The following is a 144,179-nucleotide window of genomic DNA, read 5'->3' as shown; positions in this document are numbered from 1 at the left end:
TCACTGTTATTATGGGAGCACTGTGGATGTCACTGTTATTATGGGGGCACTGTGGATGTCACTGTTATTATGGGAGCACTGTGGATGTCACTGTTATTATGGGAGCACTGTGGATGTCACTGTTATTATGGGGCACTGTGGATGTCACTGTTATTATGGGGGCACTGTGGATGTCACTGTTATTATGGGGGCACTGTGGATGTCACTGTTATTATGGGAGCACTGTGGATGTCACTGTTATTATGGGAGCACTGTGGATATCACTGTTATTATGGGGCACTGTGGATATCACTGTTATTATGGGGCACTGTGGATATCACTGTTATTATGGGAGCACTGTGGATGTCACTGTTATTATGGGAGCACTGTGGATGTCACTGTTATTATGGGGCACTGTGGATATCACTGTTATTATGGGGCACTGTGGATATCACTGTTATTATGGGAGCACTGTGGATGTCACAGTTATTATGGAGGCACTGTGGATATCACTGTTATTATGGGAGCACTGTGGATGTCACTGTTATTATGGGAGCACTGTGGATGTCGCTGTTATTATGGAGGCACTGTGGATATCACTTATTATGGGGCCACTGTGGATATCACTGTTATTATGGGAGCACTGTGGATATCACTGTTATTATGGGGGCACTGTGGATGTCGCTGTTATTATGGGGCCACTGTGGATGTCGCTGTTATTATGGGGGCACTGTGGATGTCGCTGTTATTATGGGGGCACTGTGGATATCACTGTTATTATGGGAGCACTGTGGATGTCGCTGTTATTATGGGGGCACTGTGGATGTCACTGTTATTATGGAGGCACTGTGGATATCACTGTTATTATGGGAGCACTGTGGTTATCACTGTTATTATGGGAGCTCTGTGGATATCACTGTTATTATGGAGGCACTGTGGATATCACTGTTATTATGGGGGCACTGTGAATGTCGCTGTTATTATGGGGGCACTGTGGATGTCGCTGTTATTATGGGGGCACTGTGGATGTCGCTGTTATTATGGGGGCACTGTGGATGTCGCTCTTATTATGGGGGCACTGTGGATGTCACTGTTATTATGGGAGCACTGTGGATATTACTGTTATTATGGGGGCACTGTGGATATCACTGTTATTATGGGGGCACTGTGGATATCACTGTTATTATGGGGGCACTGTGGATGTCACTGTTATTATGGGAGCACTGTGGATGGCACTGTTATTATGGGAGCACTGTGGATGTCGCTGTTGTTATGGAGGCACTGTGGATATCACTTATTATGGGGGCACTGTGGATATCACTGTTATTATGGGAGCACTGTGGATATCACTGTTATTATGGGGGCACTGTGGATGTCGCTGTTATGGAGGCACTGTGGATATCACTTATTATGGGGGCACTGTGGATATCACTGTTATTATGGAGGCACTGTGGATATCACTGTTATTATGGGAGCACTGTGGATGTCACTGTTATTATGTGGGCACTGTGGATATCACTGTTATTATGGAGGCACTGTGGATATCACTGTTATTATGGGAGCACTGTGGATGTCACTGTTATTATGGAGGCACTGTGGATATCACTGTTATTATGGGAGCACTGTGGATGTCACTGTTGTTATGGGGCACTGTGGATATCACTGTTATTATGGGTGCACTGTGGATATCACTGTTATTATGGGAGCACTGTGGATATCACTGTTATTATGGAGGCACTGAGGATATCACTGTTGTTATAGTGCTCTGTGGATATCACTGTTATTATGGGAGCACTGTGGATATCACTGTTATTATGGGGGCACTGTGGATATCACTGTTATTATGGGGGCACTGTGGATATCACTGTTATTATGGGGGCACTGTGGATATCACTGATATTATGGGGGCACTGTGGATATCACTGTGATTATAGGGGAACTGTGGATATCACTGTTATTATGGGGGCACTGTGGATGTCGCTGTTATTATGGAGGCACTGTGGATATCACTGTTATTATGGGGGCACTGTGGATGTCGTTCTTATTATGGAGGCACTGTGGATATCACTGTTATGGGGGCACTGTGGATGTCACTGTTATTATGGAGGCACTGTGGATATTACTATTATTATGGGGGCCCTGTGGCTGTCACTGTTATGGGGGCACTGTGGATGTCACTGTTATTATGGGGGCACTGTGGATATCACTGTTATTATAGGAGCACTGTGGATATCACGGTTATTATGGGGGCACTGTGGATATCACTGTTATTATGGGGGCACTGTGGATATCGCTGTTATTATGGGAGCACTGTGGATATCACGGTTATTATGGGGGCACTGTGGATGTCACTGTTATTATGGGAGCACTGTGGATATCGCTGTTATTATGGAGGCACTGTGGATATCACTGTTATTATGGGAGCACTGTGGATGCCGTTGTTATTATGGGGGCACTGTGGATATCACTGTTATTAAGGGGGCACTGTGGATATCACAGTTATTTATGTAGGCACTGTGGATATCACTGTTATTATGGAGGCACTGTGGATGTCACTGTTATTATGGGGGCACTGTGGATATCACTGTTATTATGATGGCACTGTGGATGCCACTGTTATTATGGGGGCGCTGTGGATGTCGCTGTTATTATGGGGGCGCTGTGGATATCACTATTATTATGGGGGCCCTGTGAATATCACTGTTATTATGGGGGCACTGTGGATATCACTGTTATTATGGGAGCACTGTGGATATCACTGTTATTATGGAGGCACTGTGGATGTCACTGTTATTATGGGAGCACTGTGGATGTCACTGTTATTATGGGAGCACTGTGGATATCACTGTTATTATGGAGGCACTGTGGATATCACTGTTATTATGGGGGCACTGTGGATGTCGCTGTTATGGAGGCACTGTGGATATCACTGTTATTATGGAGGCACTGTGGATGTCGCTGTTATTATGGGAGCACTGTGGATGTCACTGTTATTATGGGGGCACTGTGGATATCACTGTTATTATGGGGGCACTGTGGATATCACTGTTATTATGGGGGCACTGTGGATATCACTGTTATTATGTATGCACTGTGGATATCACTGTTATTATGGGAGCACTGTGGATACCACTGTTATTATGGGGGCACTGGGGATATCACTGTTATTATGGGGAGCACTGTGGATATCACTGTTATTATGGGAGCACTGTGGATATCACTGTTATTATGGAGGCACTGGGGATATCACTGTTATTATGGGAGCACTGGGGATATCACTGTTATTATGGGAGCACTGTGGATATCACTGTTATTATGGAGGCACTGGGGATATCACTGTTATTATGGGACCACTGTGGATATCACTGTTATTATGGGAGCACTGTGGATGTCACTGTTATTATGGGGGCACTGTGGATATCACTGTTATTATGGGAGCACTGTGGATGTCGCTGTTATTATGGGAGCACTGTGGATGTCGCTGTTATTATGGGGGCACTGAGGATATCACAGTTATTATGGGGGCACTGAGGATATCACTGTTATTATGGGAGCACTGTGGATATCACTGTTATTATGGGAGCACTGTGGATGTCACTGTTATTATGGGACCACTGTGGATATCACTGTTATTATGGAGGCACTGTGAATATCACTGTTATTATGGGAGCACTGTGGATATCACTGTTATTATGGGAGCACTGTGGATGTCACTGTTATTATGGGAGCACTGTGGATATCACTGTTATTATGGGAGCACTGTGGATGTCACTGTTATTATGGGAGCACTGTGGATATCACTGTTATTATGGGGGCACTGTGAATATCACTGTTATTATGGGAGCACTGTGGATGTCACTGTTATTATGGGAGCACTGTGTATATCACTGTTATTATGGGAGCACTGTGGATATCACTGTTATTATGGGAGCACTGTGGATATCACTGTTATTATGGGAGCACTGTGGATATCACTGTTATTATGGGGGCACTGTGGATATCACAGTTATTATGGGAGCACTGTGGATATCACTGTTATTATGGGAGCACTGTGGATATCACTGTTATTAAGGGGGCACTGTGGATGTCACTGTTATTATGGGAGCACTGTGGATATCACTGTTATTATGGTGGCACTGTGGATATCACTGTTATTATAGGGGCACTGTGGATATCACTGTTATTATGGGGGCACTGTGGATGTCACTGTTATTATGGGAGCACTGTGGATGTCACTGTTATTATGGGAGCACTGTGGATGTCACTGTTATTATGGGGCACTGTGGATGTCACTGTTATTATGGGAGCACTGTGGATGTCACTGTTATTATGGGAGCACTGTGGATGTCACTGTTATTATGGGGGCACTGTGGATGTCACTGTTATTATGGGAGCACTGTGGATGTCACTGTTATTATGGGGGCACTGTGGATGTCACTGTTATTATGGGGGCACTGTGGATGTCACTGTTATTATGGGAGCACTGTGGATGTCACTGTTATTATGGGAGCACTGTGAATGTCACTGTTATTATGGGAGCACTGTGGATGTCACTGTTATTATGGGGGCACTGTGGATGTCACTGTTATTATGGGAGCACTGTGGATGTCACTGTTATTATGGGAGCACTGTGGATGTCACTGTTATTATGGGAGCACTGTGGATGTCACTGTTATTATGGGAGCACTGTGGATGTCACTGTTATTATGGGAGCACTGTGGATGTCACTGTTATTATGGGGGCACTGTGGATGTCACTGTTATTATGGGAGCACTGTGGATGTCACTGTTATTATGGGAGCACTGTGGATGTCACTGTTATTATGGGAGCACTGTGAATGTCACTGTTATTATGGGAGCACTGTGGATGTCACTGTTATTATGGGGGCACTGTGGATGTCACTGTTATTATGGGAGCACTGTGGATGTCACTGTTATTATGGGAGCACTGTGGATGTCACTGTTATTATGGGGCACTGTGGATGTCACTGTTATTATGGGAGCACTGTGGATGTCACTGTTATTATGGGAGCACTGTGGATGTCACTGTTATTATGGGGGCACTGTGGATGTCACTGTTATTATGGGGGCACTGTGGATGTCACTGTTATTATGGGAGCACTGTGGATGTCACTGTTATTATGGGGCACTGTGGATATCACTGTTATTATGGGAGCACTGTGGATGTCACTGTTATTATGGGGGCACTGTGGATGTCACTGTTATTATGGGAGCACTGTGGATGTCACTGTTATTATGGGAGCACTGTGGATGTCACTGTTATTATGGGAGCACTGTGGATGTCACTGTTATTATGGGGGCACTGTGGATATCACTGTTATTATGGGGGCACTGTGGATATCACTGTTATTATGGAGGCACTGTGGATGTCGCTGTTATTATGGGGGCACTGTGGATGTCGCTGTTATTATGGGGCACTGTGGATGTCACTGTTATTATGGGAGCACTGTGGATGTCACTGTTATTATGGGGGCACTGTGGATATCACTGTTATTATGGGAGCACTGTGGATGTCACTGTTATTATGGGGGCACTGTGGATGTCACTGTTATTATGGGGGCACTGTGGATGTCGTTGTTATTATGGGGGCACTGTGGATATCACTGTTATTATGGGGCACTGTGGATATCACTGTTATTATGGGGAGCACTGTGGATGTCACTGTTATTATGGGAGCACTGTGGATATCACTGTTATTATGGGAGCACTGTGGATGTCACTGTTATTATGGAGCACTGTGGATGTCACTGTTATTATGGGGAGCACTGTGGATATCACTGTTATTATGGGGAGCACTGTGGATGTCACTGTTATTATGGGTCACTGTGGATATCACTGTTATTATGGGGAGCACTGTGGATGTCACTATTATTATGGGGCACTGTGGATATCACTGTTATTATGGAGCACTGTGGATGTCGCTGTTATTATGGGGCACTGTGGATGTCACTGTTATTATGGGAGCACTGTGGATATCACTGTTATTATGGGAGTACTGTGGATGTCACTGTTATTATGGGGGCACTGTGGATGTCGTTGTTATTATGGGGGCACTGTGGATATCACTGTTATTATGGGGAGCACTGTGGATGTCACTGTTATTATGGGGACACTGTGGATGTCACTGTTATTATGGGGACACTGTGGATGTCACTGTTATTATGGGGGCACTGTGGATATCACTGTTATTATGGGGAGCACTGTGGATATCACTGTTATTATGGGAGTACTGTGGATGTCACTGTTATTATGGGGGCACTGTGGATGTCGTTGTTATTATGGGGGCACTGTGGATGTCACTGTTATTATGGGGGCATTGTGGATGTCACTGTTATTATGGGAGCACTGTGGATATCACTGTTATTATGGGAGCACTGTGGATATCACTGTTATTATGGGAGCACTGTGGATGTCACTCTTATTATGGGAGCACTGTGGATGTCGCTGTTATTATGGGGGCCCTGTGGATGTCACTTTTATTATGGGAGCACTGTGGATGTCGCTGTTATTATGGGGGCACTGAGGATATCACAGTTATTATGGGGGCACTGTGTATGTCACTGTTATTATGGGGGCACTGTGGATATCACTGTTATTATGGGGGCACTGTGGATGTCACTGTTATTATGGGAGCACTGTGGATATCACTGTTATTATGGGAGCACTGTGGATATCACTGTTATTATGGGGGCACTGTGAATATCACTGTTATTATGGGGACAATGTGGATATCACTGTTATTATGGGAGCACTGTGGATGTCACTGTTATTATGGGAGCACTGTGGATATCACTGTTATTATGGGGGCACTGTGGATATCGCTGTTATTATGGGGGCACTGTGGATGTCACTGTTATTATGGGGGCACTGTGGATATCACTGTTATTATGGGGCACTGTGGATGTCACTGTTATTATGGGAGCACTGTGGATGTCACTGTTATTATGGGAGCACTGTGGATGTCACTGTTATTATGGGAGCACTGTGGATATCACTGTTATTATGGGAGCACTGTGGATATCACTGTTATTATGGGGGCACTGTGGATATCACTGTTATTATGGGAGCACTGTGGATGTCACTGTTATTATGGGGACAATGTGGATGTCACTGTTATTATGGGGACAATGTGGATATTACTGTTATTATGGGAGCACTGTGGATGTCGCTGTTATTATGGGGACACTGTGGATATCACTGTTATTATGGGGGCACTGTGGATGTCACTGTTATTATGGGAGCACTGTGGATGTCGCTGTTATTATGGGGGCACTGTGGATATCACTGTTATTATGGGAGCACTGTGGATATCGCTGTTATTATGGGGGCACTGTGGATATCGCTGTTATTATGGGAGCACTGTGGATATCGCTGTTATTATGGGAGCACTGAGGATATCGCTGTTATTATGGGAGCACTGTGGATATCACTGTTATGGGGGCACTGTGGATATCACTGTTATTATGGGAGCACTGTGGATATCGCTGTTATTATGGGAGCACTGTGGATATCACTGTTATTATGGGAGCACTGTGGATATCACATGTTATTATGGAGGCACTGTGGATGTCACTGTTATTATGGGGGCATTGTGGATATCACTGTTATTATGGGAGCACTGTGGATATCACTGTTATTATGGAGGCACTGTGGATGTCACTGTTATTATGGGGGCACTGTGGATATCACTGTTATTATGGGAGCACTGTGGATATCACTGTTATTATGGGAGCACTGTGGATGTCACTGTTATTATGGGAGCACTGTGGATATCAATGTTATTATGGGGGCACTGTGGATATCACTGTTATTATGGGAGCACTGTGGATATCACTGTTATTATGGGAGCACTGTGGATATCACTGTTATTATGGGAGCACTGTGGATATCACTGTTATTATGGGAGCACTGTGGATGTCACTGTTATTATGGGAGCACTGTGGATATCAATGTTATTATGGGGGCACTGTGGATATCACTGTTATTATGGGGGCACTGTGGATATCACTGTTATTATGGGAGCACTGTGGATATCAATGTTATTATGGGGGCACTGTGGATATCACTGTTATTATGGGGGCACTGTGGATATCACTGTTATTATGGGAGCACTGTGGATATCACTGTTATTATGGGGGGCACTGTGGATGTCACTGTTTTTATGGGGGCACTGTGGATATCACTGTTATTATGGGAGCACTGTGGATATCACTGTTTTTATGGGAGCACTGTGGATATCACTGTTATTATGGGGGGCACTGTGGATGTCACTGTTATTATGGGGGCACTGTGGATATCGCTGTTATTATGGGAGCACTGTGGATGTCACTGTTATTATGGGAGCACTGTGGATGTCACTGTTATTATGGGAGCACTGTGGATATCACTGTTATTATGGGAGCACTGAGGATATCACTGTTATTATGGGGGGCACTGTGGATGTCACTGTTATTATGGGGGCACTGTGGATATCACTGTTATTATGGGAGCACTGTGGATATCACTGTTATTATGGGGGCACTGTGGATATCACTGTTATTATGGGGGCACTGTGGATATCACTGTTATTATGGGAGCACTGTGGATATCACTGTTATTATGGGTGCACTGTGGATATTACTGTTATTATGGGGGGCACTGTGGATGTCACTGTTATTATGGGAGCACTGTGGATGTCACTGTTATTATGGGAGCACTGTGGATATCACTGTTATTATGGGAGCACTGTGGATATCACTGTTATTATGGGGGGCACTGTGGATGTCACTGTTATTATGGGGGCACTGTGGATATCGCTGTTATTATGGGAGCACTGTGGATATCACTGTTATTATGGGAGCACTGTGGATATCACTGTTATTATGGGAGCACTGTGGATATCACTGTTATTATGGGAGCACTGTGGATATCGCTGTTATTATGGGAGCACTGTGGATGTCACTGTTATTATGGGGACACTGTGGATATCACTGTTATTATGGGAGCACTGTGGATATCGCTGTTATTATGGGAGCACTGTGGATGTCACTGTTATTATGGGAGCACTGTGGATATCACTGTTGTTATGGAGGCACTGTGGATGTCACTGTTATTATGGGAGCACTGTGCATGTCACTGTTATTATGGGGGCACTGTGGATATCACTGTTATTATGGGGGCACTGTGGATATCACTGTTATTATGGGGGCACTGTGTATGTCACTGTTATTATGGGGGCACTGTGGATATCACTGTTATTATGGGGGCACTGTGGATGTCGCTGTTATTATGGGGGCACTGTGGATATCACTGTTATTATGGGGGCACTGTGGATATCACTTATTATAGAGGCACTGTGGATATCACTGTTATTATGGTGACACTGTGGATATCACTTATTATGGGGGCACTGTGGATATCACTGATATTATGGGGGTACTGTGGATATCACTGTTATTATGGGGGAACTGTGGATATCACTGTTATTATGGGGGCACTGTGGATGTTGCTGTTATTATGGAGGCACTGTGGATATCACTGTTATTATGGGGGCACTGTGGATGTCGCTCTTAATATGGAGGCACTGTGGATATCACTGTTATGGGGGCACTGTGGATGTCACTGTTATTATGGAGGCACTGCGGATATTACTATTATTATGGGGGTCCTGTGGCTGTCACTGTTATGGGGGCACTGTGGATGTCACTGTTATTATGGGGGCACTGTGGATATCACTGTTATTATGGGGACAATGTGGATATCACAGTTATTATGGGGGCACTGTGGATATCATTGTTATTATAGGAGCACTGTGGATATCACTGTTATTAAGGGAGCACTGTGGATGTCACTGTTATTATGGGGGCACTGTGGATATCACTGTTATTATGGAGGCATTGTGGATGTCACTGTTATTATGTAGGCACTGTGGATGTCACTGTTATTATGGGAGCACTGGGGATATCACTGTTATTATGGGGCACTGTGGATATCACTGTTATTATGGGAGCACTGTGGATATCACTGTTATTATGGAGGCATTGTGGATATCACTGTTATTATGGGGGCACTGTGGATATCACTGTTATTATGGGGGCACTGTGGATGCCGCTGTTATTATGGGGGCACTGTGGATATCACTATTATTAAGGGGGTACTGTGGATATCACGGTTATTATGGGGGGCACTGTGGATATCACGGTTATTATGGGGGGCACTGTGGATATCACTGTTATTATGGGGGCACTGTGGATATCACTGTTATTATGGGGGCACTGTGGATATCACTGTTATTATGGGAGCACTGTGGATATCACTGTTATGGGAGCACTGTGGATGTCACTGTTATTATGGGGGCACTGTGGATATCACTATTATTATGGGGGCACTGTGGATATCACTGTTATTATGGGGGCATTGTGGATATCACTGTTATTATGGAGGCACTGTGGATATCACTGTTATTATGGAGGCACTGTGGATATCACTGTTATTGTGGGAGCACTGTGGATATCGCTGTTATTATGGGGGCACTGTGGATATCGCTGTTATTATGGGAGCACTGTGGATATCGCTGTTATTATGGGAGCACTGATGATATCACTGTTATTATGGGGGCACTGTGGATATCACTGTTATTATGGGAGCACTGAGGATATCACAGTTATTATGGAGGCACTGTGGATATCACAGTTATTATGGAGGCACTGTGGCTATCACTGTTATTAAGGGTGCACTGAGGATATCACAGTTATTATGGGGGCACTGTGGATATCACAGTTATTATGGGGGCACTGTGGATATCACTGTTATTATGGAGGCACTGAGGATATCACTGTTATTATGGGACCACTGTGGATATCACTGTTATTATGGAGGCACTGTGGATATCACTGTTATTATGGGAGCACTGTGGATATCGCTGTTATTATGGGAGCACTGTGGATATCGCTGTTATTATGGGAGCACTGTGGATATCACTGTTATTATGGGAGCACTGTGGATATCACTGTTTTTATGGGACCACTGTGGATATCGCTGTTATTATGGGGAGCACTGTGGATATCACTGTTATTATGGGGGCACTGTGGATATCACTGTTATTATGGGAGCACTGTGGATTTCACTGTTATTATGGGAGCACTGTGGATATCACTGTTATGGGGCACTGTGGATATCACTGTTATTATGGGAGCACTGAGGATATCACAGTTATTATGGAGGCACTGTGGATATCACTGTTATTATGGGAGCACTGTGGATATCGCTGTTATTATGGGAGCACTGTGGATATCACTGTTATTATGGGGGCACTGTGGATGTCACTGTTATTATGGGGGCACTGTGGATATCACTGTTATTATGGGAGCACTGTGGGTATCACTGTTATTATGGGGGCACTGTGGATGTCACTGTTATTATGGGGGCACTGTGGATATCACTGTTATTATGGGGGCACTGTGGATGTCGCTGTTATTATGGGGGCACTGTGGATATCACTGTTATTATGGTGGCACTGTGGATATCACTTATTATAGAGGCACTGTGGATATCACTGTTATTATGGTGGCACTGTGGATATCACTTATTATGGGGGCACTGTGGATATCACTGATATTATGGGGGTACTGTGGATATCACTGTTATTATAGGGGAACTGTGGATATCACTGTTATTATGGGGGCACTGTTGATGTTGCTGTTATTATGGAGGCACTGTGGATATCACTGTTATTATGGGGGCACTGTGGATGTCGCTCTTATTATGGAGGCACTGTGGATATCACTGTTATGGGGACACTGTGGATGTCACTGTTATTATGGAGGCACTGCGGATATTACTATTATTATGGGGGTCCTGTGGCTGTCACTGTTATGGGGGCACTGTGGATGTCACTGTTATTATGGGGGCACTGTGGATATCACTGTTATTATGGGGACAATGTGGATATCGCAGTTATTATGGGGGCACTGTGGATATCACTGTTATTATAGGAGCACTGTGGATATCACTGTTATTAAGGGAGCACTGTGGATGTCACTGTTATTATGTGGGCACTGTGGATATCACTGTTATTATGGGGGTACTGTGGATATCACTGTTATTATAGGAGCACTGTGGATATCACTGTTATTAAGGGAGCACTGTGGATGTCACTGTTATTATGGAGGAACTGTGGATGTCACTGTTATTATGGGAGCACTGTGGATATCACTGTTATTATGGGGCACTGTGGATATCACTGTTATTATGGGGCACTGTGGATATCACTGTTATTATGGGAGCACTGTGGATGTCACTGTTATTATGGGGCACTGTGGATATCACTGTTATTATGGGGGCACTGTGGATGTCACTGTTATTATAGGAGCACTGTGGATATCACTGTTATTATGGAGGAACTGTGGATGTCACTGTTATTATGGGAGCACTGTGGATATCACTGTTATTATGGGAGCACTGTGGATATCACTGTTATTATGGGGCACTGTGGATATCACTGTTATTATGGAGGAACTGTGGATGTCACTGTTATTATAGGAGCACTGTGGATATCACTGTTATTATGGAGGAACTGTGGATGTCACTGTTATTATGGGAGCACTGTGGATTTCACTGTTATTATGGGGCACTGTGGATATCACTGTTATTATGGGAGCAATGTGGATGTCACTGTTATTATGGGGCACTGTGGATATCACTGTTATTATGGGGGCACGGTGGATGTCACTGTTATTATAGGAGCACTGTGGATATCACGGTTATTATGTGGGTACTGTGGATATCACTGTTATTATAGAAGCACTGTGGATATCACTGTTATTAAGGGAGCACTGTGGATATCACTGTTATTATGGGACACTGTGGATGTCACTGTTATTATGGGGCACTGTGGATGTCACTGTTATTATGGGGCACTGTGGATATCACTGTTATTATGGGGGCACTGTGGATGTCACTGTTATTATGGGAACACTGTGGATATCACTGTTATTATGGAGGCACTGTGGATGTCACTGTTATTATGGGGCACTGTGGATATCACTGTTATTATGGGGGCACTGTGGATGTCACTGTTATTATGGGAGCACTGTGGATATCACTGTTATTATGGGGCACTGTGGATATCACTGTTATTATGGAGGAACTGTGGATGTCACTGTTATTATAGGAGCACTGTGGATATCACTGTTATTATGGGAACACTGTGGATATCACTGTTATTATGGAGGCACTGTGGATATCACTGTTATTATGGAGGCACTGTGGATGTCACTGTTATTATGGGGCACTGTGGATATCACTGTTATTATGGGGGCACTGTGGATGTCACTGTTATTATAGGAACACTTTGGATATCACTGTTATTATGGGGCACTGTGGATATCACTGTTATTATGGAGGAACTGTGGATGTCACTGTTATTATAGGAGCACTGTGGATATCACTGTTATTATGGAGGAACTGTGGATGTCACTGTTATTATGGGAGCACTGTGGATATCACTGTTATTATGGGGCACTGTGGATATCACTGTTATTATGGGAGCACTGTGGATGTCACTGTTATTATGGGGCACTGTGGATATCACTGTTATTATGGGGGCACTGTGGATGTCACTGTTATTATAGGAGCACTGTGGATATCACTGTTATTATGGGGGTACTGTGGATATCACTGTTATTATAGGAGCACTGTGGATATCACTGTTATTAAGGGAGCACTGTGGATAACACTGTTATTATGGGAGCACTGTGGATGTCACTGTTATTATGGGAGCACTGTGGATATCACTGTTATTATGGGGCACTGTGGATATCACTGTTATTATGGGGGCACTGTGGATGTCACTGTTATTATGGGAACACTGTGGATATCACTGTTATTATGGAGGCACTGTGGATATCACTGTTATTATGGGGGCACTGTGGATGTCACTGTTATTATGGGGCACTGTGGATATCACTGTTATTATGGGGGCACTGTGGATGTCACTGTTATTATGGGAGCACTGTGGATATCACTGTTATTATGGGGGCACTGTGGATGTCACTGTTATTATGTGGCACTGTGGATATCACTGTTATTATGGGAGCACTGTGGATATCACTGTTATTATGGGGGCACTGTGGATGCCGCTGTTATTATGGGGGCACTGTGGATATCACTATTATTAAGGGGGCACTGTGGATATCACGGTTATTATGGGGGCACTGTGGATATCACTGTTATTATGGGGGCACTGTGGATATCACTGTTATTATGGAGGCACTGTGGATATCACTGTTATTATGGGGGCACTGTGGATATCACTGTTATTATGGGAGCACTGTGGATATCACTGTTATGGGAGCACTGTGGATGTCACTGTTATTATGGGGGCACTGTGGATATCACTATTATTATGGGGGCACTGAGGATATCACAGTTATGGGGGCACTGTGGATATCACTGTTATTATGGGGGCACTGTGGATATCACTGTTATTATGGAGGCACTGTGGATATCACTGTTATTATGGGAACACTGTGGATGTCACTGTTATTATGGAGGCACTGTGGATGTCACTGTTATTATGGGGGCACTGTGGATATCACTGTTATTATGGGGAGCACTGTGGATATCACTGTTATTATGGGGGCACTGTGGATATCACTGTTATCATGGGAGCACTGTGGATGTCACTGTTATTATGGGGAGCACTGTGGATATCACTGTTATTATGGGGGCACTGTGGATGTCACTGTTATTATGGGAGCACTGTGGATATCACTGTTATTATGGGGAGCACTGTGGATGTCGCTGTTATTATGGGAGCACTGTGGATATCACTGTTATTATGGGGGCACTGTGGATGTCACTGTTATTATGGGGGCACTGTGGATGTCACTGTTATTATGGGAGCACTGTAGATATCACTGTTATTATGGGGAGCACTGTGGATGTCGCTGTTATTATGGGAGCACTGTGGATGTCACTGTTATTATGGGGGCACTGTGGATGTCACTGTTATTATGGGAGCACTGTAGATATCACTGTTATTATGGGGGCACTGTGGATATCGCTGTTATTATGGAGGCACTGTGGATATCACTGTTATTATGGAGGCACTGTGGATATCACTGTTATTATGGAGGCACTGTGGATATCACTGTTATTATGGGAGCACTGTGGATATCGCTGTTATTATGGGGAGCACTGTGGATGTCGCTGTTATTATGGGAGCACTGTGGATATCGCTGTTATTATGGGGGCACTGTGGATATCGCTGTTATTATGGGAGCACTGTGGATGTCGCATTATTATGGGGGCACTGTGGATATCACTGTTATTATGGAGGCACTGAGGATATCACTGTTATTATGGGGGCACTGTGGATATCACTGTTATTATGGGGGGCACTGTGGATGTCACTGTTATTATGGGGGCACTGTGGATATCACAGTTATTATGGGGGCACTGTGGATGTCACTGTTATTATGGGGGCACTGTGGATATCACTGTTATTATGGGAGCACTGAGGATATCACAGTTATTATGGAGGCACTGTGGATATCACTGTTATTATGGGAGCACTGTGGATATCGCTGTTATTATGGGAGCACTGTGGATATCACTGTTATTATGGGGGCACTGTGGATGTCACTGTTATTATGGGGGCACTGTGGATATCACTGTTATTATGGGAGCACTGTGGGTATCACTGTTATTATGGTGGCACTGTGGATATCACTTATTATAGAGGCACTGTGGATATCACTGTTATTATGGTGGCACTGTGGATATCACTTATTATGGGGGCACTGTGGATATCACTGATATTATGGGGGTACTGTGGATATCACTGTTATTATAGGGGAACTGTGGATATCACTGTTATTATGGGGGCACTGTGGATGTTGCTGTTATTATGGAGGCACTGTGGATATCACTGTTATTATGGGGGCACTGTGGATGTCGCTCTTATTATGGAGGCACTGTGGATATCACTGTTATGGGGGCACTGTGGATGTCACTGTTATTATGGAGGCACTGCAGATATTACTATTATTATGGGGGTCCTGTGGCTGTCACTGTTATGGGGGCACTGTGGATGTCACTGTTATTATGTAGGCACTGTGGATATCACTGTTATTATGGGGACAATGTGGATATCGCATTTATTATGGGGGCACTGTGGATATCACTGTTATTATAGGAGCACTGTGGATATCACTGTTATTAAGGGAGCACTGTGGATGTCACTGTTATTATGTGGGCACTGTGGATATCACTGTTATTATGGGGGTACTGTGGATATCACTGTTATTATAGGAGCACTGTGGATATCACTGTTATTAAGGGAGCACTGTGGATGTCACTGTTATTATGGAGGAACTGTGGATGTCACTGTTATTATGGGAGCACTGTGGATATCACTGTTATTATGGGGCACTGTGGATATCACTGTTATTATGGGGCACTGTGGATATCACTGTTATTATGGAGGAACTGTGGATGTCACAGTTATTATGGGAGCACTGTGGATATCACTGTTATTATGGGAGCACTGTGGATATCACTGTTATTATGGGGCACTGTGGATATCACTGTTATTATGGAGGAACTGTGGATGTCACTGTTATTATGGGGGCACTGTGGATATCACTGTTATTATAGGAGCACTGTGGATATCACTGTTATTATGGAGGAACTGTGGATGTCACTGTTATTATGGGAGCACTGTGGATATCACTGTTATTATGGGGCACTGTGGATATCACTGTTATTATGGGAGCACTGTGGATGTCACTGTTATTATGGGGCACTGTGGATATCACTGTTATTATGGGGGCACTGTGGATGTCACTGTTATTATAGGAGCACTGTGGATATCACTGTTATTATGGGGGTACTGTGGATATCACTGTTATTATAGGAGCACTGTGGATATAACTGTTATTAAGGGAGCACTGTGGATATCACTGTTATTATGGGACACTGTGGATGTCACTGTTATTATGGGGCACTGTGGATATCACTGTTATTATGGGGGCACTGTGGATGTCACTGTTATTATGGGAACACTGTGGATATCACTGTTATTATGGAGGCACTGTGGATGTCACTGTTATTATGGGGCACTGTGGATATCACTGTTATTATGGGGGCACTGTGGATGTCACTGTTATTATGGGAGCACTGTGGATATCACTGTTATTATGGGGCACTGTGGATATCACTGTTATTATGGAGGAACTGTGGATGTCACTGTTATTATAGGAGCACTGTGGATATCACTGTTATTATGGGAACACTGTGGATATCACTGTTATTATGGAGGCACTGTGGATATCACTGTTATTATGGAGGCACTGTGGATGTCTCTGTTATTATGGGGCACTGTGGATATCACTGTTATTATGGGGGCACTGTGGATGTCACTGTTATTATAGGAGCACTGTGGATATCACTGTTATTATGGGGCACTGTGGATATCACTGTTAGTATGGAGGAACTGTGGATGTCACTGTTATTATAGGAGCACTGTGGATATCACTGTTATTATGGAGGAACTGTGGATGTCACTGTTATTATGGGAGCACTGTGGATATCACTGTTATTATGGGGCACTGTGGATATCACTGTTATTATGGGAGCACTGTGGATGTCACTGTTATTATGGGGCACTGTGGATATCACTGTTATTATGGGGGCACTGTGGATGTCACTGTTATTATAGGAGCACTGTGGATATCACTGTTATTATGGGGGTACTGTGGATATCACTGTTATTATAGGAGCACTGTGGATATCACTGTTATTAAGGGAGCACTGTGGATATCACTGTTATTATGGGACACTGTGGATGTCACTGTTATTATGGGGCACTGTGGATATCACTGTTATTATGGGGGCACTGTGGATGTCACTGTTATTATGGGAACACTGTGGATATCACTGTTATTATGGAGGCACTGTGGATGTCACTGTTATTATGGGGCACTGTGGATATCACTGTTATTATGGGGGCACTGTGGATGTCACTGTTATTATGGGAGCACTGTGGATATCACTGTTATTATGGGGGCACTGTGGATGTCACTGTTATTATGGGGCACTGTGGATATCACTGTTATTATGGGAGCACTGTGGATATCACTGTTATTATGGGGGCACTGTGGATGCCGCTGTTATTATGGGGGCACTGTGGATATCACTATTATTAAGGGGGCACTGTGGATATCACGGTTATTATGGGGGCACTGTGGATATCACTGTTATTATGGGGGCACTGTGGATATCACTGTTATTATGGAGGCACTGTGGATATCACTGTTATTATGGGGGCACTGTGGATATCACTGTTATTATGGGAGCACTGTGGATATCACTGTTATGGGAGCACTGTGGATGTCACTGTTATTATGGGGGCACTGTGGATATCACTATTATTATGGGGGCACTGAGGATATCACAGTTATGGGGGCACTGTGGATATCACTGTTATTATGGGGGCACTGTGGATATCACTGTTATTATGGAGGCACTGTGGATATCACTGTTATTATGGGAACACTGTGGATGTCACTGTTATTATGGAGGCACTGTGGATGTCACTGTTATTATGGGGGCACTGTGGATATCACTGTTATTATGGGGAGCACTGTGGATATCACTGTTATTATGGGGGCACTGTGGATATCACTGTTATCATGGGAGCACTGTGGATGTCACTGTTATTATGGGGAGCACTGTGGATATCACTGTTATTATGGGGGCACTGTGGATGTCACTGTTATTATGGGAGCACTGTGGATATCACTGTTATTATGGGGAGCACTGTGGATGTCGCTGTTATTATGGGAGCACTGTGGATATCACTGTTATTATGGGGGCACTGTGGATGTCACTGTTATTATGGGGGCACTGTGGATGTCACTGTTATTATGGGAGCACTGTAGATATCACTGTTATTATGGGGAGCACTGTGGATGTCGCTGTTATTATGGGAGCACTGTGGATGTCACTGTTATTATGGGGGCACTGTGGATGTCACTGTTATTATGGGAGCACTGTAGATATCACTGTTATTATGGGGGCACTGTGGATATCGCTGTTATTATGGAGGCACTGTGGATATCACTGTTATTATGGAGGCACTGTGGATATCACTGTTATTATGGAGGCACTGTGGATATCACTGTTATTATGGGAGCACTGTGGATATCACTGTTATTATGGGGAGCACTGTGGATGTCGCTGTTATTATGGGAGCACTGTGGATATCGCTGTTATTATGGGGGCACTGTGGATATCGCTGTTATTATGGGAGCACTGTGGATGTCGCATTATTATGGGGGCACTGTGGATATCACTGTTATTATGGAGGCACTGAGGATATCACTGTTATTATGGGGGCACTGTGGATATCACTGTTATTATGGGGGGCACTGTGGATGTCACTGTTATTATGGGGGCACTGTGGATATCACAGTTATTATGGGGGCACTGTGGATGTCACTGTTATTATGGGGGCACTGTGGATATCACTGTTATTATGGGGGCACTGTGGATGTCGCTGTTATTATGGGAGCACTGTGGATATCACTGTTATTATGGGGACAATGTGGATATCACAGTTATTATGGAGGCACTGTGGATGTCGCTGTTATTATGGGAGCACTGTGGATATCACTGTTATTATGGGAGCACTGTGGATATCGCTGTTATTATGGGAGCACTGAGGATATCACTGTTATTATGGGGGCACTGAGGATATCACAGTTATGGAGGCACTGTGGATATCACTGTTATTATGGGAGCACTGTGGATATCGCTGTTATTATGGGGGCACTGTGGATATCGCTGTTATTATGGGAGCACTGTGGATATCGCTGTTATTATGGGAGCACTGAGGATATCACTGTTATTATGGGGGCACTGTGGATATCACTGTTATTATGGGAGCACTGAGGATATCACAGTTATTATGGAGGCACTGTGGATATCACAGTTATTATGGGGGCACTGTGGCTATCACTGTTATTATGGGTGCACTGAGGATATCACAGTTATTATGGGGGCACTGTGGATATCAAAGTTATTATGGGGGCACTGTGGATATCACTGTTATTATGGAGGCACTGAGGATATCACTGTTATTATGGGAGCACTGTGGATATCGCTGTTATTATGGGAGCACTGTGGATGTCACTGTTATTATGGGAGCACTGTGGATATCACTGTTATGGGGCACTGTGGATATCACTGTTATGGGGCACTGTGGATATCACTGTTATTATGGGAGCACTGAGGATATCACAGTTATTATGGAGGCGCTGTGGATATCACTGTTATTATGGGAGCACTGTGGATATCGCTGTTATTATGGGGGCACTGTGGATATCGCTGTTATTATGGGAGCACTGTGGATATCGCTGTTATTATGGGAGCACTGAGGATATCACTGTTATTATGGGGGCACTGTGGATATCACTGTTATTATGGGAGCACTGAGGATATCATAGTTATTATGGAGGCACTGTGGATATCACAGTTATTATGGGGGCACTGTGGCTATCACTGTTATTATGGGTGCACTGAGGATATCACAGTTATTATGGGGGCACTGTGGATATCACTGTTATTATGGAGGCACTGAGGATATCACTGTTATTATGGGGGCACTGTGAATATCACTGTTATTATGGGGGGCACTGTGGATGTCACTGTTATTATGGGGGCACTGTGGATGTCACTGTTATTATGGGAGCACTGTGGATATCACTGTTATTATGGGAACACTGTGGATATCACTGTTATTATGGGGGCACTGTGGATATCACTGTTATTATGGGGGCACTGTGGATATCACTGTTATTATGGGGGCACTGTGGATGTCACTGTTATTATGGGGGCACTGTGGATATCACTGTTATTATGGGAGCACTGTGGATATCACTGTTATTATGGGAGCACTGTGGATATCACTGTTATTATGGGGGGCACTCTGGATGTCACTGTTATTATGGGGGCACTGTGGATATCACTGTTATTATGGGAGCACTGTGGATATCACTGTTATTATGGGAGCACTGTGGATATCACTGTTATTATGGGAGCACTGTGGATATCAGTGTTATTATGGAGGCACTGTGGATGTCACTGTTATTATGGGGGCACTGTGGATATCACTGTTATTATGGGAGCACTGTGGATATCACTGTTATTATGGAGGCACTGTGGATGTCACTGTTATTATGGGGGCACTGTGGATATCACTGTTATTATGGGAGCATTGTGGATATCACTGTTATTATGGGAGCACTGTGGATATCACTGTTATTATGGGGGGCACTGTGGATGTCACTGTTATTATGGGGGCACTGTGGATGTCACTGTTATTATGGGAGCACTGTGGATATCACTGTTATTATGGGGGCACTGTGGATGTCACTGTTATTATGGGGGCACTGTGGATATCACTGTTATTATGGGGGCACTGTGGATGTCGCTGTTATTATGGGGGCACTGTGGATATCACTGTTATTATGGGGGCACTGTGGATATCACTTATTATAGAGGCACTGTGGATATCACTGTTATTATGGTGGCACTGTGGATATCACTTATTATGGGGGCACTGTGGATATCACTGATATTATGGGGGTACTGTGGATATCACTGTTATTATGGGGGCACTGTGGATGTTGCTGTTATTATGGAGGCACTGTGGATATCACTGTTATTATGGGGGCACTGTGGATGTCGCTCTTATTATGGAGGCACTGTGGATATCACTGTTATGGGGGCACTGTGGATGTCACTGTTATTATGGAGACACTGCGGATATTACTATTATTATGGGGGTCCTGTGGCTGTCACTGTTATGGGGGCACTGTGGATGTCACTGTTATTATGGGGGCACTGTGGATATCACTGTTATTATGGGGACAATGTGGATATCACTGTTATTATGGGGGCACTGTGGATATCACTGTTATTAAGGGAGCACTGTGGATGTCACTGTTATTATGTAGGCACTGTGGATATCACTGTTATTATGGAGGCACTGTGGATGTCACTGTTATTATGGAGGCACTGTGGATGTCACTGTTATTATGGGAGCACTGTGGATATCACTGTTATTATGGAGGCACTGGGGATATCACTGTTATTATGGGAGCACTGGGGATATCACTGTTATTATGGGAGCACTGTGGATGTCACTGTTATTATGGGGCACTGTGGATATCACTGTTATTATGGGAGCACTGTGGATATCAATGTTATTATGGAGGCATTGTGGATATCACTGTTATTATGGGGGCACTGTGGATGCCGCTGTTATTAAGGGGGCACTGTGGATATCACTATTATTAAGGGGGCACTGTGGATATCACGGTTATTATGGGGGCACTGTGGTTATCACTGTTATTATGGGGAGCACTGTGGATATTGCTGTTATTATGGGAGCACTGTGGATATCGCTGTTATTATGGGGGCACTGTGGATATCACTGTTATTATGGGAGCACTGTGGATGTCACTGTTATTATGGGGGCACTGTGGATGTCACTGTTATTATGGGGACACTGTTGATGTCACTGTTATTATGGGGGCACTGTGGATGTCACTGTTATTATGGGGCACTGTGGATGTCACTGTTAATATGGGGGCACTGTGGATATCACTGTTATTATGGGGGCACTGTGGATGTTACTGTTATTATGGGGGCACTGTGGATGTCACTGTTATTATGGAGGCACTGTGGATGTCACTGTTATTATAGGGGCACTGTGGATGTCACTGTTATTATGGGGCACTGTGGATGTCACTGTTATTATGGGGGCACTGTGGATGTCGCTGTTATTATGGGGCACTGTGGATGTCGCTGTTATTATGGGGGCACTGTGGATGTCGCTGTTATTATGGGGCACTGTGGATGTCACTGTTATTATGGGGGCACTGTGGATATCACTGTTATTATGGGGGTACTGTGGATATCACTGTTATTATGGGGGCACTGTGGATATCACTGTTATTATGGGGCACTGTGGATGTCGCTGTTATTATGGGGGCACTGTGGATGTCACTGTTATTATGGGGGCACTGTGGATATCACTGTTATTATGGGGGCACTGTGGATGTCGCTGTTATTATGGGGCACTGTGGATGTCGCTGTTATTATGGGGGCACTGTGGATGTCTCTGTTATTATGGGGCACTGTGGATGTCCCTGTTATTATGGGAGCACTGTGGATATCACTGTTATTATGGAGCACTGTGGATATCACTGTTATTATGGGGGCACTGTGGATGTCGCTGTTATTATGGGGGCACTGTGGATGTCACTGTTATTATGGGGGCACTGTGGATATCACTGTTATTATGGGGCACTGTGGATGTCGCTGTTATTATGGGGGCACTGTGGATGTCACTGTTATTATGGGAGCACTGTGGATATCACTGTTATTATGGGGGCACTGTGGATGTCACTGTTATTATGGGAGCACTGTGGATGTCACTGTTATTATGGGAGCACTGTGGATATCACTGTTATTATGGGAGCACTGTGGATATCACTGTTATTATGGGAGCACTGTGGATATCACTGTTATTATGGGAGCACTGTGGATATCACTGTTATTATGGAAGCACTGTGGATATCACTGTTATTATGGGGGCACTGTGGATGTCACTTATTATGGGGGCACTGTGGATATCACTGGTATTATGGGAGCACTGTGGATGTCACTGTTATTATGGGAGCACTGTGGATGTCACTGTTATTATGGGAGCACTGTGGATGTCACTGTTATTATGGGGAGCACTGTGGATGTCGCTGTTATTATGGGGGCACTGTGGATGTCACTGTTATTATGGGGGCACTGTGGATGTCTTTGTTATTATGGGGGCACTGTGGATGTCTTTGTTATTATGGGGGCACTGTGGATGTCACTGTTATTATGGGGGCACTGTGGATATCACTGTTATTATGGGGGCACTGTGGATGTCTTTGTTATTATGGGGGCACTGTGGATGTCGCTGTTATTATGGGGGCACTGTGGATGTCACTGTTATTATGGGGGTACTGTGGATGTCGCTGTTATCATGGGGGCACTGTGGATGTCGCTGTTATTATGGGGGCACTGTGGATGTCACTGTTATTATGGGAGCACTGTGGATGTCGCTGTTATTATGGGGGCACTGTGGATGTCGCTGTTATTATGGGGGCACTGTGGTGACTTTATTTCCCATGTACAGCAGTTGGAGCTGTTTCTGCCTCTCTCCCGGGTAACACAGTGACAGATGCTGTTAATTCTGCACGAGCGCAGGTCATGTGACTCCTCTGCGGTCTGCAGCCCCATTCTCCGTTACCATAGCTCCGGACCGAGCCCTGTATACAATCATATTTCCGGTTTCTGAGCGAGGAAGAACTATCTGTCCCACAATGCATAGCGTTTCTCCGGAAGTGACGCAGCGGGAAGCTGAACGTCTGCCCGGATTGGAGGGCGGTGATACAGAGGGACTGTCAGTGAGGAGGATGAGAGGGACAGTTTATAGGTGGACGGGCCAGCTGCTCACAGCAGCACAGAGGAGCTGCAGGAGAGGTAAGGAGGCCGCTGGGCTGAAGCTGCTGTCAATTAACTTTATTAGCAGCACAACATGAACTCCACAGTCTGCTCCTGTGTGTGACCTTCCACTTATCACAGTCAGCTCCCACCACCAGTGTCATCATATAGTGAGAGGTCACTGCTCACCTGAAATACTCTGTGCTGCTGTGCTGACATAAAATGCAACTAGAAGATGTATCACCCAGTATCATTCCTGAGCGCTGCGGCTTATAGTGTCTGCTCTGTGTCTTCTGAAGGATTTGGATCCTCTGCGCCCGTGAGCTCTAATTATGATGTCAGACAGGTGGAGATCACCCCATCCGACCAGAGGAAGCTGACATTCGACACACACGCACTGGTGCGAGAGCTGGAGACCCATGGTGAGCGGCCAACACCGGCCTATGGCTTTACTTATCCTGTATAATACCCCAGAGCTGCACTCACTATTCTGCTGGTGCAGTCACTGTGTATATACAGTACAGACCAAAAGTTTGGACACACCTTCTCATTTAAAGATTTTAAATGATCCTTCTTGGTCAAATAGCCCTTACACAGCCTGGAGGTGTTTGGGGTCATTGTCCTGTTGAAAAATAAATGATGGTCCAACTAAACGCAAACCGGATGGAATAGCATGCCGCTGCAAGATGCTGTGGTAGCCATGCTGGTTCAGTATGCCTTAAATTTTGAATAAATCCCCAACAGTGTCACCAGCAAAGCCCCCCACACCATCACACCTCCTCCTCCATGCTTCACGGTGGGAACCAGCATGTAGAGTCCATCCGTTCACCTTTTCTGCGTCGCACAAAGACACGGTGGTTGGAACCAAAGATCTCAAATTTGGACTCATCAGACCAAAGCACAGATTTCCACTGGTCTAATGTCCATTCCTTGTGTTCTTTAGCCCAAACAAGTCTCTTCTGCTTGTTGCCTGTCCTTAGCAGTGGTTTCCTAGCAGCTATTTTATCATGAAGGCCTGCTGCACTAAGTCTCCTCTTAACAGTTGTTGTAGAGATGTGTCTGCTGCTAGAACTCTGTGTGGCATTGACCTGGTCTCTAATCTGAGCTGCTGTTAACCTGCGATTTCTGAGGCTGGTGACTCGAATAAACTTATCCTCAGAAGCAGAGGTGACTCTTGGTCTTCCTTTTCTGGGACGGTTCTCATGTGAGCCAATTTCTTTGTAACGCTTTATGGTTTTTGTAACTGCACTTGGGGACACTTTCAAAGTTTTCCCAATTTTTCAGACTGACTGACCTTAATTTCTTAAAGTAATGATGGCCACTCGTTTTTCTTTACTTAGCTGCTTTTTTCTTGCCATAATACAAATTCTAACAGTCTATTCAGTAGGACTATCAGCTGTGTATCCACCAGACTTCTGCACAACACAAGTGATGGTCCCAACCCCATTTATAAGGCAAGAAATCCCACTTATTATACCTGACAGGGCACACCTGTGAAGTGAAGACCATTTCCAGTGACTACCTCTTGAAGCTCATCAAGAGAATGCCAAGAGTGTGCAAAGCAGTCATCAAAGCAAAAGGGGGCTACTTTGAAGAACCTAGAATATAAGACATATTTTCAGATGTTTCACACTTTTTTGTTAAGTATATAATTCCACATGTGTTAATTCATAGTTTTGATGCCTTCAGTGTGAATGTACAATTTTCATAGTTATGAAAATACAGAAAAATCTTTAAATGAGAAGGTGTGTCCAAACTTTTGGTCTGTACTTTATATACTCAATAACTACTCATATTACAGACTTCTGGTCCGGTTAGCAAAGAAAATAATAACCACAAACAATAAATAAAATAAACATAAACAAAATAAACAATAGCTGACAAAATATATACAAACTTTTTTTTTTTTTTAATTAATATAAAATAAATACTAACTATACAAATATATACAAGACTAAACAAAACACCCCACACTCAAGCCCACCAGTCCCTCCCCGGCACTGACCTGAGAGCTGGTCCTGCGTCTCATGCCTCAGTCCATGTCCAACGCCCATAGGCCAGATCCGGCAGTGCAGGTTTTTCACCCAAATACCCAGTGTCCCAAAGCCCCACAAGATGATACCACCACCCAACCTAACACCTACACCCAAATCCATATCCTTAAATACAATATATACAGAAACAAACAATACAATAACCACAACTGACAAAGCCCAAGTTCAGTGCCTGCAGCCCTACATCACTATCTACTGATCAAAACAAAACAAAAATCTATGGTGTCAGCAGCAGCCCACCACCAGGAGAGGAGATGACCAGACTAGGGCACACTAAAAGAAAAGCCCCTCCAGAGGAGAGTGGCCCTCCGTGTACCCAGTCTCTCACACTCCAGAGAACGCACCTTCACCAGGTCACCGAGTATGGTCCTAAACACATCATCCACTGGGAGGATTTTCCGCTGCGTCGATACTAAGCACCGTGCGTTCCACGTGTGATACCTAACCACTGCGCTAACTAGAAATAAGGTGCAGCGGTCCCGACCACCCAGGTCCCCGAATGCTCCATAGGCCCTTTCCGCATAAGAGAGACCGGCCAGCTGGGGCCAGCCAATGGAGGCGCCCACCCTGTTGTACACCTCTGTGTTAAAGGGACAATGAAGCAGGAAGTACCACAATGCTTCCGAGGACAGTACCTGTCCTCAAAGCTCCTACACTTCAGATTGTCCCTCACACACAGTTTCCCATGGAAGCAGCGCCAAACCAAGTACCAAACCTTCGAAGGGATCCTGATAGAATTCAAAAGATGCAGACCCACCCCAAGATCCCGACTTGGGCAATCCCTGAGCGCCAGAGGCCTCTGAAAATGGGTCAACAGAACCCTTTTGTCAAGGAGCTTCCTTTGCAGAGTCCTGACCTCCCACATTCCCAGACCCCACTGGCAAATTACCTTCAGAACCACGGTAGCGTAAGCCGGGAGATGTCCATGCGGTGTGCGGAGATCCTTCACTTGCCCTCCTGTCTCCCATTCCTGGAAGAAAGGCTGAAACCATCCCTTACAGGAGAATACCCACGGAGGAGCCCTCTCTTTCCAGAGGTTTGCAATATTGATCTTAATGAAGGTATTCACAAAGAATACCACAGGGTTGACCATACCCAACCCTCCTAGTCTCCTCGTACGGTAAGTAACCTCCCTCTTGACCAGGTTCAGTCTATTCCCCCATAACAGTTGGAAGAACAAACTGTAAACCCGAGTCCAGAGAGGCTCCGGCAAGATGCACAAACTGCCCAGATAGATCAGCAAAGGGAGCAGGTAAGTTTTGATCAGGTTTACCCTTTCCCTTAGGGTCAAAGACCAACCCTTCCATTGGTTCACCTTCTGAGTGGCGATCTCTAGCCTGCTGTCCCAATTTTTTTGAGAGTAATCCCCCTGGCCAAATTCGATGCCAAGAACTTTTGCAGAAACTTTGGGTCCTGGAAGGGTGTCCGGGAGATCAAAACCAGGATCTCCTCCTCCCAGCCAGAGACTCTCACACTTATCCCAGTTGATCTTAGACCCGGATGCCTCCGAGTAGTGATTTACCTCTGACATCAGCCACTCTGCCTCCCCGTCAGAGGAAACAAAAACGGTGACGTCATTCTGCATATGCCACCACCCTCAGAGTGGCTTCCGGTGCTGCCAGGTCCATCCCGATCCCAGCCAACGATCCACGCTCCACCCTCCTAAGAAGTGGGTCAATCACAAACACATACAGCAGCGGGCTGAAGGGACAACCCTGGCGAACACCACATCCAACCTCAAAAGAGCTGCCAATCCAACCGTTCACAAGCGGGAAACTCTCTGCCCCAGCGTACAAGGTCTTAAGCCAATCAACAAACCTCCCTGGCAGTCCATACCTCAGAAGGACAGACCAGAGGTACTCATGATTAACCCGATCAAACGCTTTTGCCTGGTCCAATGACAGCATGTACCCCTTCCAGTGACCAGCCCTACCCTGCTCCACCGCCTCTCGGACACAGAATACAGCACTAATTGTACTGCGGCCCCGAACAGAGCAATGCTGGGCCCCCCGAAAGGAGCCGGGGTGCAAATTTCACCAGCCGATTAAACAGCACCTTTGCCAAAACCTTCCTGTCTGCATTGAGAAGCGCTATGGGACGCCAATTCTCAATGCAAGATGGGTCCTTACCCTTTGACAACCTGATCAGGGCAGACCTCCTCATTGATTTTGGCAGAGTGCCCGAGGAAAGACACTCATTGAATACCTCAGTCAAGAGGGGAACCAAGGCGTCCTTAAAGGTCTTCTAGAATTCAGATGTTAAGCCATCTGGACCGGGAGATTTCTTTAGGGCGAGCCCTTCAATCGCCAACTTAACTTCCTCTTCCCTGATCATCTCTGTCAAAACGCCAAGAGAGGGGTCTACCCCTGGTTCGGGGACGGCTTCAGCCAGAAAAGCCGACATCTCATCCCAATCCAGATCCCTCTTCCCCAAGAGGTGCGAGTAGAAGGATCTGACGACCTCCAGGATCCCTGATCTGGATCTTTTCAGGGAACCCGCAGTGTCAACCAGTCCTGTAACAACTTTACTATTCACTGACATCTTGCACTTTCTGTAACGATCAGGCAAGCGGTACTTCCCATAATCCCTCTCAAAAACCAAAGATGCGTGTCTATCATACTGACACCTCATTAGCAAAGATTTCACTCTGGAGATCTCCTCGTGGCTACCTCCAGTTGAGACAAGATGCTCGAGTTTCCTCCTCAGGCCCTGATACAGGCGATACCTGTCCAGGCTCCTGAGGCTCGAGAGCAGGCGGAAGAATCTCGCCACCCTTTTCATAAACATCTCCCACCACTCTGACTTACTACTACAAAGATCCAGTAAGGCTACCTGGCTCTGAAGAAAATCCTCAAAGGACTGTCTTATCTCCGCTTCTTCCAAGAGAGACGAATTGAGCCTCCAAAAGCCTCTTCCCATCCGGGGGGTCTCTGTAACATTCAGGGAAAACAAAATCAAACAGTGATCGGAGAACTCCACCTCAACAACAGACACTGCTGAAGAGACGGCTTCCTCCTTTAAATAAAACCTGTCTACCCTGGACCTACAGTTACCTCTATGATAGGTGAACCCCTCGTGGCCTGCGGTGTGCCGGATGTGGACATCCACCAGGCGAGCCTCACTAGCTATACTATTAAGGGCGACGCTATCATAAGTCAGCTTGTCTCTGGAACCTCCTCTATCCCGGGGCCTCGTGACAGTGTTGAAGTCCCCTCCAAAGACGACCTGCCGACTTGTAAAAAGGCAGGGCTTGATCCTCATAAAGAGACCCTTCCGGTCCCACTTATATTGGAGAATATAGATATTAATGAGCCAGAGCTCTTGTCCTTTCATGAGGACATCTAATATCAGGCACCTCCCCATTTCTAACTCCATAACCCGTCTGCATTCTACCGGTTTCTGTAAAAAGGCCGCATCAGCAATGGAGTGAGGACAGCGTCTGAATGGGTAACCTAACTCACCACACAAGATGCAGCAAGATGGCCGACACCCCACACAATGCACATTTCTGCACAGTACAGTTTGCACTGAAGTGTGTGGGGTTGCCGCACCGCTTCGGTTGCCCCTGGTAGAAGACAAGGATACGATCCCTACGCAGGAAGGCAGATGATGGAATGTGGGCAACCGTACCACCTGAACGCTTAAGTTTTACTATAAATGTCCAGGCCCCTGATCAAATACCAAAGTCGTCTCGGTTTTTCTTTGGCATCTCTACCACCTCTTCATACTGGCCACGCCACGTCATGATGTCATAGCAAGAAAGCAGCTTGTGACAAGTCATCACTGTGTCTTTCTTGACTTGGTTTTGGCAAGACATCGCCTGAACAGCAAAGTCTCGCCAGCCGGGCTCATTTCTTGCCAACTCATAATTCGACAAGAAGAGCTCAAGCCCCTCTGGCCGAACAAAGCTGACATCAAACTCAGGCGTGGAATAGGGATGTATCAAGGCGTAGATGTCAATAGCCTTGATGCTCATCCTCAGCAGGAGCTCCACAGCCTTAGACCTTGGAGGACATGCATCACTGCCCCTCCACCGAAGACGGACCACATTTCTACGCACACTGCCTGGCCCGGGTGTTGGGAGGGACCACACTGTATCCCCCCCTTTTTGCTCTCGGAAGGCCCTGAGACCATGCCTCTCTATCCAGAAGGATAGATCAACCCTCTACCATTAGTGATCTCTCCCCCTTCTTTAGAGCCTCCATGAGATATCACTGCAATATGCCATCCCCAGAGCCCGGAGACAAGGAGGATGCCCTATTGCCCCCCTAGGTGACACCGGCATAATTACTAACGGGCGCTGCCACCCCCAGGGGGACAACCGTACCAATCACAACATCATTTCCACCTACTTCCATCACCATCTCGCCTTTTTCTAAACCAGTAACCACACCACTATTCACATACTCGGACAACGATTTTTCCTCACTCACACCCACCACCACATTCACTCCAGCAATGGACCAGCAATGTCAATGGGTGACATTTTGACCTCAGCATCATCAGTCTCAAGGGGCTTGGCCACCTCCCTAGAACTGGAGGCAACCTCACCCCTGGTCTTGTGTGTGCCCTTCGCATCATCAGTTGGTAATTTCCGTTGTTTTCTGTTTGATACCAGGCGCTGCTGATCTCTAGCTGCTGTGAGGCGCCGCTGATCCTTAGCATCAGGATCTTCCTGACCCGCAGCGCCAACACAGAATAGCACTTTGGTGGGAGGACTGGGACTCTCAGCCCCGGCAGCCCCCTCACACTGATGTCGTTTCTCAACTAAGTGATCAGTGGCAACAGCATTCAGAGGCGCCGAGGCTACTGGAGCTGCACTCACTATTCTGCTGGTGGAGTCACCCTGTACATACATTACTAGTTCTGAGCTTTTTTGGAGAAGGGGTGTATTGTCTTTCTTTTTTTTCTTTTTTTCATCACTGAAATATACACTGTGTGCAGAATTATTAGGCAAATGCGTATTTTGATCACATGATACTTTTTATACATGTCGTCCTACTCCAAGCTGCATAGGCTTGAGAGCCAACTACCAATTAAGTAAATCTGGTGATGTGCATCTGACGCGCCCCCTGGGCCTGTGTTGTGCAGGGGAACCCGGAACCGGGCCTGTTGTAGAATGCTGGGGGTTGTAGTCTCCGTGTGGCGGTGACCCGGTCCGTGCCCAGGGTGGTCAAACCAGTGGCAGTCTATTTGTATTGGAATAAGTGTCCGACTACGCCACCCGTGGATTGCGGTCAGTGGGGACCGCCGCTGCGCTGCAGACCGCTGAGGCTGATGTTGTTTGCGCAGCCGAGTATGGGATGACTCCCCACGGGAGAAGTATTGCCTCAGGGCAGCTAAGGTGGAAGATGATGGGAGTGATGGTGTGAGGGTCCCAGTACTAATGGTGCTGGTGCGGCAAGGAATCACAGAGACGGGAGGTGCAGTTTAGGGTCTTTACTGATGGTACAAGGCAGACCCTCCCGGGAGTACTGGCTAGTATAAGGGGCCTGGTCAGTCTGCGAGCAAGCAGGAGTTCCCCTGGCCAGGTGGAGTTGTAGGCCTCCCCGTTTATCTGCACTCTTCCTGGCTACTTTGCTGTCAGCGGTTACAAGTAGCCCACGTCCCTGAGTATACCGTGTGGTGCTCACCCGTATGGCTGGTGACTTGGGGCCTTCTGTTAGCCTCCGCTCCTGGATGGCGGCGCTGGTCCCTTCTTTGTGACTGAGCCTCCGGGCTTCTATGGCCAGAGGACCTGGAATCCCCTGCTGGCTGGTTTCTGCTGCTGGGTGTATATCAGTCCCCACAGCCTCGGACTCCTGTGTCCGGCTTTAGTATCTTCGTCCAGGGCGAACTCTGCTCAGCTCCAGCCCCTGGACTTCTGCTACTGCTCCTACAGAGCTCCTGTTCTTGCTTTCCCTGTGTCTGGAACTGAACTCCAGGCTCTGACTGCTCTAATCCCGCCCCAGACCCAGTTTATAAGGGCAGATTCCTCCCCTCCCAGGTCTGGGTGGGCCGTGTTGCATGTTTAGGGCTCCTGACCAGAGAAACCTCCCACTTGCTCTCAGACATAATATCTCTATTACTGCGGCAACCAGACCCCTGGGGTGTCGCATTCCCCCCTAGTAAATTTTAGTACTCCGGGACTAAACACATTTTTAAAGAAACATAAATACAAGGTATAACAATAACAAGACAACATATTTACAAGAAGCTTTAGTCTGTAGAGGTCACGGCGTTTCCGTAACCGGGTGTCCATATCACCCAAGGTGAAGTTTATGAAACAAAGGGGGTGTCCCTGTCACCCAACAAGGCGAAGTCTTGGCACAGAATAGGGGACCTGTCCAAAGCAAACCCCTTGCGTTGTCCTTGGGCGTGGCTGCAAGGCTGGAGCTAGCTACTTTGGGCCGCAAGTAGGCCACGCCAGACAGGTTTTATCTTCCGCGGCCGTCTTCACAAGAGGCACCAAGGTGCAACTATCTACAAAACTGTTCCGGTTATCCAGTGTCCATAACCTGTTAGTCCAAATAAATCTGCAGGGTAACTGAGAAACATAATTAGTAACAGGCAACAAACATAAACCATAAACATTTTTCAATAAACCGTCAACTTTACAGTGCATGGGTTTAGATTCTCCAGCGAGCGGGCATCTGACCTCTAGTGACTCTAGTGGACCTACGGAGCTCACTAACTGGTCCTGCACTACAGGGTGTAGGAGGTGTTATGGGCAAGCTGGGCAGCTTTCTGCGCACTCTTTGGCTCACTAGGGGCACGGCAGGCTCACTAATAGCAGAAGGTTGATCCTCCTGTACTGCTGGTGTGGACTCTTCTGCCTCTTGGGCCGGCTGCTCTTCCAGCTCTACCGGTTCCTCTGTAGGCACTTGCGGGGCTGGCTGGAGAAAGGTGAGGACGGGTACCACGACAGCGCCGTTTACTTGTGTCCAAGACCGGGGGAAGTCTCCGAGTACGGTACTGATCATTTCTTCTCTTTCCTCTGCGGGTTGAGGGTTTTCTTGATCTTCAGGGCTTTGCAGCTGCTCGGGACACTTCTTCAGGTGGTCTCTGGAGACAATGGCTGTGGTTTCTCCTCCATCCTTACTGATTACGCAGATTTTTGGGTTCTCATGGCTTGATGGCAGTACGGTGTACGGGTCCTTCTCCCACTGGTCGTCCAACTTGTGGAGCCGCCTCTTCCTCTTCAAGACCTGCTCTCCAGGTACCAGGGGAACAGCGGGAGCATACTGGTTATAAGCCTTCTCTTGCCTTTCTCTAGCTTGAGACAGACTTCGCTCGACGCTCTCCTGTACTTTCCGATACTGCTGCTGCCGTTCTGTATCCCAGTCTGCCTCTGGCGAGGTGTCCTCCGGCGTCAGGACTCCCATATCCAGGTCAATAGGCAGCTTACCAGGTCTTGCTCTCATTAGGTAAGCCGGGGTACAGTTGGTGGAACCTACAGGGATGTGGTTATACAGGTCCACCAGATCGGGCAGTTTCTCAGGCCACAGACTGCGTTCTTCCAGGGGCAATGTTTTTAGCAGATCTATCACCACCTGGTTCATCTTCTCGCAGAGTCCATTGGTTTGAGGGTGATAGGGCGTTGTTCTTATCTTCTTGCAGCCATACAGGTTGCAGAACTCCTGGAAGACCTCCCCTTCAAAGGCTGGTCCTTGGTCTGTCAGCACTTGGTCCGGGTACCCGTGTGGACGGCAGAAGTGCTGCTGGAAGGCTCTAGCTGCTGTTTGAGCCGTTAAGTCCTTGACCGGGACCACCACCAGGAACCGGAAGTAATGATCCACGATTGTGAGGGCGTAGACATACCCAGATCTGCTTGGAGCCAGTTTCACATGGTCCAGGGCTACCAGTTCCAGTGGCTGTCTGGTGATGATGGGCTGCAGGGGAGTCTTCTGGCTGGCACTGTCTTTTCTTCTCAGGTGGCACGGGCCACAGTCTCTGCACCACCTCTCGATGGCTCCTCTCATGCCTACCCAGTAGAACCGTTCACGCAACAAGAACTCCAGCTTCTTCCATCCGAAGTGTCCTGCTCCGTTGTGGTATGCCTCCAGAACCATAGCCGCGTCTCGTCTTGGGACCACTACCTGCCAGGTCAACTCATGTGTTCGAGAGTTAACCATTCTCCGGCACAGCTTCTCCCTGTAGAGGAACAGCTTACTTTTCTCCTTCCACAGTTGCTTGGTCTCCTCCGGAGCGTCTGGGTCAAGACTGGCATCGGCTTGGGTCAGCATTTCCTTCACCAAATGGACTGCGGGATCACTGTCTTGCGTCTCCGCCCAGTTGTAGTGGGGCAAGGGATTGAACGTCACGGAGCGCCTGTCCTTCACACGGTGGGAATACAGGGTAATCCCATGACGGTGGAACGCAGGGAGCTCAACTTCTTCCAGATCTTCTGAATCTTCCCCTAAGTCCGGTAAGTTCGGCATTCTAGACAGGGCATCCGCGTTGGCATTTGAGCGTCCTGCCCGGTATTTGATGGTGAATTCAAAGTTGGACAGGCGGGCCATCCATCTCTGTTTCAGGGCACCGAGCCTTGCAGTGTCCAGGTGTGTCAACGGGTTGTTATCCGTGTACACGGTGAATTTGGAGGAGGCAAGGTAATGCTTGAAACGTTCGGTCACTGCCCACACTACTGCCAGGAACTCCAGCTTGAATGAGCTATAATTCTCAGGGTTCCTCTCCGTGGGCCGTAGCTTTCGGCTGGCGTAAGCGATTACCCGTTCTTTCCCTTGCTGGATCTGGGACAGTACGGCTCCTAGCCCGATGTTGCTTGCGTCCGTGTGGAGGATAAAGGGCTGGCTGTAGTCTGGATATGCCAGGATTTCATCCCCCGTGAGGGCCATCTTCAGCTGGCAAAAGGACTCCTCTTCCAGCTTTTCCCACCTGAAGGGCGGCTTCTGGTTTTTGGCTTTCCGAGATTGACCTATCAGGAGGTCCTGCATAGGGGCTGCCATTTTGGTGAAACCGGGAATGAATCTTCGGTAGTAGCCTACCAACCTGAGGAACTGCCGCACTTCCTTTATGCTGGAGGGTCTTGGCCAGTCCTTAATCACAGTGATCTTATCAGGGTCGGGAGCCACTCCGTCAGCACTCACCACGTGTCCCAGGTACTGCACCTTTGGTTTCAGGAGGTGACACTTGGAGGGTTTCACCTTTAGGCCGTAATTTGCCAGAGCTTCGAACACTTCTGCCAGGTGTTTCAGGTGGTCCTCGTAGGTCTTGGAATAGACGATGACATCGTCCAGGTATAACAGGACCGTCTCGAAGTTCCGGTGTCCCAGACAGCATTCCATCAACCGTTGGAAGGTTCCTGGTGCGTTGCAGAGCCCGAACGGCATGCAGTTAAATTCACTGAGACCCATCGGGGTGGTGAATGCGGTCTTCTCCCGGTCCGCCTCTGCTACAGGAACCTGCCAGTACCCGCTAGTGAGATCCAAAGTAGAGAAGAAGTTAGCTGATTTTAATGCAGCTAAGGACTCTTCTATCCTTGGTAACGGGTACGCATCTTTGTGTGTGATACGGTTGACTTTCCTGTAGTCTACACACATTCTCATGGTGTTGTCTTTCTTTTTCACTAAGACCAGTGGAGCTGCCCTGGGGCTACAGCTGTCCCTGATTACCCCAGCCTCCTTCATGTCTCTAAGCATCCCCTTGGCGTGTTGGTAGTGTGCCGGGGGTACGGGTCGGTATCTCTCCTTTATGGGAGGATGGTCTCCCGTGGGGATGTGGTGTTCTACCCCCCCTTTACTCGCCCGAAGTCTAGCGGGTGTTTACTAAACACTCTCTCGTACTCTCAAACCACCCGATAGACTCCCTGTTTCTGGTGTGAGGGAGTGGAGTCAGTACCCAAATGCAGTTGCTGACACCAGTCCTCCATTGGTTTCTTAGAGCCGTTACCTTCCTCTGGTTGAGATGGAGGCAAGGGTTCCACGGCCTGTACAGAATTCTGGTTTATGGTGAACAATTTGGCTAGCGTGGCATACCGGGGCAGGTGTACTTCTCTCTCCCCGATATTTATGATGCGAACGGGCACCCTCCCATGGCGTACATCGACCACCCCCCGTGCTGTCAAAATGGTGGGCCTACTGTCTGAGTAGACGGGTTCTACCATTGCTTGGTAGTCTCTACCTCTTAGACCAATAGCTGCCCGGCACCAAATCATCATCTCACTTTTTGGGGGCATGGCAATAGGGAACGGGTCACACATTCTCACGCTACCTATCTCACCACCAGATAGTTCCACCTGTTGCCGCTTCATCAGTGCCCGTATCTTTGTGGAGCACACGCTGCTGGCCGGAACTGGCGTTCTTGGCAACCTGCTGTAAAATGAGAATCACTTCTGCAAGACAATTTTCAATCACATTAGTTCCCAAGGTTATTCTAGGGTGACTCTCATGACGGTCGATGTCCACTATAATCAGTCCTTGTGCCGCCAGTTCGACTTTACCGATCTTAATGGTCACCTTTTTGAATCCCACTTGCGGCACGGGCCGACCATTGCTGGCGATGATACTCAGGTCGTCATCTGGGTAGCGGGTTATGTCCGAGTCATTCCAGTACTGTTTAAAGAGCACGTACGGGATGGTGGTCACCTGTCACCCAGTGTCTAGTAGGGCACTCATAGGAATGCCATCCAGTACCACAGGCAAGATTGGACATTCCCCTACGTATTTATCACGCCAGTTTGATGGGCCTGATGGTCTTATGCCTGGGGGTTGGCCCTCTACCCCAGGTTGTGCCCGTTTAAATGACAGTACCTTGCCACATGTCCGGGTTGATTGCAGCGGCGGCAGATGGGTCGTCCGTCCTCGTTGTATCTGTCGCTGGGTCTTCCTCTGGCCGGTGGGGTCCTCCTCAGTCGGCGCCACGGGACGTCCTCCGGTCCGGATGCCAGCTGGATCTTTCCTGGAGAAGAGACCTGTAAAGACTGCACAGTTCTGGTTAGCGCGGCAACGCTCTTAGTCAGCTCTTGGACCTGATGGTGCAGGTCTGTAGCCGGGTCACTGTTTAAAGCCTGCGCATCAGCTCCCACAGGCCCTGCCGACAAGGGCGCCGTCTCCTGGTGGTAAGTGATAGCAGGGCGCCTGTGGGTCACAGCGCCACCTGGTGCCGGTTCTCGGAGCACCCGGATGGCTCTGTCCTTGAACTGTGCAAAGTCCAGGTCAGGGTCCTGTAAGGCCATTGCCCGCAACTGGGTTCGGTGGGCATTGCACAGTAGACCCTCAATAAATTGTTCAGTCAACAGCTTATCTTCATTTCCCACGCTGTCAGGGTCTGCCTGCTTAATGTCTCTCAGGGCCTCTTGTAGGTTTAGAGCATAGTCTCTTATACTCTCATGTGCCCGTTGTTTGCACCCATAAAATCTTAGTTTTATTTCGGCTGAGGTGCGGGTGTCAAATGTGTCTTTCAGCCGGGTTAGTATGTCTCTGACAGTCCTCTTCCTCCCAGGTGGCCAGGACTTTACCTCCCTTTGGGCTGCCCCGATTAATTGGGCCACCAGGATGCTCACTTTTTGCTCTTCTGTGAGGGGGTACACCTGGAAGAGGCTATCCAGTCTTTCTCTAAAGTCATTTAGGGTATGTGACTCCCCTGAGTACTGGGGTAGCCAGGCTGCCCCCGGGATATAGGGCATGGTGAATGGCATGACTGTTGCAGCGGTTGCGCTGGCGGTGGCTGTGGCAGTGGAGCTCCCCTCGGTATCCGGCATCCTCCTCCCCCCTAGTGGACCGTGGCCTACCTTGCGATGCTCTTCTTCCGTAGGCCGCGGCTCCGCAGTCGATCGTCGGGGTTGAGGACCTGGCGTCGCGCTCCGATGACGTCAGCGTCGCTCTTCCTCCCTTCCAGGACCTTGCGCAGCGTCACTGTGTGGGGCGGAGCTTCGGATCCCGCGCGCTTTCGGCGTCCACGCCCCTCTTCTTCCTGCTCGGCGTCCCGAAGATGGCGTCCGAAGGCGGGAAGCAGCTGCGGATGGCGGGAAGAAGGCAGAAGACGGCGGGAAACGGTCCAAGATGGCGTCTGATGGCGGGAATCGGCTCCGGATGGCGGGAAACTACTCCGGACGGCGGGAAACTTCACCACAGGTAAGTATAAAAGTCTCTTTTTTAGGCACGCAGTACCCGGTGGTTGCGGGCACGAAATCCTGCCGACTGCGCCAAAGTTGACGCGCCCCCTGGGCCTGTGTTGTGCAGGGGAACCCGGAACTGGGCCTGTTGTAGAATGCTGGGGGTTGTAGTCTCCGTGTGGCGGTGACCCGGTCCGTGCCCAGGGTGGTCAAACCAGTGGCAGTCTATTTGTATTGGAATAAGTGTCCGACTACGCCACCCGTGGATTGCGGTCAGTGGGGACCGCCGCTGCGCTGCAGACCGCTGAGGCTGATGTTGTTTGCGCAGCCGAGTATGGGATTACTCCCCACGGGAGAAGTATTGCCTCAGGGCAGCTAAGGTGGAAGATGATGGGAGTGATGGTGTGAGGGTCCCAGTACTAATGGTGCTGGTGCGGCAAGGAATCACAGAGACGGGAGGTGCAGTTTAGGGTCTTTACTGATGGTACAAGGCAGACCCTCCCGGGAGTACTGGCTAGTATAAGGGGCCTGGTCAGTCTGCGAGCAAGCAGGAGTTCCCCTGGCCAGGTGGAGTTGTAGGCCTCCCCGTTTATCTGCACTCTTCCTGGCTACTTTGCGGTCAGCGGTTACAAGTAGCCCACGTCCCTGAGTATACCGTGTGGTGCTCACCCGTATGGCTGGTGACTTGGGGCCTTCTGTTAGCCTCCGCTCCTGGATGGCGGCGCTGGTCCCTTCTTTGTGACTGAGCCTCCGGGCTTCTATGGCCAGAGGACCTGGAATCCCCTGCTGGCTGGTTTCTGCTGCTGAGTGTATATCAGTCCCCACAGACTCGGACTCCTGTGTCCGGCTTTAGTATCTTCGTCCAGGGCGAACTCTGCTCAGCTCCAGCCCCTGGACTTCTGCTACTGCTCCTACAGAGCTCCTGTTCTTGCTTTCCCTGTGTCTGGAACTGAACTCCAGGCTCTGACTGCTCTAATCCTGCCCCAGACCCAGTTTATAAGGGCAGATTCCTCCCCTGCCAGGTCTGCGTGGGCCGTGTTGCATGTTTAGGGCTCCTGACCAGAGAAACCTCCCACTTGCTCTCAGACATAATATCTCTATTACTGTGGCAACCAGACCCCTGGGGTGTCGCACATCTCTGTAATGAGGAGGGGTGTTGACTAATGACATCAACACCCTATATAAGGTGCGCTTAATTATTAGGCAACTTCCTTTCCTTTGGCAAAATGGGTCAGAAAAGAGATTTGACGGGCTCTGAAAAGTCCAAAATTGTGAGATGTCTTGCAGAGGGATGCAGAAGTCTTGAAATTTCCAAACTTTTGAAGCGTGATCACCGAACAATCAAGCGTTTCATGGCAAATAGCCAACAGGGTTGCAAAAAGCGTGTTGGCCAAAAAAGGCGCAAAATAACTGCCCATTGTTAGAACCTTGCTCTTAGGTTTTTTCCTTTGCTGGTCACATGACCTTGTTGGCCTATTTAATCCTGCTCCGCCCTTCTGGCTTTGCTGGACTTCATTGTATAACTACTTTCTAGCTAGCCTGTGCTCTGTATCTAACTCTGTTAGTTTGCTTGGTCTACGGACCTCTATGTTCTGTATATTTTGTTTGTTCGTCTGTCTGCTACTATTTCTGTTAGGAGGTGTCCCATTTTCCTCCCAGTCCTTAGTACTTGTAGGGATTCCTTCCCCACATCTATAGGTCTCCGTGCAGACTAGCTTAGGACTTTAGCAGGTCTGATCGCAGGATCAGGTTCCCTGTTACATCGTAGGGATTCAGCTGAGTTCTATCGTAGGGACAGATCTCCTCTCTTTCCTTAGCTCTGGTAGCAGAACATAACAGTAAGTCCAGCCTGCAAATTCTCTAAGGAAAGATTTTTCTGTTCCATCATGGTGTCGGTTCAGGATTTGGCTCATCGCCTGCAGGGACTCTCTCTGGAAGTGGCCGAGCTCCGTCAGCACGTGAGTAACTGTCCTGGAGCACATTTCTTGGAGCCTAAGGTATGTTTGCCGGATTTATTTTTTGGTGAACACCGAGAATTTTTTTTCATTTAAAAATGCTTGCTTATTGTATTTTCGTTTGAGACCCAAGTCCTCTGGGGATGAATCCCAGCGCATAGGGTTCATTATGTCACTTTTGCGCAAAGAGCCTCAGGAGTGGGCCTTTTCTTTGATACCTAGTGATACATGCTTCAGTTCAGTGGATAGTTTTTTTTCTGCTTTGGGACTATTATATGATGATCCTGACCGTGTCGCATCAGCTGAGACTGAGTTGAGATGTTTGAAACAGGGATCAGGTAATGTGGAAAAATATTGTACTCATTTCCGTCGTTGGTCTACTCAAACAGGGTGGAACGATTCTGCTCTGAAAAGTCTATTTCTTGCTGGGCTCAATGAAAGGGTTAAAGACCTGCTAATTGCTTATCCTACACCTGAAGATTTGCAACAGGCTATGCAATTAGCTATACGGGTGGATAGGAGACTGCGTGCAAGGGTTAATGAGAGCAAATCCTCTGCTATGTCAGTTTCTGGTTATGAGAATGTGTGTACTAACAGTGGTGAACCGATGGAGATTGGATCGGTGGCACCTCGCTCTCAAGAAAAAGACCGTAGATTTTCTGAAGGCTTGTGTTTCTATTGCGGAAAATCTGGTCATTTGATTAAAGACTGTGAGCTTCGTATGAAGAAAGAAAAAAAAATGGTCAGTCATGCCCGTATTGCCTGCTTAAATTCCAAGGGTGTATTTTTAGCTGCTTCCACGATTGCTCAGGAAAAATTAATGGAATTTCGGGTGTTTGTTGATTGTGGGTCTACTCTGAATGTAATTGATGGGGGATTCTTGGAAAGACTCAATTTAAAACCCGAACCTTTATCATCCCCCATTGCTGTGGTTTCGGTGGATGGTTCCCCTTTGAAGAATATTACTCTCAAGGTCTGTGAATTTCCTCTCACTATTAATGGTGTTCACCATGAGAAATTGGATTTGGTAGTGTTGAATAACTTGCCTTCTCCAGTAATATTGGGATTGCCCTGGTTAAAATTTCACAATCCTGTATTAGATTGGTCTACCAGTGAAATTAAATCCTGGAGCCATAAATGTTATGACAAGTGTTGTAACGGGCGTATTGCAGCTTTGGATAGGGGAGAATTGCCTGTTCCTATTCAGGATTTTTGGAGAGTTTTTTCTGAGAAGGAATCGCAGGTTTTGCCTCCCCATAGAGACTATGATTGTTCTATTGAATTTGTCCCTGGAGCGACTCTTCCTAAAAGTCGTTTATTTAACCTTACTATTCCTGAGAGAAAGGCTTTGGAGGAATACATACAGACAAGTTTGGCCGCCGGTCACATTAGGCCCTCTAAGTCTCCTGTGGCGGTTGGATTTTTTTTTGTAAAAAAAAAAAGGACGGCGGTTTACGTCCTTGTCTGGATTTTCGTGAGATTAACAAAATTACTGTACGCAATCCTTACCCACTGCCATTGATTCCTGATCTGTTTAACCAGTTAGTGGGGGCCAAGTGGTTCTCTAAAATTGACCTTAAGGGGGCATACAATCTGTTGCGCATGAAGGAGGGTGACGAATGGAAGACTGCTTTTAACACTCCTGTGGGTCATTTTGAGAATCTGGTTATGCCTTTTGGTCTTACTAATGCTCCTGCATTTTTCCAGAATCTTATTAATGACATCCTTAGACCTTTGATCGGCAAAAATGTGGTTGTGTATTTGGATGACATTTTGATTTATTCGCCGGATCTGGAGTCTCATTGGCAGAGTGTATGTGAGGTATTACAGTTATTAATGGACAATTCGCTTTTTGCTAAGCTGGAGAAATGTGAGTTCGCTGTACAGAGAATTAGTTTTTTGGGCTACATTATCTCCAGTGAAGGTTTTGAGATGGACCCGGTTAAAGTTCAAGCTGTACAGGAATGGCCTAGGCCTATTGGTTTGAAATCGATACAGAGGTTTTTAGGTTTCGCCAATTATTACAGAAAATTCATAAAAAATTTTTCTAGTATTGTCAAACCTCTGACCGATCTCACCAGGAAAGGTGCTGATGCGGTTCAGTGGTCTTCTGAGGCCATTGAAGCTTTTGTGTATCTCAAGGAGAGGTTCACCTCTGCTCCCATCCTTATGCAGCCTGATGTGACTAAGCCGTTTTTGGTTGAGGTTGATGCTTCCTCTGTGGGGGTTGGCGCAGTATTGTCTCAGGATAACGGGGATGGATTACATCCCTGTGCCTTTTTTTCGGAGACTGAACTGAATTACGATATTGGTAATCGGGAATTATTGGCTATTAAACTCGCATTTGAACACTGGCGTCACTTCTTGGAAGGTGCGGAATTTCCCGTTCAGGTTCTTACGAATCATAAAAATCTGATATATCTTGATGCTGCTGTGGCACCCCAGGGGTCTGGTCTCCACAATAATAGCAATATTATGTCTGAGAGCAGGTGGGAGGTCTCTTGGTCAGGGATCTTATGCATGCCACACCTCCTGCCCAGTCCTGGGAGGGGAAGAACTTCCCCTATAAAAACCTGGGGCTGAGGCAGGGTTGAGAGGGAGAGAGAGAACAAGAGTAGAGAAGAGAAGCAGCATAGGAAGAAACAACAGGAGCTCTGTGGGAGCAGTGCTACAAGGAGTCAGGGGCTGGCAGCTGCAGAGGTCGCCTTGACTGAGAAGTTATCACCGGACCCGGAGTCCGAGGCTGTGGGGACTAATCCTTACCCAGCAGCAGAAACCGACCGGCAGGGGATTGCAGGTCCTCTGGCCCAGAAACCCGAAGGCACGGTCACACGCGTGGGACCAGCACTGCCATCGTGGAGCGGAAGCCAATAGAAGGCCCCGAGTCACCGGCCATACGGGTGAGCACCACACGGTACACTCAGGGACGTGGGCTACTTTTACCCGCCTCTAGCAAGGTAGCCAGAAGAGTACAGTTAGCTGGGAAGGCCTACAACTCCGCCTGGCCAGGGGAGATCCCATCTGCTCAAGGACTGACCAGGCCCCGATCGCTAGCAAGTACTCCGGGAGGGTCTATCTTTGTCACCAGTAAAGACCCTGAACTACACGCATCGTCTCTGAGTGTTTCCTGCTACCCCCATCATCCACGTCGGCTGCCCTGAGGCCATACCCCTCCCGTTGGGGGTTATACCATCCCCGCTGCACCATCCTTCCACCGGCCTCAGCGGTCTGCCCTGCAGCGGCAGCTCCAAAGCTGCATTCAACGGGTGGCGTAGTCATCCAACATCTACTGCTAATAGACTCGCCACTTAGTTTGACTCCCTGGGCACGGACCGGGTCACCGCCACGAGACTACTACCCCCATCTAATCCGGCTCCGGGTAAGCCCCCGTGCACGCGATGCCGCACGACACAGAAGGCCCAGGGGCGCGTCAACTTTTGGCATAGTCGGCAGGATTTCGTGCCCGCAACCACCGGGTACTGCGTGCCTGAAAAAGACTGTTCAAACTTACCAGTGGTGAAGATTCCCGCCATCCGGCGCCATCTTCAGCCTTCTTCCCGCCATCGGTGAAGATTTCCGCCATCCGGCGCCATCTTCAGCCTTCTTCCCGCCATCGGTGAAGATTCCCGCCATCCGGCGCCATTTTCAGCCTTCTTCCCGCCTTCCGTGGAGTTTTCCCGCCGTTGGACGCCATCTTGATGACGCCGCGCGGGAAGAAGAGGGGCGTGGACTCCAAAAGCGCGCGAGAACTGAAGCCCCGCCTCACGTCCAGACGTCGCGTAAGGTCCTGGAAGGAGCCCAGCAGACGCTGACGTCACAGGAGCGCGACGGAAGGTCCTCAACCCTGACGATCCACTGCGGAGCCACGGCCTATGGAAGAGGATCATCGCAAGGTAGGCCACGGTCCACTAGGGGGGAGAAAGATGTCGGATACGGAGGAGAGCTTCACTGCCTCAACCCCCGCCAGCGCCACCGCTGCTGCAGTCATGCCTTTCACCATGCCCTATATCCCGGGAGCAGCCTGGCTACCCCAGTACTCAGGGGAGTCACATACCCTGAATGACTTTAAAGAAAAGCTGGATAGCCTCTTCCAGGTGTACCCCCTCACAGAAGAGCAAAAAGTGAGCATCCTGGTGGCCCAACTAACCGGGGCAGCCCAAAGGGAGGTAAAGTCCTGGCCACCTGGGAGGAGGACTGTCGCGGGGATACTAACCCGGCTGAGGGACACCTTTGATACCCGCACCTCAGCCGAGATTAAGCTTAAATTCTATGGGTGCAAGCAGCGAGCACATGAGTATAAGGGACTATGCACTAAACCTACAAGAGGCCCTGAGAGCCATTAAGCAGACCGACCCCGACAGCGTGGGAAACGAGGACAGGCTGTTGACCGAACAATTTATAGAGGGACTATATTGCAATGTCCACCGAACCCAGTTGCGGGCCATAGCCTTACAGGATCCTCATCTGGACTTTGCACAGTTCAAGGACAGAGCCATCCGGGTGCTCCGAGAACCGGCACCGGGTGGCGTTGTGACCCACAGGCGCCCCGCTATCACTTACCACCAGGAGGCGGCGCCCTTGTCGGCAGGGCCTGTGGGGGCTGATGCGCAGGCTTTGAACAATGACCCGGCTCCAGACCTGCACCATCAGGTCCAAGAGCTAGCTAAAAGCGTTGCTGCGCTAACCCGAACTGTGCAGTCTTTACAGGTTTCCACTCCAGGGAAGATCCAGCTGGCATCCGGACCGGAGGACATCCCGTGGCGTCGACCAAGGAGGACCCCACCGGCCAGAGGAAGACCCAGCGACCGATACAACGAGGACGGACAACCCATCTACCGCCGCTGCAATCAACCCGGACATATGGCAAGGTACTGTCCTTTAAACTGGCACAACCTGGGGTAGAGGGCCAACCCCCAGGAAAAAGATCACCAGGCCCATCGAGCTGGCGCGACAGATATGTGGGAGGACGTCCAGTCTTGCCTGTGGTACTGGATGGCATTCCTATGAGTGCCCTACTTGACACCGGGTCACAGGTCACCACCATCCCGTACGTGCTCTTCAAGCAGTACTGGAATGACTCGGATATAACCCGCTACCCTGACGACGACTTGAGTATCATTGCTAGCAATGGTCAACCCGTGCCACAGATCGGATTCAAAGAGGTGACCATTAAAATCGGTAGAGTCGAGCTGGCAGCACAGGGACTGATCATTGTGGACATTGACAAGCGCGAGAGTCACCCAAAGATAACTCTAGGAACTAATGTGATTGAAAATTGTCTTGCAGAGGTGATTTTCATTTTACAGCAGGTTGCCAAGAACGCCAGCTCCGGCCAGCAGCGAGTGCTCCAGAAAGAGATCCGGGCACTGATGCGACGGCAACAAGTGGAACTCTCCGGCGGTGAGATTGGTAGCGTAAGAATGTGTGACCCTTTCCCTATTGCCATACCCCCGAAAAGTGAAATGATGATTTGGTGCCGGGCAGCTATTGGTCTGAGAGGTAGAGATTACCAGGCCATGGTAGAGCCAGTCTACTCAGACAGTAGGCCCACCATTTTGACAGCCCGGGGGGTAGTTGATGTACGCCATGGGAGGGTACCCGTTCGCATAATAAATATCGGGAAAAGGGAAGTATAACTGCCCCGGTATGCTACGCTAGCCAAATTATATACTATCAACCAAAATTCTATACAGTCTGTGGAACCCTTGCCTCCATCTCACCCGGAGGAAGGTAACGGCTCTACGAAAATAATGGAGGATTGGTGTCAGCAACTACATTTGGGTACTGACTCCACTCCCTCCCACCAGAAACAGGGAGTCTACCGGGTGGTTCAAGAGTACGAGAGAGTGTTTAGTAAACACCCGTTAGACTTCGGGCGAGTCAAGGGGGTAGAACACCACATCCCCACGGGAGACCATCCTCCCATAAAAGAGAGGTATCGACCCGTACCCCCTGCACACTACCAACACGCCAAGGGGATGCTTAGAGACATGAAGGAGGCTGGGGTAATCGGGGATAGCTGTAGCCCCTGGGCAGCTCCACTAGTCTTAGTCAAAAAGAAAGACAACACCATGAGAATGTGTGTAGATTACCGGAAAATTAACCGTATCACACACAAAGATGCGTACCTCTTACCAAGAATAGAGGAGTCTTTGGCTGCTTTAAAATCTGCTAACTTCTTCTCTACCTTGGATCTCACTAGCGGGTACTGGCAGGTTCCTGTAGCAGAGGCGGACCGGGAGAAGACCGCATTCACCACCCCGATGGGACTTAGCGAGTTTACTTGTATGCCGTTCGGACTCTGCAATGCACCAGGAACCTTCCAACGATTAATGGAGTGCTGTCTGGGACACAGAAACTTCGAGACGGTCCTGCTGTACCTGGACGATGTCATCATATATTCCAAGACTTATGAGGACCACCTGAAATACCTGGCGGAAGTGTTCGAAGCCCTGGCAAGTTATGGCCTGAAGGTGAAACCCTCTAAGTGTCACCTCCTGAAGCCAAAGGTGCAGTACCTGGGACACGTGGTGAGTGCTGACGGAGTGGCTCCCGACCCTGATAAGATCACCGCAATTAAGGAATGGCCAAGCCCCTCCAGCGTAAAGGAAGTGAGGCAGTTCCTCGGGTTGGTAGGCTACTACCGAAGGTTTATTCCCGGTTTCACCAGAAAGGCAGCTCCTATGCAGGACCTCCTGATAGGCTAGTCCAGGAAGGCCAAGAACCAGAAGCCACCCTTCAGATGGGAGAAGCTGGAAGAAGAGTCCTTCCGCCAGCTGAAGATGGCCCTCACGGGGGATGAAATCCTGGCATACCCTGATTATAGCCAGCCCTTTATCCTCTACACCGACGCCAGTAACATCGGGCTAGGAGCCGTACTGTCCCAGATTCAGCAGGGGAAAGAACGGGTAATTGCTTACGCCAGCCGAAAACTGCGACCCACCGAAAGAATCCCTGAGAATTACAGCTCATTTAAGCTAGAGTTCCTGGCAGTGGTGTGGGCAGTCACCGAACGCTTTAAGCACTACCTTGCTGCTTCCCGGTTCACCGTGTACACGGATAACAACCCGTTGACACACCTGGACACTGCAAGACTCGGTGCCCTAGAGCAGAGATGGATGGCCCGCTTGTCCAACTATGAGTTTACAATCAAATACCGGGCAGGACGCTCCAATACCAACGCGGACGCCCTGTCCAGGATGCCGAACCTACCGGACGTAGGGGAAGATTCAGAGGAACTGGAAGAAGTTGAACTCCCCGCATTCCACCGTCATGGGACTATCCAGTATTCCCACCGTGTAAGGAGTAAATCCGCTACGTTCAACCCTTTACCTCATTACAACTGGGCGGAGACGCAAGACAGTGACCCTGCCGTCCGACTGGTAAAGGAGATGCTGACTCGGCCAGATGCACGCCTTGACCCAGACGCTCCGGAGGAAGCCAAGCAACTGTGGGCTGAGAAGAGTCGACTGTTCCTTTACAAGGGGAAGTTGTGCCGCAGAATGGTTAACTCCCGGACGCATGAATTAATCTGGCAAGTAGTGGTGCCAAGAAGAGACGCAGCTATGGTGATGGAGGCATACCACGACGGAGCTGGGCACTTCGGATGGAAGAAGCTGGAGTTCTTGCTGCGCGATCGGTTCCATTGGGTGGGCATGAGAGGAACCATCGAGAGGTGGTGCAGAGACTGTGGCCCGTGCAACCTAAGAAGGAAGGACCGTGCCAGCCAGAAGACTCCCCTGCAGTCCATCGTCACCCGGCAGCCGTTGGAACTGGTAGCCTTGGATCATGTAAAACTGACCCCAAGCAGAAGTGGCTACGTCTACGCACTAACCATCGTGGATCACTACTCCCGGTTCTTGGTTGTCGTCCCCGTCAAGGACTTAACAGCTTGAACAGCAGCTAGAGCCTTCCAGCAGCATTTCTGCCGTCCACACGGGTACCCGGACCAAGTGTTGACGGATCAGGGACCTGCCTTTGAAGCGGAGGTCTTCCAAGAATTCTGCACTCTGTATGGCTGCCGGAAGATAAGGACGACACCCTATCATCCGCAAACTAATGGACTTTGTGAGAAAATGAACCAGGTGGTGATAGATCTTCTAAAAACATTGCCCCTGGAAGAACGCAGTCTGTGGCCCGAGAGGTTGCCCGACCTAGTGGACCTATACAACCACATCCCGGTAGGTTCCACTAACTGTACCCCGGCTTACCTGATGAGGTCAAGACCTGGTAAGCTACCTGTTGACCTGGAGATGGGAGTCCTGACACCCGAGGACACTTCTTCACCAGAAGCAGACTGGGACACAGAGAGGCAGCAGCAGTACCGGAAAGTACAGGAGAGCGTGGAGCGTAGTCTCTGTCAAGCTAGGGAAAGACAAGAGAAAACTTACAACCAGTATGCTCCCGCTGTTCCCCTGGTGCCCGGAGAGCAGGTCTTGAAGAGGAAAAGACGGCTCCATAAGTTGGACGACCAGTGGGAGAAGGACCCGTACACCGTACTGCCCTCAAGCCACGACAACCCGAAGGTCTGTACCATCAGCAAAGACGGAGGGGAAACCACAACCATTGTATCCCGGGATAACCTGAAGAAGTGTCCCGAACAGCTACGGAACCCTGAAGAGGAACAAGAAGACCCTCGACCCGTAGAGGAAGGGAAAGATATGGTTAGTACTGTGCTCGGAGACTTTCCTCGGTTCTGGACTCAAGTCAATGGTGCAGTTGTGGTACCCGTCCTCACGTTCCTCCAACCAGAATCCCAAGTACTTACAGAGCAACCGGTAGAGCTGGAAGAACAGCCGGTCCAGGAGGCAGAAGACTCCACACAAGCAGACCAGGAGGATCAACCCTCTGCTTATAGTGAGCCTGCCATACCCCTAGTGAGCCAAAGGGTCCGTAGACGGCTGCCCAGTTTACCCTTGACAGCTCCTATACCCTGTAGCTCAGGACCAGTCAACCAGCTTCGTAGGTCCACTAGGGCAGGGTTCCCAAACTCCAGTCCTCAAGGCCCACCAACAGGTCATGTTTTCAGGATTTCCTTAGTATTGCACAGGTGATGTAACTATTGCCTGTGCTGATGATGGAATTATCACCTGTGCAATACTAAGGAAATCCTGAAAACATGACCTGTTGGTGGGCCTTGAGGACTGGAGTTGGGGAACCCTGCACTAGGGTCACTAGAGGCCAGCTGCCCGTACGGTGGAGGATCTAAGTGTTTAAGTTATTTTATTAATGTTTATCTGTTATTGTTGCTTGTGTATAATTTTGTGTTTCTAGTTATTTACAGGAGTCTTTGGTGGATTTACCGGGAATCCTTTGTGTATAGTTGGAGCGTAACCCAGGACGGACTAAAGACTGTTAAGGACTCGGGGCAGGACAGACCCCTACCTGGTTACGTCTCCCTGTTTTGGTGAAATGGACACCTTTGTTTTCTTCAAAGACTGCACCCGGTTGCGGACACACCGTGACCATCTTTATGTGTTTCCTTATTGTATTTTATTGTTGTTATACCCTGTTATGTTTTTGTAAAATATGTTTAGTCCCGGAGTACTAAATTTCACTAGGGGGGAATGTGGCACCCCAGGGGTCTGGTCTCCACAATAATAGCAATATTATGTCTGAGAGCAGGTGGGAGGTCTCTTGGTCAGGGATCTTATGCATGCCACACCTCCTGCCCAGTCCTGGGAGGGGAAGAACTTCCCCTATAAAAACCTGGGGCTGAGGCAGGGTTGAGAGGGAGAGAGAGAACAAGAGTAGAGAAGAGAAGCAGCATAGGAAGAAACAACAGGAGCTCTGTGGGAGCAGTGCTACAAGGAGTCAGGGGCTGGCAGCTGCAGAGCTCGCCCTGACTGAGAAGTTATCACCGGACCCGGAGTCCGAGGCTGTGGGGACTAATCCTTACCCAGCAGCAGAAACCGACCGGCAGGGGATTGCAGGTCCTCTGGCCCAGAAACCCGAAGGCACGGTCACACGCGTGGGACCAGCACCGCCATCGTGGAGCGGAAGCCAATAGAAGGCCCCGAGTCACCGGCCATACGGGTGAGCACCACACGGTACACTCAGGGCTACTTTTACCCGCCTCTAGCAAGGTAGCCAGAAGAGTACAGTTAGCTGGGAAGGCCTACAACTCCGCCTGGCCAGGGGAGATCCCATCTGCTCAAGGACTGACCAGGCCCCGATCGCTAGCAAGTACTCCGGGAGGGTCTATCTTTGTCACCAGTAAAGACCCTGAACTACACGCATCGTCTGAGTGTTTCCTGCTACCCCCATCATCCACGTCGGCTGCCCTGAGGCCATACCCCTCCCGTTGGGGGTTATACCATCCCCGCTGCACCATCCTTCCACCGGCCTCAGCGGTCTGCCCTGCAGCGGCAGCTCCAAAGCTGCATTCAACGGGTGGCGTAGTCATCCAACATCTACTGCTAATAGACTCGCCACTTAGTTTGACTCCCTGGGCACGGACCGGGTCACCGCCACGAGACTACTACCCCCATCTGATCCGGCTCCGGGTAAGCCCCCGTGCACGCGATGCCGCACGACACAGAAGGCCCAGGGGTGCGTCACTGCCAAGCGCCTGAATGCCCGTCAGGCTAGGTGGGCACTGTTTTTCTCACGGTTTAATTTCTCCGTTACTTACATCCCTGGTACTAAGAATGTTAAGGCGGATGCCTTGTCTCGCAGTTTTTCTCCCATAGTCGGTGCTGAGAAAGAGGAGAACATTTTACAAGAAGGTGTTGTGATAGCTGCTTTGGACTCCGTTTTGGAAGATGAGATTCTTAAAGCACAGGAGAATGCCCCATCTAACACTCCTCATGGGAGGTTGTTTGTGCCTGGGACCTTTAGGAGAGATTTGTTTGTTGAGTGTCACGAATCTCGGTTGGCAGGTCATCCCGGAATCTCTGAGACCAAGAGACTGGTGGGTCGCAGTTTTTGGTGGCCTGGATGGCAGAAGGAAGTCATTAAGTGGGTGTGTCAATGTACTATATGTGCTAGATCTAAGTCCTCACATACTCCTGCTGCGGGGTTGCTTTGTCCTTTGGAGGTTCCCAGTGCTCCTTGGACACATTTGGCTATGGACTTTATAACTGACCTTCCCCCCTCTGAGGGTTTTACTGTCATCTGGGTGGTCGTGGACCGTTTTAGCAAGATGTGTCACTTGGTTCCCTTCGTCAAACTGCCCTGCGCTAAAACTCTCGCTAAGGCCTTTGTCAAGGAAATTGTCAGACTTCATGGCGTTCCTACTGACATTGTTTCTGATAGGGGTCCTCAGTTCGTGGCTCTTTTTTGGCGTGCCTTTTGTGACAGGTTGGGAGTTCATTTGTCGTTCTCGTCCGGATATCATCCTGAATCTAATGGCCAGTCAGAAAGGAAAAACCAGGATGTTGAGCAGTTCTTGCGTTGTTTTGTGGCAGACAATCAAGAGGGGTGGTCTGAGTTTCTGCCACTTGCTGAATTTGCTCTGAACAATCATACATCTTCTTCTGCTGGTTGTTCGCCTTTTTTTTGTTGTTCTGGGAGACATCCGTCGTTTGGGTCGTTCTCCAAGTTGGGATCTGCCGTGCCTGAGGAGGAGAATTTTTCCGGTGATTTGGAGAGAGTTTGGACGGATGTGCGTGGTAATCTTCAGGAGGCCAACAGAAAATCTAAAGACTACTTTGATAGGAAACGACAGGAGGTTTTGTTCGCTGTTGGTGACATGGTTTGGTTGTCCTCTAGGAATCTGCGGTTGAGGATTCCTTCTAAGAAATTGGGTCCCAAGTTTGTAGGGCCCTTTAAGGTGCTTCAGGTTGTCAACCAATCTGCTGTTAGGTTGGAGGTTCCTACCTCCTGGAGAATTAATCCGGTATTTCATGTCTCTCTGTTAAAAAATGCTGTTGTGTCGGATGGTGACGCCTCTGCCTCTGTTCCTCCGGTGGTGGAGGACGGGGAATATGAAATTTCTCGCATCCTTAACTCTAGACGGTATAGAGGTAGTTTGCAGTATCTTGTGGCCTGGAAAGGTTTCGGACCCGAGGATAACTCTTGGGTGAAGTCAGATGATGTTTCCGCGTCCAGACTTATCAGAGCGTTTCACAGGAGATTTCCTGATAAGCCTGGTCCTAGGGGATCCGGAGGATCCTCTTAGAAGGGGGGGTACTGTTAGAACCTTGCTCTTAGGTTTTTTCCTTTGCTGGTCACATGACCTTGTTGGCCTATTTAATCCTGCTCCGCCCTTCTGGCTTTGCTGGACTTCATTGTATAACTACTTTCTAGCTAGCCTGTGCTCTGTATCTAACTCTGTTAGTTTGCTTGGTCTACGGACCTTTATGTTCTATATATTTTGTTTGTTCGTCTGTCTGCTACTATTTCTGTTAGGAGGTGTCCCATTTTCCTCCCAGTCCTTAGTACTTGTAGGGATTCCTTCCCCACATCTATAGGTCTCCGTGCAGACTAGCTTAGGACTTTAGCAGGTCTGATCGCAGGATCAGGTTCCCTGTTACATCGTAGGGATTCAGCTGAGTTCTATCGTAGGGACAGATCTCCTCTCTTTCCTTAGCTCTGGTAGCAGAACATAACACCCATGAATTGAGGAAAATCAAGCGTGAAGCTGCCAAGATGCCATTCGCCAACAGTTTTGCCATATTTCAGAGCTGCAACGTTACTGGAGTATCAAAAAGCACAAGGTGTGCAATACTCTGGGACATGGCCAAGGTAAGGAAGGCTGAAAAACGACCACCTATGAACAAGAAACATAAGATAAAACGTCAAGAATGGGCCAAGAAATATCTTAAGACTGATTTTTCAAAGGTTTTATGGACTGATGAAATGAGAGTGACTCTTGATGGGCCAGATGGATGGGCCAGAGGCTGGATCAGTAAAGGGCAGAGAGCTCCACTCCGACTCAGACGCCAGCAAGGTGGAGGTGGGGTACTGGTATGGGCTGGTATCATCAAAGATGAACTTGTGGGACCTTTTCGGGTTGAGGATGGAGTGAAGCTCAACTCCCAGACCTACTGACAGTTTCTGGAAGACAACTTCTTCAAGCAGTGGTACAGGAAGAAGTCGGTATCGTTCAAGAAAAACATGATTTTCATGCAGGACAATGCTCCATCACATGCATCCAACTACTCCACAGCGTGGCTGGCCAGTAAAGGTCTAAAAGAAGAAAAGATAATGACATGGCCCACTTGTTCACCTGATCTGAACCCCATAGAGAACCTGTGGTCCATCATAAAATGTGAGATCTACAGGGAGGGAAAACAGTACACCTCTGGGAACAGTGTCTGGGAGGCTGTGGTGGCTGCTGCTGCACGCAATGTTGATCGAAAACAGATCAATCAACTGAGAGAATCTATGGATGGAGGCTGCTGAGGGTCATCATAAAGAAAGGTGGCTATATTCATCACTAATTTTTTTGTTTTTGCATGTCAGAAATGTTTATTTCTAAATTTTGTGCACCGATATTGGTTTACCTGGTGAAAATAAACAAGTGAGATGGGATTATATTTGGTTTTATTAAGTTGCCTAATAATTCGGCACAGTAATAGTTACCTGCACAAACAGATATCCTCCTAAGATAGCCAAATCTAAAAAAAAAACCACTCCAACTTCCAAAAATATTAATCTTGGATATTTGAGTCTTTTCAGTTGATTGAGAACATAGTTGTTGATCAATAATAAAAATAATCCTCTAAAATACAACTTGCCTAATAATTCTGCACACAGTATAAAGCCCTGCACTATTGTGTTCTCACTATACTCGTACTGATCTGGAGAATCTTGGTGCTGGGAAATTGTGACCGTACAATGAACACTATGAAAACAAAACCATAAAAAACAATAGCAGGACGGCTTTTTTCCGGGTGCGGGGGCCGCGTTCTGGGGGGTGAGGAGACCTTCCTGTCTTCCGTCTCAGTGTGGTGAGATCTGCCGGCTGTGACCTACATTGATCGGAGTAGATTAGATCACAGGTTCGGTTGCTGTGGTGGCAGCTGGATCGATCCGTCATTGCGTCTTTACAGATAAAGGGGCAAGGTGACAACAAGGATGCGCTGATACTGTCAGCAGCCGCCGCCCGCTCTGACAGCGTGCATTGTTACATGGCGCCATGCACTGTGTTATCTCCTGGACGGGGAAAGAGCACGGAGCAGACGGGTCTATCGACATCTGCATCAAAATGGTATTTTCTAAAGAAAGACAAAATGGAAGCCGTAAATATAGGGAAGCAGAAGACAGAATATGCGCAGTGTGAGTGCAGGCATATCGGCGGCATGTGTGACTGGATGTTCATTTATTTAGGTGTGACTTATGTACGTTTCAGTGCCGTTCTTGGTATTCTGTAGGTGTATGTACGGGTGTCCTTGGTGTTCTGTAGGTGTATGTACGGGTGTCCGTCTTGGTGCTCTGTAGGTGTATGTACGGGTGTCCTTCTTGGTGTTCTGTAGGTGTATGTACGGGTGTCCTTCTTGGTGTTCTGTAGGCGTATGTACGGGTGTCCTTCTTGGTATTCTGTAGGTGTATGTACGGGTGTCCTTGGTGTTCTGTAGGTGTATGTACGGGTGTTCTGTAGGTGTATGTACGGGTGTTCTGTAGGTGTATGTACGGGTGTCCTTGGTATTCTGTAGGTGTATATACGGGTGTCCTTGGTATTCTGTAGCTGTATGTACGGGTGTCCTTCTTGGTATTTTGTAGGTGGATGTATGGGTGTCCTTCTTGGGGTTCTGTAGGTGGATGTATGGGTGTTCGTCTTGGAGTTCTGTAGGTGGATGTATGGGTGTCCTTCTTGGGGTTTCTTTAGGTGGATGTATGGGTGTCCGTCTTGGGGTACTGTAGGTGGATGTACGGGTGTTCCTCTTGGGGTTCTGTAGGTGGATGAATGGGTGTTCCTCTTGGGGTTCTGTAGGTGGATGTATGGGTGTTCCTCTTGGGGTTCTGTAGGTGGATGTATGGGTGTTCCTCTTGGGGTTCTGTAGGTGGATGTATGGGTGTTCCTCTTGGGGTTCTGTAGGTGGATGTATGGGTGTTCCTCTTGGGGTTCTGTAGGTGGATGTATGGGTGTTCCTCTTGGGGTTCTGTAGGCGGATGTACGGGTGTCCTTCTTGGGGTTCTGTAGGCGTATGTACGGGTGTCCTTCTTGGTATTCTGTAGGCGTATGTACGGGTGTCCTTCTTGGTATTCTGTAGGCGTATGTACGGGTGTCCTTGGTGTTCTGTAGGTGTATGTACGGGTGTCCTTGGTGTTCTGTAGGTGTATGTACGGGTGTCCTTGGTATTCTGTAGGTGTATATACGGGTGTCCTTGGTATTCTGTAGCTGTATGTACGGGTGTCCTTCTTGGTATTTTGTAGGTGGATGTATGGGTGTCCTTCTTGGGGTTCTGTAGGTGGATGTATGGGTGTTCGTCTTGGAGTTCTGTAGGTGGATGTATGGGTGTCCTTCTTGGGGTTTCTTTAGGTGGATGTATGGGTGTCCGTCTTGGGGTACTGTAGGTGGATGTACGGGTGTTCCTCTTGGGGTTCTGTAGGTGGATGTATGGGTGTTCCTCTTGGGGTTCTGTAGGTGGATGTATGGGTGTTCCTCTTGGGGTTCTGTAGGTGGATGTATGGGTGTTCCTCTTGGGGTTCTGTAGGTGGATGTATGGGTGTTCCTCTTGGGGTTCTGTAGGTGGTTGTATGGGTGTTCCTCTTGGGGTTCTGTAGGTGGATGTATGGGTGTTCCTCTTGGGGTTCTGTAGGCGGATGTACGGGTGTCCTTCTTGGGGTTCTGTAGGCGTATGTACGGGTGTCCTTCTTGGTATTCTGTAGGCGTATGTACGGGTGTCCTTCTTGGTATTCTGTAGGCGTATGTACGGGTGTCCTTCTTGGTATTCTGTAGGCGTATGTACGGGTGTCCTTGGTGTTCTGTAGGTGTATGTATGGGTGTCCTTCTTGGTGTTCTGTAGGCGTATGTATGGGTGTCCTTCTTGGTATTCTGTAGGCGTATGTACGGGTGTCTTTCTTGGTATTCTGTAGGCGTATGTACGGGTGTCCTTCTTGGTGTTCTGTAGGCGTATGTATGTCCTTGGTGTTCTGTAGGTGGATGTATGGGTGTTCCTCTTGGGGTTCTGTAGGTGGATGTAGGTATGGGTTTCCTTAATTCGAGGGTGATTTTGTGGGTGGGTGTATGTATGGGTTTCCTTGGTGTGTTGTGGGTCTAAGTATTGGCGACCTTCTTGGTGCTTGTATGAGATTATTTTGTGAGCACATTTTATGACCTTTGTGAGAGTGATTTATGGGTGTGTGTATGAGCAATGCGTGTTTTGTGGATACATGTGTAAGGGATTGTGCATGGGTGTATGAGCGGGATTTATAAGTGCATGTATTAGGAGTGCATGTATAAGGGCATTTTATGGGTGCATGACGGTGTCACATTATGTTGCTGTCTGTGTATTAACATTTGAGTGTGGTTTGAGGATATTTTGGTTCTGAATTTTCATGTGGAAATTTGTACAGAAATACTCAACAATTTCCAATCCTCTGAACGCTGCCGTCCATATTTAACCCCACTATAATCTACCTGTAACACAGCAATATCACCGGATGAGGGAATTGTTATTTATTCAACTTTTGTAACCTCCAGGTGTCAGTATTTCTACTATCCCCAAATGCAGGAAATTAACAGAGCGGCACAAAGCGTGCTGAGCGGTGGAGCTGTGACCACTTTCCCTATAGGATTCTCCCTCCAGCAATCCCTGAACGCATGAACATGGCAAAAGATAATGACGTGTTTTTTGTTATTTTAAAGGATTCAATAAAGAGCAGTCTGAGGTGGTAGTGACAGCGCTGGCGTCATTAACCAATGCAAGCCTGGACTCTGTATACAAGGATATGGTGACCCGAGCCCAACAGGTAAAAACACCCGTCCATTACTGCACTATATGGTGCAATATATACAGTATTGTGCCCATCTCTTGTACATAGGGGGCAGTATTATAGTAGTTATATTCTTGTACATAGGGGGCAGTATTATAGTAGTTATATTCTTGTACATAGGAGCAGTATTATAGTAGTTATATTCTTGTACATAGGAGCAGTATTATAGTAGTTATATTTAGAGATGAGCGGTGTTCGACTAGAACTGTTCGCCAATCTCAAATTCGAGCTGTTTTGGGCGGTGTTCGAGTTGTTCGACGAACCCGAACGATTTGCAAAAAATTCGGCTGTTCGAGGTTATGTTCGATAACTGTTCGTGCACCAAAAGCGTGTCCTGCATGTCTGGCGCTATTTAGAGCACCAATCATGCAGGGATTGTCTGCCACTCACTGTAATGCCACAGCCATGGTGGTTGTGGCATTACAGTGATTGCCCAAATCGATGGGAACAGTGCCAACAGTGAAACATGAAAAGCCGGCAATTCAGCAGCGCATACACCGGTACCCGACAATTTAGAACCGAAAGAATAGAGCTTCACACATAGATTAGATAGATATAAACATGTCAGCCACATATATACGAAGTACAGTGAAAGTGCTGCTTACTGTACTTGTCATTTAGCGTAAAGGATTTATCAAAAAAAATATTAGTGTTTTCATGCACCATCTCTTTAAAAAAGCCGGCCGGCAATTCAGCATCTGTACCCAACAATTTAGAACAGAAAGAATAGAGAATCACACATAGATTAGATAGATAGAAACATGTCAGTCACATATATAATAAGTACAGTGATAGTGTTGGTTACTGTACTTGTCATTTAGTGTAAAGGATTTATTTAAAAAAATAATAGTGTTTTCATGCACTGTCTCTTTAAAAAAGCCGGCCGGCAATTCAGCAGCGGTACCCGACAATTTATAACAGACAGAATAGAGCTTCACACATAGATTAGATAGATAGAAACATGTCAGTCACATATATATGAAGTACAGTGATAGTGTTGGTTACTGTACTTGTCATTTAGTATTAAAATAAAGGATTTATTATTAAAAAAATTGGCGTGGGGTTCCCCTTAATTTTAGGCTCTAGCGGAGGTTAAGCAGACGGCTGGGGCAGATGTTTGAAGCCTGGGAAGGGGGTAATACCCACGGAGCTTCCCAGGCTACTAATATCAGCCCCCAGCTGAATACATAGCCTTTACTAGCTATTAAAATGGGGGACCCCCCCAAAAAAATGACGTGGGGTCCCCCCTAATTTAATAGCTAGCAAAGGCTAGGCAGACAGCTGGGGGCTGATATTAATAGCCCAGGAAGGGAGCCATGAATATTGGCCCCCTCCCAGGCTAGAAACACCAGCCGTCAGCCGCCCCAGAAATGGCGCATTCATAGGATGCGCCAATTCTGGCACTTAGCCTCGCTCTTCCACGCTGCCCTGGTGCGGTGGCAGGGGGTAATAGGGTTGGGGTTGATGTCAGCTTATAATGCCAGCTGACATCAAGCCCAGGTTAGTAATGGAGAGGCGTCTATAAGACACCCCCATTACTAACCCCATAGTCAAAGTTAAAAAAAACACAAACACCCAGAATAAAGTCCTTTAATTGAAATAAAGACACAATCCTTTATTGTTCTAAATTAAACCATACTTACCGTCACGCCCATTCCAGCTGAAGCCAACGATCTCCTGCAATAAAAGAAAAATAATAAAGCAACCTCATCCTTACCTTTCCATGGTTCCCACAACAGCTTCAGCTCTGCTACATCGAGATGACAGGCTGGACCGCAGCAGAACGCTGCCATCCAGCCTCTCATCCCGCAGACACTGAGAAGCGCAGGCTTGCTTGCGCTGCTCAGCGTCTCTCTGTGACGACATCCAGATGAGCCGAGTTCATGTCCAATGAACTCGGCTCACCTCATGCACGTCACTGACAGCGTGGGAAAATTCTCACGCTGAAGCGGTGAGTGCAGGAGAATTCTCCCACGCTGTCAGTGACGTGCATAAGGTGAGCTCATGTCCAATGAACTCAGCTCACCTCCTGCACGTCACTGACAGCGTGGGAGAATTCTCCTGCACTCAGCGCTTCAGCGTGAGAATTCTCCCGCTGAAGCGCTGAGTGCAGGAGAATTTTCCCACGCTGTCAGTGACGTGCATAAGGTGAGCTCATGTCCAATGAACTCAGCTCACCTCCTGCACGTCACTGACAGCGTGGGAGAATTCTCCTGCACTCAGCGCTTCAGTGTGAGAATTCTCCCACGCTGAAGCGCTGAGTGCAGGAGAATTTTCCCACGCTGTCAGTGACGTGCATGAGGTGAGCCGAGTTCATTGGACATTAACTCGGCTCATCTGGATGCCCTCACAGAGAGACACTGTGGAGCGCAAGCAAGCCTGCGCTTCTCAGTGTCTGCGGGATGACAGGCTGGATGGCAGCGTTCTGCTGCGGTCCAGCCTGTCATCTCGATGTAGCAGAGCTGAAGCTGTCGTGGGAACCATGGAAAGGTAAGGATGAGGTTGCTTTATTATTTTTCTTTTATTGCAGGAGATCGTTGGCTTCAGCTGGAATGGGTGTGATGGTAAGTATGGTTTAATTTAGAACAATAAAGAATTGTGTCTTTATTTCAATTAAAGGACTTTATTCTGGGTGTTGTGCTTTTTTAAATACTTTACTAGAAATTCATGGTGGTCATGTCTAATATTGGCGTGACCCCATGAATTTCGGGCTTAGGGCCAGCTGATAATGCCAAGCTGGCCCTAACCCCTTTATTACCCAGTGAGCCACCGCATCAGGGCCCTGGATGAGTTGGGTACAGCGCCAGAAGATGGCGCTTCTATGAACGCGCCATTTTCCGGGGTGGCTGCGGACTGCAATTTGCAGCGGGGGGGGGCCAGAAAGCTTGGGTCTCCCTGCGCTGCGGATTCCAGCCCCCAGCTGCCTAGTTGTACCTGGCTGGACACAAAAATAGGGCGAAGCCCCACGTATTTTTTTTTTAATTATTTCATGAAATTCATGAAATAATTAAGAAAAAAAGGCCTTCCCTATATTGTTGTGTCCGGCCAGGTACAAATAGGCAGCTGGTGGTTGGGGGCAGCCCGTTCCTGCCTGCTGTACCTGGCTGGACACAAATATAGTGCGAAGCCCCACGTCAATTTTTTTTAAATTATTTCATGAATTTCCTGAAATAATTAAAAAAAATTGAAGTGGGGCTTCGCACTATATTTGTGTCCAGCCAGGTACAGCAGGCCGGAACGGGCTGCCCCCATCAACCAGCTGCCTATTTGTACCTGGCCGGACACAACAATATAGGGAAGCCCTTTTTTTCTTAATTATTTCATGAATTTCATGAAATAATTAAAAAAAAAGTACGTGGGGCTTCGCCCTATTTTTGTGTCCAGCCAGGTACAACTAGGCAGCTGGGGGCTGGAATCTGCAGCGCAGGGAGGCCCAAGCTTTCTGGGCCCCCCCCCGCTACAAATTGCAGTCCGCAGCCACCCCAGAAAATGGCGCGTTCATAGAAGCGCCATCTTCTGGCGCTGTACCCAACTCATCCAGGGCCCTGGTGCGGTGGCTCACTGGGTAATAAAGGGGTTAGGGCCAGCTTGGTATTATCAGCTGGCCCCAAGCCCAAAATTCATGGGGTCACGCCAGTATTAGACATGACCGCCATGAATTTCTAGTAAAGTATTTAAAAAAAACACAACACCCAGAATAAAGTCCTTTAATTGAAATAAAGACACAATTCTTTATTGTTCTAAATTAAACCATACTTACCATCACGCCCATTCCAGCTGAAGCCAACGATCTCCTGCAATAAAAGAAAAATAATAAACCAACCTCATCCTTACCTTTCCATGGTTCCCACGACAGCTTCAGCTCTGCTACATCGAGATGACTGGCTGGACCGCAGCAGAACGCTGCCATCCAGTCTGTCATCCCGCAGACACTGAGAAGCGCAGGCATGCTTGCGCTCCTCACTGTCTCGCTGTGACGGCATCCAGATGAGCCGAGGTCATGTCCAATGAACTCGGCTCACCTCATGCACGTCACTGACAGCGTGGGAAAATTCTCACGCTGAAGTGCTGAGTGCAGGAGAATTCTCCCACGCTGTCAGTGATGTGCATGAGGTGAGCTCATGTCCAATGAACTCAGCTCACCTCCTGCACGTCACTGACAGCGTGGGAAAATTCTCCTGCAATCAGCGCTTCAGCGTGAGAATTTTCCCACGCTGTCAGTGACGTGCATGAGGTGAGCCGAGTTCATTGGACATGAACTCGGCTCATCTGGATGTCGTCACAGAGAGACGCTGAGCAGCGCAAGCAAGCCTGCGCTTCTCAGTGTCTGCGGGATGACAGGCTGGATGGCAGCGTTCTGCTGCGGTCCAGCCTGTCATCTCGATGTAGCAGAGCTGAAGCTGTCGTGGGAACCATGGAAAGGTAAGGATGAGGTTGGTTTATTATTTTTCTTTTATTGCAGGAGATCGTTGGCTTCAGCTGGAATGGGCGTGATGGTAAGTATGGTTTAATTTAGAACAATAAAGGATTGTGTCTTTATTTCAATTAAAGGACTTTATTCTGGGTGTTTGTGTTTTTTTTAACTTTGACTATGGGGTTAGTAATGGGGGTGTCTTATAGACGCCTCTCCATTACTAACCTGGGCTTGATGTCAGCTGGCATTATAAGCTGACATCAACCCCAACCCTATTACCCCCTGCCACCGCACCAGGGCAGCGTGGAAGAGCGAGGCTAAGTGCCAGAATTGGCGCATCCTATGAATGCGCCATTTCTGGGGCGGCTGACGGCTGGTGTTTCTAGCCTGGGAGGGGGCCAATATTCATGGCTCCCTTCCTGGGCTATTAATATCAGCCCCCAGCTGTCTGCCTAGCCTTTGCTAGCTATTAAATTAGGGGGGACCCCACGTCATTTTTTTTGGGGGGTCCCCCATTTTAATAGCTAGTAAAGGCTATGTATTCAGCTGGGGGCTGATATTAGTAGCCTGGGAAGCTCCGTGGGTATTACCCCCTTCCCAGGCTTCAAACATCTGCCCCAGCCGTCTGCTTAACCTCCGCTAGAGCCTAAAATTAAGGGGAACCCTACGCCAATTTTTTTAATAATAAATCCTTTATTTTAATACTAAATGACAAGTACAGTAACCAACACTATCACTGTACTTCATATATATGTGACTGACATGTTTCTATCTATCTAATCTATGTGTGATGCTCTATCTTTCTGTTCTAAATTGTCGGGTACCGCTGCTGAATTGCCGGCCGGCTTTTTTAAAGAGACGGTGCATGAAAACACTATTATTTTTTTAAATAAATCCTTTACACTAAATGACAAGTACAGTAAGCAACACTATCACTGTACTTATTATATATGTGACTGACATGTTTCTATCTATCTAATCTATGTGTGAAGCTCTATTCTTTCTGTTCTAAATTGTCGGGTACAGATGCTGAATTGCCGGCCGGCTTTTTTAAAGAGACGGTGCATGAAAACACTAATATTTTTTTGGATAAATCCTTTACACTAAATGACAAGTGCAGTAACCAACACTGTCACTGTGCTTCTTATATGTGTGACTGACATGTTTCTATCTATCTAATCTATGTGTGATGCTCTATTCCTTCTTGTCTAAATTGTCGGGTACCGGTGTATGCCGCTGCTGAATTTGCCGGCCGGCTTTTTTAAAGAGAGTGTCTCCTGAGCAGTTTGTCAGCTTTTGGACACCTTTGCAGGTGTTTTCTATGTGTTTCTATGTGTTTTTGTTTGCCTGCCATTGGTTTTAACGGTGTTCGACGGTGTTCTAAGGTGTTCGACGAACAGTTCGACGAACAGTTCCTCGAACATCCCGGTGTTCGACGAACCGAACCGAACCCGAACACTACGGGGGTGGCTCAACACTAGTTATATTCTTGTACATAGGGGCAGTATTATAGCAGTTATATTCTTGTACATAGGAGCAGTAATATAGTAGTTATATTCTTGTACATAAGGGACAGTATTATAGTAGTTATATTCTTGTACATAGGGAGCAGTATTATAGTAGTTATATTCTTGTACATAGGGGCAAGTATTATAGTAGTTATATTCTTGTACATAGGGGCAAGTATTATAGTAGTTATATTCTTGTACATAGGGGCAAGTATTATAGTAGTTATATTCTTGTACATAGGAGCAGTATTATAGTAGTTATATTCTTGTACATAGGTGGCAGTATTATAGTAGTTATATTCTTGTACATAGGGGGCAGTATTATAGTTGTTATATTCTTGTACATAGGGGGCAGTATTATAGTAGTTATATTCTTGTACATAGGGGGCAGTATTATAGTAGTTATATTCTTGTACATAGGGGGCAGTATTATAGTAGTTATATTCTTGTACATAGGGACAGTATTATAGTAGTTATATTCTTGTACATAGGGACAGTATTATAGTAGTTATATTCTTGTACATAGGGACAGTATTATAGTAGTTATATTCTTGTACATAAGGGGCAGTATTACAGTAGTTATATGCTTGTACATAGGGGGCAGTATTATAGTAGTTGTATTCTTGTACATAGGGGGCAGTATTATAGTTGTTATATTCTTGTACATAGGGGGCAGTATTATAGTAGTTATATCCTTGTACATAGGGGGCAGTATTATAGTAGTTATATTCTTGTACATAGGGGGCAGTATTATAGTAGTTATATTCTTGTACATAGGGGGCAGTATTATAGTAGTTATATTCTTGTACATAGGAGCAGTATTATAGTAGTTATATTCTTGTACATAGGGAGCAGTATTATAGAAATCATTCTTGTGCATAGGGGTAGTATTATAGTAGTTATATTCTTGTACATAGGGAGCAGTATTATAGTAGTTATATTCTTGTACATAGGAGGCAGTATTATAGTAGTTATATTCTTGTGCATAGGGGCAGTATTATAGTAGTTATATTCTTGTACATAGGGGGCAGTATTATAGTAGTTATATTCTTGTACATAGAAGCAGTATTACAGTAGTTATATTCTTGTACATAGGGGCAAGTATTATAGTAGTTATATTCTTGTACATAGGGGCAAGTATTATAGTAGTTATATTCTTGTACATAGGAGCAGTATTATAGTAGTTATATTCTTGTACATAGGTGGCAGTATTATAGTAGTTATATTCTTGTACATAGGGGGCAGTATTATAGTAGTTATATTCTTGTACATAGGGGCAAGTATTATAGTAGTTATATTCTTGTACATAGGAGCAGTATTATAGTAGTTATATTCTTGTACATAGGTGGCAGTATTATAGTAGTTATATTCTTGTACATAGGGGGCAGTATTATAGTAGTTATATTCTTGTACATAGGGGGCAGTATTATAGTAGTTATATTCTTGTACATAGGGGGCAGTATTATAGTAGTTATATTCTTGTACATAGGGGGCAGTATTATAGTAGTTATATTCTTGTACATAGGGGGCAGTATTATAGTAGTTATATTCTTGTACATAGGGAGCGGTATTATAGTAGTTATATTCTTGTACATAGGAGCAGTATTATAGTAGTTATATTCTTGTACATAGGGAGCAGTATTATAGTAATCATTCTTGTGCATAGGTGGCAGTATTATAGTAGTTATATTCTTGTGCATAGGTGGCAGTATTATAGTAGTTATATTCTTGTGCATAGGGAGCAGTATTATAGTAGTTATATTCTTGTACATAGGAGGCAGTATTATAGTAGTTATATTCTTGTGCATAGGGGCAGTATTATAGTAGTTATATTCTTGTACATAGGGGGCAGTATTATAGTAGTTATATTCTTGTACATAGGGGGCAGTATTATAGTAGTTATATTCTTGTACATAGGGGGCAGTATTATAGTGGTTATATTCTTGTACATAGGGACAGTATTATAGTAGTTATATTCTTGTACATAGGGACAGTATTATAGTAGTTATATTCTTGTACATAGGGACAGTATTATAGTAGTTATATTCTTGTACATAGGGAGCAGTATTATAGTAGTTATATTCTTGTACATAGGGGGCAGTATTATAGTAGTTATATTCTTGTACATAGGGACAGTATTATAGTAGTTATATTCTTGTACATAGGGGGCAGTATTATAGTGGTTATATTCTTGTACATAGGGACAGTATTATAGTAGTTATATTCTTGTATATAGGGACAGTATTATAGTAGTTATATTCTTGTACATAGGGGGCAGTATTATAGTGGTTATATTCTTGTACATAGGGACAGTATTATAGTAGTTATATTCTTGTACATAGGGACAGTATTATAGTAGTTATATTCTTGTACATAGGGACAGTATTATAGTAGTTATATTCTTGTACATAGGGAGCAGTATTATAGTAGTTATATTCTTGTACATAGGGGGCAGTATTATAGTAGTTATATTCTTGTACATAGGGACAGTATTATAGTAGTTATATTCTTGTACATAGGGGGCAGTATTATAGTGGTTATATTCTTGTACATAGGGACAGTATTATAGTAGTTATATTCTTGTATATAGGGACAGTATTATAGTAGTTATATTCTTGTACATAGGGACAGTATTATAGTAGTTATATTCTTGTACATAGGGAGCAGTATTATAGTAGCTATATTCTTGTACATAGGAGCAGTATTATAGTAGTTATATTCTTGTACATAGGAGCAGTATTATAGTAGTTATATTCTTGTACATAGGGGGCAGTATTATAGTGGTTATATTCTTGTACATAGGGACAGTATTATAGTAGTTATATTCTTGTACATAGGGGGCAGTATTATAGTGGTTATATTCTTGTACATAGGGACAGTATTATAGTAGTTATATTCTTGTACATAGGGACAGTATTATAGTAGTTATATTCTTGTACATAGGGACAGTATTATAGTAGTTATATTCTTGTACATAGGGAGCAGTATTATAGTAGTTATATTCTTGTACATAGGGGCAGTATTATAGTAGTTATATTCTTGTACATAGGGACAGTATTATAGTAGTTATATTCTTGTACATAGGGACAGTATTATAGTGGTTATATTCTTGTACATAGGGTGTAGTTTTGGTGCTCTGTGTCTTTTGCGCTCTGTTTCTGAGTGATTGATGAGGCAGAAGAGCAGGATTTATTCTTTTTTACAGGCCTTTTAATCCTGATTCCAGGAGATTCTTACATATTGTATAAGCTACAGAATAAACACTGATACTTTCTCCGCTGTCGTTCATTATTCCTCTATATCAGATGATGTCTCGTGTAAACAGACTGAACGTCGCATCAAATTTATGTGACAAATTTTTTTTTTTTTTTTTTTTTTTTATTTGTCAGCGCCGTATGATTAATCCTCGCACGTTCTGATATTTTATGATCACGGCATAATGGAATCTTTCATGTTGTTTGGCCGCCTGTCTGGCATCCATCACACAATAAAGAAATTGACTGTTTTTGTAAAGAATAAAAGTCAGACGACACAGGGCTGATTACGCTGCGCCTTTCTTGAAGGGGGGGATTTTAACAGGAGCGTGATACAATTAAAAGGGAAATGACAGCAAGAGAGACTGAGGTTAGCAATTGTTTTTTAGATACCAGTAAACCCTTTAGCCATTGGTCTGTTAGTGGTATGATTTGGCCCAGAGATGATCAGGTAAGCAATTGCTCATGTTTCCACAGCTCTATGGAAAAATAGACCTTTTATAAGGGAGATTAGATATCTTCTCTGTTGAAAAGGGGATGGTCATGTGAAGAAAAGTGCCTGATTTCTCCCAGGGGTTAATGGGGGATGTACAGGGGGGAGAAATGTGTTTGGTTAGTGGTGTGATAATATGAAATGATCTGTATCTCTTGCTATCCGGGGTCACTAGATGTTGTACAGGGCAGACATGCTGGTAACCAGCTTTGATTGCTTAGAGGGGTGACTACATGAGGAAAAGTTCCTGTATCTCTTTCTATCCGGGATCACTAGATGCTCTTCAGGGCAGACATGATGGTAACAATCTTTCATTGCTTAGAGGGGTGACTACATAATGAAAAGTTCCTGTATCTTAACCCCAATCTGGATCACTAGAGGTTGTACAGAGGAGAAATGATAGTAATAGGTTGTGGTTGGTAAGAGGCATGACTACATGAAAACAAGTTCCTTTATCAAAACTCTTCCCTGGGTCCCGGGAGGTTGTACAATGGAGAGATTAGAGTAAAAGGCTGTGATTTGTAAGATGGATGGTAACTTGGACAAAATTTCCTGTATTCGCCCAGGGATTACTGTAGGATGTACAGGCAGAGAATTTGATATTAGCAGGATGAGATTGGTAAAAGAGGTGATAACATGAAGACAAGTTCCTATAGCTCTATTTCTTCGGTCAGTAGAAGTTTTATGAGGAGGCATTGACAGTTACAAGCTTTGATTTCTTAGAGGGATGACTACATGAAGAAAATTTCTTGTATGCAAAGCTCACTCTGGGTCACTGGAAGTTGTCCGGCGGAGAGATGATGGGTTGTGAATGACAAGAGGGGGGTGACTACAAGAGAGAAAGTTTCTGTATCTAAATTTCACTTTGGGGCACCTGGGGTGTAGAGCAGAGAGACAACAGTAACAACCTGTGATTGACAATAGGGGTAAAAGTTGGCTTTTCACGACAATCCGCAAACTGCTCAAGTTACGCGTTGTATTGGATTCTCCAGCAGTGAAGGGGTTGAGCGTTAGCCTGGCTTTATTACACTGACGGCTCTGCGCTCAGATCTCGATCAATACTTGCCACTGATACTGTGCAGGTTGATCTGTCAGGTAACGATCCTTGGCGTTCAGCAGTTGGCAGGGGTGACCTTAGTGAAGGATATCCATGTCCGTGGTCTGGACGTGACACAGGATGGAGAGCGGAGAACCATGTCACGGTCAGATCATGCTTTTGGCCACAATTTTTTGCAAAACCAAGTAGTTTAGGTTGCCACACTTACGTAAAAATTTTTACAATAGGTATAAATGTTTACTCCTTTAAACCACGCGCTGGTTTTTCCTGTAGGAAATCACCCTCCAGCAGATCATGGCGCACCTGGACTCCATACGGAAAGACATGGTAATTCTGGAGAAAAGCGAATTTGCAACGCTAAGGGCGGAGAATGAGGTATGGAAGAGGTACACACATACATATTAGGCATTGGGAAGACAAAAACTCGATACAGATGTTGCCTTTGGCTGGAATCAAGCTTACTTGTTTTATAATTATTAATGGCAGCCAGTCTGACTTTTTTAAAGGGAATGTGTCGTCAAATTACCTATTTTTTAATAATATTTTTTTTTGTATAACATGTATTTAAAAAACCTAAAACAAAAAAAAAACACGCTCATTAGATGCTTCAATACAAAATATAAGGTCAGTCTGTTCATTGCTGCTAATGTTCATGTGCATTTCCTGAAATGGCAGGAACTTAAGAATCTAAAAAATTTCAGTGGCCAGTGTGAGAACTGCAAGGTTTCTCATTTTTATTTTTAATAAGGATCGTGACATGGGAGAAAAATCCTTGCCAAAAACTTAAAAAAATGAGCACAAAAAACATTTAAACAATAGGTCATTCTCTGATGATATATATATATATATATGTGTATATATATATTATTACAGTACAGACCAAAAGTTTGGACACACCTTCTCATTTAAAGATTTTTCTGTATTTTCATGACTATGAAAATTGTACATTCACACTGAAGGCATCAAAACTATGAATTAACACATGTGGAATTATATACTTAACAAAAAAGTGTGAAACAACTGAAAATATGTCTTATATTCTAGGTTCTTCAAAGTAGCCACCTTTTGCTTTGATGACTGCTGTAAGGCGGCGGTGTTCACATCGTGCAGTAACTGAGGCAGTGACCCAAGCAAGTCCAACATAAACAGCTTTTATTTCAGCAACTCACGGGTTAACAGAAAGTCCTCCGGTTCGCAGCCGGGTTAACATGAGTCCATACACAATGGTTGCCGAGGGCAACGGCCGTGCCGGGCCGCTCAGGCCTGACAAGTGCAGAGCTTTCCCAGACGGTGGTTCAGCCACACACAGTCCTGCTGAGCTTTCCTGCTTTGCTCCTAGCAGGTCCCAACACTGAACAACACTAATCCTTAGTGCTGGGTTTTTAAAGGACCTGGGGCAAGAGCCACTGGAAAACCCGGGTTGGAGGGAGGAGGCCGCCTCACTGCCTCCTGTGACCTCCTCCAAGAAATGAAGGCCCTGCCAGGTTTTACTAATCTGCCTTAGCCAGATAGCCTGACCAGGTCAATGCTCACCTTCATTCCTGCATTGCAGCCGCAGGTGAGTTTGTGACAGCAATGCACTCCAATGGATTTAATAGGTCTCTGTGCACATTCTGGGGGATATATAACGTCCCTCATATACAATCCCGGTCACTGCCTCACACTGCTTTGCTCACTCTTGGCATTCTCTTGATGAGCTTCAAGAGGTAGTCACTGGAAATGGTTTTCACTTCACAGGTGTGCCCTGTCAGGTTTAATAAGTGGGATTTCTTGCCTTATAAATGGGGTTGGGACCATCAGTTGTGTTGTGCAGAAGTCAGGTGGATACACAGCTGATAGTCCTACTGAATAGACTGTTAGCTGCTTTTTTCTTGCCATAATACAAATTCTAAGTAAAGAAAAATGAGTGGCCATCATTACTTTAAGAAATGAAGGGGAGTCAGTACGAAAAATTGGGCAAACTTTGAAAGTGTCCCCAAGTGCAGTTGCAAAAACCATCAAGTGCTTCAAAGAAACTGGCTCACATGAGGACCGCCCCAGGAAAGGAAGACCAAGAGTCACCTCTGCTTCTGAGGATAAGTTTATCCGAGTCACCAGCCTCAGAAATCGCAGGTTAACAGCAGCTCAGATTAGAGACCAGATCAATGCCACACAGAGTTCTAGCAGCAGACACATCTCTACAACAACTGTTAAGAGGAGACTTTGTGCAGCAGGCCTTCATGGTAAAATAGCTGCTAGGAAACCACTGCTAAGGACAGGCAACAAGCAGAAGAGACTTGTTTGGGCTAAAGAACACAAGGAATGGACATTAGACCAGTGAAAATCTGAGCTTTGGTCTGATGAGTCCAAATTTGAGATCTTTGGTTCCAACCACCGTGTCTTTGTGCGACGCAGAAAAGGTGAACGGATGGACTCTACATGCCTGGTTCCCACCGTGAAGCATGGAGGAGGAGGAGGTGTGATGGTGTGGGGGTGCTTTGCTGGTGACACTGTTGGGGATTTATTCAAAATTGAAGGCATAGTGAACCAGCATGGCTACCACAGCATCTTGCAGCGGCATGCTATTCCATCCGGTTTGCGTTTAGTTGGACCATCATTTATTTTTCAACAGGACAATGACCCCAAACACACCTCCAGGCTGTGTAAGGGCTATTTGACCAAGAGGGAGAGTGATGGGGGGCTACGCCAGATGACCTGGCCTCCACAGTCACCAGACCTGAACCCAATCGAGATGGTTTGGGGTGAGCTGGACCGCAGAGTGAAGGCAAAAGGGCCAACAAGTGCTAAGCATCTCTGGGAACTCCTTCAAGATTGTTGGAAGACCATTTCGGGTGACTACCTCTTGAAGCTCATCAAGAGAATGCCAAGAGTGTGCAAAGCCGTCATCAAAGCAAAAGGTGGCTACTTTGAAGAACCTAGAATATAAGACATATTTTCACTTGTTTCACACTTTTTTGTTAAGTATATAATTCCACATGTGATAATTCATAGTTTTGATGCCTTCAGTGTGAATGTACAATTTTCATAGTCATGAAAATAGAGAAAAATCTTTAAATGAGAAGGTGTGTCCAAACTTTTGGTCTGTACTGTACTGTACTGTACTGTACATACATACATACAGTGGTGGCCAAAAGTATTGGCACCCCTGCAATTCTGTCAGATAATACTCAGTTTCTTCCTGAAAATGATTGCAATCACAAATTCTTTGGTATTATTATCTTCATGTAATTTGTCTTCAATGAAAAAACACAAAAAGAATTGTCCTAAAGCCAAATTGGATATAATTCCACACCAAACCTAGAAAAGGGGGTGGGCAAAAGTATTGGCACCCTTTGAAAAATCATGTGATGCTTCTCTAATTGGTGTAATTAACAGCACCTGTAACTTACCTGTGGCACCTAACAGGTGTTGGCAATAACTAAATCACACTTGCAGCCAGTTAACATGGATTAAAGTTGACTCAACCTCTGTCCTGTGTCCTTGTGTGTACCACATTGAGCATGGAGAAAAGAAAGAAGACCAAAGAACTGTCTGAGGACTTGAGAAACCAATTTGTGAGGAAGCATGAGCAATCTCAAGGCTACAAGTCCATCTCCAAAGACCTGAATGTTCCTGTGTCTTCCGTGCGCAGTGTCATCAAGAAGTTTAAAGCCCATGGCACTGTGGCTAACCTCCCTACATGTGGACGGAAAAGAAAAATTGACGAGAGATTTCAACGCAAGATTGTGCGGATGGTGGATAAAGAACCTCGACTAACATCCAAACAAGTTCAAGCTGCCCTGCAGTCCGAGGGTACAACAGTGTCAACCCATACTATCCGTCGGCGTCTGAATGAAAAGGGACTGTATGGTAGGATACCCAGGAAGACCCCACTTCTTACCCCGAGACATAAAAAAGCCAGGCTGGAGTTTGCCAAAACTTACCTGAGAAAGCCTAAAACGTTTTGGAAGAATGTTCTCTGGTCAGATGAGACAAAAGTAGAGCTTTTTGGGAAAAAGCATCAACATAGAGTGTACAGGAAAAAAAAAGAGGCATTCAAAGAAAAGAACACGGTCCCTACAGTCAAACATGGCGGAGGTTCCCTGATGTTTTGGGGTTGCTTTGCTGCCTCTGGCACTGGACTGCTTGACCGTGTGCATGGCATTATGAAGTCTGAAGACTACCAACAAATTTTGCAGCATAATGTAGGGCCCAGTGTGAGAAAGCTGGGTCTCCCTCAGAGGTCATGGGTCTTCCCGCAGGACAATGACCCAAAACACACTTCCAAAAGCACTATAAAATGGTTTGAGAGAAAGCACTGGAGACTTCTAAGGTGGCCAGCAATGAGTCCAGACCTGAATCCCATAGAACACCTGTGGAGAGATCTCAAAATGGCAGTTTGGAGAAGGCACCCTTCAAATATCAGGGACCTGGAGCAGTTTGCCAAAGAAGAATGGTCTACAATTCCAGCAGAGCATTGTAAGAAACTCATTGATGGTTACCGGAAGTGGTTGTTCGCAGTTATTTTGGCTAAAGGTTGTGCAACCAAGTATTAGGCTGAGGGTGCCAATACTTTTGTCCGGCCCTTTTTTGGAGTTTTGTGTGAAATGATCAATGATTTGATTTTTGCTTCATTCTCTTTTGTGTTTTTTCCTTGCAAGCAAATTAAATGAAGATAATAATACCAAAGAATTTGTGATTGCAATCATTTTCAGGAAGAAACTGAGTATTATCTGACAGAATTGCAGGGGTGCCAATACTTTTGGCCACTGCTATATATGTGTATGTATATATTATATTATAATTTACCTTGTGTAAATGTCGCTGTTCCTCTGAATCCATCGCTGTTTTTCTTTTGCTCCTGCGCCTCTCCATTCCTGAGATGTGGAAAGTTATGTATTTATGAAAATTAGGTGGGTGCGGTCCTGAACTCTACTTTAGGGGTGCGTTCTTGAGAACCACACCCACTTAGCTAAAAAGACTAGATTTATATGCAGTGAAGAAAGGCCCTTATCTCAGGAACAGAGAGGAGGAGGAACAAAAGAAAAACATTGCCGGATTCAGGAGAACAGCGGCATTTACACCAGGTAGAAAAAAACTGTATTTCTGGCCACTGACAGGTTCCCTTTAAGTCACTTCTTACCCGATCACCCGCAGGTAATGTTATGGAAATATCATGAGAATCTCCACATGGCATCGGATGTTCTTTACCTTTTGAAAAAGACTCAACGTCACAGTCTCTGACATTTCACTAAAGTCCAGGATCGTGAGGGGGCACATAATTATGTGACATTGTCTATTTTAGATGGTAATGAGGCTTTTTACTGATTTTGGTAATGTCGCCAGTTAAATACCAAGGAGCAGAAATCCTCGGTGGCATCATAGGGGGTCTGTATAGAAGACCACGGAGGATTGAAGGTCGCGTGTCACAGGGGCAGCAGCTCCTTTTAAATGAGATCACAGAAAGGAAAGTCCCAGCGGGACTTGGGGGGGGGGGATTCTGCATTTTTCATAGGGGGTCACTTACTATTTACAGATTGTATCGGACGGAGATTTATTCAAAATCTGTCTTTTTTTTTTTGCATTTTAGAAAATGAAGATTGAAATCGGTCACGTCAGACAACATCTGCAGGTGCGTGATGGCGGGCACGCACATAGGACGCGGATTTATTTCGTTGTTTGTCTTGCACTGATTGGTAGAAGAGCGGCACATGTGCCAGTCGTAGCATTCGTCTCCAGTCACCTCCAGAGCTGCATTGAAAAAAAACTAGTCTGCTACACGCCCCCAGGGTCTGACATCCGCCCCCGTCCCCCAGGGTCTGACATCCGCCCCCGTCCCCCAGGGTCTGACATCCGCCCCCGTCCCCCAGGGTCTGACATCCGCCCCCGTCCCCCAGGGTCTGACATCCGCCCCCGTCCCCCAGGGTCTGACATCCGCCCCCGTCCCCCAGGGTCTGACATCCGCCCCCGTCCCCCAGGGTCTGACATCCGCCCCCGTCCCCCAGGGTCTGACATCCGCCCCCGTCCCCCAGGGTCTGACATCCGCCCCCGTCCCCCAGGGTCTGACATCCGCCCCCGTCCCCCAGGGTCTGACATCCGCCCCCGTCCCCCAGGGTCTGACATCCGCCCCCGTCCCCCAGGGTCTGACATCCGCCCCCGTCCCCCAGGGTCTGACATCCGCCCCCGTCCCCCAGGGTCTGACATCCGCCCCCGTCCCCCAGGGTCTGACATCCGCCCCCGTCCCCCAGGGTCTGACATCCGCCCCCGTCCCCCAGGGTCTGACATCCGCCCCCCCACCCCTTTCCAGGGTCTGACATCCGCCCCCCCACCCCTTTCCAGGGTCTGACATCCGCCCCCCCACCCCTTTCCAGGGTCTGACAACCGCCCCCCCCACCCCTTTCCAGGGTCTGACAACCGCCCCCCCCCACCCCTTTCCAGGGTCTGACAACTGCCCCCCCCACCCCTTTCCAGGGTCTGACAACTGCCCCCCCACCCCTTTCCAGGGTCTGACAACTGCCCCCCCACCCCTTTCCAGGGTCTGACATCCGGTCCCCCGGTGTATAACATCCGGCCCCTTGTTCCAGTTTGGAGAAGACCCTTTTCTGTTCCCTGTATATATTCACGCTGTATATTTTATCTTGTTTGGAATTTTAAGAATGAAACAAATCAGATCCGCGCAGACACAAAGCTGGACATCAACCTGGAGAGGAGCCGCCTCACCGACATGGTAAGAGCCTGCAGTGTGTAGGACTCTGCTGCCACCTGCTGGCCGATACATGGAAGTGACAACCTGCAGAAGTGCTGTGTGTAATGGGCAGCTGAAGCATGGAGACAATAGAGGGGGACCAGCTGTGGAGCGCAGGAGAATGACCCTCGGGGGTACAGGAGAATGACCCTCGGGGTACAGGATAATGACACTCGGGGTGCACAATAGTGACATCTCACAGCCCCCCGTACCGTGTCTGTGTCGCCCCTAACCCTGACGCCTTTTCTTTCTGATCTATTCCGCAGTTCACCGAGCAGGAGAAGAAGCTGATGGACGCCAGCACCGAGTTCCATAAGAAGGTGACGCTGTGCAGTGACCCCATTCTGTATCTGTAGAATATTTGATGTCCTTGTAGATGGCGCCCCCTGCAGTTCTGACCTGACATATCACAGTCCTCGGTCACATAGATCAATCCTTACATCCTCCTTGGCTAAACAGTTAAGCCCTTTCTCGGGGGTCTCTGATGTCCCCTCCTGCCAGGTATCGCGCATCGGTGCTGGACACCCGGTGTTGGCGCACACATCACTTGAGTGTCTGGTGACATCACGCGATCGTTGCCCCCTGGTGCGGAGCTGATTGGGGACGGAGAATCCTTCTTAGGTCGTGGGGTTTTTATTTTGTCCGAGATTATTCAAAAGTTGCAATTGAGCAGTGAGAATGGCCGCTACTTACTCACTGAGCCCCCCGCTCGTCCAGTACCATAGTCTCCACTGCAACATCAGTGATGTCCATCTGTCATGTGACCTCTGCGCTAGTGATTGGTTGCAGCAGTCATGCGAATGATCGAAGGGACCACCAGGGCAATGGCAACAGCGGGGGGCTCGAGGTGAGTGGCAGCTATTTCTTTCTTTTGTACCATTTCCGATTATATGGCAACTGCTGGAGATTATTTACTGCAACCTCTGCCCAAGTGACTGTGGAGGAGGTGAGCTGTGACATCCCCTATTGTGAATGGTGGATCCTGTGTTATCTACTGTATATAGAGGTGTCATCAGTCATTGTACAGGAGGAGGAGGTGAGCTGTGGTATCACTTATTGTTAATGGTTGAACCTGTGTTATCTACTGTATATAGAGGTGTTATCAGTCATTGTACAGGAGGAGGAGGAGGTGAGCGGCGCTCTCTCTCTCGTGTACAGCTCGGCGCGCTCTCTCTCTCGTGTACAGCTCGGCGCTCTCTGTCTCTCGTATGTGGCGCGGCGCGCTCTGTCTCTCGTATGTGGCGCGGCGCGCTCTGTCTCTCGTCTGCGGCGCGCTCTGTCTCTCGTCTGCGGCGCGCTCTGTCTCTCGTCTGCGGCGCGCTCTGTCTCTCGTCTGCGGCGCGCTCTGTCTCTCGTCTGCGGTGCGCTCTGTCTCTCGTCTGCGGCGCGCTCTGTCTCTCGTCTGCGGCGCGCTCTGTCTCTCGTCTGCGGCGCGCTCTGTCTCTCGTCTGCGGCGCGCTCTGTCTCTCGTCTGCGGCGCGCTCTGTCTCTCGTCTGCGGCGCGCTCTGTCTCTCGTCTGCGGCGCGCTCTGTCTCTCGTCTGCGTCTCGCTCTGTCTCTCGTCTGCGGCTCGCTCTGTCTCTCGTCTGCGGCTCGCTCTGTCTCTCGTCTGCGGCGCGCTCTGTCTCTGGCGCGCTCTGTCTCTGGCGCGCTCTGTCTCGCTCTGTCTCGCTCTCGTGCGCGGCGCGCTCTGTCTCGCTCTGTCTCGCTCTCGTGCGCGGCGCGCTCTGTCTCTCGTCTGCGGCGCGCTCTGTCTCTGGCGCGCTCTGTCTCTGGCGCGCTCTGTCTCTGGCGCGCTCTGTCTCTGGCGCGCTCTGTCTCTGGCGCGCTCTGTCTCTGGCGCGCTCTGTCTCTCGTCTGCGGCGCGCTCTGTCTCTCGTCTGCGGCGCGCTCTGTCTCTGTCTCGCTCTGTCTCTCGTCTGCGGCTCGCTCTGTCTCTCGTCTGCGGCGCGCTCTGTCTCTGGCGCGCTCTGTCTCTGGCGCGCTCTGTCTCGCTCTGTCTCGCTCTCGTGCGCGGCGCGCTCTGTCTCGCTCTGTCTCGCTCTCGTGCGCGGCGCGCTCTGTCTCTCGTCTGCGGCGCGCTCTGTCTCTGGCGCGCTCTGTCTCTGGCGCGCTCTGTCTCTGGCGCGCTCTGTCTCTGGCGCGCTCTGTCTCTGGCGCGCTCTGTCTCTCGTCTGCGGCGCGCTCTGTCTCTCGTGCGCGGCGCGCTCTGTCTCTCGTGCGCGGCGCGCTCTGTCTCTCGTGCGCGGCGCGCTCTGTCTCGCTCTGTCTCTCGTCTGCGGCGCGCTCTGTCTCTCGTCTGCGGCGCGCTCTGTCTCTCGTCTGCGGCGCGCTCTGTCTCTGGCGCGCTCTGTCTCTGGCGCGCTCTGTCTCTGGCGCGCTCTGTCTCGCTCTGTCTCGCTCTCGTGCGCGGCGCGCTCTGTCTCGCTCTGTCTCGCTCTCGTGCGCGGCGCGCTCTGTCTCGCTCTGTCTCGCTCTCGTGCGCGGCGCGCTCTGTCTCTCGTCTGCGGCGCGCTCTGTCTCGTCTGCGGCGCGCTCTGTCTCTCATCTGCGGCGCGCTCTGTCTCTCGTCTGCGGCGCGCTCTGTCTCTCGTCTGCGGCGCGCTCTGTCTCTCGTCTGCGGCGCGCTCTGTCTCTCGTCTGCGGCGCGCTCTGTCTCTCGTCTGCGGCGCGCTCTGTCTCGCTTTCGTGCGCGGCGCGCTCTGTCTCACTTTCGTGCGCGGCGCGCTCTGTCTCGCTTTCGTGCGCGGCGCGCTCTGTCTCGCTCTCGCTCTCGTGCGCGGCGCGCTCTGTCTCGCTCTCGTGCGCGGCGCGCTCTGTCTCTGGCGCGCTCTGTCTCGCTCTCGTGCGCGGCGCGCTCTGTCTCGCTCTGTCTCGCTCTCGTGCGCGGCGCGCTCTGTCTCGCTCTGTCTCGCTCTCGTGCGCGGCGCGCTCTGTCTCGCTCTGTCTCTCGTCTGCGGCTCGCTCTGTCTCTCGTCTGCGGCGCGCTCTGTCTCTGGCGCGCTCTGTCTCTGGCGCGCTCTGTCTCTGGCGCGCTCTGTCTCGCTCTGTCTCGCTCTCGTGCGCGGCGCGCTCTGTCTCGCTCTCGTGCGCGGCGCGCTCTGTCTCGCTCTCGTGCGCGGCGCGCTCTGTCTCTCGTCTGCGGCGCGCTCTGTCTCTCGTCTGCGGCGCGCTCTGTCTCTCGTGCGCGGCGCGCTCTGTCTCGCTCTGTCTCTCGTCTGCGGCGCGCTCTGTCTCTCGTCTGCGGCGCGCTCTGTCTCTCGTCTGCGGCGCGCTCTGTCTCTGGCGCGCTCTGTCTCTGGCGCGCTCTGTCTCTGGCGCGCTCTGTCTCTGGCGCGCTCTGTCTCTGGCGCGCTCTGTCTCGCTCTCGTGCGCGGCGCGCTCTGTCTCGCTCTGTCTCGCTCTCGTGCGCGGCGCGCTCTGTCTCGCTCTGTCTCGCTCTCGTGCGCGGCGCGCTCTGTCTCTCGTCTGCGGCGCGCTCTGTCTCTCGTCTGCGGCGCGCTCTGTCTCTCGTCTGCGGCGCGCTCTGTCTCTGGCGCGCTCTGTCTCTGGCGCGCTCTGTCTCGCTCTGTCTCGCTCTCGTGCGCGGCGCGCTCTGTCTCGCTCTGTCTCGTGCGCGGCGCGCTCTGTCTCGCTCTGTCTCGCTCTCGTCTGCGGCGCGCTCTGTCTCTCGTCTGCGGCGCGCTCTGTCTCTCGTCTGCGGCGCGCTCTGTCTCTGGCGCGCTCTGTCTCTGGCGCGCTCTGTCTCTGGCGCGCTCTGTCTCTGGCGCGCTCTGTCTCTGGCGCGCTCTGTCTCTGGCGCGCTCTGTCTCTGGCGCGCTCTGTCTCTGGCGCGCGCTCCCGGACGCTCCTCCCATCACCCGCTGACCGTGGCTTCTTCCCCTGCAGAACATGTCCACGGACGGCGCCATCACCGAGATCAATAAGAAGATAGATATTGACATCGCCTCCTTGAAGACACTGATGGAGTCACATAAGTTGGACACCATCCGCTATTTGGCCGGTGAGTATCACATTTCTGTCCTCGCTGCTTCTCAGTGATTGGACCTTCAGCTCCTTTATGGCCAGTGTCCCTATGACAACACTTCCTGTGCTGTGTTCTGTTCAACCCCTTCCTCTGCAGACAATTTTCCTTTTTTGCGCTTTAAATTTTTGTTTTCCTCCCTCCATCACAAAGTCCTAACTTTTTTTTTTTTTTCTATTTACACAGCCGTATGAGGTCTTGTTTTTTTGGTGGGGGGACAAGTTGTCATTTTGAAGTGCTCCATTTTTAGGCTGTGTTCACATTTTTTCTTCTTAAATCTGATATTATTATTACTTTTATTTTTAATAATAATAATAATTTTACCATTATAATATACAGTACAGACCAAAAGTTTGGACACACCTTCTCATTTAAAGATTTTTCTGTATTTTCATGACTGAAAATTATACATTCACACTGAAGGCATCAGAACTATGAATTAACACATGTGGAATTATATACTTAACAAAAAAGTGTGAAACAACTGAAAATATGTCTTATATTCTAGGTTCTTCAAAGTAGCCACCTTTTGCTTTGATGACTGCTTTGCACACTCTTGGCATTCTCTTGATGAGCTTCAAGAGGTAGTCACCGGAAATGGTTTTCACTTCACAGGTGTGCCCTGTCAGGTCTAACAAGTGGGATTTCTTGCCTTATAAATGGGGTTGGGACCATCACTTGTGTTGTGCAGAAGTCAGGTGGATACACAGCTGATAGTCCTACTGAAGAGACTGTTAGAATTTGTATTATGGCAAGAAAAAAGCAGCTAAGTAAAGAAAAACGAGTGCCCATCCTTACTTTAAGAAATGAAGGTCAGTCAGTCCGAAAAATTGGGCAAACTTTGAAAGTGTCCCCAAGTGCAGTTGCAAAAACCATCAAGCGCTACAAAGAAACTGGCTCACATGAGGACCGCCCCAGGAAAGGAAGACCAAGAGTCACCTCTGCTTCTGAGGAGAAGTTTATCCGAGTCACCAGCCTCAGAAATCGCAGGTTAACAGCAGCTCAGATTAGAGACCAGGTCAATGCCACACAGAGTTCTAGCAGCAGACACATCTCTACAACAACTGTTAAGAGGAGACTTTGTGCAGCAGGCCTTCATGGTAAAATAGCTGCTAGGAAACCACTGCTAAGGACAGGCTACAAGCAGAAGAGACTTGTTTGGGCTAAAGAACACAAGAAATGGACATTAGACCAGTGGAAATCTGTGCTTTGGTCTGATGAGTCCAAATTTGAGATCTTTGGTTCCAACCACCGTGTCTTTGTGCGACGCAGAAAAGGTGAACGGATGGACTCTACATGCCTGGTTCCCACCGTGAAGCATGGAGGGGGAGGTGTGATGGTGTGGGGGTGCTTTGCTGGTGACACTGTTGGGGATTTATTCAAAATTGAAGGCATACTGAACCAGCATGGCTACCACAGCATCTTGCAGCGGCATGCTATTCCATCCGGTTTGCGTTTAGTTGGACCATCATTTATTTTTCAACAGGACAATGACCCCAAACACACCTCCAGGCTGTGTAAGGGCTATTTGACCAAGAAGGAGAGTGATGGGGTGCTACGCCAGATGACCTGGCCTCCACAGTCACCAGACCTGAACCCAATCGAGATGGTTTGGGGTGAGCTGGACCATAGAATGAAGGCAAAAGGGCAAACAAGTGCTAAGCATCTCTGGGAACTCCTTCAAGATTGTTGGAAGACCATTTCCGGTGACTGCGTCTTGAAGCTCATCAAGAGAATGCCAAGAGTGTGCAAAGCAGTCATCAAAGCAAAAGGTGGCTACTTTGAAGAACCTAGAATATAAGACATATTTTCAGTTGTTTCACACTTTTTTGTTAAGTATATAATTCCACATGTGTTAATTCATAGTTTTGATGCCTTCAGTGTGAATGTACAATTTTCATAGTCATGAAAATACAGAAAAATCTTTAAATGAGAAGGTGTGTCCAAACTTTTGGTCGGTTCTGTGATGTGTATGTGTGTATATAATTATATATTTTTGGGAGGAAGTACAGGGGAGTGATGTGAAAGATGTTTGTTTTGTTTTTTACTTTCCTTAAAGGACTTGAACCTTTACTATTCGTTATATTACTACAGTAAAGCAATGCAGGGGACCTTTTTAGAAGGCCCCCCCAGCTGCTATTGCGACCCATCGGCACCTTGTGACTATCAGCTGGGGTGTGGGTGCTATGGATGGACATTGGAGCAAATTGCTGCCCTAGATCTCACCACTTAAATACCACATTTCATAAATTGACAGCAGTATTTAAATGGTTAATCAACAGTGATCAGAGCTGACTCCAGTCGCTACTGTCAGAGGCTGGTGCTGGTATCCGCTGTATATGGTGCAGGGTCAGCTCTTCAGCCCACACCGAACCACTCTACATTTGCTACCACCTCCAGGTCTCTCATATGTGAAGGTTTTTTTTTTTCCCAACAGCAATTTTCCGATCTCTCCACAGGTGATCAATGGGATTTAGATCCGGACTCATTGCTGCCACTTCAGAACTCTCCAGAGCTTCGTTTCCATCTATTTCTGGGGGCTTCTTGAATATTTAAGGTCATTGTCCTACTGGAAGACCCACGACCTAAGATGCAAACCCAGCTTTCTGACACTGGGCACTACATTGCGACCTAAAATCCTTTGGTAATCTTCAGATTTCATGATGCCTTGCACACAGTCAGTGCACCCAGTGCCAGAGGCAGAGAGACCACCCCAAAACATATTTGAACCTCCACCATATTTGACTGTAGGTACTGTGTTCTTTTTTTGTAGGCATCATTCTGTAGAATGATGTGCTTTACCAAAAAGCTCTAGCTTGGTCTCATCTGTCCACAAAGACGCTTTCCCAGAAGGATTTTTGGCTTGCGTACATTTTGGCAAACTGCAGTCTAGCTTTTTTATGTATGTGTCAGCAGTGGGGTCCTCCTGGGTCTCCTGCCATAGCATTTTAGTTAATTCAAATGTCAATGGATAGTTCACGCTGACATTGATGCACCCTGAGCCTGCAGGACAGCTTGGATTTCTTTGTAACTTGATTGGGGCTTCTTATCCACCATCTGGACTATCCTGTGTTGCAACCTTTTATTAATTTTTCTCTGCCGTCCTCATCCAGGGAGATTAGCTACAGTGCCATGGGTTGTAAACTTCTTGATTATGTTGCGCACCGTGGACAAAGCAACATCAAGATCTCTGGAGATGGACTTGTAACCTTGAGATTATTGAAAAACATCAACAATTTTGGTGTTTCTCAAATCCTCAGACAGTTCTCTTCTCCTCTTTCTGTTCTCCATGCTTAGTGTGGCACACACAGACGTGTAATGCAAAGAATGAGTCAACTTCTCCCCTTTTTATCTGGTGTCAGGTGTGATTTTCATATTGCCCACACCTGTTACTTGTCACAGGTGAGTATGAACAAGCATCACATGCTGGAAACAAAGTTGTTTGACCACAATTTTGGAAAAGTGCCAACAATTTTGTCCGGCCCATTTTTGGGGTTTTGTTTGAAATTCTCTGATTTTTTTTTTGCCTTTTTTTCCTCTGTGTATTGGAACAACACAAAAAGACAAAAGGAAATAAGCCTGTGTATAACAAAACGCGTAATTGCAATAATTTTCTGGGAGAAATAATTCATTTTCTGGAACAATTTCAAGGGTGCCAACACTTTCGGCCATGACTGTATGAATGTCCACATTATTGGCTGCAATATAGATTTCGATGCGGACAGCTCTCCTTTAATTCTTGCTTCTTATATCCTTTCCTCCCCTTCTCGTTACAGCCTCCGTGTTCACCTGCCTGGCGATCGCTCTGGGATTTTACCGACTCTGGAAGTAGGAAAGACTTGCCAGGATTTGATTGGCAGCTGCTCCTGTGCCCGCTGCCGCCAGTCACCGGCAGGACTCGCAGGCAGGACTTGTAACGGTTCAGGGCTCCTTATCCTCTCACGCACAATTCATTATTTCTCGTGTTATTCTAGGATCGGACTGACCGCTTCCTTTAAGTGCCTTTTCTACGTGTTTTGTCCCTGAAATTTATTTCTGGTTTATATTGTTATATTAAATATATTGGCCCCCCGCCAATCGCTGCTGGTTCGATGTCTGCGCTCCGTGCTGCTCTTTGGTTGTAGACAGGTGAGTGTCGTTCTTTTCCCATCTGAGGTTTTATAAAGGGTTATGATGACGTTCCTTTGACAGGCTGCAATTCACACTACAACCACTGGGTGGCCACAAAGAGCATAAACTTCTCTCAGCAGAGTATCACAAAACTTTTTTTTTTCCCCCATTTCATTGTAATCCCCTTCTGCTCCATAATGAACTATTATATCAAGGAGTGGGTTCAGGAGCTGAGAATGCTCCTTACATAGCGGCTGCCAGCTGTGTTATACACCTGGCCTCTGACAGCCGCTGCAGTGTGACCACTTCATCTCTTTAACAGCAGCATGATCATGGTGGATCGTCTGTTTGGACCCCAAAAACCCTTCATATCTCCATAATGTGATTGTGGGGGGTTGCCACGGCTCATAACCCCAATGTCTTGATATGCCTGTTAAGCCCCAACCTTGATATTGCACTACATATTGCAGTCCTATAGTATTATATAGTATCATATAGTATGATATTGCTTGTTCCATACACTGAAATCGAATAAAAAAAAAAAAGTTTCCCTATGGAGACTAAAAAAAGTGCAGTTAAATATATTAAACTCTTTTTTTTTTATATGTAAATAAAAAAATAAAGAAATATAAAAATTTAAATTGATAGTCTTTGTTTTTAATAGAAGGAAAAATACAGATTTTTTTTTTTCTTTTTAAGTCCATAAAAGTCCAATTTATTAGAATAGAAATAGTTTGATTTTTTTTTCTCTTTATGGCGTATAAATCTAACGATTTTTAGTTCCTTCACCTTAAAAAAAATGCATTAAAAAGAAATTGTATAATTAAAAAGAGCAAAAAAAAAAAAAGAAAAAAAAGTCCTCACAGAACTTTGGACATAAAATACAAAACAACAAGTCTCCATAATGCAGACACAAAGCAAGTTTAATTTATTTCTTTTTTCTTTTATAAAGTTCAGCCACTAATAATAATATATATATATATATATATATATATATATATATATATATATATATATATATATATATATATATATATATATATATATATATATATATATATATATATATATATATATATATATATATATATATATATATATATATATATATATATAATACAGTTTTGGAAATAAATATTGCCCTAAAATCCAGAAAAATCAGATTTCTATAGATAACTAATCCAGGGTCAGGTGACCTGCGACAGTCTAACTTCCCAGCATGCACTGCGTTACTTCTCCGTTCCCCTCTTCACAAACACGCCACCCGGGTTTTGTTGCGGAGCCGGTTTCTTCTTGGCGCTTTTCTTCTCCTTGTACGCGTCGGACAGTTTCTGGAGAAAGGAGACATCACGTGAGGAAAATGTTCAGGGGCAGAAAACAGCGCCACCAGTATCTTCAGGTTGTGTGTGGTACTGCAGCCTGCGCCGACTGGAGGCAATGCCTCCATATAACCTGTGCAGATTAAACCAAATTTCACCTTCTATATTTTATTTATTTTTTTACTAGTTTTAACCTAGCCGTGTTCAAAATACCAAAATCATCACGTACTCGCCCTCCCCGGGTCCAGCAGTGCACCTCCTCTGGTGCTTGTGTACAGGCTGCAATCAATCACAGGAGTAGGAGAGGAGCTGCAGTGCTGGACCAGGGGAGGGTGAGCATGTGATGACTATTTTTACAGCGGGATGGAGCTTTATCACACACACACCTACCAATCTCCTGCATAGGAAAAATGTGAAATGCTAAAATCCTGAATGCCTGAAGCCACCACTAGAGGGAGCTCAGTGTACAGAATACGCGTATTCCCATCTCGCAGGTACGACTCTGCAGCTCTCCATTGACTTCAATGGGAATTCAAAAAATTGTGCTCCGACTAAGCCATTTTCTACTGTGGCATAGTGGTTTCCCCATTTCCTTTCTCGTTGCCCCCATTTCAATTCCTTCACTAATGTCAAATCTGTTGCGAAATCCCTGCCAAAATCGGCCTTTCCTTAAATACTTTGTGCTGCTGCGGGGGAACTTTCTTATTGGGGACTGTTCTGGGGGACCCTGCTCTGTCCACTATGAGCCATTTAGGAGGCCACAGATTATACAGAGCAGATCACCACGGGAATGACACAAGTCGCTCCTAAAATACTCTGTGCTGCTGATACCAAAGCATGTAAAGGCGATGAAGAACTATAAAGCGGCCTGTAATAAGACGTTTCTAGCACAGAACGGTATATAAGCCGCTTACGCTGGCTCTGGGAGGAGGTTTCGTCTGCTGCAGGCAGCTGCTGAGCTGAGAGATCTGCACCCTGTATTCATCAAGCTGGACCTCCATCTTCTCCCGGCGCAGACGCTCGTACTCCAGCTGCGCCTCCAAATCTCTGATCACCCTACGGAGAAAATCAGGCCTTAAAAAGGTATTCCCATCTCCAAGATCCTATCCCAATATGCAGTAGGTGTAATAATAATAGCAAATACCTGCAATTAGAAATGTAGTATAGTTCTTCTGATTTGCTATGTTGCTTACCCCAGGTGCAGGGCATTGTAGTAGCATAGGTATCCATGGTTACAACCACTCATATAGTGACAATTCTTATTGCTTGTAACCACGGATATCTAAGCTACTGCAATGCCCTGCACATCGGGTAAGCGACATAGCTAATCAGAAGAACTACTTTACTAAAAAAAAAAAACGCCATTCTGCGGACCAGGAAACTTTATTCTCCAGGTCGGTGGTATTACAACGATAAATATATAATTTTTTTGTATTGATTTTTGAAATCAGCTTAACAGTAATAAAAAAAAAAAAAAAGTGTTGCCATTTACTGGGACCAGTTTTTTTTTCTTGGGTGGGGGGTGGGGAGGTTCCGATGAAGAAGCTGAGAGAGCTTATTTTTGGGGGAGCAATAGGACTCCTTGATCACTTTTTACTGCTATCCATCCCCGATTCAAATCAAGGGGCGGATTTGCAGTACCTGGCCGCAGCCACTATACAATTGATGGCGCTGTGCATCTCAGCAACTGCGCAGTATCGGCCGCCAGCAGCGCCGGGAACAGCTGATCGGTGAGTAAGCCAAGTGTCACACCCCCACCGATCAGACATCAATGTTAAAGTCCTGGACAACCCCTTTAATGCTAATCCTTTACTTCTCAGATTCTTTTTGCTCCTTTTTCCTACGATTTTCTTCTTCCAGGATGCCACCTAGATGCTTAAAATTGCTTTTTGCGATCTCCAGTAACTTCTCGAGTTCTTTCACCTTGTCATGGGCTCTCACTGGAAGAAAGACAATATATCACTGATATTTAATACTTCAATGGTTTGTGAACTACAATTCCCAGCATGCACAGGCTGGAGACCCTTGTTTTGAGGGTCGTCAAGAACTCCGACCCGCTCCTTACACCCCCCCACACTCTATTTTTCTCTACGTACTGCGGGCCTTTTTCTTTTCGCTGGCGCTCATGTTTAGATCTTCTTGTTGATCGGTGCTTCCTTCCACGCCGTGTCTCTCGAAAAACAAGGGGTTGTCTTCGCTTAACTCGTCCCCTGAATCTTCATCGACCCTGCCCCCGAGGAGCTTTACAGCAGCCGGATGTGCGGACCTGTCACCGACACATGGGAATAAGGCAACAGCGAGTAGTACAGGTCAGAATCCAACATGGCACATGGTAAATTATTCTGCTACCTTTTGGCAACATCTTTCGGGGTCTCCCCGGCCTCGGTGGTGATGTTGTAGTCCGCCCCCATTTCCAGCAGCCACTGTATGCACTCCACCTGACCGTTGCTCGCGGCTGAGGAGCACAACACCCGGTTGCATCACATGGCTCGCCCCGTAGATCTGTTAGACGTTCCCTTATAGACAGGCTCGTCCCATTTTTTTTTTTTTTTCTATGATTCTCACCTTTGTGTAAGGGAGTGGAGCCTTTATCATCTCGCTCGTTAATGTTAATTATTCCACTCTCTACCAGTTTTCGAAGCGTTACCAGATCACCTTTATAGGCAGCGACGTGCGCCGGGAACGCCAAATCTAACGAAGAAAAGAAGAACCATAATAAATGCTACATAGAGTTTGACACAAACAAAAAGATGCATAAGATTCTGGCTGCCACCAGGGGGAGCTCACTGAAGACAAATACAATATTGAACCCTATGAGGCCTGCATGGATCTGTGTGCAGTGAGCTCCCCCTAGTGGCAGCCATTTACATTTATGTCTGCGGGAAAAGTTCTATACTAGTAAACCACAGCGCTGATATGTTTTCTGCCAGAGATTCTGATTATATCAGCTCTTGGGTACACTCACTCTCCATCTCTTCCGGATGATCCCTCTCATACTCCACACCGTCTATATACTGAATGATTTTCTCCTTATAAAATCTTCTTGCCAGGTCCTTCAGGTTGTCTCCATTATTGTTCCTTGCCTCTAGAGCACGGGTGAAGCTGGGGATTTTACTGAGCAGAAATTTTAAGCAATGCAGATGTCCCTCCATGGCGGCTAAATGCACTTATAATAGACAAAAAAATATCCAGTAACATATACAGAACCAATATATAATATAATGTACATAGACATCTATAGAGGGACTCATTCCTAATGTAAAAATAGCTTTCCAATTCTGATTCATAATCTCACCCATAGGGGGCAGTATTATAGTACTTATATTCTTGTACATAGGGGCAGTATTATAGTAGTTAAATTCTTCTACATACTGGCAGTATTATAGTAGTTATATTCTTCTACATACTGGCAGTATTATAGTAGTTATATTCTTGTACATAGGGGCAGTATTATAGTAGTTATATTCTTCTACATACTGACAGTATTATAGTAGTTATATTCTTGTACATAGGGGGCAGTATTATAGTAGTTATATTCTAGTACATAGGGAGCAGTATTATAGTAGTTATATTCTACATAGGAGCAGTATTATAGTAGTTATATTCTACATAGGAGCAGTATTATAGTAGTTATATTCTTCTACATACTGGCAGTATTATAGTAGTTATATTCTTGTACATAGGGGCAGTATTATAGTAGTTATATTCTAGTACATAGGGAGCAGTATTATAGTAGTTATATTCTACATAGGAGCAGTATTATAGTAGTTATATTCTTGTACATAGTGGCAGTATTATAGTAGTTATATTCTTGTACATAGGAGGCAGTATTATAGTAGTTATATTCTTGTACATAGGAGGCAGTATTATAGTAGTTATATTCTTGTACATAGGGGGCAGTATTATAGTAGTTATATTCTCGTACATAGGGGCAGTATTATAGTAGTTATATTCTTGTACATAGGGGCAGTATTATAGTAGTTATATTCTTGTACATAGGAGCAGTATTATCGTAGTTATATTCCTGTACATAGGAGCAGTATTATAGTAGTTATATTCTTGTACATAGGGGGCAGTATTATAGTAGTTATATTCTAGTACATAGGGAGCAGTATTATAGTAGTTATATTCTTGTATATAGGTGGCAGTATTATAGTAGTTATATTCTTGTATATAGGGAGCAGTATTATAGTAGTTATATTCTTGTACATAGGGGCAGTATTATAGTAGTTATATTCTTGTATATAGGGAGCAGTATTATAGTAATTATATTCTTGTACATAGGGAGCAGTATTATAGTAGTTATATTCTTGTACATAGGGAGCAGTATTATAGTAGTTATATTCTTGTACATAGGGGGCAGTATTATAGTAGTTATATTCTTGTACATATGGGGCAGTATTATAGTAGTTATATTCTTGTACATAGGAGCAGTAATATAGTAGTTATATTCTTGTACATAGGGAGCAGTAATATAGTAGTTATATTCTTGTACATAGGGAGCAGTATTATAGTAGTTATATTCTTGTACATAGGGAGCAGTATTATAGTAGTTATATTATTGTACATAGGAGCAGTATTATAGTAGTTATATTCTTGTACATAGGGGGCAGTATTATAGTAGTTATATTCTTGTACATAGGAGCAGTAATATAGTAGTTATATTCTTGTACATAGGGAGCAGTATTATAGTAGTTATATTCTTGTACATAGGAGCAGTAATATAGTAGTTATATTCTTGTATATAGGGGGCAGTATTATAGTAGTTATATTCTCGTACATAGGGGCAGTATTATAGTAGTTATATTCTTGTACATAGGGAGCAGTATTATAGTAGTTATATTATTGTACATAGGAGCAGTATTATAGTAGTTATATTCTTGTACATAGGGGGCAGTATTATAGTAGTTATATTCTTGTACATAGGAGCAGTAATATAGTAGTTATATTCTTGTACATAGGGAGCAGTATTATAGTAGTTATATTCTTGTACATAGGAGCAGTAATATAGTAGTTATATTCTTGTACATAGGGGGTAGTATTATAGTAGTTATATTCTTGTACATAGGCAGCAGTATTATAGTAGTTATATTCTTGTACATAGGGGCAGTATTATAGTAGTTATATTCTTGTACTGTACATAGGGGGCAGTATTATAGTAGTTATATTCTTGTACATATGGGGCAGTATTATAGTAGTTATATTCTTGTACATAGGGGCAGTATTATAGTAGTTATATTCTTGTACATAGGGGCAGTATTATAGTAGTTATATTCTTGTACTGTACATAGGGAGCAGTATTATAGTAGTTATATTCTTGTACATAGGAGCAGTAATATAGTAGTTATATTCTTGTACATAGGGGGTAGTATTATAGTAGTTATATTCTTGTACATAGGAGCAGTATTATAGTAGTTATATTCTTGTACATAGGGGCAGTATTATAGTAGTTATATTCTTGTACTGTACATAGGGGGCAGTATTATAGTAGTTATATTCTTGTACATATGGGGCAGTATTATAGTAGTTATATTCTTGTACATAGGGGCAGTATTATAGTAGTTATATTCTTGTACATAGGAGGCAGTATTATAGTAGTTATATTCTTGTACATAGGGGGCAGTATTATAGTAGTTATATTCTCGTACATAGTGGCAGTATTATAGTAGTTATATTCTTGTACATAGGGGCAGTATTATAGTAGTTATATTCTTGTACATAGGAGCAGTATTATCGTAGTTATATTCCTGTACATAGGAGCAGTATTATAGTAGTTATATTCTTGTACATAGGGGGCAGTATTATAGTAGTTATATTCTAGTACATAGGGAGCAGTATTATAGTAGTTATATTCTTGTATATAGGTGGCAGTATTATAGTAGTTATATTCTTGTATATAGGGAGCAGTATTATAGTAGTTATATTCTTGTACATAGGGGCAGTATTATAGTAGTTATATTCTTGTACATAGGAGCAGTATTATAGTAGTTATATTCTTGTACATAGGAGCAGTAATATAGTAGTTATATTCTTGTACATAGGGGGCAGTATTATAGTAGTTATATTCTTGTACATAGGGGGCAGTATTATAGTAGTTATATTCTAGTACATAGGGAGCAGTATTATAGTAGTTATATTCTTGTATATAGGTGGCAGTATTATAGTAGTTATATTCTTGTATATAGGGAGCAGTATTATAGTAATTATATTCTTGTACATAGGGAGCAGTATTATAGTAGTTATATTCTTGTACATAGGGAGCAGTATTATAGTAGTTATATTCTTGTACATAGGGGGCAGTATTATAGTAGTTATATTCTTGTACATAGGGGGCAGTATTATAGTAGTTATATTCTTGTACATAGGGGGCAGTATTATAGTAGTTATATTCTTGTATATAGGGAGCAGTATTATAGTAATTATATTCTTGTACATAGGGAGCAGTATTATAGTAGTTATATTCTTGTACATAGGGAGCAGTATTATAGTAGTTATATTCTTGTACATAGGGGGCAGTATTATAGTAGTTATATTCTTGTACATAGGGGGCAGTATTATAGTAGTTATATTCTTGTACATAGGAGCAGTAATATAGTAGTTATATTATTGTACATAGGAGCAGTATTATAGTAGTTATATTCTTGTACATAGGGGGCAGTATTATAGTAGTTATATTCTTGTACATAGGAGCAGTAATATAGTAGTTATATTCTTGTACATAGGGAGCAGTATTATAGTAGTTATATTCTTGTACATAGGAGCAGTAATATAGTAGTTATATTCTTGTACATAGGGGGTAGTATTATAGTAGTTATATTCTTGTACATAGGAGCAGTATTATAGTAGTTATATTCTTGTACATAGGGGCAGTATTATAGTAGTTATATTCTTGTACTGTACATAGGGGGCAGTATTATAGTAGTTATATTCTTGTACATATGGGGCAGTATTATAGTAGTTATATTCTTGTACATAGGGGCAGTATTATAGTAGTTATATTCTTGTACATAGGGGCAGTATTATAGTAGTTATATTCTTGTACTGTACATAGGGGGCAGTATTATAGTAGTTATATTCTTGTACATAGGGGGCAGTATTATAGTAGTTATATTCTTGTACATAGGGGGCAGTATTATAGTAGTTATATTCTTGTACATAGGGGGCAGTATTATAGTAGTTATATTCTTGTACATAGGGGGCAGTATTACATTTTAAACATGAATATAATAATAGATCTACCTGGTGAATTTCCATCATGATCGGTTTCTTCTACAGAAGCCCCCCACCTCACAAGAAGCTGTAAACAGCCAAGTCGGCCATGGAATGCAGCATAATGAACTGGTGTCCATCCTTTAATATCTGCGCTGCCTGTATCCTGTAATGAATATAACCTTCATTATATAGAATAATCCCGTAACACGTCTCATCCTCCACAATACGTGAAGACCGGCTGCCATGTAACAGTCAGTGTATTAGCCTGTGCTCACCGCCACCGTGCGCAGTATGGTCTGCAGTGTGAATGAGTGGCCGTGGGACGCAGCCAGGTGTGAGGGCGAGCACTGCCGGTCGTCTTTAGCTGATAGGTTTGCTCCACTGAGAACCAAGGCCTGTGAGCAAGAACAAGATGTGGATATAATGCGATCGATCGATAGACAGACAGACGTTGGCTGTGTACCTGCATGCAGGCATCTTGTCCTTTTATAGCAGCTAAATGAGCGGCCGTCCACCCTCTGGTTGTAACATTAGTGATATCAGCGCCGTGCCACAGTAACCAGTGAAGACACTGCAATATAACAGACAAACTGCAGATTAACCTGATCATAAAGGCACAGTGATTCTTTCTGTCCTTGAATATCAAGGACTATTTAATTGATAAATAGATATATTCCCAACTAGTTCTTAATAGAACTTTACATCAATTACAATTTTCCTGATACAGAGCTCAAAATCCTCTATATAAACAGCTAAGTAATACAATTCTGCCTTCCTGCAGTCACCACTAGAGGGAGCTCAGAGCATACTGTTTATCCATGGAACTCAATAGTAATCCAGTATGCAGTGAGCTCCCTCTAGTGGCAGTGAGAGAAGAATGCGCTCCCTTTTAGCCTTTGTGTCCTGGATTTAGTGTTCTACATTCTTTCTATTCATAGAATGGTAGAGTTGGAAGGGACCTCCTGGGTCATCTGGTCCAACCCCCTGCTCAAAGCAGGATTCACTAGATCATCTCAGACAGATGTCTGTCCAGCCTCTGTTTGAAGACGTCCATTGAAGGAGAACTCACCACCTCTCGTGGCAGCCTGTTCCACTCATTAATCACCCTAACTGTCAAAAAGTTTTGTGTCTCCTCCCATTTAGTTTCATCCCATTGCTTCTAGTCTTTCCTTGTGCAAATGAGAATAAAGATGATCCTTCTACAATGTGACAGCCCTTGACATATTTGTAGACAGCTATTAAGTCTCCTCTCAGTCTTCTTTTTTGCAAGCTAAACATTCCCAAATCCTGCAACCGTTCCTCATAGGACATGGTTTGCAGACCAGTCACCATTCTGGTCGGCTCTTCCCTAAACTTGTTCTAGTTTTGAATTCTATTTGTTCCAATTAAACCGGGACCAAAATTCCAGTGTAATTAACCCCGTCCTGCCTTTTATGTCTATGTATGGTTGCGGTTGTACGGAGTGGGCAGGTGTCAGCTGTGTTATACAGCAAGCATCTGTGACAATGGCATGTAAGTGGAGCGATCCCTGTCACACAACTGTACTAGCGCCCCCCTCCAATTTATCGACATTTAACCTTTTGAGGTCAGTGAATGAGAACAATCTAGTTTTCATCCTTTCCCTGCTTCCTGCGCTCAGCTGAGAGAGTGAAACAATTGTATCCCTCTGCTCTGTGAGCAGCGCGCTGATACAATGTACATTCATTGTTACAATGTAACGGCTCACAGAGCATTGTCTTGACCGGATAGGATTGCTCTCTGTACAGGGCTGATTGCTCTCAATCACTGATAGCAAGCGGAGATCTTGAAACTGGAGAAGAAAGTTGTAGAACTTTTTTCTTTTTTTTTAACCCCTTTAAAGTAGAATCCCAGGTAGACCGTGCACTTAGAAATGTACAACCTTAGTGGTTCGTTACCTCCAGACTCCCAGAATGTGCCGCCCAGTGCAGGGGTGTAAACTTATGGAGCGGGTCCACCACGTTCACGCTGGTCCCGTTCTTCACGATGGTGGCCAGCTCTTCGACATGTCCGCACCTCACCGCCTCGTGGATGCTGCCGTGATCCCTCCTCTTCTGCAGAGCGGCTACGAGAGACGGTCGCAAGCAGACGCACGGGTTACTTAAAAGTTCTTAACCCCTTCATGACATACGACGACCTGATACAGCATATGTTGTGTCTCCGAGCCCGCGTCGTTCCTGGCAGATGAAGGCCGATTTATTCAACCATCGTCTGCCTTTAACAGCGGCGGGTGTGTAAAACAATTAAAAAATAAAAATTCACATATTCGGTATCGCTGCGATCAGAAACGTCCGATCTATCAAAATATAAAATAATCTGATCGGTAAACGGTGTAACGAGAAAAGGAATCAAAAAGGCCAGAATTACGTTTGTTTGTTTTTTTGTCGCAGCAACATTGCAATAAGAGGCGATCAAAACATCGCATCTACACCAAAATTGTAGAAATAAAAACGTCAGCTCGGCGCGCAAAAAAGTAAGCCCTCACCCAGCGACAGATCCCAAAAAATGAAAAGGTTACAGGTCTCGGAAAATGGCGACAAAAGCAACATTTTTTTTTTTTTTTTTTTTTTATTTCTGAATATTTTTAAATAAAAAAAAAAACAACAAAACTATACATGTTTGGTATCTGTGTACTTGTACTGACCTGGAGAATCATATTGACAGTAAAAATTATTTAAAAAAAAAACACCCGCCCAAAAATTGTGAAATTGCACTTTTTTTTTTTTTTTTTTTTGCAATTACAACGCATTTTCCAGTGCATCACATGATAAAATGAATGATGTCGTTCAAAAGTACAACTTGTCCTGCACAAAACAATGCTTCACACGGCTATACGGAGGGAAAAAATAAAAAAAGTTATAGCTCTTGGAAGAAGGGGAACAAGAAACGAAAAAAAAAATTGCCCAGCGGTAAAGGGGTTAAAGTTGAGGTTGAGCACTGGAAAAGGCACAGTGCCGTACATTGTGTAGTGGTCATGAATGGTACTATAGAAATGAGATGGAAAGAGCTTGCAGTACCACTTGCAACCACTACCCAATGTACGGCACTCTGCCACCTCTCACTACATTCACACATCCATGTGATACAACTTAGTGCTGTCCGTAATTTTCTCGGCAGCACATTGACCCATGAAGCTTCACTGATCCATACACCCATCAATTTTAAAAACTGCTCCGTCGGACTCTGAGCAGGTCCTATCCTCAACTGTTTTGCGGACGAGACTCGGTCATTAATCCGAAGACACACAAAAGACAAACTTTACACTTCAGTTTTTAAACCGAGTCTCATCTGTTTTTAACTAATCCACTGAGAGAAAACAGATGTAATTAAGATGACACCTGAGGAAAAAAAAAATCAATCCCTTTCTCTAGTAATAATATGAATACGAATGTGTGAATGTTAGAGATGGCAAAGAGGGAGAAATGACTGTACACAGATCTGCAAGGGGGCAGGGGAGAAAAGATTGTGGAGGGCACAGAAAACAGCGAAAAGCTGGGCTGATATGTGAGTTTATAAAGAGAGCAGCACCCTGGATACACCCACACCTCATGTCCAGCCTACATTACTGGGAGAGACACACAGAGCTCACATCCAGCCTATATTACTGGGAGAGACACACAGAGCTCACATCCAGCCTATATTACTGGGAGAGACACACAGAGCTCACATCCTGCCTATATTACTGGGAGAGACACACAGACATCACATCCAGCCTATATTACTGGGAGAGACACGCAGACCTCACATCCAGCCTATATTACTGGGAGAGACACACAGACCTCACATCCAGCCTATATTACTGGGAGAGACACACAGACCTCACATCCAGCCTATATTACTGGGAGAGACACACAGACCTCAAATCCAGCCTATATTGCTGGGAGAGACACACAGACCTCACATCCAGCCTATATTACTGGGACACACACACAGACCTCACATCCAGCCTATATTACTGGGAGACACACACAGACCTCACATCCAGCCTATATTGCTGGGAGAGACACACAGACCTCACATCCAGCCTATATTGCTGGGAGAGACACACAGACCTCACATCCAGCCTATATTACTGGGAGACACACGCAGACCTCACATCCAGCCTATATTACTGGGAGACACACGCAGACCTCACATCCAGCCTATATTACTGGGAGACACACGCAGACCTCACATCCAGCCTATATTACTGGGAGACACACGCAGACCTCACATCCAGCCTATATTACTGGGAGAGACACGCAGACCTCACATCCAGCCTATATTGCTGGGAGAGACACGCAGACCTCACATCCAGCCTATATTGCTGGGAGAGACACGCAGACCTCACATCCAGCCTATATTACTGGGAGAGACACGCAGACCTCACATCCAGCCTATATTGCTGGGAGAGACACGCAGACCTCTCTCCCAGCAATATAGGCTGGATGTGACACGCAGACCTCACATCCAGCCTATATTGCTGGGAGAGACACGCAGACCTCACATCCAGCCTATATTGCTGGGAGAGACACGCAGACCTCACATCCAGCCTATATTGCTGGGAGAGACACACAGACCTCACATCCAGCCTATATTGCTGGGAGAGACACACAGACCTCACATCCAGCCTATATTACTGGGAGACGCAGACCTCACATCCAGCCTGTATTACTGGGAGACACACACAGACCTCACATCCAGCCTATATTACTGGGAGACACACACAGACCTCACATCCAGCCTATATTACTGGGAGAGACACACGGACCTCACATCCAGCTTATATTACTGGGAGACACACACGGACCTCACATCCAGCCTATATTACTGGGAGAGACACACGGACCTCACATCCGGCCTATATTGCTGGGAGAGACACACGGACCTCACATCCAGCCTATATTGCTGGGAGAGACACACGGACCTCACATCCAGCCTATATTGCTGGGAGAGACACACAGACCTCACATCCAGCCTATATTACTGGGAGACACACGCAGACCTCACATCCAGCCTATATTGCTGGGAGAGACACGCAGACCTCACATCCAGCCTATATTGCTGGGAGAGACACGCAGACCTCACATCCAGCCTATATTGCTGGGAGAGACACGCAGACCTCACATCCAGCCTATATTGCTGGGAGAGACACGCAGACCTCACATCCAGCCTATATTGCTGGGAGAGACACGCAGACCTCACATCCAGCCTATATTGCTGGGAGAGACACGCAGACCTCACATCCAGCCTATATTACTGGGAGAGACACGCAGACCTCACATCCAGCCTATATTGCTGGGAGAGACACGCAGACCTCACATCCAGCCTATATTACTGGGAGAGACACACGCAGACCTCACATCCAGCCTATATTACTGGGAGAGACACGCAGACCTCACATCCAGCCTATATTACTGGGAGAGACACACAGACCTCACATCCAGCCTATATTACTGGGAGAGACACGCAGACCTCACATCCAGCCTATATTGCTGGGATGAAGGAATAGAGATTACAGACTGAATCTTAGTGCCGTCTTATTTCTCCCATGTCGGCGGCGGCCATTGCCTTTAAAGTTTGGGAAAACCCATTTAAACTAATCAAAAATGTCAATAAAGTAATAATATAAATCAAGTCAGAAATGTTTTTGCATCAGGAAAATCAGGACGGGGTCTCATATTAAAGGGGATTTCTGCGGTTAGACAACCCCTTTAAGAAACATAGTATAAAAAAATCTTGCGAAAAAAACAGGAGTGAAAGATAAAATGTGGATAAAACCAGATTATTTTACTTTTTTGCTGCATCCATCGGAACACAAACTAAAAAAGTGAAAAAAATAGACAGTTAATGCAGTTGAAAAGAGGTGGACACGCTGGCACTTGTGGTTCTCCACTGTTGGGCCTCTCACCTGCTGAGGACACCGCCGGCATATTTCAGCTTCTGGGAACTAATAAGTAAACGCCGTTACAGGAAACTTCCGGGACGCGAGGTGGTTCCTATGGAAACTGTAGGTGGTATGGTGACGTCACTTCCGCAGCGACGTAAGACTGGTCGGAAGGACGCCATCTTGGAAGCTGGCAGAGCGGCTGCGCGGATCCTCGGCTTCCAGTCTGTTGAGACCTTGACAGTAAAGGGCATCTGGCCGCCATAGACAGAGACTGAGGGAGGGTCAGGGCTGCTCAGACTGGGGAGAGGCAGCTGTCTGTGGCTGCACAGAGGTAAAAGTAACTGCCTGTCTGTACTGGTGCAGGGAATGCTGGGACTTGTAGTGTATAGGTTACTGAGGATGTAATGTCCCACTCCAGAGCCATAGGGGGCGCTCTAGGGGTTATCTTTTTTTTTTTTTTTTTTCACTTTAGGCTTTTAGGAAACCCATAAGATGATCGCTAAGGATGCCGATAGCGAGAACCACGGTGACCATTCGTTTTAAAGGGTTCATCCACTTTTGAAAGGGGACAACTTTATATTTTTTTACTTTTTTTGGCAAAAAAAAATGTTTGGAATTGGGTTTTATTATTTTTTTTGCCAGCTTATTGTGTTTTTGCATTGTCCATTGCTGGCTGTGGAATGAGTTAACTGAGGATCCATCAGTGAGCTCCTTATTACAGATAGTTTGTCTTTTTTTCCTGGGCTCCTCTCTGTTGGGATTTATGATCACAGACCACATCAAGGGATAACTAAAGAGCCTGGGAAAGCCAAACGGGGTTAACATTTTTTTAATATAACGCACTTGCAAAAAGTGATTTTATACATGCATTAAAATATTAAAAAATGATTGTCACCAGAAGTGGACGACCCCTTTAAATGGGAACAGTTTTTGTCTCAGAACGACAGTCACATTTGGTGGGATCTTAATTAGGGGAGGGTTCACATTTTAGGAATGGAGGATCCAGGGAAGGATAGATCTGCCAGGAGGACTTGGATGTACACGTCCTATTACATGGGTACGGGGATGTGTGAACAGAGCCCTATGTGAGCTGATCATACCCCAGTCTCCTACCTTCAACGATGAAGGACAAAACCACTGAAAATGGAGGGGTGTTTTGTTTTATTTTTCTGTTTCATTTACATACACCTCACCGCCTGCTTGATTTCCCTCAATCTCCACCCCCTATTCTATGATTGACAGCTCTGGCTTCATAGGGCAAGACAGGTGGAGTCAGAGGGAAACAAGCAGGTGGGAAGGTGTGGTTAAATGTTTGGCGATGGACATGAAGCACTGAGCACCTGTGCTTGGTTTGAACAGTCATTTTGTGCCAACAGAGTCCCTTTAAATCGTCCCAGATAACCCCTTTAACTGGCCATCCATTTTTCTTCTGAAGGACACATTATTATTGGACGTGTGAACACAGCCTAACGAGCGAGCTCCAATCTATGAAAAGGACGCGACTGCTGGTATCCTGTTTGTTGAAGGCTTCCTCCATGGCTGCTATAGACTGGGCTTCATAAAAGGTCAAGTACACAAAATACTGTGGCATTGCAGTGTATAGTACTTAAAAATTAAGTATGTCAGCACAGAATGACTGTTCAAACCAAGCACCTTGGAACAGCCAAACACTCCCACCTACTAGTTTTTCCTCTCTCTCCACCTCTATAAAGCCAGAGGTGTCAATCAAAGAAGAAAGTGCGGGGAAGGAGGAGATGGAGAGGAAAGTAGTATGTGGAAAGCTGCCTCTATCTCCTCCCCCCTGAGTCTTTGATTGACAGCTCTGGCTTCATAGAGCCAGAGAAGGATGCAGATTGAGGGAAACCAAGGTACTCTTAAAAGGTTTGGCCCCTCCATGATGCACCGAGCGCCTGGACTTGGTTTGAACAGTCATTCTGTGCTTGCAGTGTCCCCTTTAAAAGCAGATATGACCTCTCTTTTTTGATGTGCAAAAATAAAAACATTAAAAAAAAAATATTTGGGTTGTGTCTATAATTGTACTTCAGTAGCCATAGAAACGTCCAACCTAAAGATCTGAAAACACTGAAGCCGCAAAATGTGTGAAAACCAAAACCTGCATCAAGTCTCAACTTTTGTCCATGACTGCACATTAGTGAGAAGGAAAATGGACGGCAGGATCTGACTACACCGTTGTCTGTTACCATGGAGACACTTGTCTGTGTCGGAGCTGTTGATACCAAATGGTCCGATGCAGCAGAATAATTAAGGGCATTTCTCCCCTAAGGCTATGTGCCCACAATGCAGAAATGCAGCATATTTTTTCCACTTCTCCCTGGCAGGAAAAACGCATGCGGATTTAAAATGCGTTTTTCCTGCCAGGTAGAAGCGTTTGTCAAGCGTTATTCACATGCATTTCCCCATGCGGGTTATCAAGCGCTTTACAGGCGATTTTAGCATCACTTGGAAAGTGCTTGACCACTTGGTCACACTATATAAATCCATGCAACCGGCATGGATTTATGGTAGTGTGACCAAGTTAGTTAAAAAAAAGAATAAGAATGGTAAAAAAAGATCCTAGTTACTTACCGGTAACGGGATTTTACAGAGCCCATGACAGCACCACCTGAGAGAGGGTATCTGCCCACCAAGGACAGGAACCTACTGAATAAAAAGGCGGTACCTCTCCTCTGCATCAGTTTTGTTTCAGAGCATGAGAGGGCCTCCGAAGACAGGTTAATACATAACCACCACCTCAACATATGTACTAAACACCTTAAAAAAAGTGCACACCACAGTGATAAAGGGGAGGGAATTAATAGGGTGCTGTCATGAGCTCTGTAAAATCCCGTTACCGGTAAGTAACTAGGATCTTTTCCCCATCTCCCATGTCAGCACCACCTGAGAGATTTATAGAGATCAAATACCAGAGGGAGGGATCACCGCTTGCAACACCCTTCTACCAAAGGACAGATCAGTAGAAGAGGAAAGGTCAAGACGGTAATGTTTGTAAAATGTAGCGGGGGATGACCAAGTTGCCGCCTTACATATAATGTCGATGGGCACATCCGCCTTCTCAGCCCAGGAAGCAGCTACAGCCCTGGTGGAGTGGGCCTTCAGGTTCTCAGGAACCGGCAGATTGCTAGAAGAGTAGGCTAAGGTAATAGTATCCCTGACCCATCTAGCTATGGTCCCCCTTGTAACCTTAAGTCCTTTCCTAGCCCCCTGAAAGGATATAAATAAAGCGTCACTCTTTCTCCAGGCTTTTGTCACTTCCAAATACTGGACTAACACCCTCTTAACATCTAAGGTGTGAAGCTTATGTTCCTCAGAATCCCTAGGATTAGGATAGAAGGAAGGGAGAGTGATTACTTGCGTCCTATGGAACTTGGAGGCTACCTTTGGAAGATAGGCCGGGTCTGGTCTTAAGATTACTCTATCCATACATACTTGAGTGAATGGATGGTTAACGGATAGTGCGTGTAAGTCACTGACTCTACGAGCTGATGTCAGGGCCACCAATAGCGCAGTCTTTAAAGTTAAGATTTTTTCTGAAACCTCTAAGGGCTCGAAGGGAGGTTTGGTTAATGCTTCCAGAACTAAATTAAGGTCCCAAGGAGGCATTCTTGGAACAGGAATAGGTCTGGATCTATGACAGGCTTTAATAAATCTAATGATCCATCTATTTGCTGCCAAGTCATAATTATACAGTGCCCCCAGAGCCGATGCCTGTACCTTAAGAGTACTGGTGGCTAGTCCCATGTTTAACCCCTTCTGGAGGAATTCTAGTATGGCCTCAATAGGAATCCTCCCTTTGGCAGACTGACCCGAGGTAGACAAGAACTTAGCCCAGGTTCTACCATAGATTCTAGTTGTTATCGGCTTTCTACTTGCTAGAAGGGTAGTAACAAGATCTGGAGAAAACCCCCTTTGCGTCAATAGCGACCTCTCAAAATCCAAGCGGTCAAATGCAGGCCCGCTCTTTGGGGATGACAGAATGGGCCCTGCCTGAGGAGATCCGGGATGTCCGGAAGAACCCATGGATCTGCTTGGGACATTCTCTTCATCCAAGTGAACCATGGTCTCTTGGGCCAGAACGGGGCGATCAATATAACCCTCGTCCGTTCCTCTCGGATCTTCCTCAGGATAGTAGGGATCAGTACTAAAGGGGGAAAGGCATAAGCTAGAGTGAAATCCCACTGAATCTGCAGCGCGTCCACCGCAAACGCCCCCTCTTTTGGATTCAGGGAGCAAAAGGTTTCGGTCTTCCGATTGTGTCTGTTTGCAAACAGATCTATCTGGGGCTGTCCCCACCGATCCACAATCTGCTGAAAAACGGCTGGATTCAACTCCCACTCTCCTTGTTTCAAGATGTGACGACTCAAGAAATCGGCCTTTATGTTCTCTTCCCCTTTTATATGCAGTGCCGAGAGCGTAACCAGCCGACTCTCGGCAAACCTGAAGATCTGATCCGCTATTAACATCAGAGGGAGAGACCTGGTACCCCCCTGATGATTGATGTAGGCGACTGTTGATCTGTTGTCTGACATTATCCTGACGTGAGGACCCTGAAGAACAGAACTGAATTCTTTTAGCGCGTTTCTGGCTGCCAACAGCTCTTTCATGTTGGAAGAGAGACTTGTCTCGCTGTCCAACCAGAGGCCTTGTACAGAACGATCCCTTAGGTGAGCTCCCCAACCTTCCGCACTTGCGTCTGTTGTAATTGTATCCGACACCTGGAAGGTCCAAGGAACCCCCAAAGATAGGTTGACCGGAGATGTCCACCAGTCCAGGGAGTTGATCACAACATCTGGAAGAGATATTTTCCCATTCAGGCGACCTTTGAGCCGCCTGTCCGCTGCCAGAATCTCCTGTTGAAGACATCTGGAATGGTGCTGGGCCCACTGAACCGCCGGGATGCAAGACGTCATTGTACCCCACAGAGACATTGCACTCCTCAGGGTCATGGTCGGATTGCTGACAACCTGAGATGTTAGGGATCTGATCTTCAGTTTCTTTTCCTCTGGCAGAAGACAGGATTGGTTTTCTGAGTCCAGAATGAGACCCAGGAAAGACTGAACCCTCTTTGGTTCCAGCCTTGACTTCTCCAGATTTAACAGCCAACCTAGGCGTCTTAGACTGGCCATGACGTCCGCCAGGGCTAGAGCACAGAGTTGACTTGATCTGCCCACTACTAAGAAGTCGTCCAGATAAGGGATGACCAAAATATCTCTTTCCCTCAAGTGCGCTGTGACCTCCAGAATGATTTTTGTGAAGACTCTCGGCGCCATGGGAATGCCAAAGGGAAGAGCTGCGAACTGAAAATGCCTTACGTGCCTGCCGAATTGTACAGCTACTCTTAGAAACTGTTGATGATCTGGCAAAATCAGGACGTGGTAGTAGGCATCCTTCAGATCGAGGACGCACATAAAACAGTCCGGAAATAACATCTTTATGGCCGATTTTATTGTTTCCATCTTGAAAGGCCTGTAGATTAAATGGTCGTTCAGTCTCTAAGTTCGCAATGGTCCTGAAGGAGCCGTCCGGCTTCTTTATTAGGAAGAGGGTCGAATAGAATCCTCTTCCTTGCTCGGGTGCAGGTGTTTCCACCAGAACTCCTTTCATGAGCAGAGAGAGAACTTCCTGCTGTAAGGCTATCTGTTCCGCTAAACCTCTGGGGGCTGATATTTTGACAGTGTTCTTGGGCCTGCTTTTGAACTCTAATGTGAGCCCCCTCCTGATTATCCCTAAGATCCAAGAATTGGATGAAATTTCCTTCCAGGCAGGCAGGAAGTGGGACAATCTTCCTCCCACCTGGGGGGAACTGTCACTTAGGGGCTTTCTTATTCTCGGAGGAGGGACCCCCAAACATGAAGCCTCTGCTATACGGCTTTCGGTCTTTCCAGCTACCTTGGTCTCTGGGAGCTTTACTGCGGCTGTATTTTCTCTTCCGAAAGGAACTGTTAAATCGGGAACCAGACACCGTGGGAAATCCATGTTTTTTGTCTGCGGCTTTATCTAGGATGTCATCTAGACCTTTGCCGAACAAGAAGTCCCCCTCACAAGGGATTGAGCACAGTTTAGACTTTGACTGCACATCTCCTGGCCAGCTCTTGAGCCATAGCGCCCTACGGGCTGCATTAGAGAGGTTTGCAGACCGGGCAGCCAGCCTAACTGAATCTGCCGATGCATCTGCCAGGAATGCAGCCGCTCCCTGCACAAGAGGAAGGTCTGATAGAATTTTCTCCCTGGACACATTCCCCCTGATCTGGTCTTCCAATTGTTGAAGCCAGATCATCATAGATCTAGCAGTGCAGGTCGCTGCTAGTGCCGGTTTAAGGGCCCCTGCTGACGACTCCCAGGTTTGCTTAAGGAAGGACTCCGCTTTTTTATCCAGCGGGTCTTTTAAGGCTCCTAAATCCTCAAAGGGCAGAGTGGATTTTTTTGAAGATTTTGAAATGGCCACGTCAATCTTAGGGGTTTTGTCCCATTTAGCCGCATCCTCATCCTCATCCTCAAAGGGGTACTTCCGCTTGGAGGATGACGGCAGCTGACCCTTCCTCTCCGGTTTCTTCCATTCCCTTTCTATCAGAGATTTAATCCTGTCATTGACCGGGAATGAGCGTCTCCTCCTTTGGTCTAAGGCCCCGAACATAACATCCTGGACTGTTCTGGGCACTTTGGTATCGGTAATACCCATAGTCCCTCTGACGGCTTTAACTAGTCTCTCAGTATTATCAACCGAAAAACAAGGTCTGCCCCCCCCCCCCCATCATCATCCGAAGACTCCGATGACGATGAGGATTGATTAGAGGAGGAAGGCAGTTCTCTCGTAAAACGGGACTCCACTGATTCCTCTGATTCTGAAGAAACTAGTTTTCGCTTCTTCTTTTTGAGTGAGGTTAAGCCTCTTAAAGACTCTCTGACCTCTGTCTGGATTAGATCCTTTAATTCTAAAGAAAACCTGGGGGACTCCTCTGCAATGGTTTTCTGAATACAGTCCGAGCATAGGTTTTTGGCATAGGAGGTGGGAAGACCGATTTTGCATAAAGCACACTCCCTGTTTTTATTTTTAGCACTACACTTCTTCGCCTCCTGCCCCAAGAAATAAAAGGAGAAGAAGGAGGAAAAGAGAGAGAGAGAGAAGAGCACATTATTCAAGGTGAGACTTTCACGAAGATCACTCACCACACTGCCGTTCAGACTAGGGTACCGGAGGCGGTGGTTGCCGTTCACATGAGGGCTCCCATCTGGCGGAGGTGGACTGACGAAGTCTTTTCTGACCAGTCTTGCCGGAACTCGTACGCCCCTCACTGCTGTGACTTTGTCGATGCGAAGATTCCCGTTCCATTTGTTTGAGCTGCTTGCGCTGCTTTGATGGCTGTGGCTGCTGCTGCCCAGGTGACTGCAGTTCCTCATCCATCATGGCGGGGATGCAGACACCGCCATCCTGATTGCTCCCCATCCTTAAAAGCAGTAGGGCTTCACCTCCTTTAGGCTCCTCCCCTTCCGGCAGCGTGCTCATCTCAAATCTTTTTTTTTTTTTTTTTATTTTAGCCAGCTGGCGCGCTACCCGCAGATCCACCTGCCTCTGCGCGTGCGCAGCCCAGCGGCACCCGGCGCGCTTGCAGCGGGATGACAGCTTCCCACCCGCGCATGCGCAGACCCGGTTTCCGGCGCACTCCGTGATAGGGCGCGTCAGCACCCCGCGCATGCGCAGACCCGGACTTCCGGCGCGCTCCGTCACAGGGTGCGACGCGACCCCCACGTGCGCAGCCCGGAAGACCTGCCGGCCGGCGCGCTCAGTTCATCTTTGCGAGGCGCAGACCCGGCCGCAGGCCCCGGCGCACGTGGGGAGGAATCCAAAAAAAAAAACAGCACCTCCTCCCCACACGCAGACCCGGGCAGCAGCCAGACGGGCTGGGAACAGGGACCATCTGCTGCTTCCACGGCCTCCAGGCCGCACCGTCCATAATCCAGGTACGTGAGGTACCACCTGGTGAGGCTCCCATCTGGGACAGGAACCAAAACTGATGTGGAGGAGAGGTACCGCCTTTTTATTCAGTAGGTTCCTGTCCTTGGTGGGCGGATACCCTCTCTCAGGTGGTGCTGTCATGGGAGAAGGGGAAAATAAAGATTATACTCACCTTCCGATGTCCTCCCGGTGTTTTCTCTGCTGCGTCCGGTGTCTTGGGCGGCGACGTCATGTGTCAGGTCACATGACTAAATGACATCATGGCAGGTCTTTCACAACACCGCGACCCATACAGCAGACCAGACGGAGGGGAGAAAACACCGGGAGGACATCAGAAAGTATAAATCTTTATTTTTTATTTTAAATTCTTTTTTTAACAGGTTCTATGGTACCCGGGTCTGGATGAGAGTCTCCTCTTCTCCAAACCCGGGTACCATCCGCACATTGAACCGTATGATATCCGCATGTGCAGATGCAGAGGTCACGCGGTCCAATGCAAGTCAATGGCGGCGATTACGCTGCGTGTCTGCAAAATTAATGAACATGCTGCGTATTTTTCCGCAATGATAATCCGCAGCGGAAATTTCCGCAGCTTGTGCACAGCAAATGCGGATTATCATTGAGGACCATGGGGCACGGATTACCAAGCGTTTTTTTAAGCGTTTTCGCTGCGGAAATTCCGCGGCAAAAACACTTGAAAAACGCATAGTGGGCACGCAGCCTCAGACTATGTTCACACGTTGCATTTTATTATGCAAATTTTAAGCTGCATTTTACAGTACCAGCAAAAGCTATGAGATTTCAGAAATCTCATGCACTTTTTTTTTCCTGACCGAATTGGAAAACTGCAGAGTGTCACTTTCAGCCTTTTTGCAGCTTTTTTTTTCACCCATAGAAAGCAATGAGTAAGTGCAAAAAAGCAGACATCAGGTTTTACTGTGTTTTTGGAGCAAAAACCTAAAGAATTTGCATCATTTTGTGTGTGTGTGGGGGGGGGGGGGCAGGAGGGGACACCAAACCTTATCAGCATGTACAAGAGACAATAAAAAAGCAGCAAAAGCTTCTTTTAGTAAGCAGCTTCTTTACTGCCTAGAGCAGGTTTTGCCTGCAGAAAAATAAACACAGCAAAAATGCAACGTGTGAACATACCCTTAAAGTAATATCTGCTGCTCAGCATGTGAAATACAATCCCTCCTGAAACACTTCCACACCAGGATGCAAGAGGCCTTTGCTGATGTGCCGGACTGTACACAAGAGTTGGCAAGGGGCAGTCAAAGTTGCGTCCGCCTCCCACCTGTATATGTTGGAAGTGAGAGCTCCTGGATAACCCCTTTAAACCAAATCTGCCACTGGATTTTACTATATAAGCTGCATAAATTATATATTTTTTAGGCCTGATGAAGCTGGAGTATTTAATTTGATGATCCATGTCAGAATGGCATATAAAAAAAGGAGTCCAAATGTATTCAGCCTTCACACATCCAGCCTGACAGATGCAGCTTGTACTGAGCACAGCGAGATCTCAGCAGCAGCAGGGGAGGAGGGACAGTGAGGAGCTGTCAATCAGGCTGAGATGAAGCAGCAGGGAGGGGGATAGTGAGAAGCTGTCAATCAGGCTGGGAGGGCAGAGATGAAGCAGCAGGGAGGAGGGACAGTGAGCTATCAGGCTGGGAGGGCAGAGATGAAGCAGCAGCAGGGAGGGGGGATAGTGAGGAGCTGTCAATCAGTCTGGGAGGGCAGAGATGAAGCAGCAGCAGGGAGGAAGAATAATAAGATGTCGTCACTCGACTGAGTTAAACTTTCATAAAGGATTACCAAGCCAATTCTGACATGGATTATCTAAAGTAATATACCAGCTTCACCAGGTCTAAAATATATTTAGTAATATGTGCAAATTGATTAATGATATGTGGGAATAGATTTACTATTAAGACGTCAGCGGCATATTCCCCATCCCCTATAGGACTCCATGTAGATTTTCTCCCATCCCGAAAACAAAACTACAATAAGACGATAAATTTTCATTCTAATAATTTTTATTAGTAATTAAATGTGAACATTTCATTTGTACTGAAATCATTCAAGAAGCTGAACACTGAAAATAAAGCGAGCGGCCGGGCCGGCGAGATCTAGCCTGGGTATAGATTATCTACACGCTTCTTGCCTGGTGTAGACTTTAGTCTTCTACTTAAATTAAAGTTTCCGTTCCCTCATTTACCGGTGTAGTTTTTTGTTTTTGTTTTTTACTCGTCCAGTTTCCGTGTTATAAATAAAAAGCTGCACTATAAGCCAACAACACAGGGGAAAAAAAAAGTTATTCTTCCTATAACTTTGCATAAAGAGGAAAAAAAAAAATCCTGCAATTCACTAAACCCATCTAAGAAAAAAAAAATTACATTTCCAACCAAAACGAGAGCAGATTTTATTATTAGTTTTTACCTCTGAATGGCGTGCATAAACATTACACTCCATGTATAGCAAAAATAAATTTTATTTATAATTTACAGTCAGGTGAAAATCATACAATACCTCTTCTTTAACAATCTGCACACATTTACAGAATGGGGTTTTTTTTTTTTTTTTTGTTTTTTTTTTTTTTTACACACATGAAACTGTGCAGGCAGCATAAGAAAAAAAAAATCAAATACAAAAATGTATTCAGTAACCAAATAGGTATCCAGGGTCCGGGCCCCAGCAAGACGTTCTTCGTGTTCGTAGACGGCATTTTTTGCTGTTCTGCGGATTTTTACACCGGATGGTCAGCTTCGGGTTTGACCTCCGTCAGCAGAGGTATGGAGTGGGCGCACTGAGCGGCTGCGCTGTCGGCAGCGGGCTCCTCCTTCACCCTGACTGCGGGGTCGGAAGTGTCCGCCACTTCCTCTTTAACGAGTCTCAACATCGCATTCAGTGGGTTTTCTAGAAGTGTTTTACTAGGGGACGGTGAGCAATCTAAAAAGGAGGACGTCTGAAAGAAGAGGGGGGAGACGAGTAAATGCAGAGAAGTAAAATCTTCTGATTGCAATGATAAAGACAAAAATGTACAGGCGGTTATATGACAAGTTTTGGTCTTTCCCCAAGAATGTGTTACTAGGTAGCAGTAAAGGATCACTACCAGTTACCTTTATGGAGTTTTTTTTCCCTGTAGTATGGAAAGTTACTGTGAAAAAGCAAAAGTTACTTACAAGACTCAATACATAACGCCGGCACAATGAAGTCACTGCACAGTACTTACATTTTTATAGTCTTCGTAGCAGGATGGATGGAAAATCTGAGAAAAGGAAACCAAGAAACGTTAATGCTAAAGAAAAAATTACAATGCATTTAAAGAATATTTTGTTTTCACGACATTCAAGGTGCACTTTAACCCCTTTACAACCTGTGACGTCTTAGTACGTCACAGGCTACCTCCCCCGGTTCAGCGGGGGCTCCGGCGCTGAGCCCACACTGAACCGAGCACATGTCAGCTGATTCTTACAGCTGACATGTGCCCGCAACAGCCGCGGGTCAATCTCCGACAGCGGCATCTAACGCGCACTTCCGGGAAGCGCGTCCTAAGCCCCGCCCATCGGCGACCCCCGTCACGTGATCGCAGGTCACCGATGGGCAGGCATGACAACCCAGGGTCTGCAGCAGACGCCTGTGGTTGTCATGAGCTGGTCGCTATGAGCGCCACCTAGTGGTCGGCATTCATAGCACAGGACCATTTCTGCTGCATACAGGGGATCTGCTGATCCCCAGTATGTAGCAGAGGCGATCGGACAGTTGCTGCTTCTAGTCTCGTGCAAAAAGTGAAAAAAAAAAAAAAAGTTTTTAAAAATATATAAAAAATTTAAAAAAAATATAAAAAGTTTAAAATCACCCCCCTTTCAAAATAAAATAAAAACCTACATAGACATATTTGGTATCGCCGCATTCAGAATCGCCCAATCAATATAAAAAAATAATTAATCCGATCGGTAAACTGCGTAACGAGAAAAAAATGCTAAACGCCAGAATTACGTTTTTTGGTCGCCGCAAAATTGCAATAAAATGCAATAACGGGCGATCAAAACATCGGATCTACCCCAAAATGGTATCAATAAAAACGTCAGCCCGGCGCGCAAAAAATAAGCCCTCACCCGGCCCCAGATCCCGAAAAATGGAGACGCTACGGGTCTTAGAAAATGGCGCTATTTTTTTTTAACCAAATTTTGGAATTTCTTCTCACCACTTAAATAAAAAAGAACCTACACATGTTTGGTATCTACGAACTCGTAATGACCTGGAGAATAAGAATGGCAGGTCAGTTTTAGCATTCAGTGAACGTGGTAAAAAAAATAAACAACAACTGTGGTATTCCACTTTTTTTGCAATTTCACCGCACTTGAAATTTTTTTCCCGTTTTCCCGTAATGGCGTTGAAAAGTACAACTCGTCCCGCAAAAAATAAGCCCTCACATGGCCATATTGACCAAGAAAATAAAAACGCTATGGCTCTGGGAACAAGGGGAGCAAAAAACGAAAATGCAAAAACAAATAATCCCAAGATTGCGAAAGGGTTAAAAAAAAAAAAAAATTAAAAAAAATCTCCTGGCAATTTTTTTTTTCTGTCCATATAGCAATGTCAGTTATTTTAATCTTTTGCGCAGCGAGGTGTTTTTAATTTATACCATTTTGAGTTTCGTATGACATTTTGATCGCTTTGAGGTGCATTTATTTGCTTTGGTGCGCACCAAAAAACAGCAATTCTGGAGCTTTGATTTTTACTTTTGTGATACCAAATACATTTTTTTTTTTTTTGTATTGGAAAAAAGGCATAAGTGACTAACAGCATCATCCGATGCTGCTGTTAACCATTTAAATGCAGCAGTCAATCTCAGCAGCGTTTAAGGAACGCTCTGCTTATTTCACCGGCTGGCGGGCTTACGTTTTGCTTGCTTTGTAACCTTAATCTCTAGACTCCCGCTGACCGGGGTGGCAGTAACGGCCCCTCTATCTAAGCAGCGCTTACCTTTTCATTGACACGCATGGCGTTCTTCAGATGCCACTCCTCCTCCTCCTCATCCCAATACTGTTCAAACTGCTCTTGACAAATGTCACAAATCTGCAAGGAAAAGGGAAAAAAAAAAAATATGACGACTCCAGCCTTTGTAAACCCAGGTGACAAAAAAAAATAAAGTGGTCAGTACAATCCGATACCTCGTCCGCTCCAGCGGGCCCGGCCGGCACACTCTGAAACTCCTTCTCCTTCGCTGCTTCCTGAGTTTTTAATATAACCTCCTCGTGTACTTTTTCGAAAAACTGACTTTTAGCTCTTTCTTCCAAATCAGCAATTTCCTCAAATTCTATCCAATCCTAAAATGAATAAAAATAAAATGTTGGCGTCCAGTTTTGCAACAGATTTTCTGAAGAGCTTAAAAGCTACATGAGCCACGCTGTATCCGATCAGGACTCACTTTTAGGCTGTAGTACCATCTGCGGTGAGTTATCTTCCTGCTCACATCTTTCTCCGTTCTGTTTTGTCGGTAATGCCAGTCCAAATGATCGGCGTAGACATCGGTCTGGGACTTGGTAAACCTCATCCCACACGAGTAGCACTGGATGCCAGTGTACAGGCGGACTATTATACTATCATAGCGGCTACAGGAAGACAAGAGAGGGGATTAAAAACTTGGGACATAACTTCAGCTTTTACTTGATGACAACTTTTGAGACACTTTACTCACTGTTTCAGATCTTCCATAGAGAAGCCAGTGAGGTCGGGAACATCCTGATCCTCCGACGGCTCCTCTTCTTCCTCCTCTTGTGTAGATTGAGTCGATGCCTCTGTCGCTTCTAGAAAACAATGAGGATATCACAACGTGAAGGTTTTTTTCAGCACATCGTGAACTTTAATGGCTCGATGTTGCAGTAGATGGCGAGATGTCCCCACACGGACTCCATGTCCATTATAACTATTTTAATAATGTTAAAGTTGTGAACCGTCTATTACCCAGAGGCAGAATATGGGGTCTTGGAAAGGTCACTCCACAATAATCAGCTTTGAGCTGCTGTTCACATTTGTGTTAAAGGTAACGTCCCCCGACATTTACTTACGGGAGGAGGTGTTTTCAGTCTGAGACTGTTTTAGTATTCCCGTGGAAAGCAGCTTGGAGAATAATTCGTTAACATCGAGCTGACCCAAGTGATTTTCTGGATTTGGAAATGGAGGTCCTGGAAGAACAAAAAACACACAATAAGCAAAGGATACCATGACGACGTTTCTGTTCTGGAGTGGTCACCATATCATAAGTGGGAAAATTGAAAGACTGTATTGTGAGAAGGGATGTGACACAAGGGATGAGCTCTGTTCACATCAATGTCCCTTCTGATGTGAAAAGCAGCAGTGAGGGCTGCATGAAAACACCGGACTTCAGCCCATTTTAAAGGGATCTTCCCCAGTATCACCGTATGATTGGTGGGGACTAGCCCACTCATTATTAAGAAAGGAGGAGGAGGGGGGGTTGAGCTACCTTGGTTCCAGAGCCCCCCAGTTCCCAGGATCAAAACCCAGCAGTCCCCAATGATCAGTAATTTATTCCCTATCCAGTGGATATGTAATAGATTACCATTAATGAGGGCCCGCCCATAACCGGGAGAGGGATGGCAGACCCCAACACTATGGCAGTACCACATAAGATGCGAATACCCCAGTAACTTCCACTCCACATAAAATATCACAGCCGCGCTGCCTGAAGTGTGAGGAAACCATGTTTAGGGGACATACCTGACTGGTTGGGGGGAAACACTCCGGTGTTCGTCATTTGTGCTGAGGACAAAGGTTCTTGGGTAAATGGTGCAGGTTGGGCCATACCGTCCATAGGCTGAAACTAGAACAGGATGGAAAAAAAGAAAAAGGGTTAATAAAAGCATTGCGCTTCCCTTGTAGCATGTCATTCACTGCTCGGTCCTCGCTGGGTGTAAATTATAGGTAACGCACTCAAATGTTTTCGAGTGCCGGATATTTACAGAGTAACACATCATCTACGCACCGGCCGCAGCCGCTTTCCTGTAGAGTCCGGACATGCAACTGCCATGTACTAATAGGAGGCGGGTTTGTATGTGAACCCTAGGTGCTTCTACAATGGTAGCATTTCTGATCAATACAATTATATAATAATATATATATATATATATATATATATATATATATATATATATATATATATATATATATATATATATATATATATATATATATATATATATATATATATATATATATATATATATATATATATATATATATATAAAAAAAATCCCCCAATGAAAAGTGCACCTATAATGTGAACTCGCCCCGAGGTAATGATGCCAGAACTGGAGGGTCAAAAGCCAAGAGTCAAAGATGTATCAAATATGCAATCAGCAAATCGAAAGGTGTTGATATTTTTCTAGTAATATGGCTTTATGTGACAACTTTCATGGAATCTGGTCCTACAGCAAGCAAAGCTGCAGTGTGAAGCAGGAGTCAAATATAAATCTGACACCTAAGTTCCCACCATACACTATCGGCCAACCATTTGGTTGAAGGCTCTCTCCCCTGACTCCCCCCATGTAAGGAACGGCCCCGGCTCGCCCGAGGAGTCTTGTGTTCTCTATAATAGTAGCTGTCAAACAGCTCAAAACCAGGATTTAGGACCCCAAGTCCTTATGTTTCGCAGGTAAACATGCTACAATAATAAAACATTCAGCGTTTTCTTTAAGTAAAAAACCCAAAATACATCACTCACCTGTGGATTAGGCTGCAGATTTCCAACAGGCATATTGAAGTGTCCAAATCCAGGCCCTTGTGGATTTTTATCATCAAAGAAAGGGCCAGCTGGTCTTGAAAGTTGATTTGGAAATCCCTGGACCACAGGGGCAGGTGGACCGGAGAATCCGGGGCCCTGGGGCAGATCGAACCTTTGATCCGGCCTTTGAAATTGCCCAGGAAACATATTTTGACGCTCAAATGGAACATTCTGCCCAAACGGTGGAACATTTTGTCCGATAGACGTAGATGGTAAGTTATCAAACCGTGGACCCGGATGTACGACGGGCACGTCAAATCTCGGCTGTGGATTCGGACCATCAAATCGTTGAGGCATCAGTCCATCAAACCGTTGCTGCATTTGCATTGGTCCATCAAATCTTGGTGGGGTCTGGTGCCCGGGTGGACCATCAAATCTTTGACAAGGCTGTCCAGGGATGACATCGAATCGTTGCATGTGGAGTGGTTGGTTCTCAAATCTATGGACTTGCGGATTATCAAACCTTGGTACGTTCTGCCCCATTGGTCCATCAAATCGCATTAAAGGTTGTGGACTTGGGTCAAACCTTGCACCTAGAGGTCCATCGAACCTTGGACCTGGTAGCCCATCAAACCTAGGACCATCGAATCTTGGCCCGGGAAGCCCGTCGAACCTGGCATTTGGAGCAGTGTCAAACCGTGGACCATGAGGCCCATCAAAGTGCATAGGTTGCCCGGCCATGGTGTCAAATCGCACTGGTTGTTCAAACCGCACCGATGTGCATTGAGGACCTTCAAACCTCGGCTGTAACAGAGGTCGGGAAGGCCCATCAAACCTCTGAGGTCCTAATCCACCGTCAAGTCTCTGGGGTCCCAATCCACCATCAAATCTCTGGGGTCCTAATCCACCATCAAATCTCTGGGGTCCTAATCCACCATCAAATCTCTGGGGTCCTAATCCACCATCAAATCTCTGGGGACCTTCGAACCTTAGATGGCCCTCGAAATTCTGTTGTCCGGATCCGTTATCAAACCTTTGTGGGCCTAATCCGCCTTCGAACCTTGCAGCCCCCACTGACTGCATGCCATCAAATCGTGATGGTGCTCCTGGTGGACCATCAAAACCGCCCATAAGTCTACTCTGTGGTCCTTCAAATCTCTGTGGACCTTGTAGGACATCCAACATTTGGTTTCCAATTGGGGGGTTAGGAACCATCTGGTTCTGTCCTTCGAATCTTTGCACGAGTGGGTTAACAGGCTGCCCAGTCAATTTGTCAAATCTTGGCGCATCAACTAAATCGCTGTCGAAAAGAGGGTCCATTCTCAGACCCGACGATTCCTCAAATAGTGTGCAGGGCTTTGCAGGAGAATCCACTCTTGCGTTTATTACATTGGTGGGATCTTCGAATACTTTGCCGCCAGGGCCAGGTAATAGGGCTGGGGTCTCAAGCAATAATCTCCTCTCCTCGAGCAGGCCAACATGTTGTATGCTGTCCTTTCCAATTCGTGCTTTATCGTCTGCAAAGGTCTGATCGGCTTCATTATATCGCGGTCTCTTGGGATAGGTGTCATTGTATGAGGACCTCTGTTCTTCTCTTATACCTTCAGGAATGAAAAAAAACAAAAAGCAAAATGAGGACAAAAAGGAAATAAAACAAAAAGCCGACCGTGAAAAATGTCAAGGAGGAAACCCACCTGTAGAAAGCTCTCTCTGATCATCTTGTCTCCTGTGAATATCATGTACCAGCTCATCCGTGTGAGGTCTCGTTTCCGGTGACATAGCCCTTTGGATCAATTCATCGAGGTCGCTTTCTCTGACGTCCACATCCATTTCATCCATATCGATGAAGCCTTCCATGAAGGGCTGAACCTGCGTTCTCCTCAGCTTCGCTTTGTGCTCGTAATAATTTAACTCTGCATTGGACAGGAGCGGCTTCTTTTGTCCGAGGCCCTGGGGGTCCTCTGTGGGACTGTCCCATACGCTGAATCTTTGCTTCTCTTCTTGGTATTGGAAAAGTTGGCGAATTTGATGAGCGACCACGAGGAACTCATCCTGAGTGATCTCCCCCAACGTCAGACGCTCGTTGGCCTGCATTAAAAAAAATGGTAAAACCTTAGCATGACATACAACTGCGATCATGTATATCAATTTACCAACTAGCACAAAGAATTGTGACCTGAAAGAATACACTAAAAACATTCAGACCCTAAACGACAGACAAAATGCCTCTAAACACATGGTTTTCCTTTATGAAACCATGCAACAACTTACCTAGCAGTTTGACACAACTCGTGAATTCTTTGCACGCTGCTCACATATAACATGTCATACGATGCCCCTTCTCACCCAATGCCAAGACTTAATGCAGAACCTTACATCTTTCTCAAGATATTTCACCATTTACCTTTTTCAGCAGTTCGCCCTTGCTGGCACTTGTTAATTCCTTCGGGATTTTTAGATCGGCATCAACGCTGAGCCACGCCTGTTGCTTTGGCGTCCGGGGTGAGAGAACGCTCTTGTTCGGCCAGCTGTCTCGATGTCTCGCTTGTGTGCTTCTGTTACCCTGATGGTGATCTCTGCTTTGTGACCTGCAATGAAGACACGGATTAGTCAGGGAAGATGCTTTTCCGCTCCATTGTCCAGTAAGGTGAACTGTACATTACTTACATCTTACTCTCTTCCCAGCCGGGCCTCCACCTCTTGCTGGTCTTTGACTCTTGCCAGTTCTCCACATTTTCTTTTGGCTCAGAGGTGGACCTGATAGACGTCTGAGTGGCTGGATCCTGCGATCTTTCCTCCGAGCTTTTCTTTGGCCTCCTGCTATCTCTGGCATCTATCTTCAGGATTCTTTTACTTCGCTCATCTCGTGTGCTTGGAGGAAACTCTTCCGAATGAGATGGTTTCCCGCCAGGCTGGCGCACCTTGCCGATTTTTAGAAGTGAAGGAATTGGGGACAGGCTTCTTTGCCTTCTTTTGGTTGGCGATCTCCTCTCTCGCCTCTTGGGTGACAGCACAGGTGTTCGAGTTTTTGGGGAGCGCGATCGTGATCTCTTTCGCCCGGGGACTCTGCTTGGTTTTGTAGTTGTCTTGTCACCGTCATTCAGGCTCGGCTCACTTTTCTGTATGCCGTTTGCAATCTTGCTCCTGTTTCCCGACTGGCGATGATCAGAAGATTTGTGATCCTCTTTCTTGTCTGTGCTTCGCCTTTTTTCCTTTATTTCTTCGGGTTTGTCATCGGCTTTGTCACGCAGGTGCTTGCGTATTCTTGGGTCTCGCTTACTTGCTTCGGAGTCGGTGGATTTTGAGTCCTTTGAATGCGGTACTTTAGCTTTCATAGGAGAAGGCGACTTCGATTTACCTTTATGGTCTGTATGTGCAGTTTCCCTTTTGGGTACTTTATCGCTCGTCTTGCTCTTTTCTTGCTTTGTCGATGAGCTTACTTTCTCGATAGCTGCAGGCTTGGCTGGTTTAGGCTCAGGTGGATGCAGGTTTGCCTTCACTTCTTTTTTAGATCCTTGATCCTTCGAATGCTGACTATTTCGGTTAAGTCGAGGGTCTCTGGTTGGCACGGCTGGCTTCTCCACGGGCTGAGGAGGCACCGACGCTTTTCCCTTGTCACTATGAGTGGAGGTGGGCAGCGAGACCTTTAGAGACTGGTGAGGAACCTCGGGCTTCGTAGGTACAGAGACAGAACTTGAACTGCTGGCCTAGATATAAAAACACGACAGTTAACATCTCCATACCTCCATACCTCTCCATACATGGTCGGGCATGGCACAAATAGTCTTTTTAGATTTCAATTACATGCAGGTATTTCGACTCTGCACAGGGCCAAGCCGCCGTACCTCAGATATTAATATATACGCTAGGATTTATATCCCCGCACACGATTTATCATGTAAGCGGTTCAGCTGGATGCTGACCAAACTGGAAACCAGTGTCTAAGCTGGGCTTAACCCCTCACTCACCAGCTGCGCCTTTGTTTGCTCCAGTTCCAGCTCCAGCTTCTTTTGTTGCAGTTCTAACAACTGCTTCTGCTTCATCAGCAGCTGCTGCCGGATGACCTGCTCCTGCGACAGCACCGGCTTCTGCACCTCGGGGGCTTTCACTGGTGGGACACGAGGTGCCGATTTGGACGTTGAGGTGGCACTGGCACTTTTAGTGGCTTCATCTGACTATTGAAATAAAAAAGTTACAAAAATATATAGGATATGAGCAAAACACTTCACCACCAGGAGAAAAGTAAAAAAAATAATTCTCATGTTTCTGCCGCACAAAGAGGAAAAAAAAAAAAAGCAGAAGGTAAATGCATTTCCTGTACTTACTTTGTTAAGGAATTTGGGATTCACATGGATACTGGGTGAATTGATATTTGGAGGTAAAGGTTTGATGGGCCACGCTGGGTCCACCTGCTGGACCCGTACATCGAGTGCATACAGTTTTTTGGAGGGAAATATTTCATCCCATGTGGACCTTAATTTATATAAACTTTTCCTAGTATTTTCATCCACCTGGAAACAAGAGAAACATTGTGTATTGACCGTGCACTGGACAAACGGCAGCAGATTCACTCTTAGGGCTCAGACGTCTGCGGATCTCGGACCGCAATGCACGGACTGGTCGCTGCTCTCCCAAACCGAGCGAGGGGGGCTTCATATATTTTTTAGGAGGCTGTCACACTCGGGATGAGGAGAGCTGCGTCCACTTGGGACCGATTTGCACAGACATCTGCATGAACCCTTACACTTGTAATTTACTGTCTGATCTCGCATCATTTTTTTTTTTTTTTGCCTGGTATCTTTCCACCTGTTCTCCCAAATCTGGTGTTAGCATTTAGTAGCAGAGTTTTGTTCCTAATTTTTTTTTTTTTTTTTAAAAAACCCACATTAAAATATGCACTAAATTTTATGTAGATGATTCAGACTGAAAAATGCAAGTGAAAAAAAGTTTATGTTCCTGCACCTGTTCTTGAGATATTGCCCCCCACCTTTCCTGCATGTAAATTACTCCTCAGCCAATATGGCATGCTCATCAACTTTTTTGGAGCCATGACCAGTTGCCTAAAAGGAGTAGATTTACATATAAGGAAGAGGGAGCAACATCTCAGGAACACGAAAACATCGGATTCAGCAGAACAGAGGAATTTACACCAAAAAATGTACATAATGCCAGGAGAAAAACAAACAAAAAGCCCCCAACAAAACGCCTGAAGCAAGTTCTAAATGCCTAGTCCCATGTTACAAAGTTACAAGTTCTAATTCTGTTGAGACTAGATTAGGATATGTCCTTCACCGTCGCTACACGGCCACTATAAGAGTTCGCCCGATGTGCAGGCGCCTCAACACCAAAGGGACCCATCAGTTCTACTGCAAGGTTTCTCTTAGCAAATACCGGCACATCTGAGAATTTCTCGCTTTTAAAAAGACCACTCAGGCATTTTTTTTTCTTGCCCCATTTGTTAACAATCAGTAATGTGTGTGCTAGTAGCATGTTAAAATACTAAGGCTGCGTGTCCACTATGCGTTTTTTGCCGTGGAATTTCTGCAGTGAAAACGCTTGGTAATAGGTGCCCCATGGTCCCGAATGATAATCCGCATGTGCTGTGCACAAGCTGCGGAAATTTTCGCTGCGGAAAAAGACGCAGCATGTCCATTAATTTTGCTACGTCCGGTCTCTTGTACGGCTCGCGACGGTCTAAAGGGACCTGCGGTGACGTAATTTAGTCATGTGACAGGTCACGCGACCCATCACGTCGGCGGTCGCGTGACCGGTCACATGACTAAATTACGTCATGAAAGGTCCTTTCACACCACCGCGAGCCGTACAAGAGACCGGATGCAGTGGAGAAAACACCAGGGGTCATAGGAAGGCAAGTATAATCTTTATTTTTTACCATTTTTATTCTTTTTTTAACTATTAACTTGGTCACACTATATAAATCCATGCCGGTTGCGTGGATTTATATAGTGTGAACAAGTTGTCAAGCACTTTTCCAAGTGATGCTAAAATCGCTTGGAAAAGAGCTTGATAACCCGCATGCAGGAATGCATGCGAAAACGCTTCTACCTGGTGGGAAAAACGTATGTAAAATCCGCATGCGTTTTTTCCTGTCAGGGAGATGTGGAAAAAATATGCAGCATTTCTGCATCGTGGGCACATAGCCTTACCCTTCGCTGTCCTCTGCTGTTTCCCGCGCTGCTCCAGTCCTCTACTTGCCGGCTCATCCAGCTGACTTAATGTAAGTCCATGAGAGCCTTGTTTTGAGCCTCAGACTTGCATAGACAAAGTGACTTCCGGTCCACACAAGTCGCTGTGTGAGCAGACAGATAACTCTAGGTCACTTGATGCAGAGGACCGGAGTGAAGCTGGAAACGGCTGAAGACAACAATCTGTCAGTATTTTAATGCACTCATTACTGATCGATTGTGGCAAAAAAAAAAAAAAAAAGCAAAAAATCTATAAAAAACACTGTGGTCCTTTACCTCCAGTATTAAAGGAGTTGTCTTGTCTTTTGTTAAAAAGGCCGTCCACTATGTTTTCATTGATGACCTATCCTTAGGTCATCAATGCTGGCATAGATCAATGTCCGATCGGCCAGGATCCAACACCCAGCACCCAAGCCGATCAGCTCTTACCAGTGTCGGCAGCCGCCAGCTGGAAGTACTCGCTTATGGAGCTGGCAGTCTTCTGATAGTGGCTGCCGCAGGGTACTATATATCCACCTTCTGTTCAAATCAATAGGAGGTGAATGTGCAGTACCCTGCGGCGGCCACAATCAAAAGACAGCCAGCTCCGCAGGTGAGCACTTCCGGCCGGAAGCCGCCGCCACAGATGGCAGATGATCGGACCCCAACCAATCAGACATTGATGACCACTGGAGAATCTTGACAGCATGCTGTACGTATGCTGTGTGGATTCAGACGACTACAGACTGTAAGCAAAATACTTGACAACCCCTTTAATGAATATACAGTAGCTATAATTTACCTTGCCAATATGACATGTCCCTGTTGATACACACCCTGTCCAACCACTGCTTAAACTATAGGGACACAGGCAGTCCCACCAAAGTCAGGGAAGGTCCTAGTTAGAAGAGGTACTATTAAAACAATTACTACCCACAGATGGGTGTACCTGGATATTGTTTGGTTAAAGACGTTGTCCACTACTTTTTGATTGACAACCTATCCTTAGGATAGGTTATCAATGTCTGATCGGCCGGGGCCCAACACCCCCACTGATCAGCTGTTATCGGTGTTGGCGGCCATCTTCTGTTAGTGGCCGCCGCAGGGTACTACACATCCACCTTCTACTGATTTGTATAGGAGGCGGAGGCGTAGTACCCTGCGGCAGCCATTGCCGGAAGACTGCCAGCTCTACAAGTGAATACTTCCGACGGGCAGTCGCCGACACCGATAACATTTGATCGGCGGGGGTGCCAGACCCCGGCCGATCAGACATTGATGACTTATCCTAAGGATAGGTCAATCAAAAAGTAGTGGACAACCTCTTTAAAAGCACTCTGAAATTGCCATTATCAATGTTGGTAGCTATGAAATGGGAATAGCAACACCCAGTTGCCTACTTGCTAACTAACAGCGTAGCAAATAGATTTCATGATTAAATTAAATGTGACTTATGTAAAAAGGTGTGTACAAAGAGACAAGTCACATGTGACCAGGACTACAAACCTCAGCAGTTGTCATTAGCCACAAAACGCCCCGCAGCTCTCTAGCCCCTACAAAACAAGGTATGCAGCCCCCCTTTATGTGACAATTGAGGTAGAGTGAACATGAAAAAGAATAATGAATCTATACCTTTTCAAACACATTAACAAACGTGGAAACTATGTTTTTAGCAAACGCCGTTTGATAGTTTCTTCCGACATTTTTAACAATGGAGTCCATGAGATACATGACTGGAAGCTTCTCTGTACTAGGCGCCTAAATAAAAGAAAACTGGTAAGTTTAGTAGGACACAAACCATCACCCCAAGTCAGATCCCATCTGTATACAAACCAAGGATTAGATATACGTTACGTCCCATACATTACTAGAGGACGGGAGGCTGGAGATTATACATTAGTGTTACCATCACGTCATTGCAGCCATTGCTCTCTATGACATCCATTTTTTTTTTTAATTATCATTTTTTACAGTTCAGTTATCAAGCAGCGCTTGTTTCAGGAAATCCATGGCCGGATAACATTGCTCTCCACATTTGCGTGCGTCCATCTGGCAACTGCTGAAGATACACTTAGTAATAGCAGAGTAAAGCTGCATCTTCCAGAGCATAGTCCAGATGTGTACTCATCCAATGTGATCGGTAGCGCTCCTCCCAGACATGTGTCACCTGTTACATCAGTCACATTAGTCACCAGTACGTGCTTAGCAGGTTCCTCCGGTCGTCCTGCTCCCACCAGAGGAACGGCAGCACAGTCCAGTCCATATTTAGGTTTATATATGTGCGTCCATAGTTGTGTAAATGTGTTTTAATAACAAGCAACTGATCCGAGAGGAAAGCAAGCAATGTTAAAAAGAGAAAAAAAAAAAGGGGGATTGCCCGGAATAAGAAAAACCATGGCTGCCTTTTTGCAAAAACCAGTCCACAGCCTGTGTACAAGGCAGAGGAAAGCAGCCATGTTTCTCTAATCCTGTATGTCCCCTTTAAAGGGCTTCTCCGCCTTCACCGCGGCAGGTAAATGACCTGGTCTCCTCCAATCACATATTCCCTGAATCCATCCAAGAGACACCAGGTCATTAACGCGGGTGGGGGCAGGATCTGCACTTTTACATCAGTGTTAATAACTATAAAGGGCAATCATTAACCCGTCCTTCCGTAGCACACAAAAAAAAAAATTAATGTAATCTATAAAGGGAAAATGTCATGGCCGAGCCCTGAACGTGACATCACATCATGGAAGAAAGTGATCTTCTAATGTCCAGTAACCTGGACCCCCCGCCTGCCCCCGGATAAATAATTTGCCTACAAAAAGAAACCTTATGGCCTCAGTAATAGAAAATAATGTAAAGAGTCATGTGGCAACAACTTGTCTCTTATATTCCCATCTGTATAGCTAAAGAGAAGAGCCCCTCCTGCCATTATCACACCAAGGTTCGCCCCCACCGCCGGCAGCAGCAGGGATCTTGTGAATGGAACACACAGCGTACAATAGAAAACAATGGTAAATAAAAAAGACAAATACATATTTGATACATTTTATTTGCAGTTTGCAGCATACCAGTCACACACGGTAAAGCCATTTATTAAATAGATCGGTGAACTCATACTCAACATGTGGTTAAAGCATGTGGGGTGGGAGAGGGGGGAGGAACGGGACACTGGCAGCCAAGGCTGCAGAGCTGGCGGCTGCTGACAGCTACAACGTGACTATCGATAACACGGGCACGCCAGCAGCAGAAGGCTGACTCACTACGGTATCACACAAAACCTTATCACTACCAGAGACGGGGGAGGGGGAATATTCTTATATAAGCCGGCCATTAACTACAGGGAATATACCTGCCCTATCATCCAGCTCCCATAATACTACATGGCACAAACGTGTGGCCTGATCCTATGTCGGTCTATAGAGAACAGCCTGGGAGGGGGGTCTCCAGTTGTTTGCAAATAAGTTGTTGTTTACTGCATAATGAAAAGTTCTGCATCTGATCTGATACTTTGTGGGGAAATTTCTAGTTCTCTGCTTACTGACAGTGAATAGGAACACCGGTTACATCCTGTAGCAAAAACAACTGTACAGACCTAAACCAGAGTACAATTGTAGTCAAAAAAAAAAAATCACAAACAGCCACCGTACAGACTAAAATCCACAAAATATTGATCAGTGGGTGGTCCTGGTGTTGAGACCCCCACTGATCACTCAAACGACAAGGCAGAAGGCTCTCGCACAGCGGTGCTCAGGCTCAATAGAGACCTGGAGAGTGGATGTTCATGATCCGGGGACTTCTGCATGGGGCTTCACCCATCAACAGGGCATTAAATCTGTGATGACATCGGGGGCTTTAAAAAATTTAGTTACACTTTAAAAGGGGTTTTCCCAAGATCACAAGTTATCTCTCAGCCTCAGTGGTCCGTGCCCCAGTTATCAAGGGAACGTATAGGAGGGGCAGATGTGTGGCCTTCGCTCCATTCATTGGCTATGGAACTGCCGAAGAAAGTGGAGCACAGCACTTGGCTATAGTCGCACATGGGTATTGTTAGGGACAGTCCCAATTTGGTACACCTTGTCACGGTGGGATTTACATGTACTATCACTATTCATTTACTTATTACAGGGTATTCGCTCATTTTGTTTTCATCTTTGGTTCGTACAGAATTAATCGAGCAGAGGTCATGGACATCTCTGCCATATTTAGGACAAGGTTCTTGGGATCAGAGCAGGTCTCCGCGATCGGCTGATTTTGGGAAGACAAAAATATATCTTAGGAAAATGTTCTCAGTTTCTTAGAATAGTACCAAGTCTGGACACTTCTCTGTGCGACCAATGAAACAATGTGTCAGTCTGAGGATCATCTAGATTAGATACGATCGGAGCAAACCTATCTGTGACAACTATTTGGCCAGGACAGGCTTTCACCTTCCACACTGTCCCCATCCAATGGCAGCAAGCAGAGATACTGAAAAGTATTGTAAAACAAATAACAATAGAGATGAAGAACTTTCCATTTTTTTTTTTAAATCACAGGGCTGTCCGGCATTTATATTGCCAAGAATTCCCTAAACCAGTAGGAAGCAGATACTGGTAACACAGTACGTCTTACTACCCGTCCTCCACCCGCACTACAGGCCGTCTGCAGAAAGGTAAGGATCTGGGGAGGCCGTCATATGACACTTCTATGGATTCCTTAGGAGTCCGGTTTCACACATCTGACATTCAGGGCCCAAGTGCGGATCATTGCCTATCTCCTGACCTGAACTCCACAGCCCTATATGAGCTCGGGCCGGGAGAGACAAGGGGGGCAGGGAGAGACCAGGGGGACCTCGAATGTAAGACATGGGCTGTAGGAGGACTGTACTGTTTATTATATTTCCAATTTTTCTCCTTTTCTTACAGGTTTTGGACATTGCAGACACATTACTAAATGGCGGACAACCCCTGTGAGCTTATTTACATAAAACTGGCGTGCCCCTTTAAAAGGTGGTCGAATACTTTCTGGTAAAAGTTTTTTTTTATAAAGTCATCAGCAGTTTTGTTCTCTAAATCCCTGCATTTCTGGACCCCCGTGACCGCAGTGGTCTCTGGATCTGTCGCAGTCAAAATGGCGACTGTCATAAGACTTACTCATGTGTTCCTGGCTACCTCGTGGGCAATTACATCCACGCTGTTTAACCCGGCCCTTCCTTCCTCTGACACCATTGTGGAGGCCTTTCAGCACTTACTAGGACCCAAAACGTCTTGTGAGGCCTAGTAAGCGTCAGAGGTGCCCAAGATGGCACAAATCAAATGCCTAGTAAACCACATGATCTACCAGCACCCCAGGAGGCGGTCACATGGGTAAATCACATGACTGCTGCCATTTTTGACTGCACTGGACTGGAGACCTCCACTGTCCCGTGCAGGTGAAGTGTCTTTTATATTAAAAAAAAAAAAAAAGAAAAAGTCATCGAGTCAGAACACAACAGTTGACGACATTTTCAGAAACCTCGCTAGGAAATGGCTGACCCCTTTAGGGGCAAAATTTAAAGGGGGTGTCTATATGAAGACCTTTAAGAGTGCATTCAAATAGTTTTTGCTACATAGAAGGTAGCAAAGTTGCAGTAATCATCGAAATCTGACTCTACAGAAGTAAAAAAAAGAAGCTAAAACCAAGGGGGGAGACAGCAGGGGGGCGGGATGGTAGAGGGGCAGGTAATCTACTTTAAGCCGCCATTTTGGAAGGCCGGACGGTAACATAAGGGGTTAATACGGGGTCCTGACCTTAATAAGGGGGCAGCGAGGAGAGCTGAGGTAAAGATGGCCGACACGTCAGAAAGCGAGGCCGGGCGCCATATTGGATGGTGAAATCAGGGCAGGGACAGAGGAGAGAAGGGGACAAGGAAGAGAAGAAAATGCTTTAGTCATAAAAACCTTAGCGATTTGCGCTTCGATAAGAGTGACGATGTCCCGGGCGAACTGCACGTTCTCCTCGGCGAGGATGGTCAGCATGTTGATGTGCGGCTTGCTGTTGAAAGTCAGGTCCTCCAGGGAGGACTGGTAATCCCGGCAGGCGTCCTCTCGGGCTTCGTCGGCCGCCATTGGTGACAGTAGTGAGACTGTGTATTCCCCACCCTGGGAGTCCTTAAATGAGGCGGGTGAGATATCACAGCATGGTGCGGCGGACACCGGGGGGGCACTCGGCTCCGCTCCGCTACTGGCGACGTCTTCTAACAAAATGGCGTCGGTGACCGCCAGTGAGGGGAAAAAAAAAAAAAAAAAAACAAAAAAAAAAAAAAACTACGCGTCACGTGACGGCAGCCCTCACTGCCGCGTCTGATTGGTCGGAGAGAAAAGGTTACGCAACGAATAGGCGGAGAGAAAGGAGTTTTCTGGACACGCCCACTTTGGTGACATCACGCGTTGTGTTTTTTTTCATTGGTTGCTATGAGAGTTTATTTTGCATGGCAACCGGAGAAAGGGAAAGCGCTGAGCCAGTAACACTGCTAGTCCTGATCGCAACAGCAGCAGCAGCAGCAGCATTACCCGCTTCATCTCAGCCAACATGTACGCCTACAGGGCCACCATGGACATATACAGACCCCTAACTAAACGCAGACCAGACCCCCTAACTGAATTCAGACCTCAGACCAGAACCCCCAAATAAATACAGACCCCAGACCAGACCCCCTAACTGAATTCAGACCTCAGACCAGAACCCTCAAATAAATACAGACCAGACCCCCTAACGGAATTCAGACCTCAGACCAGAACCCCCAAATAAATACAGACCTCAGACCAGACCCCCTAACTGAATACAGACCCCAGACCAGACCCCCTAACTGAATACAGACCCCAGACCAGACCCCCTAACTGAATTCAGACCTCAGACCAGACCCCCTAACTGAATACAGACCCCAGACCAGACCCCCTAACTGAATTCAGACCTCAGACCAGAACCCTCAAATAAATACAGACCAGACCCCCTAACGGAATTCAGACCTCAGACCAGAACCCCCAAATAAATACAGACCTCAGACCAGACCCCCTAACTGAACACAGACCTCAGACCAGAACCCCCAAATAAATACAACCCCAGACCAGACACCGTCACCTAAATAAATGCAGACCGCCTAAATAAATACATTGAAAAAAGCCTTGGACAGGTTGAAACGTCTTGTGTGAGTTGTGGAATAAATCAACTGATTATCAACACGTGAGTGCCGGGATTTTCTTTTCCTACAGAAATTGTTTTCCACGTGCACCACTCTAGCTATACGGAGTGCCGACTATTCCTTTTTGATAAATAAATACAGACCTCAGACCGGACCCCTAAATAAACACAGACCGCATACCAGACCCCTAACTAAATGCAGACTCCAGACCAGACCCCTAACTAAATACAGACCTCAGACCAGACCCCTAAATAAACACAGATCTCATACCAGGCCCCTAACTAAATGCAGACCCCAGACCAGACCCCTAACTAAATACAGACCTCAGACCAGACTCCCTAAATAAATTCAGACCCCCCAAATAAATACAGACCTCAGACCAGACCCCCTAACTAAACACAGACCTCAGACCAGAACCCCCAAATAAATACAGACCTCAGACCAGACCCCTAAACAAACACAGACCTCAGACCAGACCCCCTAAATAAACTCAGACCCCCCCCAAATAAATACAGACCTCAGACCAGACCCCCTAACTGAACACAGACCTCAGACCAGAACCTCCAAATAAATACAGACCTCAGACCAGACCCCCTAACTAAATGCAGACCTCAGACCAGACCCCCTAACTAAATGCAGACCTCAGACCAGACCCCTAAATAAACACAGACCTCATACCAGACCCCTAACTAAATGCAGACCCCAGACCAGACCCCCTAACTAAACACAGACCTCAGACCAGAACCCCCAAATAAATACAGACCTCAGACCAGACCCCTAAATAAACACAGACCTCAGACCAGACCCCCTAAATAAACTCAGACCCCCCCAAATAAATACAGACCTCAGACCAGACCCCCTAACTGAACACAGACCTCAGACCAGAACCTCCAAATAAATACAGACCTCAGACCAGACCCCCTAACTGAACACAGACCTCAGACCAGAACCTCCAAATAAATACAGACCTCAGACCAGACCCCCTAACTAAACACAGACCTCAGACCAGAACCCCCAAATAAACACAGACCTCATACCAGGCCCCTAACTAAATGCAGACCCCAGACCAGACCCCCTAAATAAACTCAGACCCCCCAAATAAACACATACCTCAGACCAGACCCCTAAATAAACTCAGACGCCCCAAATAAATACAGACCTCAGACCAAACCCCTAAATAAACACAGACCTCAAACCAAACCACTTAAGAAATACAGACCTCAGACCAGACCCCTAAATAAAAACAGACATGAGATCAGATCCCCCCCCCCCAAAAAAAAATGCAAACTCCAGACTAACCAGACCTCTAAATAAATTCACACCTTAGATTAGATTCCCTAAAAATACAGACCCCCAGACCAGACCCTCTAAATATAGATCAACGACATAAATACTAAATATTATTATTTATATAGCGCCATTGATTCCATGGCGCTGTACATAAGGAGGGGTTACATACCAGATACAGACATCACTTACAGTAAATGACTAACAATGATAGACGGGTACAGAGGGGAGAGGACCCTGCCCTCGCGGACTTACATTCTACAGGATGGTGGGGAAGGAGACAGTAGTTTGGGGGGTTGCGTTAGCTCCGGTGGTGGTGAGGAGGCAGCGGGGTCATTGCAGGCTGTAATCCTGAGATGGGTTTTCAGGTTCTGTCTGAAGGATCCGAGTGTGGTGGATAATCGGACGTGTTGTGGCACAGAACTCCAGAGGACGGGGAATACTCAGAAGACGTTTTAGAGGCGATTGGGTGAGGAACGAGTAAGTGTTACTTTGGAAATATATGGAGGAGACTGATTATGGACGGCTTTGTAGGTCAGTGTTATGATGTACAATACAAAGTTAGGTCAGTGTTAGTAGTTTGAACTGGAAGATTTCTCCCGAATATCCCCCATCCTCTGGAAATCTGTGCCTCAACACGTCCGATTAATAATATATAAAGACCAGGCTCAACTAATGAAGAGGGGTGCCAGGAACACAACAAACTAGTCGATGTAGACAAAGATTCCAGCACACCAAATGATTATAAAGAGAATCAAACGTATGAATATAATAATGAGTGCTTTAATTATTGCTCCGATATATACTTGCTCAAGGAGTCGTCAGTATAGTTGCCCAGTATAGTTGCCCAACGTTTCAACCCCACAGGGGTTTTCATCAGGGGCTTCAGAAAAGCTAAATCATATAGTCTGTGAGGTACTGGACATCTTCACATGTGGCCTACTGTACATAGGGCATGGGTGCTGTATAGTCCAGGTATGGCCAAGTATTACTTGATGCCAAAAAAGGGGGATAAAGTATACACCGTCAGTACTGGCTGTGGGCAGCCTAAATAAGTAGTGGTCGCAAGGTGCCAAGAGGAGGAAAAATGTACACCGGCAATAATAGCTATAGGCAGCTTAATTAGTCGTGACCGAGAGGTGATCTTTCTTGGTGTCACCACCCTCGGCATATGAACCACGCTAACACTCCAAGCGACGGCTATACCTGCCCTCCCCAAGAAAGATACTTGAGCAAGTATATATCGGAGCAATAATTAAAGCACTCGTTATTATATTCATACGTTTGACTTTCTTTATAATCATTTGGTGTGCCGGAATCTTTGTCTACATCAACACGTCCGATTATCCACCACATTCGGATCCTTCAGATGTAACCTGAAAACTCATCTCTTCAAGAAAGCTACAGCCTGCCATTGCCTCGCTGCATCCTCACCACCATCAGAGCTGCTGCAACCCCCTCACCCCCAACCTCCTGTCTCCTTCCCCATTATCCAGTAGACTGTAAGACCACGAGGACAGGGTCCTCTCCCCATCATTGTTAGTTTGTTCACCGTAATTACTATTTGTGTTTTTTATGTAACCCCTCCTTATGTACAGCACCATAGAATCAATGGTGCTATATAAATAAATAATAATAATTATTACATGTGGGCACTTAAGAAGCATTATTATTATGGGGGCACTCAGGGTGTTGTGACCTTCAAAGGGGCATATAGGGCATTACTACTTTCTAAGGGGCAAACTGTGGGCACTGTTTTCTAGGGCACTTGCACAGTACATTAATATTTTCTAGGGGGCAATTTTACCATCTAGGGGGCATTTTACTTTGCAAGCAGCACAGATGTGGGCTTACTGTGTGGGGCAATAAGAGGAGCACTGTTTTTGTGCCACAAAGCAGGTCCAGTAATAGGGACATATACGGCAGCAGCGGTTCAGCATTGGGTTAACAGCAGGATGAGGAGTTTGTGCAGGTTGAGAATTGATGGGGACGGTGTGGGCAATGTGAGGAGTGAAATCGTGGCTGGAGAAGTAGTTATGTCGGTCTGGGCTAGATAGAAAAGACGGGAAAATGGAATGACTCCATCAGAAAGAATGTCAGCTGTAAGTCATCATGAATAACTGTACTGTAATCTCTTATACTTTGGGGGAAATATGTATTTGATCCACTGCAGATTTTGCAAGTTTTCCACCTACAAAGAATGGAGAGGTCTGTAATTTTTATCGTAGGTCACTTCACCTGTGAGAGACAGAATCTAAAAATAAAAACCAGAAAATCACATTGTATGATTCTTAAATAATTAAATTGCATTTTATTGAATGAAATAAGTATTTGATCACCGACCAACCAGCAAAAATTCGGACTCTCACAGACCTGTTAGTTTTTCTTTAAGGCTGCGTGCCCACTATGCATTTTTGCCGCTGAATTTCCCCAGTGAAAACGCTTAAAAAACGCTTGGTAATACGTACCCCATGGTTCCCAATGATAATCCACGTGCTGTGAACATGCTGCAGAAGTTTCCGCTGTGGATTATCATTGCGGAAAAATATGCAGCATGTACATTAATTTTGCGAACACGCAGCGTAATTGCCGCCATTGACTTGCATTGAAACGCATATTATCGGTGTCAACACATTAGCACACACAGATAATATGCTTTTCTATGTGCGGATGGTACCCGGGTGTGGAGGAGAGGAGACTCTCATCCAGACCCAGGTACCATAGAACCTGTTGAAAAAATAATTAAAAATAAAAAATAAAGATTATACTTACCTTCTGATGTCCCCCGGCCTCCTCAGCGATGCGTCTGGTCTGTTGTATGGGTCGCGGTGGTGTGAAAGGACCTGCCATGACGTCGGCGGTCGTGTGACCTGTCACATGACTAAATGACGTCACCGCAGGTCCTTTCACACCACTGCGACCCATACAACAGACCAGACGCAGCGGAGAAAACACCGTGGGCCATCAGAAGGTAAGTATAATCTTTATTTTTTACCATTCTTATTCTTTTTTTTTTAACTATTACTTGGTCACACTATATAAATCCATGCCGGTTGCCGGTTGCATGGATTTATATAGTGTGAACAAGTTGTCAAGCACTTTCCAAGTGATGCTAAAATCGCTTGGAAAAGCGCTTGATAACCGGCATGGAGAAATGCATGTGAAGAACGCTTGTCAAACGCGTCTACCTGGCGGGAAAAACGCATGTAAAATCCGCATACGTTTTTCCTGCCAGGGAGAAGCGGAAAAAATATGCGGCAATTCTACATCGTGGGCACTTAGCCTAAGAAGCCCTCCTACTCTGCACTCATTATCTGTATTAATTGCACTCGTTTGAACTCGTTACCTGTATAAAAGACACCTGTCCACACAATCACACTCCAACCTCTCCACCATGGCCAGGGCAACTAAGGAGTGGCTCACTAAAGCCCCCGTCTCACATAGCGAGATCGCTGCTGTGTCACGGTTTTGGTGACGCAACAGCGACCTCACCAGCGATGTCGCTATGTGTGACACTTTGCAACGATCAGGCACCTGCTGTGAGGTCGCTGATCGCTGCAAAGTGTCCTGGACCATTTTTTGGTCGTTGCTCTCCCGCTGGTCAGCACACATCGCTGTGTGTGACCAGCGGGAGCAGCAATCAGGCTGGTAACCATGATAAACATCGGGTTACTAGGGGCACACGCGCACCTAGTAACCCGCTGTTTATCATGGTTACGAGCCTGCTAAAGTGAACGGTAACTGTAGCGTCGGCGTCCCTGCCCTCTGCTAGGCAGGGACGCTGTTCCCCTCACCTCTCTGCTCCGAGCCCGGCGTCCTCCTCCCGCTCTGCTGGCAGCGCGCGCTCCTTCCCGGCCACTGTGCTTAGGGCGCGCGCGCGCTCCCTCCCTCTTAAAGGGGCCGCGCGCGCCGTCCTAAGGAGTCCCCGGCCAATGGCCGGAGGACTTCACCATATATAAGGCACCTCCTCCAAAATGGAGGTGCCCGAGCAATGTTGTTGCACTGTTCACTACTCTGCTTCAGCCCTCAGGTCCCGTTGCCAGTTACCTGCCTGATTCCTGCCAGAGTCCTGCCAGTTTGCTGTCTGTTTCCTGCCTGATATTCCTGCTACCTGCTTGCTAGCCTGAGGTCCGACGGTCTGCCTTCCTACTCCTGTCAGTCTGTCTATGGACCAGCTTGGCCGCTCACCTGGGAGCGCACATCTGCTACCTGCCTGCTAGCCTTCCTGGAGGCTCTGCCGTCACGTGCTGTGACCACCTGCTATTCCAGAGACTCCTGCCCGCTCACCTGGGAGCGCACATCTGCTACCTGCCTGCTAGCCTTCCTGGAGGCTCCGCCGTCACGTGCTGTGACCACCTGCTATTCCAGAGACTCCTGCCCGCTCACCTGGGAGCGCTCCTCCGCTACCTGCCTGCTTGCCTACCTGGAGGCTCCGCCGTCACGTGCTGTGACTACCTGCTATTCCAGAGACTCTTGCCCGCTCACCTGGGAGCGCTCATCTGCTACCTGTCTGTTGGACTTCCTGGAGGCTCCGCCGTCACATGCTGTGACCACCCGATTATCCAGAGACTCTCGCCTGCTCACCTGGGAGCTCACGTCTATCATCTGCCGCCACAGGTCGTACCAATCCTTTACCCAGAGACTGCCCCGGTCACTTGCCGTGACCTCCTGCCCGTTCATCCAGAGACTGCCCCGGTCACTTGCCGTGACCTCCTGCCCGTTCATCCAGAGACTGCCCCGGTCACTTGCCGTGACCTCCTGCCCGTTCATCCAGAGACTGCCCCGGTCACTTGCCGTGACCTCCTGCCCGTTCATCCAGAGACTGCCCCGGTCACTTGCCGTGACCTCCTGCCCGTTCATCCAGAGACTGCCCCGGTCACTTGCCGTGACCTCCTGTCCGTTCATTCAGAGACTGTCCCAGTCACCTGCTGTGACTGCCTGCCCGTCTACCCTGGTCGCCACCCGCTCCCTTACAAGGACCGCCCCCTTGTATAGTAGCTCAGAGGTTCCGCCTCCCAGACCCGTTACAGTTTGCTCGGGCCATGGAACCCGGTGGCACCCAAGCTACCTCGCTCTCGGACGTCTGTCATGAACTGTCCCGTCAGAGGTCCCAACAGGAGTCCATCCTGGGTCACCTGCGGAATGTCAATTCTCGCCTGGACACTCTGACTGCTCCACCAGCAACCACCGCCAGTGCCATGACTCGCAACCCGGCAGCTCCGCTGCCCACCAATACCATGGTATCCTACCCCGGACCCCGGCTTTCTGCACCTCCTCGCTTCGGAGGCGACTCCGCCCAGGCTCGGGGCTTCATAAATCAGTGCACCCTGCACTTTGAACTCCTGTCCCACCAGTTTAACTCCGACCGGGCCAAAATTGCCTTCATCATGTCCCATCTCACCGGGGAGGCCCTGGCCTGGCTAAATCCTCTATGGGAGAGAGGAGACCCCCTGGTGTCCGACTTGCCTGCCTTTCTCATGGCTTTCCGGAAAGTCTTCGACGAACCCGGACGGAAGACCTCATCCGCATCATCTCTGCTACGCCTCCGTCAGGGAAGTCTCACCGTGGGCCAATATGCCATACGGTTCCGTACCCTTGCCTCGGAGCTGGCCTGGGATAACGACGCTCTGGCATCCGTCTTCTGGGAGGGTCTGTCCGGCCGTATTAAAGATGAACTTGCCGGTCGGGACATTCCTACCACTCTCGATGACCTAATAACTCTTGCCACCCGGATTGACCTACGGTTCCAGGAGCGTGCCAAAGAGGTCACCCGTGAGAGGAGGTTTCCACGTCTAGCTCCTACTTTTCAGAAATCCGTCTCTCCCCAGGTACACTCTCCTGAGCCTATGCAGGTCGACCAGACCAAGATGGTCAAAACCCGTCAGGACTTACGCCGTGCCGAAGGGAGCTGCTTCTACTGTGGCAGTAAGGAGCACCGGATCCGTACCTGCCCGGAGAGGTCGGGAAACGCCTGTGTCTAGGTTCGCTCAGAGAGGTCAACCTAGACAAGAATAAATCCTCTCCATCTCTGCTACTGTCAGTCTCTATTATCTGCGGGGAGAATCGTTATTTCGAACTAGCCCAACTTGACTCTGGAGCGGCCGGGAATCTTATCTCACAGTCCCTGGTAGAAAAATACCGCATTCCCACCAAACCTCTGGCTGTACCATTATCTGTCGCTGCTGTGGATGGGGGCCTCTTACCACGTCCCATCCAACTCATCACCGAATCCGTAACTCTGCAGGTGGGAATGCTGCATTCTGAGAGCATCTCTTTTCATGTTCTGCCTGGACTCTCTCACGCCCTCTTACTAGGTCTACCTTGGCTCCAGAGACATGCACCCGTGCTTGACTGGCAGACCGGAGAAGTCCTTCGCTGGGGACAGGACTGTCATAAGACTTGTTTGGTTCCTGTTCATCCCGTCCGTCCTTCTCCTACCCCAACTAATCTACCTGGACTTCCGATTCTCTATTGGTCATTTGCTGATGTCTTTAATAAAAAGGAGGCAGAGACATTACCCCCTCATAGACCATACGACTGTCCTATCGACCTGTTACCCGGTACTACTCCTCCCCGTGGGCGTATTTACCCATTGTCCGCTGCTGAAACCCGGTCGATGTCCGAATATATTGAGGAGAATTTGGCCAGGGGATTCATCCGGAAATCTACCTCCCCGGCGGGAGCAGGCTTCTTCTTCGTAAAAAAGAAGGACGGCTCTCTCCGTCCCTGTATAGACTATAGAGGCCTTAACCAGATCACGGTGAAGAATAAATACCCCCTTCCGCTCATTCCAGAATTATTTGATCGCCTGAGGGGGGCTAGAGTCTTCACCAAACTGGACCTCCGTGGGGCGTACAACCTGGTCCGTATCCGTCAAGGGGATGAATGGAAGACTGCATTCAACACCCGGGACGGCCACTATGAATATCTGGTAATGCCCTTTGGTCTCTGTAACGCTCCTGCCGTCTTTCAAGAGTTGGCCAATGACATCTTCCGGGACCTTCTCTACTCCTGCGTTGTGGTGTACCTGGACGACATCTTGGTCTTCTCTCCGGATCTCCAGACTCACCGGAGGGACGTTCGTCAGGTCCTGCTCAGGCTCAGGCAGAACCACCTCTTCGCTAAATATGAGAAGTGCCTCTTTGAGCAGACCTCGCTTCCGTTTTTGGGCTACATTATTTCTCAGACCGGCCTACGAATGGATCCAGAGAAACTGTCTGCCATCGAGAAATGGCCCCGACCGGAGGGGTTGAAGGCCATTCAGCGGTTCCTGGGCTTCGCCAACTACTACCGCCTCTTCATACCGCACTTCTCTTCCCGGACTGCCCCAATTTCCGCGCTCACCCGTAAGGGTACTAATCCCAAAGAGTGGCCGCCCGAAGCAGAGGAGGCCTTTCTTTCCTTAAAACAGGCCTTCTCTTCCGCCCCGGTGCTGCATCGTCCGGACGGCAACAAGCAGTTCTTTCTGGAGGTTGACGCCTCCTCCTCTGGAGCCGGAGCTGTACTTACTCAAAAATCTTCTTCCGGGAGGATGGTAACTTGCGGCTTCTTCTCCAAACTCTTCTCCTCTTCTGAGCGCAATTATTCCATAGGAGACCGAGAGTTATTGGCCATCAAGCTGGCATTGGAGGAGTGGCGTTACCTACTCGAGGGGGCTCTTCATCCGGTAATAATTTACACTGACCACAAGAACTTGGCTTATCTCCAGCATGCCCAGAGACTTAATCCGCGCCAAGCCCGGTGGTCCTTGTTTTTTGCTCGCTTTGATTTTGTTCTACATTTTCGCCCGGCTAACAAGAACATCAAAGCAGACGCCTTGTCCCGATCCTTTCTGGTATCTGATCTCGAGAAAGAACCTAAACATATCATCGATCCCGCCAGAGTAATGCAGGTGGCTCCCGTGAGTCTAAATCGTCTCCCTCCCTGTAAGACGTTCGTATCGGTACCTGATCGGGAGAAGATCCTACACTGGGGTCATTCGTCTAAACTAGCTGGCCACGCCGGTCAGAAAAAGACCCTCCAGCTTATTTCCCGGCACTACTGGTGGCCTAACCTGCGCAAGGATGTAATAGACTTTGTTTCTGCCTGTGTGTCCTGTGCCCGCAACAAAGTTCCGAGACACCTGCCAGCCGGTCGCCTTCTTCCTCTGCCAGTACCTGCTGCCCCCTGGCAGCATATAGCGATGGACTTCATAACTGATCTTCCCGTCTCTGCCGGTTGTACGGCCATTTGGGTGGTCGCTGACCGCTTTTCCAAGATGGCTCACTTCATTCCCCTGCCAGGCCTCCCGTCTGCACCCGAGCTGGCTAAAGACTTTATCCGCCACATCTTCCGTCTTCATGGCCTGCCCCGTCACATCGTGTCGGATCGTGGGGTACAGTTCACTTCTCGTTTCTGGAGAGCCACTTGGAAATTGCTAGACGTCACCCTGGACTTCTCCTCCGCTTACCACCCACAGTCTAATGGTCAAGTGGAGCGGATCAATCAGATCCTGACCAGTTACCTCCGGCACTTCGTTAATGCCCACCATTCTGACTGGGTGGATCTCCTGCCATGGGCCGAATTCTCGTACAACAATCACGAGAGCGAATCTTCCTCCAAATCCCCGTTTTTTGTAGTCTTCGGTCAGCATCCTCGGATCCCGTTTCCCGTCTCCACCTCGGTGGACAATCCGGCTGCGGAATCTCTTGTTAACAAATTTTCCTCCACATGGGAGAGTACCCGGTCCGCACTCCTTCTGTCATCCGAGCGTATGAAAAGACATGCTGACAAAAAACGTCTGGATCCTCCTCAATTCCGTCCAGGGGATAAGGTCTGGCTCTCGTCCAAGTATGTCCGGCTCAAGATTCCTTCCTATAAGTTAGGGCCTCGGTTCATCGGTCCTCTGGAAGTCATCAGTCAGATCAACCCGGTGGCCTATAAATTAAAACTCCCGGCCAACTTGCGGATCCCTAACTCCTTCCATGTATCTCTCCTCAAACCTGTGGTACTTAACTCTTTTTCCAAGTCTACAGGCACGCCTCCTGCTCCGGTTTCCGCTGAAAACGAATTTGAGGTAGAGAACATTCTGGCCACCAAAAGGGTAAGAGGGAAGACCTTTTTTCTAGTAGATTGGAAGGGGTTTGGTCCTGAAGAGAGAACGTGGGAGCCCCGGCGGAACATCCATGCCCCTCTCATCCTTGCTAAATTTCTGTCTGGCCTAAAAAAGGGGGGGCCTAAAGGGGGGGGTACTGTAGCGTCGGCGTCCCTGCCCTCTGCTAGGCAGGGACGCTGTTCCCCTCACCTCTCTGCTCCGAGCCCGGCGTCCTCCTCTCGCTCTGCTGGCAGCGCGCGCTCCTTCCCGGCCACTGTGCTTAGGGCGCGCGCACGCGCGCTCCCTCCCTCTTAAAGGGGCCGCGCGCGCCGTCCTAAGGAGTCCCCGGCCAATGGCCGGAGGACTTCACCATATATAAGGCACCTCCTCCAAAATGGAGGTGCCCGAGCAATGTTGTTGCACTGTTCACTACTCTGCTTCAGCCCTCAGGTCCCGTTGCCAGTTACCTGCCTGATTCCTGCCAGAGTCCTGCCAGTTTGCTGTCTGTTTCCTGCCTGATATTCCTGCTACCTGCTTGCTAGCCTGAGGTCCGACGGTCTGCCTTCCTACTCCTGTCAGTCTGTCTATGGACCAGCTTGGCCGCTCACCTGGGAGCGCACATCTGCTACCTGCCTGCTAGCCTTCCTGGAGGCTCTGCCGTCACGTGCTGTGACCACCTGCTATTCCAGAGACTCCTGCCCGCTCACCTGGAAGCGCACATCTGCTACCTGCCTGCTAGCCTTCCTGGAGGCTCGGCCGTCACGTGCTGTGACCACCTGCTATTCCAGAGACTCCTGCCCGCTCACCTGGGAGCGCTCCTCCGCTACCTGCCTGCTTGCCTACCTGGAGGCTCCGCCGTCACGTGCTGTGACCACCTGCTATTCCAAAGACTCTTGCCCGCTCACCTGGGAGCGCTCATCTGCTACCTGTCTGTTGGACTTCCTGGAGGCTCCGCCGTCACATGCTGTGACCACCCGATTATCCAGAGACTCTCGCCTGCTCACCTGGGAGCTCACGTCTATCATCTGCCGCCACAGGTCGTACCAATCCTTTACCCAGAGACTGCCCCGGTCACTTGCCGTGACCTCCTGCCCGTTCATCCAGAGACTGCCCCGGTCACTTGCCGTGACCTCCTGCCCGTTCATCCAGAGACTGCCCCGGTCACTTGCCGTGACCTCCTGCCCGTTCATCCAGAGACTGCCCCGGTCACTTGCCGTGACCTCCTGCCCGTTCATCCAGAGACTGCCACGGTCACTTGCCGTGACCTCCTGCCCGTTCATCCAGAGACTGCCCCGGTCACTTGCCGTGACCTCCTGTCCGTTCATTCAGAGACTGTCCCAGTCACCTGCTGTGACTGCCTGCCCGTCTACCCTGGTCGCCACCCGCTCCCTTACAAGGACCGCCCCCTTGTATAGTAGCTCAGAGGTTCCGCCTCCCAGACCCGTTACAGTAACCTCCTGCTCACTGTAGCAGAGTGGTAACCATGATAAACAACGGGTTACTAGGAGCGCGTGTGCCCCTAGTAACCCGATGTTTACCATGGTTACCAGCCAGCTCCTGCTTCCGCAGGCTGGTAACCAGGAGCAGGACATTGTGGAAAGATTCTTTCCACGATGTCGCTGCTCCCCTGATCGTTGGTGAGCCTGCCTGTTTGACAGCTCACCAGCGACCACATAGCGACGCAGCAACGATCCCTGACAGGTCGTATCGTTGACGGGATCGTTGCAGCGTCGCTAAGTGTGACGGGACCTTAAGAAGCATTTCAAGGTCCTGGAGTGGTCTAGCCAGTCTGCAGACCTGAACCCAATAGAAAATCTTTGGAGGGAGACAGCCCCGAAACCTGAAAGATCTGGAGAAGATCTGTATGGAGGAGGGGGCCAAAATCCTTGCTGCAGTGTGTGCAAACCTGGTCAAGAACTACAGGAAACGTCTGACTTCTGTAATTGTAACAAAGGTTTCTGTAGTAAATATTAAGTTCTGTTTTTCTATTGTATCAAATACTTATTTCATGCAAAAAAATGCAAATTAATTATGTAAAAATCCTACAATGTGATTTTCTGGATTTTATTTTTAGATTCTGTCTCTCACAGGTGAATTGTACCTACGATAAAAATTACAGACCTCTCCATTCTTTGTAGGTGGGAAAACGTGCAAAATCGTCAGACTATCAAATACTTATTTTCCCCACTGTATGATCAGCAGGACTGGTATCTACCACTATACAGTCACCTTATGGCGGCAATATCGATCTTGGTCTTTGTATAGTAATTTTTTCAGTAACAAGCACGGTCATCTGCTGAGGTTCATCTGAACCTGTGGTTCCCAAACTCCAGTCCTCCTGACCTTGCAACTCATCATGTTTTCAGGATTTCCTGAGAACTGATGGCATTATTATCAAGGCATCAGCAATTGCCACAGGTTCTTTCACACGTGCAAAACTAAGGAAATCCCGAAAACATGATGTGTTGAGGAGCTGTGAGGACTGAGGTTTAGGAAACACAGCCCTATACCTATGATTAGGGTGCGTCATCGTAGCTGTAAACATGGTTACCTGGATAGGGGCCCACTCAGATTTTTCGCTCCCTGTGTGCTGAATCCCTAAGGCTGACCTTAGGGATGTTGGCCTGGTCTGGGCTCCTGGAGTTTACGTCCCAAAACAGGATTTGGGTGATACTAGCCGGTGGGACCATAGACTATAATGATGCTGACAGAGTCACCGTCCGCTCTGCCGTGCATCGTTTCCTGGGGTATATGCCTACTAGAGGCGGACACCCAGGCGTAGTAGACTGTGTCTGAGTGTCCACCTCTAGTAGGTGTATACACCCGAAAATTATGCACGCCAGAGCGCACGGTGACTCCGTTAACATTGTGGCACCCCAGGGGTCTGGTTGCCACAGTAATAGAAATATTACGTCTGAGAGCAAGTGGGAGGTTTCTCTGGTCAGGAGCCCTTAAGCATGCAACACTTCCTGCCCAGACCTGGGAGGGGAGGAATCTGCCCTTATAAACTGGGTCTGGGGCGGGATTAGTTGAGTCAGAGCCTGGAGAGGGAAAGTTACAGCAGGAGCTCTGTAGGAGCTAGGAGCAGAAGACCAGGGGCTGGAAGCTAAGCAGAGATATAGCTCGCCCTGGAAGAAGAATCTGATAACCGGACACCGGAGTCCGAGGCTGTGGGGACTGATATCCACCCAGCAGCAGAAACCAGCCGGCAGGGGATTCCAGGTCCTCTGGCCATAGAAGCCCGGAGGCTCAGTCACAAGGAAGGGACCAGCACCGCCATCCAGGAGCGGAGGCTAACAGAAGGCCCCAAGTCACCAGCCATACGGGTGAGCACCACACGGTATACTCAGGGACGTGGGCTACTTCTACCTGCTTACAGCAAGGTAGCCAAAAAGAGTGTAGATAGACGGGGAGGCCTACAACTCCACCTGGCCAGGGGAACTCCTGTTTGCTCGCAGACCGACCAGGCCCCTTATGCTAGCCAGTACTCCCGGGAGGGTCTGCCTTAATATCACCAGTAAAGACCCTGAACTGCACTGCAAAGACTCTGAGTCGTTCCTGCTCATCGCCGCACCAGCACTACTAGTGCTGGGACGCCCGCGCACCATCACTCCCATCATCCACATTCCCTGCCCTGAGGCCATACTCCTCCCGTGGGGAGTTATCCCATCTTTTGCTGCGCACACCACACCAGCCTCAGCGGACTGCCTCGCAGCGGCGGTACACCCTGACCGCAATCCACGGGTGGCGTAGTCGGACAATTAACCTAAAACCCACAAAATACCGCCATTGGCCTGACCACCCTGAGCCACGGGACCGGGTCACCGCCACGGATACTACAACCCCCTGAAGCCCAGTTCCGGGTGCCCCTCGGCCCAGGGGGCGAGTCAACATCGTTATAGTCTATGGCCCCGTTGGCGCATATGTCCAAATCCTGTTTTGCGGGGGGTTCAGACATAAGCCCTGACGGGACCAACGAACGGGTGCCAGAACGCAGTGTGAAAGCCCCCTAAGGGAAGCAGCTCTGCGGGGTATTGTGTGGAGAGGTAAGTGATTCCTTTTTTTCTTACTTTTTTAACACAGTGGAGAACACAGCGGGTGGGGTGAGGGTGAGAGAGGGCATGTAATTGTAATGCATTGGATATGTGGATGGGAGAGAAAACATAATTATAATGAATTGAGGGGGCTGAGAGTCCATATAATTGTAATGAATTGAGGGGTGAGTGAGAGAGAAAATATATAATTGTATCATATTATATAGCATCCTCTCTTTTTATGTATACCGTTGTCCCTTTTTACACAGCGTCCTCTCCTATTATGTATAGCACCATTCCTTAGTACATAGTATTCTCTCTTGTACAGCACCATCTTTTATTACATAGCATCTTTTCATGTTATGTATAGTGCCATCCCTTATTACATAGTGTCTTTTCTTGTTATGTATTGTTCCTTCCATTATTACAGAGTGTCTTCTCTTGTTATATATAGTACCATCTCTTATTACAGTGTCTTCTCTTGTTATGTATAGTGCCATCCCTTATTACATAGTGTCATCTCATTTTATGTATAGTGTCATCTCTTATTACATAGTGTCCTTTCTTGCTATGTATAGTGCCATCCTTTTTTACATAGTATCCCCTCTTGTTATGTATAGTGCCATCCCTTATTACATAGCATATTCTCATGGTATGTATAGCGCCATCTCTTGTAACATAGCGTATTCTCATGGTATGTATAGTGCCATCCCTTATTACATAGTATCCACTCTTGTTATGGATAGTGCTATCCCTTATTATCTAGTGTCCTCTCTGGTTATGTATAGTGCTATCCCTATTACATACTGCCCTCTCTTGTTATGTATAGTGCCATTTCTTATTACATATGTCCTCTCTTGATAAGTATAGTGCGATCCCTTATTACATAGCGTATTGTCATGTTATGTATAGTGCCACCCCTTATTACATAGTGTCCTCTCTTGTTATGTACACCTTGTTCCAATGCAAATTGGATTTAAGTGTCATAAAGTTAACATTTTTTGCTTTTCAAATAAACTCATGGGCAGATTTGTGTCTCAGGGCCTTTTGATCACTGAAATCAATCTCAGACACCTGTGATAATTAGTTTGCTAGGTGAGCTCATTAAAGGAAAACTACTTAAGAAGGACAATCCACATTATTAATCAGCCACTGTTTTCAAGCAATATGGGAAAGAAAAAGGATCTCTCTGCTGCCGAAAAGTGTCATATAGTGCAATGCCTTGGACAAGGTGCTGTCGCCACGTATTGTGGGACGTTCTGAGACATTGTGTCTACTTCAAATTAAATTGTAAAATCCAAGTACAAAGAGAGAGAACCACACTGACACTCTTGTCGGAATAGTACTCCTTTATTTCATCATTTGGTCATTCTTTATATAGGTTATTAATAATCATTCATTGTAACAATGTAATTGGCTCAGCTTATCTCTAAAAAAAATGTGCTGGCATTAGCATACATACTTCTCGTTGGCTAAATTAACACTTTATTTTGATCTAGGCGTCGCTCTACTCCTTAATTTTGATTCTTTGTTATTTCTCTGTCTTTAGACAAAGACATTCCTAAACCTCCTTTACATAGACTCCATTCCAGAAAGAAAGAGATGCAAGCGCAAAGAAACTAAGATGGAGTCAGGATAGATACTTATAAATCCTGCTCTCACAAAAGTTATAAAAACATAAGATATTTCACGAAAACGTAAGCAAAATCATCGCACTGTGAAGAAATTTCTGGCTGATACAGGGCACAGACAGGTTTGTGCAGATAAAGGCATAACGAGGAAGGTTTCTCCAAGACAAATTCGTCAGATTAAGAGAGCAGCTGCTAAAATATCATTACAAAGCAGCACACATGTATGTGAAGTCCCGCGAACCTCAAGGTGTAAGATCCTCCAGAGGATGCAATTGTGCATAAATCTACTATTCAGCCACCCCTAGACAGCGCTCACAACGTGAAACGGGTGCAGTGGTCCACACGTACATGAAGACTGATTGTGAAACAGTCTTGTGTACTGATGATGCTGTGCAACTGTGGAAAGTCCAGTTGGATGGAGTAGTGGATGGTTGGTGGATGGCCACCATGTCCCAACAGGGCTGCGAGGTCAGCAAGGAGGTGGCGGGTCATGTTTTGGGATGAAATCATGGAAAGAGAGCTGGTAGACCCCTTTATGGTCCCTGAAGGTGTGAAAATGACATCAGCAAAGTATATAGAGTTTCTGATTGTTCACTTTCTTCTATGGTACAAAAAGAAGAACTGCGCCATCCATAGCAAAGTCATCTTAATGCTGACAATGATCCATCTCATGCCGCAAAGAAGATCTGAGTCATTGACTGCTATGGGCATAAAAGGAGAGAAACTCATGGCGTGCCCACCATCCTCCCCTGACCTCAACCCTATCGAGAACCTTTGGGGGTGATTCTGACATCCTGGAAAGAAGTTCAAGCAGAAACTCTCCAAAAACTCACAAGTTCAATGGATGCAAGAATTGTGAAGGAGATATCACAGAAGGGTTCGATGTTACATGTAACTTGGCCTGTTAAGATGTTTTTGATTGAAAAAGCTTTTGGCGTCTGTAAATATGACCTTATAGTGCTGAAAATTCAACAAATGACTATTTTCACTTCTTTACAACCTATAAAATGTTTGGAAACTCTGTTGTGCAGAATAATTTGGAGCAATGCATTGTGAGTCATTTTAGTTTTGAAAGAAATCCTGTTACCATTGAGACGTTTGTCCGATAAAATGTGATTTGTCCTCTAAGGCTTTGTGCACAAATATCATGTTTTCGACGCATTTTTGCCGCAAGGGATTTGTCACAAAACCTGAAGGGATTTCTGACGTCAGGAAAGAGAATGAGAATCCTGAAGCCTTGTGCATACGGTGCTTATTTGTGACTTGCAGATTTGGTGCAGATGCAAAGCAGCAGAAAGTCAATTTTTTCAGCATTTTTGCAGCGATTTTTCACTTATTGACTTAAATGAAGTCAGTTAAAAGGCAGGTCTAAAAATGATTGTGGATTTACTGGGTATTTACTGCCCCTCACCCTCCCTGGGGCTCATTCATATGGTAACTGTTCTGCATTGTTTACAGGTGTAATAAACATATTATAATGTGTGGTTGTTAGTTTGCACCTTGTTTGCACTGTCTTAGTTCTTCTTTTATAATACCCCTGTACTGTTTACACCTTGGAGCATTATTTGCACACACCCTATTTACTTTCCTTTGTTTTTATATATACATGATAAAACTTTT

General features: G+C 46.7%; 3 protein-coding genes and 1 long non-coding RNA gene across 5 annotated transcripts; 2 read left to right on the top strand and 2 right to left on the bottom strand.

Annotated features, from left to right (window-relative positions):
* The first annotated feature begins 24,415 nt into the window (after window positions 1-24,415).
* CCDC90B (coiled-coil domain containing 90B) lies at window positions 24,416-83,032 on the top strand. Of its 2 annotated transcripts, XM_073661708.1 has the most exons (9): window positions 24,416-24,572; window positions 24,833-24,955; window positions 57,354-57,457; window positions 68,481-68,582; window positions 73,777-73,818; window positions 74,842-74,913; window positions 75,198-75,251; window positions 78,820-78,934; window positions 82,732-83,032. In XM_073661708.1, exons 1-9 carry the CDS (start codon window positions 24,506-24,508, stop codon window positions 82,785-82,787), a joined length of 735 nt encoding a protein of 244 aa, XP_073517809.1. In that variant the 5' UTR covers window positions 24,416-24,505; the 3' UTR covers window positions 82,788-83,032. The 2 variants fall into 2 exon arrangements, with proteins under 2 accessions (XP_073517809.1, XP_073517810.1); XM_073661709.1 differs by lacking the exon at window positions 24,833-24,955.
* A 1,120-nt stretch (window positions 83,033-84,152) lies between these two features.
* On the bottom strand, window positions 84,153-97,614 carry ANKRD42 (ankyrin repeat domain 42). Its single transcript, XM_073669617.1, has 12 exons — window positions 97,505-97,614; window positions 93,513-93,679; window positions 92,060-92,167; window positions 91,872-91,991; window positions 91,624-91,759; window positions 87,350-87,550; window positions 86,950-87,075; window positions 86,734-86,839; window positions 86,481-86,650; window positions 86,198-86,324; window positions 85,299-85,440; window positions 84,153-84,396 (listed from the first exon to the last, which is right to left on the bottom strand). Exons 1-12 carry the CDS (start codon window positions 97,524-97,526, stop codon window positions 84,295-84,297), a joined length of 1,527 nt encoding a protein of 508 aa, XP_073525718.1. The 5' UTR covers window positions 97,527-97,614; the 3' UTR covers window positions 84,153-84,294.
* A 10,314-nt stretch (window positions 97,615-107,928) lies between these two features.
* On the bottom strand, window positions 107,929-125,637 carry PCF11 (PCF11 cleavage and polyadenylation factor subunit). The gene is made up of 16 exons (XM_073661707.1): window positions 125,294-125,637; window positions 121,020-121,145; window positions 117,528-117,713; window positions 117,171-117,377; window positions 115,870-116,909; window positions 115,607-115,790; window positions 114,897-115,290; window positions 113,203-114,803; window positions 112,200-112,302; window positions 111,530-111,646; window positions 111,160-111,268; window positions 110,890-111,073; window positions 110,633-110,788; window positions 110,445-110,537; window positions 108,688-108,723; window positions 107,929-108,420 (listed from the first exon to the last, which is right to left on the bottom strand). Exons 1-16 carry the CDS (start codon window positions 125,459-125,461, stop codon window positions 108,202-108,204), a joined length of 4,923 nt encoding a protein of 1,640 aa, XP_073517808.1. The 5' UTR covers window positions 125,462-125,637; the 3' UTR covers window positions 107,929-108,201.
* On the top strand, window positions 123,908-143,939 carry LOC141192140 (uncharacterized). The gene is made up of 3 exons (XR_012265830.1): window positions 123,908-124,026; window positions 124,280-124,381; window positions 142,478-143,939. It is a non-coding gene; the product is annotated as an uncharacterized lncRNA (long non-coding RNA).
* Window positions 143,940-144,179: the final 240 nt, after the last annotated feature.

This window comes from Phyllobates terribilis, unplaced genomic scaffold (assembly GCF_046119375.1).
Source record: "Phyllobates terribilis strain yellow unplaced genomic scaffold, ASM4611937v1 Scaffold_2__4_contigs__length_985480577, whole genome shotgun sequence".
NCBI classification, from domain to species: domain Eukaryota; kingdom Metazoa; phylum Chordata; class Amphibia; order Anura; family Dendrobatidae; genus Phyllobates; species Phyllobates terribilis.
Note: the sequence above shows the minus strand (reverse complement) of the source record. Positions and strands in the feature narration are given on the sequence as shown.

Bases quoted from the DNA above. Each gene is read 5' to 3' on its own strand.
- CCDC90B (XM_073661708.1), top strand. From the start codon at position 24,506: ATGAGAGGGACAGTTTATAGGTGGACGGGCCAGCTGCTCACAGCAGCA. The intron at 68,583-73,776 runs GTATGGAAGAGG...TTTGCATTTTAG, and splicing joins CGCTAAGGGCGGAGAATGAG to AAAATGAAGATTGAAATCGG. The intron at 73,819-74,841 runs GTGCGTGATGGC...TGGAATTTTAAG, and splicing joins ACGTCAGACAACATCTGCAG to AATGAAACAAATCAGATCCG.
- ANKRD42 (XM_073669617.1), bottom strand. From the start codon at position 97,526: ATGCCGGCGGTGTCCTCAGCAG. The intron at 86,325-86,480 runs GTACGTAGAGAA...TCTTTCTTCCAG, and splicing joins CGAAAAGAAAAAGGCCCGCA to TGAGAGCCCATGACAAGGTG. The intron at 85,441-86,197 runs GTAAAGGATTAG...TTTTCTCCGTAG, and splicing joins GAGCAAAAAGAATCTGAGAA to GGTGATCAGAGATTTGGAGG.
- PCF11 (XM_073661707.1), bottom strand. From the start codon at position 125,461: ATGGCGGCCGACGAAGCCCGAGAGGACGCCTGCCGGGATTACCAGTCC. The intron at 115,791-115,869 runs GTAAGTAATGTA...TCTTCATTGCAG, and splicing joins GGCTGGGAAGAGAGTAAGAT to GTCACAAAGCAGAGATCACC. The intron at 111,074-111,159 runs GTGAGTAAAGTG...GTCTTCCTGTAG, and splicing joins TCTATGGAAGATCTGAAACA to CCGCTATGATAGTATAATAG.